Genomic DNA, 132,028 nt, shown 5'->3' with positions numbered 1-132,028 from the left:
AGTAGTCATTAACCAACTATCATTAACAATGATCCCGACTGACATACCTATTCAAAGCATATCCACTTGCTTATGATGAAGATGAGACGTATGCCGATTGGTCGACCAAGAAGAAATGTCGAGCACTTCTTGAAAATAATACCATGAATCCTCGTAACTCTTTACTACTAGTTGATATGACCACCAAACCATTGGAACATGGTAACATGTGAGAAGATGCATTGTGTTTTGTGACATGTCAACCAAGCAAAATAATCATACACTTACGTACCTAAATACAGAGCTGACAGGATCAAGTGTGTAGACGTGAGACCCCATGAGCTAATTAGATAGAGACACATGTGAAAAGCTTTCTTGGAGGATTCTCAATATAAACAGAGGAGGGGATAACATCCTCCTTGATTGAAAATAAGTAAGTGAATTACATTATGTATTTTGAAGTTTGAGATTTATATCCAAACTAAATTTCATGAGTCATTGTTTGTTTTTCATAGATATCTATTTTTTAGACAATGTTGTTTAATATGTTATCAAACATTAAGTATAAATACATTTTTTAACAAAAATTCAAACACTGGAGATTCGCACTAATGGACCACAACTTTAACCCAAAATCTTAAGACTTAGGTTTATGAATCTTATCCTCAATTATATGGTGCTAAACTTTTTCACTTTTGTCATATGTGAAACTTCACCTCACACTTGTGACCCAACATACCAATGTGTACAAGTAGTAAAATTAAAACGAAAGTATGAGTATCCAGTTTACAAGAACTTTATTTGTACTTAGATAGGTGAATATATAATTTTCAAGTAATAAATAAACCGAGTTAAAAGATTATGAAAATAACAGTAAAATAAAGTGGCATAAAATAAAATTAAAATAAACAAGAGAAAAAAACAAACAAAATCAAATTAATTAATTCACACTGTGAGAAAAGCCAAAGTAAAGGTTAATTTAGAATATGAGAATGTTGGGAGTTTAGTCTATCAGAATTATTCTTAATGTAATGTTGATGATTTTTTTTTTCTATTTAAAATTATGTCAATTATCACACATATCAACTCATATATTCTAATCACGATCTCTCAAGTGAAAGAGCCTAATTTATCTATTTTCTCTGTCAAATCCCTTTAAAAGGTAAAACAATTAAATTGCATTAAGAATAAAGATGTATAACAGGCTAAATAAAATCATTATATCCCTAGAGATGAATTATTTAGACTCTTTTCCAATTTTATTAGAGAATAACGCTTCTCAATGTCACCCCTAAAACATACCATACATACAGATGATCAAACCATAGACAATGAAATTAAGAATAGAAATAGATAATGAAGAAGTAATAATATTAAAAAGATAAGAAGAGTAATTATACCAAGAGTAGTTGGTTGTTAAGCTCCCAACAAAAGGAATATTAGCCTCTCATTGCCATGAGATGTTTTAAAATTGCAAGAGGGTAATGAATTGTAAAGGGGACAATTGAGAAAGGGAATGGAAGGAAGGAATAACTCATAATGATTACTGCTATTCATCTTCTAATCTTTTCATTTTGTAAGGAATTGTATTCTCTTAAATACTTTGTGTGTAGTTGTGTGTCTTTTCTTTTTCTCCTCTTCCTCTCTTCATAGGTACAGTTCAGCTTGGATTTCACGTAATCTTTACGTTAAGCGTGATTGTAGTGCTTAACGAGTATAATGGGCTCAACACATGACTTGCGCTAAGCACACCTAAACATATAAGACTTTTCCATACTTCTTAGTGCTAAGCATGCTCTGCCCCGCTGAGAGTGCTAGAGACGCACTAAACGAACAACTTTAGATCTTCACTTTGCTTTCTTGGACTTTATTTTATTTTTCTGTCGACAATTTTTCTCCAAGCACATGTAAATTCACAAACTTAAACACTTTCTGTACAAAAACTGAATTGATGTTAAAATTTCAACTATTCACACAAAAAAATATATAAGAAAAAAATTAATAATTACAATATAATTTAATTCCAAAATATACTTAAACATAACAACTATCTCTCCAAAACGTGTTTAATCGTATAAACTCCCATTCAATTATTGTCCAATCAAGCCTTCAGTTGAATTAGCTGAACTAAGTTTGAATTGTGTATATGTAGCCCAAAACTACGAGCAACGTACGTGGAGCCATGGAGCTGGACGAATCCGAACTCGGTTCGGGCAGTACGTTAGCCACAAGTTCAAATGATCATATGCTCCTTGTGTTGAAAAAAGAAAATAGCCAACATTAATTCTGCATATATTCTTGAACCTTCTTGAACAGCTATAAATGTGCTTCACAGTCTCCACTTGTCTGAATGGCGTAAAAAAAGAGAATTGAAAATAGTGTTAACATCCCACTCCAAGTCTACTCCACACACTCACTCCACTTGTTTTCCCCACCACAACAAGAAAGGATCTCCCATGTGATCTGGCCGCTTCATACCTCATCCTCCTCCCTCGTAACAAACCAAACCGCGGTGTCCCAATTATCCTTTCATTTTTTTTTAACAAAAGTGTTAGAAAATATTAGTTTTTAAATACACTTTTTAATTAGTTAAAATTTATTAAAAATTATAAATTTTTTAAAAACAATCATTAAATATGATGTAAAATCCATTAAATTTTATTATTTTAATAAAAAAATGATCAGAAGAATATGCTAAAAATTGTCTTCCTGCCATTTCAATTCCCTCGGGATTTTGGATTGCAATTTGCATTGCATAGTTGATAGTGCATACATCCTGAATGATGCATGAATGACTCACTTTCGTTCAACTATTAAATTTCAAGTCGCACCCTAAGATATTGACCGAGAAAAGTCGTTGGTGGCTTTCTAGTTACACTTGCCTACCGGCTGCTGTGGACGAACCAACTCTATTTTTAATAAGTTTTTAAAAAATAGAGAAATTGTTGATTTAGTTTTTGCCGATTTTGACTTTTTAACTTGGATTGGAACTGGTCTTCCTTAGTTCACTTGGTATTGTTTTTATTTCTCTTTTGCTAAAAATAAATAAATACTCGCAGTTAGTAGCAATTAATTTGACCAACTTAGAGGTCCCACTAGCCACCAAGAAAACTATTCTCATGACTCTAACTAAAACAAGTGCTCCACTTTTTTTCCACCTGTATTATAGTATTACTACTCTTCCTTGCGCCTACTTTTCTCAGCACTTGTCACGCAACTTCCCTCAAATCCTCACCTCCTTATAAATCCCCCCACCCCATTTTTCACTCTCACACTTCACCTCCAAACTCAAGTTCACCAAAAGCAACCACAACAAGCACTTCTCTTATTTCCTATCACACCCTATTACAGATTCACAAGCGCAGACACTTCAAATGGCTCTGGAAGCTCTTCAATCACCCAGAACTGCCACTCCATCGTTTAGTCCCTTTGAAGAAACCAACCTCAGTTACTTGGAGACACCGTGGACCAAAGGAAAGCGTTCTAAGCGTAGCCGCATGGAGCAGCAACTGCAACACTCTTCATGCACCGAGGAAGAGTACCTCGCTCTCTGTCTCATCATGCTCGCTCACGGCGGCGCCGGCGGTGTCCCCGCCGCCAAGCCTGCTGTCTCCGACAACAATTCCGCGCCGCTACCCGCCGCCAAACTGAGCTACAAATGTTCGGTCTGCAACAAAGCCTTCTCCTCTTACCAAGCACTCGGTGGACACAAGGCCAGCCACCGGAAGCTCGGCGGCGAGCACCACTCGACCTCCTCCGCCGTGACAACGAGTTCGGCGTCGAACGGCGGTGCTAGGACCCACGAGTGCTCCATCTGCCAAAAGACGTTCCCAACAGGACAGGCCTTGGGAGGACACAAACGTTGTCACTACGAAGGCGGTAACAGCGCCGTAACCGCCTCTGAGGGAGTGGGGTCCACTCACACAGGAAGCCACCGCGATTTCGATCTGAACCTCCCGGCTTTTCCGGACTTTTCAACAAGGTTCTTCGTTGATGACGAGGTTACCAGTCCTCATCCATCCAAGAAATCCCGTCTCAATTTGACCATACCCAAGATTGAAATCCCTCAATACTGATGATCCATAGATCCAAAAAATATTCAGTGTTTTTTTCTTCTTTCTTTTTTAAAGTTATTTGAGATTAATTTGTTCTTGTACATATATAGTACTTGGACCTTATTCGCTAGTTTTAGCTTTTAGATTGTAGTCATTGTACTTTTGACAGTGGCAATTCAATTCAATTCAATTCATTTATTTATATTTGTAAGAATGTAATTGATTTCTCTCAGTTTGCTTTATCATCATAGCGTAGTAGTGTGATTGATCTAGAATATGCCGCGGAATGGAATAGACATCATGAAACAGCAGAACCGCGTGAACGGTGCGGCAAGTTTGTTTTAGTTCAGTTGAGGCCACTTGCGCGTGTTTCTTTTCTGTTTCGGCGTGTAACCGTTTTTACTGTTGGTGGTCCACGATTCTAATTTTTTGAATTTTTCTTTTACGAAAATAAATGACCATTTCAAACTTTGATGATTAAGATTGGGAGTGGATACTGATTAAATGAGCAACTTGGTAGCTGGGCCTGGGTGGATGGGATGTTTCGTGTTTGTTGTGCGGATAAGAACGAGGATTTGGCCTTTTACGCGCTGTGATGATAATGACACGTGGATTACTTATCCTTACATTGTATTTGTTTTATAGGATTGTTGAAGAAAGCAACGTAGCTCTTTGAATTTATAGCATTCCTATTGAATGGTCCTACGATCGCTGAATGCCAAAGTTGGTGTGATACGTTTTACAGTCGCATGAACAGAAATGAGTGTTGAAGCTTCCTTTAATTTGAAGGTGTAAGAAGTAGTAGTATAGAAAAGCAATTGAAATTCCTTGCCGTGTGATTCGTTTTATTGTACATGCCAGTTAGTATTTTACCATACTTATCTTTTAAGATGGAGTTGACACACACAATTCACATTTGTCATGCCGCAATTACACGCGGTATCCAAACATTAGTAAAAGAAAGTGCGTCTTTTAGTTGGGCAAGGAGGTGCCCAATTTTATGCCAAAGTCTGGTGGAGTACTCCAAGATTCGCGTAAAATGAACCATATTCCATTTTGGTTTTCAAGTTTCAACTCTATATCGATATGCCGTCTCCCTTTGCGTGTTCATTAGAGAAGAAAAGTCCACGAAGAGACCCATTATTAGTGTTCATACTGGAAATCTATCTGGAATGTCAATCTTTTTGGCAATCAACTAACTCGTGCATAACACGTTAGACAACTTTTACTTCTTTTGACATGAGTGATCGTTGTGTTGTTCTATAAGCCCGTAATAGGAGTCTTATTGTCATTTACTGATGTATCATCATATAATTCAATAATGTTCTGCGTTAACTTATTTTCGAATAGTGCATCGCTCTGATTGACAACTTCATTTTCTAATTGAGAATCTTTATCTTATATTTATTAATATTTTTATGAAATATTATTTTTCCATAGAAAGAATAAGAAATCAGTCATGTAATTTGATTTCGCTGGGAAGGTCTAGCACCCAGCTTGCATTTGGATTGTTTTTAAGACAAAACTTGGATCAAATCTCTTAGATACTTATATTCAATTTTCAAATCAAACAATGACATGTTGATATTTTTCTAATGTTAAACAATCTCCATCAGAAACATGTGAAATTTTTTTTATATAAAAAACATGTGAAAATTTAAAAATATTTACATGTTATGAATTGGACTTAAGTTCATTTAGTATAATGACCCACTAAACCTAATAAATATTAAGTTAGTTTATATCATAAACCCGTAACACAAACATTAGCATATATTTAAGAATAACAAGTAATGTCTCATATGAAATAAAGTTATACATCCTATTATTACATCAAAACAAAATATTATTCCCAATAAAAAATATAAGATGGATTTGGCGGAAAAGGAAAAAAGAAGTTGTAGATTTAAGTATTTTTTATTAACAAAAAATTAATAATTAACAATTAATATTTTCTATTCAAAAAAATAAAAAGAAAATAAGAAGACCAGGAGACTTCAATTAAAAGAGTATATTAAATGACTTTTAGCTTGAGAAAAAAGAAAAGAGAGAGCCAAAAAGGATATTGGAGAAAATCAAGAAAAATCTTAAATTTAATGTTGGATCAAGATGTTTATGTTGTGAGATAAATGAGACTTACCTTCTCTTCTGTTACCATCTAACTTATAATGATTACTGAGTTGGTAATTGTCGAGTATTGTTCTTAAGGAGGTGTGTGATTGGTTGACTGAGATTTGCGTCACTTCACACATATCAACATGTATGCTATTTTAGACTGAAAAATTAATAATAAGATTTATTTACTTTTAATTTTGAACGTGCATTGAACACGTCCAAATGCTATGTATCAAGCCTAATGAATTTGGCTGAATGCTTGTTTTAGCTACGGGAGATTCGCCTAACTTTTCGACTGCCATGAACTTTGCAGAATCCTTATTGGCTTGCCCAGGTTCTTTGAATCTTGTTCTTCCCTCTTTCCCAGTTGCCAAAGTAACACTTACTATATGGTTTTAAAAATTAAAGGGTCAGATTAAATGTACTTGCTTTAAACACGCGTAATTTTTTTTATTATACTACTACTTTTTTTTTTAATGCATATTACACTACCACTTATTGTATAACTTCCACACAAACAGAAAATACCTATTGCTTGAGTACACATAGATGTTTAAAATTATAAAATCCATGCTTAACAAAGTGATTACGTATATAAAGTAACGTATGTATTGCTGTTTAAGGAGATGAGACATATACAACACCGGAAATTCACGAATCTTGCATAATTCCATCATATCATACAACGAACATTAATCCTTGTCTTTTGGAACCTACATAACCGGGATCGATTCAATGAAACAGCCAATTCTTACTGTGTAATTCCTCCCGAACCCTGGTGTTTTATTTGATTATTGTGTGTGTGTATATATCTATATAATGTTAGCATGGGTTTAATTTATCAGAAACAGAGCAAATGGTAAAACTTGAGGTCAAAGGTATAATAATTAATGACAACTAATTAAAAAATGACCGGCAAAGCATGGGTGTTATGAACGCATCTTGTATTATGAATTACGAGTACTTTGAAAATTTAATTAATTTCAGTTGAATTTAGTGAACTTATTTAAGAAAATACAAAATATTTTTTATAAAAAGAAATAAAACATTTTTAATGTCTAGTTTTTAATCATCAAGATTTAAACTGAAATTTAAATCAAACTTCTTATTATTTGGATGAGCATGTGAATATATAACAATCTGTTACTAACCCTATTTCGTTAATTAATGAATGATGAAAAATAGTGAAACTAAGTAAGCACCGAATGCGCTCATTGGGTAACATAGATTATTTTACACACTTATAGAAGGAAAAAAACGTGTGATTCTCTAGCTACATAGCCTTTAGCAAGTGAAACACTTGCCTGTGTGAGATTGATACACCTAAATTGATGTCAAGATGTTGTGACGTTGAAGCGTAGTTGTTGGCATTTAGCTGGTCTCTGCCGCCGTCACTAAACACGTGACACCTACAGAGGAATTTTAACATAAAATAAAATAGATGATTCTTGCACGCTTAAATGTTCACATACATTTTTATGCGGTTGATGGTTATCTCAATTACAATTATTAAACAAATAGATCACAGATTTTATTTAAATTCGCAGACGGTTATTCAATTATGAATTACTACTATGAGATAAGGTTTAGTGTTTATAAGGTTTAATTATTTAGTTACTATATTTACCTGAACATTAATATTTTGACTTAATACATCAAAAATGTAAATTTTAATCCCTGAATAACCAAATTTAACTTGTTATGATCCCTATCGTTAGTGGTCACTAAATTTTAGTCCGAACCACCAGGCCATCAAACGTACATCTATAACCCAGCTTTCCAAAAATGAGGGCAGTTTACCTTTTTCCTTCTCACGGGGACGACCAAATTTCTTACCCCCATTGCAGCATCACAACATTCTCCGTTGAAGTCCCATTGTACAATGTTTTCAATTGCAACATTCGACCCCAACAACACCAATATATAATACACTTAATGCTAACATAAATAATCAAACAAATAGGAACTCCTAATTTCACTCCTCATCAAATTTACTCAACTCTTGTTCCTTGTTCACACTGTTGGTTTACAAATGTGAGGTGAAGTCTCACATCGGATAAGAGTAAAAAAGTTAAACATCATATAAGTGAATGAACTTTAATGTTTCAGGTTAGAGTGTGGTGATGCAAGAAATAATTTTCTGTAGTTGATACCGGTGAAAAGAGAAGAAAAAAAATTACAACACTAATACTATTATAATATTTTTTTAAGGGAGCAGAGATGGAGATCCAGCCCTACAATTACTTTCTACATTGGAATAAGAGATGGCCCAATGATTGCATTACTAGCCCAAAGACCAGCTGAACGTCGACCATAATTGGGCTGGAGAAATGGAAGTTTAAAAAGCCGAAATGGCTGGTCCAAGGAAGGAAGGGAAATTTTATTGCAAACTTACATGGGCTGGTACAATAAGAGGGAGAGAGAGGAAAAAAAAAACCAACAACACAAGACAAGACAAATACTAACCTTCCATTTTAAGCCTTAAATTAATTAAAACTAGTTACCAATATTTAGTTCAATTAATAATATACAATTTTTTTACAATAGCAGTAGCAACATTTTAACTTAGTACTTTGTGCAAAATAGCCTAATTTCTCATTATTAGACTAACCGTAGTGAATTATTTAGATAATCATTTTTAGAATGCATCATAACACTTACTAAGTTCTTTTTTATATTAAAACATCACTAAAATTTCAAGTTAGAATCCAATAATAAGTTTTTTTATGCTAATAATTTTTTGTCCCAAAAATTTAAAAAATAAAGGGTATGTTTTGATTTATTAACTCAATTCCAAAACTAGCTCAAGGGTGTTCATTTATATATTTTAATTTGGTTTTATTTTTAAAGGACATGAGACTTGATTTTTTTCTAATATTTTTGGAATAAACTTTAAATTTATGATATTAATAATTAAAATAATCAATTTAACAACTTTAATTATTTTAATGAACTAGGTAGTATTTGTTTGTTTGAAAGAGAGGTAATAATGTAGAATGAAATTTGAGTCGAGTGTGTGTGCTAGAAAAAGTTGGTAGCATTGATGATGACTTATTTATTGATGTGGTGATGGTCTTCCTCTATGATAAAGATTCCCCGAGGCAGCAAAAAAGAAAAAGCATGAGCTGCAATGGTTGCCGAGTCCTCCGCAAAAGATGCAGCGAGAGGTGCAGCCTGAGATCCTCCCTGAACTGGATCGATTGTCCGCATGCACAGGCCCATGCAACTCTCTTCCTGGCTAAGTTCTTCGGCCGTAGCGACCTCATGTTTTTCATCTCCTCCGTCCCACTAAACAACAGACCCGGTACGCTATCTATTCTTGTTTTTCTTTCTCCACAATTCATTTAATTACTTTGACATGCCATTTATGCAATTAATTACAGCGCTCTTTCAGTCTCTTCTGTTTGAAGCGTGCGGACGGACCGTTAATCCCGTTAACGGTGCCGTCGGACTCCTGCTGAGCGGTAACTGGCACGTGTGCCAGGCCGCCGTCCACACGGTGCTCGCCGGAGGCGTTCTCCGGCCGCTGTCGGAGGTTGTGGCGCCATCAGAAAGCATGTTCTCTCATCAGTTCCAGTCTCTGGCGTCAGATTCTTTGAAGAGAAGCAGCGATGCAACAGCACCGGTTATGTCGACCATGGTTTCTGGAGAATCAGAGATTTGCAGCAGCGACGATGGGAAAAAGCTTTTGAATCTGTTCGTCTAGTTATTTAATTATGAGCGGAGAGGGAGATTCACTTCTCCTACGTACCTTGAATGCTCGGGGCAAGAACAAGCTAAGTTGGAATAACAACAACCTAATCAAAGAGAATGCCTTTCGATATTCTAGTTCCATAAATTTTGAGGCAATACTAATATTATTATATATTTACTTTCTTTTTTTAATTTCATTTCTCATTACACCATCTATTACATATATCATCTTCTCTCATTTCTTTTCTTTTCTTTTTCTCCCTATCCCGTCTTTTTCTTCGATCTGTCCATACACAAAAATGAGACTTCTTATGTGAGTGGATTGAGTGATAAACCCACTAACTAAAATTAAGAGTTCAAGTCATGTTCTTCCATTCGAGTATAAATTAGTAATTGTTCTTAAATCTTTAATTTACTATAGCAACAAGGTATGAGATAGTTGAGAATGAGAAAGAATCCTCCTAAGTTAAAAGAAAAATCTTGGAGACTTCCACATTTTATATAATAAAAATATATTAATAAAATATATTAAAGGGTGAAGTTCTTTATGTAGTGATAATGTTACGGCCTTAGGGGAGAGAATCCATTCCTAGTTAAGAAAGCAACAATAATTGTTGAGATGCATGATCTTGTAATAATCACGAGTTTCGATGAATTATTGGATCAATTTTAATAAAAAATATAATCTGATTCAATCTATCACTTCATCTTTGTAAATTCATTATCCAATCTATTTGGTTTATTATTTAAACTTGATGAAACCAAATCTTACATAGTTTGAATTGGATCATTTTCATAAATAAGTATGAATTATTTCATAATTTTATAAAAAATAAAAAATAAAAACAAAAACATGAGTGATATAATAAATTTACAAATAAAAATATAAACTTATATATAAGTTTAGTTTGTATTTAATTCTGGCGTGTTTGGTTTCCTTTTAAATACACACTTATTCAAATATTTTCGTCCAAAACAATAAAAGGATGGAAACTACATTGGGAAGGATCTAAACTAACGTCAATCATATTGTTTTAACATATATCCAAACATGTGGTGAGTCGTCAGTTCTTAAAATCAAATCCATATAATTCAATAAATAAAAATGTAAGTTTTGTGATAATTTCATAAATACATATAAAAAAATGTAAACCTTATAATGATAACAAAAATATATTGAAACCAAAGATACTAATATCTTGACAGCATTCCTAGTGACTCTTTAACCAGGAGTTCCGCCTGAAGAAGCAGGTGCTGCCCGTGGAATCCTCTACTGATACATGAACAACTGTGTGGACCGATGTATAAGTTTGATTTAAATTGAAGCTGTTCTCAAAATCAAGTATAAAATATGATTCAATCTCTTATAAAAATTTTCAGTTTCATTTATATTCGTTTTCATTTTTTAAAATATTTTTTCTATTTTTAGTTTGTGAACACCCTAGTTCTTTTTTTAAGAAAAACTTAATAAATTTGATGACATTGACGTGCAAGGGCATAGTCTGGACCGTACAATTACATGACGAGGTTTGCGCAATATGTGCGAGTTTTAAACACCTGCACAGGTGCCTCCCATGTGAGGACCGATTCTGTTTCTACACATGAATGAGAATTAGAGTATTTTTTTTCTTCCAATATTTGACTCTTTCACCCTTCCTTCTGCTATTAATTATGAGGTGTTTTAATTAATTTATATCTCTTAAGAAAATTAATTTAATTAATCAGTTTGTTAATTATTTATTCTATTATTTTAAAATTATTTTTTTATTCAATTAATTATTTTTTATTAATGTTTGGAGAAAAAATAATTAACTAAAAATATATAAAAATAATTAATATATCAAAAAATTAAAAAAATGTAAAAAAAACAAATAAAATTCTAAAAACAATTTTATAACTAGAGACGAAAAAAGTAAAATTTGTAATCAACAAAACATCTTAAATGTCATAAGATTAGCTCAAATTTTCATTTGATGCCGTAAATTTCGATTTAATATATATATATATATATATATAGTACGTAGATTTGAACGGTAAAAAAAGAAAACATAGGCTGAGGGTGGGGTTACAGTCTGTTTGAGTCGTAGGCAGAAAACTAGAAAAGGGGCACGCATTGAGAAAAAAGTATAGGATAGGATGCATTACTTTAACGTTACGCCGCATGTGTCAGAATATTTGAGGAATCTACACGAAAAGGAGGTAAAAAATGGTGGAAGGTGGCAATTTGAACCATGGGATTATGAGACCAAGTCCCCGTGATGGTGCGGTGCACGTCAGCCATGGATTTCCTCCACTACAAGTGGGTTCCACGCCAAAAGCCACCATATTAACATAGAGATAGAGTACTTTGGCAAGAAATGAAAAACAGCCTAAAGCAACAACAAAAAGACACATTTTCTTTTGATAAGTATAAATCTTCTATTACCTGCTTGTTTAACTTTAAAAAACAAGTTGAAATGTAAACACTAAAGAGTAAGCTAGATCAAAAAATGTAGAATGAGAGCCTTTTGAAATACCTTACAAAATACAACACAGATGATTTTGGTGTTAAAATTTAATTCAAATTAGAGTTTTTTGTTCTGATAATTTATGTTACTTCTTAATGTTAGGTTTTTGTGTGGTGGGACTAGATTACTGGAATAGTATTAGTGTGTATGAGGTTATATATTTGAACCTTAGTGTGACTGTTATAAAAAAATGTTAGGTTTTTATTGTGTATGTTGATGCATTAATTTTAATTAAGAATATTAAAATACCTAATTTAGAAATTAATATTATATGACAATTTATATTTCTTCCGTTCTCATTTATAAAAAAAAAACTAGTTTCAAATTTATTAAGAAAGTTAATTAATTTTATTAATTTATCTTCCATTAGTCGAGAGGATTTAATTTAATTATTTTAATATGATGTATAAGTTACTAAAAATATTAAAATACTTAATTTCTTTTTGTTTTTATGGATAAAAAATATTTTTCATTAGATCTTATATTAAGCATAAAATCCCATAAAAGATATATTGAAAAAGTAATTCACATTTGTTTATATTTACAAACAAAAAATATTGATTTTTTTTTTGGCTTATACAAAAGATAAAATACTCCTACTTTCTCCAATTCAGTACCTTCGCCGCGTCTCAAACCTTGTCTTTTCAATATGGACCCCATACTATCCACAAGTTACTAATTAATTCCTTCACCGCTAATTAATCACAGCTGAGTGTGGGAGTGTCAAGCATTCTTGAGGATCAGTTTGTGCTTTGTTTTGCTTTTCATTTTCATATATGGAGACAAAATAATCAATATGCTATGTCATTAATTGAATCCTCTGATGGAGATTGGAGACATTAGGTCAAAAATAAAATGAAGAAAAAAGGTCGTTTCATTTGAAAATTAAGATATTTTATGATCTCGATAGATCGATGGCATTACAGTAGAAATTGTCGGCCCAAGAGGTTAATAAAATTTACCTACATAAAAGAATGATTGTATTAACAATAGCTGTAGCAGCTAAATAAATATCGAGAAAAAATATTCATTATGATAAAAACTATAAATTTATTCTGTTTTATATTATCTACCTAAGGAATTAATGTTAGTAAAATTGATAAAAAAAAAATATTTGACTGATATTCACTGTGAAAAATGATTAGAAATCCTGTTGTTATTCCTCTTTATTGAGATGTTGCTGAGAACAAGATTACACTTGAAACAAAATTGTGTTGGAAGAACAATATAAAAAAAAAAGGATAAAGATTAAAGTTAATAAGCATCTTTAAAGGTGTAAGTGTGTAACTCATTATAATTTTAGTTTACTCTATTTCTCGTTTATTTTGTTCATCTATCTATAATTTATTTATCTCTCTCTTTTTTTCCCCACAGAATCTATCTCTCTTTATTTCTTCTCTAGTTAAAAATGATTCATCACTAAAAAATTAACCGAATAACAACTAAAAAAAATATTTTTCATATATTTTCTTTTATAATTATTTTTTATTTAATTTTAATTTTTCTTTTGATCATCCCCGTCGGGAAGGTCCATGCTTTGCATCCCTTGGATCTCTCCTTGATTGTTCAAGTGGTTAACATTCGCAATTGAAATAAGTTTACCTGTTGGTTAATAAGAGCAAAAGTTGAGTGTAAAATTTTTAAGAAACTTACAAATTTTACCTGTTGGTTAATAAGAGCAAAAGTTGAGTGTAAAATTTGTTTAAAAAAAATTAGGGTAAAATTAGTAAAAAGTAAAAAGTTGGGTGCATAATTTGCTAAAAAAGAAAAGTTGGAAATAAAAAATGTAATTATGTTAGAGATAAAATGATGGAAGATAAAATTCACAAATTTATCAAAAAGTAGGAGATAAAATGCACCAAATAAATTTATTGGAATAAAATTCGACAAAATAAGATAAAAAAAAGTACGATTAAACGTTATACTATTAAATAACAACATATAGGGGGTGTGAGGAGCAATTGGGCAAAGCAATCAACAAGATCATTTGGTCCATGTGACGCGGGCCGAATATTTCATTAGAATTTTTATTTTATTTTATATGGAGAGCGAGATCGAGTGAGCAATGGAATTCGAATTGTAGCGACGGTGTTCTGGTTCATGTGTTGTTAACTTGATATTTTATAAATGGAAGTAGAATCCAGATGCTTGTTTTCGTCCTCAAATAGCGAATTTCTAAGGTTAGTGTCTCTTTCTCTTTCTGAACTGATTCCTAAATCGCAATTAGAAATCGTAACTGTGTACAATAGTTCTGTGCTGACTTGTAGTCACTAGCCAGAGTCTGTTCTCGGACGCGGTTTATCGATACTAGCTTATCTTGCTTGTTTAATTCTTGCATATAAACACGATACTTAGTGAGTGAATAAAACAAACACACATTTGGAATGGAAGTTTTCTCTTGAAAGAGAGTACCTTTGGTGCTGCATGGCTGTTGTCATGTAACTTGTTGGGTTAGGTCCCACGGGCACAAATATGGTGCTTAGTCGCCAGCGTTGAGTTTGGAATCTTGAGCAAACGAGGGCGACCTGTTGGAAATGCCTTGGAGCAGTAACCGCAACAGCAACACAGTAGAAATCCGGAAGCAGTAATAACACAATTTGATCAGTGAAGTGAAAGTATGAGTGGCAAAAGTCTGAGACGTGTGGAGGCACACTATCCTTAAGGATTTATTTGCGTAGTGCAAAAATCTCCAGATTTAACAGACTCTTCTTAGCCAAGGCTAAGGTAGCAGAACAACAGGAACCATTCTTATCAGATATGTGCCCAGGAAAAATACTCACGTAAAAAGAAGAAACAGGTTTTTAAAGAAGAAAATGAAACCTGTCTGTTTTTTCTAATTTCTGGATAAAACTTATCTAACATTCCCTGAACATTATGTTTTCCAATTGCAAATCTGATCCGATATTTTTGTTGAGTAGGATTTCTGTTCCGAAAGAAAGATAAGATCAGATCATATGAGAGGCACGTTCAAGATTTTATAGCTGTTTAAATTTATAAAACAGCAACATAACACTCTGAAAACCGTTGAGAGTATGTGAGACTTAGTCAAATATTTCAACTCAAAAACAACTACCGCATAAGGCTCTACAAAGGAAATTAATCTTGAAGATCAAAAGAAACATTTTCTTCAAAATAATTTAATGCATGTGAGCCAATCTCTTCACAAGCAAATACTTATAAACAATCAAAACATTTGAACAGGTAGCAACATATAAATATAAGCTTTTGAATATTGAACAATTGGCCACGTACAATAATGAACTTCTGAAATATAATATATTGTTGTTTATACAACTACTTCAAAAACTCGTCCTTAGTTCAGATCGTAGGTTGCAACTTGCTTGCATGAAGTTGAAATTGCTAGTAGTCACCTGTTAGCCATAAGGCAGTGAATTCATTACTGGACCTTGTACACACTGCCTATCAAACTATGGGAGTTGGTCATGCCCAAAGTTCGTACCTTAACTGTAAGGAAGGGGGTGCTGGAGGCAGTTTCAAAAACTGAATGGCTAAAGTTTACCGGACCCGACTGAAATGAGGTTATATACTTTCTCATTATAAGAAGGGGTCATTCGAGCGTATCTAAATAGATACTATGTTTACATATAGATCCTGCGTTGTTCCATTCTATTTAGGATTAGGAATAGGCATAATTGGACCTGTTTTTTACATATATCTCATTATTTATGACCCTATTAAATTCACCTCTTTGGACTTCTATTGAATCTTATAATATTTTTAAAAAAATTATTTTATTTCTCTTTTTCTCACTGAACATATTTCTCTGTTTTATATTTTTTAGTATATATTCCTCACTTTTTTTAAACCATTGGCCCGTGGGATTGTCTAGGCTCAACAACGTGCTTAAGCCAGGCTGTGCTTGGTCCTAGGCCCCAGACATCTAAAGCCCTCACCACCCTAACATGACTGTATGGAACTCCTCATTTTGCAGTGAAAGGATTCTGTTAATCATGTAATTCTAATTTTGTTTTAGTAAAACAAATAAAGTAAAATGCCTACAGCTTAATACATATGTTGATTGCTCCATTTAGGTTCAGCTGCTTCCTGTATGAGTAAGATATGGTGTAAAGATAATTTCTGAAGTGCTGTTGGATAGAAAGAACAACCAAGATAAGTGCATAAAATTCTATGGACCCATCTATAGTGAAGCTTCTGGAAGATGACGAGGTTTTCTCCTCCCTTCTTTATACTTTCTTTCCAGAAAACATTTGCTGTTACTGAATTGGGGCTTAACTTATCCTGTCACTGTGTTCGGATGTCCACAGGATGAAAGTATGCATTCAGGAGCAGATGTGGAAGCATTTCAGGCTGCATTAAATAGAGACATAGGAGGAGATACTTCAACTTCTCAGCTGTCTGGTTCAGACACAGGTACCCATCAGAATCTTAGGAGTATAGGAAAATCATATTGACTGTTTTTTCTTGTGATTTTTGTATTTGCTTGGTAAATTCTCAGTTGCACCTGCATTATGCCACTATGACTGTTTCATTTTTGTCTGAAGGAAGCAATAATTCATTGAGCCAGTCGTTACCGAAGTGGCCAACTTCTAGCCATGACAACCAAAGTGACTGTCATAATCAAGAGCCTAAAGTTGTGCAGCACCAAGAGCAACGACATTCATCTGAAATGGAGCAGAAGCCACAGCAACCTCTTGTTGAACAACTACATAATGTTGCTTCCAAGGATGCGATTAATCTCCCTTCGTCTCAGAAACAATCTCAAGATGAAAGTGTTCAAGGCCATACTGTACAAGCTCCCCACCAAAATTCTCAAACAAATGGAATTCAGAATTCTGAAAAAGATCCTGTCTTCAACCATGAGGCAGTCAACACACATAATTCCAATCATGGATCTCAGTATGCAAAGCTGCAGCAGATGAGTAATCAACAGGCCACCGTCAATGAACAGCCTGGAAGTCAGGTCAATCGGAATAAACAGGTACCATTTGCCATGTTGCTCCCTATGTTGATTCCCCAGCTTCCCAAAGACAGAGCCATGCAACTTCAAACTTTATTTAATAAATTGAAGGTTGGTTTCTCAAACGAATTTCACTACCATGTCCATTCCCCCTCTTTTGGGCTAAATTTTTTAAGTTTCGATAGTAGGCTAAGCTGTTTAGCCATATTACTAATTTTTTGTTGTCAATTTTGTTTCTATTTATTATAGAAAGATGAAATGCCCAAAGATCAGTTTGTGCGGCTTATGAAAGGTATTGTAGGGGATCAGATGCTTAGATTAGCATTAACAAAAGTGCAATTACAGGTAGGCAGAGAGCATGATCTGTTTAGTGTTAGAGATGGATTCTTAATTCTCGATGTCATGGTTATGCTAAGCATAGTCTTTTTATACTGTTATAGACAAGATCCAACCCAGGACCCGCTGGGCAGCAGCATCCTCCTGTAAGGATGCCAAATGTTAATTCAGGTGCAACAAAATTTAATGATCCCCATGCATTAGCACAGCTGCATCAGAGAAGTATGAATGCCGCTGCAGATCAATCTAATAATACTTCTTCAGCCGTCCAAGTAAAGAATGAACCAACCTATCCAACTATGGAAATTAATGCTAAAAAATCTCAGAAACTGGATGTTCAAGTAGAATCTGAAGGAGTGCAACTAAATCAGTTACCATCATCCAGTTCTAATGCTGTTAGTCAAGAAATGGAAAGATCCTCACTTCACTTACAAGGCCTTAATAAGGAGCAACAACAGCATCTACATTTCCCTTCAGCATATGGTAGCAGTGGTGGTAATTATAACCCTTTTTCGGGCTCAACCAGTAGTTCCACATCATCTCTCAGACCACAACCTCTTGATTCACACATGAGGCAAATTCCACATCAGAGCATCAGTCCAAACCAATTAGGTGGGACAACACAGGGTTTGATTGGTTTAACAAAACTTGACCAGCAAAATTCTTTCAATGATCCCAAGAGAATGCCTGGTGGATTTGTGTCCCCTATGGTAAACAATACAGCATCACAACTAACTACAAATTCTTGGCAACCATCAGCAAACAAAGAACAAAATTCAGCCTCGTTTTCATCTGTTCCATATGTAAAAAAGGAGCCTAATGACCTGTCTACTGAGCAGCAACACAGGCATAATGTGTCTAATCAAGGCACCCTAAAGGAGGAGTTTTCAAGAGGCCTTCCAGCATCCACAAGTATGCTGCATACAACATCTTCTAGCTTGCTTCCTCTCAATTCTTCTTCCCCTTCTGTATCTCAACTTGACCCCAGTGCCACTGTAAGTTAGAAACTAATATGCATGTTTTTGTCCAAGATATAATTGCTTACTTTTTGGGAATCAAATAGTATCCAAATTTGTTTTTATTTTCATGGGCATGATGCATCCTTTATTAGCACAATATAATGAAGTCATCTTAACCATAAATTTACAAAACACTGAGGTCTTTCAGTGATTTGAATTCAGGAAATGACGTCCCTTTATTTATATTGTTTGTAGAAAAAAAAATTCTTCACTATTATTATAATTCTGTGAAACATTTTGTGATATTAGACTTTCAGTATTGAAGTAATCAATATATTCCCCTTTACTTATATTGTTTCTAGAAAAAAACTTCTTCACAATTATTATAATTCTGAGTAACTTTTTGTAATATTTGACTTTTAGTATTGAGGCTTGTGTGTACATTATTTAGGTGTTATTGACTCTGATATTAATGTCCAAGTCTCCTATATTTGGAAGACATCTCTAAAAAGTCATGTTTTTAAAATCGTTTTTCTTTGCTGGAATCTCCCTAGTACCCAACCCAATAGACTAGCACTTAGATTTGACTTTTTATAACCAACATATCACTTGTGAAATTGCTCTTGCCTTGAGATGCATACTATTAATCATTATTAACATTTAACATCAAAGATATTGCAAGTTGTGATGAAGAGAAACAAGGGTATAATTATGTGTTTAGTTTCCCTTTAAAAATATCATTGGGCTTCCACTTTTCTGAGCATTGCTATTATGAAACATGAATTTAATTTATTTTTTTTGCAATTTTCCCCCTAAAACACCTAGATTAAATATCATGCTGAACATAGAGCAAGCCTTGTGTTTCTAATGATATCTTAATACTTGGTGATACCTAATTTCCTTGTCCCTTTTGTATTTTATCAGTTAAGCTCTCAGATCCCATCAAATACATCTGTTATAAATGCAAGGACACCTCTGAAAAAACCTTCCCCTGGCCAGAAGAAACCAATTGAAGCACTTGGTTCTTCACCTCCTCCTCCAAGGTGATATGTCATATTCTGCTGTTTCATGATTTACTTGTTTCTGTGTTAGGTTTTTAATCTCTCGCTGATTTTGATTTGTGCACGTGTGTTTTGTTATTCTACAGTAAGAAACAAAAAGTGTCTGGGGCATCTCTCGAGCCAAGCATTGAACAGCTTAATGATGTTACTGCTGTTAGTGGTGTTGATCTTAGGGTATGATACCTTATCAGGTTGAACTAACTGTATAAGTTGGAAATGTGTACTTTTCTATTTTAAAACTTGACTCTGTTTGTGTTTCTCTCTTTTATAGGAGGAGGAAGAACAATTATTTTCTGGGCCCAAGGAGGACAGTCGAGCTTCAGAAGCATTTCGCAGAGTTGTGCAAGAAGAGGAGGAAAGACTGATTTTGCAGAAAGCTCCATTGCAAAGAAAATTGATTGAGATTAGTTAGTCCTATTTATGCCAAACCCCTGTCTGTCTGATTTTATTCTTTCCATACTTTGAAATAATCTGGGTCGTACTAAGCCCCAGAAAGTCTAATAGCTGTTCTATGTTGTAACTTGTGGCAGTAACTGAGTGTGGCTTGAAGAGTATGAGTGATGATTTGGAGAGATGCTTGTCATTGGTGAGATTCAATCAATTTTTCAATTTTTATTGCAGTAGTGGGGTTGTGTGTAATCTTATGTCTGAAAGTAAATGTTCAGTGTGTGGAGGAAAGAATGCGAGGAGTAATAAGTAATGTGATTAGAATGTCAAAACAGGTTAGTTATTTTCTCTAACTGCTTGCATGAATAGTCTTTTCATCAATGTATAAAATTTCTTATTTCCGATAATTTCCTTACCAGCGGGTTGATTTGGAGAAGACAAGACATCGGACTGTTGTCACTTCAGATGTCCGGCAGCAAATCCTAACAATGAATAGGAAGGCAAGGGAAGAATGGGAGAAAAAACAGGCTGAAACAGAGAAGCTGCGGAAACTAAATGATGTGGGTTCCACTCCTTGGAATTCTGTGGGGATTTAATGACAAGCCTTGTCCATGCATGTTTTCTATGCATGGACATTTTTTAATTTTGCTTCTCCAACCTCTGTGCTTATCATTTAAAACCTTGTAATGATATTCTTAACTATAGGTAGATTGTAATGCTGGGATTGATGGTGACAAGGAGAAGGATGAGGGTCGCACTAAAGCAATGAAGGTATTATCACTTTTTTTTTCTTTTGGTAGTAAGGTATTATCTCATTTTAGATATCATATTTCATCTTTAGGTACATGGGAAATCTTATCTTTGATCAGTAATATTCTGCAGGTGAACAAAGAAGTGGATGACAAGATGAGGACAAATGCTGCTAATGTTGCTGCCCGAGCTGCTGTTGGGGGAGACGACATGCTGTCAAAGTGGCAACTTATGGCTGAGCAAGCCAGACAGAAGAAACGTGGAGGGGGAATGGATGCTTCATCTGGTTCTCAGCCAGCTAAAGATGTGAGCCACAGATCTTCATCAACATCTGGAAGGAGTACAAAAGATAATCAAGCAAGGGAGAAAAAAGGTCCAACTTCTGGTGGGTTTCTTCTGTTATTTATCTATCATTCCTCCTGAGTAAGAACTGAGAACTCAATGGCTAGATGGGCATTCAAATTTAGATATCGTTACCACTCAGCAAACTGAGATTCTTGAGGCAAAAAATTTAGAGAAGGAAAAAAATAGGACTTCAGGATATATCACATAGAAGGAAAGAACTAAGCTTTGGCTAATATCCTTTTTTTGGATTGCAAATGTTTTGGTAAATATAATTAACCAAATGAAGAATATCCTCCTCTTACCAACTTTTTATAAGACAATTTATAACAATGTTGCATGTTCTCCAAGTTCCTCCAATTGAGTTGGATAAACTGATTTTGCTGATCCAAATATGCATAAAATTGTATTGTAAAATTATAACTTCATTAAACTTTACTCCTCCACCTTCACTGGAGGAGCAAATTATGTTTGGTTTCCAGAGAAGATACTATGTGTACACCATTGTCTGATTAAGTTGTGCAACTTTTTAGTTGATGCTCTATCCCTTTGATGTTATATGCCAACAGGGGCTGGTAGAAAATTTGGGAGAAGTCATGCCACAACACCTCAAACTAGCATAGCTCGAAGCATATCTGTCAAGGATGTGATTGCAGTCCTGGAGAGGGAACCCCAGATGTCCAAATCATCACTCTTATATCGATTGTATGAGAGAATTCATTCTGACACCTCAACTGAATAAGGTAAAGCATTGGATTCACTTGAACTTTTAATATTACAGCTCAAATTTCTGTATTGTACTATTTTTATCTCCAAATATTTAGTAGCGGTGGTGCACTGGATTGACTTGAACTTTTAATTTTACAGCTTAAATTTCTGTAGATAACGTGATGTACATCAGCAGGTGTGTGAAAAAGATTTGTTACACATTCAGTGGAAGGAGACCTTAAATTAATTTTTCTTCCCTTTTGAGTTTTAACAAACATTACAATTTCTCCTAGAGGTGCCCAACTGGACGTAAAATGCTTGTTTCACAATAGTCATCCCTCATATCTCTGGAAGAATCGCAATGTGTGCTAGCAGAGAATGAGATGGGACTTAATATAATCGGATGGTCGAAATTGTGTAGATGTCAGTAAAATTACGTGTTTAAATGTATGTATGTATCTTGTATTATTCCAACTATTTATTTTTTAGACGACTTTTGATCTACATTTCTATACATTTTAAGGCAGGGAATGAACCAAGCTAGCTTGGGAAGTACTAACCTTTATATAGCACGGTTCAGCAGATTCATAAGCTGGAGATTTGGCTTGTTTATTAAATGGATCGAGTTTTAACACGTGAATTTATTTGAGACACGCACTTCGGTTGAGAAATTAATTTCAATTACTTATGCTCTGTAAATTGAGTGAAGTAGAGAAAAGAAATAAGAAGGATAGAAATAAAAGTAAAGTAGAAAAAAATGTGATGCTTGGACGAATAGAAACAAGAGGAAGCATAAGAGGAAATTCTCTCTACTTATTTGAATTAGTGAAAGAGTTGAAAGAAATAAACTACATAAAAAATACTCTTTTATTTTTTAATACATTTTTATTACAATTTGTTATAAAAAAAAATAATTTAATCCTTTAAGAAATAAAAAAAACGAAATATTTTTTTAAGCATGTCTTGCCTGCTCGGAGGGTAAGTTCATGCAAAGACGTAACGATTTACATCCAGTTCATGCAAAGATAGGGCAAATAAGTTTTGGTTTGAGTTGTCTAGTTTTGTTTAACTAGATTTATAGTTAGATATTTTACAATATACCAAAAGCCCAAGGATTGTGTGTCATTTAACTGGAGGAGCTCGGAGTGCTGTAAGAGTGTTATCTAGCTCGGTAGGGCTGTAATATAAGGGTGTTTGAGGTAACTGCAAAATTTAGGTTATTTTAATAATCAATTATATGTATAATTATTTATTTTTATAATCAATTGTATTCAAAATTATTGTTAAGATAAGTTTACTAAAAAGTGGTTTTAAAATAATAAAACTCTACTACTATTTAATAAATCTGTACAGAATGACAATAATAAATCTCTCCTATACAATGGTTAGAATTAAAGTTACTATTTAATAACCAAATGATTACTTAAAAAAGTCACATAATTTTATCTTTTCATTTAATCTTATATAATTTTATTTAATGGTCTGTATTTATTCTTTTCACTTTCTAATAATAAAATCTCTCTCGATAGAGAGAAAGAGGATCACGAGATATGTTTTTTTTTTTTTTTTTTAGGATGAGCACAAGATATTTAAACAGCTAAAAATTGAAAGTAATTACATATAAAAAGTGCATCCGTAAATTATTTATTTATTTATTTTGCTTAGTGCATCAAATGCAGGAGTTGCAGTCAATAATTCGGTAGTTGTGAAACCATGTCTGCTTTGATTATATATACAGTTTTTTTTAAAATGTAAGGTTAGTTGGATAATTAAGAAAGAAAAAAAAGATAATAGATCCTCATTTTTTTAAAAAAACTAATAAATTAACTAACAACAAACGGTTTAAAAAAAATAGTTTTCTTTAAGTATGTATCATGATCCAATGTCATTGTAACTCTTGGGTCCTCAACAACGTTTGCTGAGTGACTTTATGGTTGTATCATTCGAAAGTGTCACATAATACGAAGCAACCAGCAACGTAAAGATAACTATTATTCGATCGCCATGAATGCGCGTCCACGCGACCATGCATGCATATGCAAAATTGCAAACGCTTTTCGTATTGCATGTGCTTAGTTAATGATATATATGTTATAATGCGTATACACTTGAGCTTTGCTGGTTGTTCTAATCAGGGAGGTCCCCGAAGAACGTAAAAATTCAACAAAAAACGACTTCTAAAAGTGGTTCCCAATGATTTTGTCAGTTTTCTGGTACGGGAATGCGACTTAACAGCTACCATATAATTTCATATCTTAAAGGTCGTGTGTTATGTGGATTCTGATATATCTTAGTCGCAGACTCGCAGTGCATAGGTTCATGTGTGAATATTTATTTTTCTTTAAAAATGTACCAGTCAGCAGTGATATATTCTTATGTGTTATTTCTGCCTCCAAAAGCTAATCCATATATAAAGTAATAAATTTGTGGTTTGATATTGAAATACATGTAATTTGGCTGAGACTTAATAAAAGTCGTTTTCTTGATAGATGGCCATAGCTTAGATACCCCACACAGGATTATTGTTAATGATTTTTATTTTTTTTCCCTTCATCGGTGTTGATATTCTTTCATTTTTTGTCTAGCTAGCACCTTTTGGTGATATTGATCAATTCATGATTGAAACTGAACCAATAGCGAATCCAATCCAACATTAATTTGCACTGTTTCATTTCATGAATGATTGCTTTTGGAAATCTCCAGCATGTGAGAATTGATTGAATTTGTTGTTTAGCCAGATGATGGTATACTGCTTCGTGCTTAGGCCCCCTTCAACTTTGATTGTGCTTTGTCTTGATGGATTATCTCGCTTTGTCGAGTTTCTTGCAGTAAGGGGGGACCCAATAGCAAACTCAGCAACGTTTAATTGTTACATCACTTAATTCCGAACCATAAATAAAGTTTGTTCCGCATTCATTTTGGATGTCTAAACATATATACATGGGATTCGAGTCCCAATTAAATAATATTTCCTCGTCTGTTACATTTGATATGTTGTTAAGGCCTTACGTACTCATAGCATTTATAACGGGAGATGTTTTAAAAAAAAATATTTATATGACAGATGATTTTGAGTTATTTAAAATTGGAAAGTTATTTTGAGTTATATAAATAATTATTATTTATGAGTTGTTTAACTTTATATTAAATATTGGAGAGAGAAATATTTGTAAGTCAATCAACTTATTAGTAAAAATACTTATTGGAAAGAAAGTTAATTGAATTGCTTAAGATTTAGGTGACAAAAATTGAATTGTTTATATCAACATCATTAAAGATACTCTTATGTGCCTCCTACGAGAAGGAAAAAAAAACTGAAAGGAATTTCATTTCAGGAAACAGAAATTATTATATATGAGTGTCATCCAAAAAATGGAAAATACTAAATGTTGTTCCTAATTTCATTTTAGGATAGATCAGGGTGAAATGAATAGAGATATGAAAAAAAAAAGAGTGTAAAATTAGTGTCTGGTTTGACGAAATAGAGCGTGAAGATGGGTTAGATTAAGCATGACCCGATTTTTATATAGATCACTGATTTGTTAGTTCGGTATAGCCTGTTGAATCGGGTCAAATTGGTTTATTTTTATTTTTTATATTTTACATGTAAAAAAATTAAAAATTGGACCAAATAGAATTGATGATTTTTGAATTTATATATTTTTAGTCCAGCCTGACGTGTATGATGCAACCGGACAGATCAAATTGATCCAATTTCTTTTGTATAGCAAGTTAAAGAATTTGGTGTACGGCAAGTCATTTTTACAAACAATTTAGTTAAGGGGTCTGTTTTTAAACATTTGCCTCTCAGGGGGTCTATTGTTTAAAAGTGTTCCCTTATTCCTGTTGGTGAAATGCGTATTCCTCTTATTCCGTCTTTTTTTTTTCGCCAGCAACACTAGCGTCTTTTCTTATGTTTTATTTTTTCTCGCCAGCAACCCTGACGTTTTTTCTTAAGCTTTTTTTTTTTCTGCCAACAACATTGACGTTTATCCTATATGAGTTCTTTTTATATTTCATGCTTAACTCATGCGTAATGGGAGAGAGCAAATGTTTTATGAATAATTTGATTTTTATAAGATTGTTTTAATATTGACTGATTTATCATTTTTTTGAATTAATTTATTAATTAAATAAATAAATGTTAATACTTTTTTATATTTCTAAAGCATTAAATATATTCACTCTTACTTAATATTTACCTTAGATAAAATATAGAAAATATTAATTAAAAATATTATAAGTTAATATAATGTTATATATTGATAGTGGAGAATGCATAAATTGTTACAAAATTTTTTAAATAAAAAAATATTATTTATTATTTATATGGTAAATGAATAAATGAATGTAGCTGAGACGTTGGACTAGTTCATGACATAAATTTGTTCTCCGTCTCTTTTCTTTTTATTTTTTGGATACATCTTCTTAGTTATTTTTAAATATATAAAATAAAATATGTGAAAATTTGAAGAAAAAAAAATCTGTTTTTAACCTTTTTAAAAGCATAGTTTATCTTTAAATGTTAAATTATTGTAAATATATTAATTTAATAATTTTAAATAACATGTGTTATTTTAATTTTTTTTTGTATTAAACTTTTTTATTTTTCAAAATTCAAATTCAACTCTTTTTTATTTACTAAGTATGTTTTAACAATTTCAAATATTTTTTATTCTCTAATATAATTAATTTTTATATTGCACCTAAATTAATAATTCATATTTCATTATAATTTTTTATATGTTTTTTCTCTCTAATATTTTCCGGATTTAATTTTATAGTTTACTTGAATTCATACATTTTTATTTTATGTTTGACTTGAATCTTAACATTTTTATTTTATATTTTACTTGAGTCTATATATTTTTATTTTAAATTTTAACTAAATTATTTTATCTCTTAAATAAAAAAAATAAAATATAAGAATATTTGGTAAAATAATTAGCCAAAAAATAAATTTATTTTATTTTAAAAAATAATCAATTGTTTTTAAAATATAAAATTTGACCTGATAAAAAATAAAAAAACACCAATGCTGCTAAGCAAGGGTATCTCGCCAATGGTATTGGCGGAACCCTTTGGGGGATAGCAGGTAAGTCTCGCCAATAGGAATGATAAAATAAGGGGAATAAGAATTTCGCCAGCAGCAATGATAGAACATCTTTAAAAAGACAAATATTTAAAATCAGACCCCTTAGATAAATTGTTTATAAAAGTGATCTCTCTACGTCTCGTCTATCCGGTAATTGTATCACACTAAGTCTATTTTGATAGAATTTTTATAATAACTCTTAAAAAAATCGCTTTGCTTTTTCTACACCATGTCAGTCAGTGGCGGAGCCAGAAAAATTATAAAGCCTGGGCAAAAATTTAAAGATAGCAAATTCATAAAATATGGATAAGTGGTGAAGGCACGCAATTTCTGTTAACATGTCAAAAGTGCCAAGAAAATTAGGAATCATTTCCAGTCAAAAGAACATAAGGCGTGCGTGACCTAAGTCCGCGATATCCCTGTTTGAAACAGAGAGACAGACAAGCTAGAAAGTAACCAGAGCAGAGACCCAATTGGCAGAGTATATTTCTACATTTTTCTAAATCCATGTGAGGATAATGTCATATTGAACACAAGCATCTTATTAGTGTGCGTGTGGATATATATATATATATATATATATATATATATATATATATATATATATATATATATATATATATATTTGTAAAATTAATTTTGAATCAACGTGAATTTACGGAAACGGGAGTTTTGTAGTAACATAACTTTTGTTTGGATAACAAATAATATTATCACACAATACTGTTTGAAGTTTGAACCAAGAGTTGCCATTTATCTGTACACTGTAATGCCATAATTTGATGACTGAGGCCACATTAGGATATCCAGTGACCTGCCAAATAGAATGTCATGCAATAGATAAAATTATAATTATTATTAGAATATTCTTTGATAAAAGTGGAGAAAAATTTTAAGTTTTTATTCCATTATTTGAGAAAATAAAATAGGAAGCAAATTACTAAACAATTAGTCAGGTTATTTCATTTCACAAAATTTTAAACAATTTCAAGAAAATATAATAACTAATAAGTGAGATGATGAGGAAAAAAGAAAAAAAAAATAGAAAGGAAACAAGATGGAATTGATTTTTTTGATATAAAAAGTAAGTAAATCTTTACAATTATCCTTTCATGAATACAACTATAAAAAACAATGCATAATAGCAATGAAGAACAAACTTAAATTCCTATGCATCTATTTCAACCCTTCACTACTAGACTTATCTTAGTGGATTAAAAAAAAATGATTTGAGACAACATTTCCATGAGCAAGGAAAATAAAAAAAAGAATAAGAAATAAAATAAGAAGGCATTGGAACTATTTGAGCTTATCTTTTTGAGCATCTTAGCTCTGAAAAACGTGAAGAACGACTTGTATGTGCTAGTATTGCAGTTACGTTAATACAGCCCATTAAGAGCCCGTATACCACAAGTTCAATCCTCGGTCTTCAGAATAATAGCCCAAAATATGCTGTTACAACTTACAACTCAAATAATTTTTCACTTTTACAATTCACTTCTCAACCTACTAAGTATGCCCCCCTTTTTTATATTTTTTATTGTAAAAAATATCATTTTGTATAAAAATAATAAAATTCCTGTCTATGTCTTTGGGCCAGAGCCTGGGCAATTGCCCAGGGTAGCCGGGCCTTGAAACCGTCCATGATGTCAGTAAAATTGCACATTTCCACCTAATCTTCATCTTCTTTATTTTTTTGTTTGGTTTCTATTAATTACCATACACTTACACATTAAAAAGAAATCCGCAGTGGCTAATTAGTATGCTATATTGAGTTGACAAATTGACCTACCCTACCTCACCTCGCTTTGCTCCACCAAAACCAAGTGGGGAGAGGGCTGGCTTGTTCATGAAATGTGGGTTAAAAAATGTAGTCCACTGTCCACTTCAATTATCATTTTTTTAAAAAAATTATCATTTATTATCAGTTTTAAAACTTCATTTATTACCTTCACAACTTGTAGCACATAAAATTTATTAAAAAATTATATTTGTATACAAAATGTCTAGTTTAACTTTTATACACTAATAATGTAAAAAAATTACATTGTTAATTAATTAAAAATTAACATTTATATAACTATTAAATAATTATAAAAATGATAAATTTACTGTATGTATGACATTTATAATTAAATATCAATATAATATAAAATATACACTGTTTACATTATATTTGACAAGATATTTAAGTTAGGTTTTAGATTTTTTACTAACTTAAAAATTTATTTGATTGTTCAATAAATAAATTTTTTTAATAGTTTTTGGTGTTTGTTGAAATATTATTTTGAATAATATTTTTTAAAATATTAGTTTTTCACTTTTTAATAATTTTTAGTGTTTGTTCATAATTTTTTTTTTTCATTTTAAATTTTTAAGTTACTTTAACAGTTAATATTATCAAATATTTATAACTTAATAAACTAACGTTTTAGCTTCGTGCCACTAGCTTTCATCTTTTATTTACCAGCTAGTTTTTCAGTGAATTTTATCCGCCACAATCTTATTTACCAGCTTTCACTTTAACTTATCATCAACCATTATTTAACGGAATCTTAAAATTGCTATTTTTAGCAAACTTATTAAAACAAATTCTACACATTACACCTTTATCCTTTTTTTTTACAGGAATTTTACCTTTTTCCTTGTAAAACATTGACGTGAAACACTAGTATGCCTCAATAAGAATCTTATAAGTTAGCCTAATTAAGGTAAAAAAAAAGTCTCTAATTCTACTCATTTCACCTTTCTCCCTATAAAATACTGACGTGAAGTTTGAAGTATCTACAGGTGCCCAACCGAATCTTAGCTTACAAAAATAATTAACGTGAAGTATCTCAGATATGCTTCGCCTTGGGTTGATATTGAAAAAATACACATGAACATAATTGTATGTATACAAAAGGAAAAGTATGTCAACGAAATTATACTCTTAGACATGTTTTAATGAAGATTAATTTTGAAATGATTTTGAAGTTTAAAGAATAATAAATTTGACTTACTTAGAAGATAAAATGATTTGAACCACCATTAAGTATTGAAATTTTCGAATAATTACTAGAAAACGTGAATAGTTAAAGACAAATAAATTTTTTTGCGAAGCTTAATTACAAAAATAACCTATACTATCTTCTATGATTTTTTAAACATATTTTCATGCACTTCTTAATAAAGTTAACTTTCATAATTAAATTTATAATATAAGTTCTCATATAATAAAAATCTATTAAATAAATACTTAATCAAATTATTTATCCAACAAATCCTATGCATGGCATTTAACCTGTAAGGATAATTAACATTGATAAGTGGTAGGTGGTAGGTCCACTCCACAATAATGCATAAAGTATCTTTACATTTGATAATACTGCACCATTCAATTCTTAGCCGATGGTGCGATAATATATGAAATTTGAATAGTGTAAATAGCAGTCACCTAAGGTCTAAGGAGGATATGCTAATTCAGCTTTAGAGGGCCTGCGGAACTGAGTGGTTCTTCCACTATAACAAGCAATATCTCAGTGGATTTGTTGGTAGAAATGAAATATCTAAACATCTCATATACTGTACTGATATATATATAATTAAAATATTCTAAAGAAGATTGATTCAAATAATCCAAAATTATTTTATAGATACAAATTAAAACATAAACTTACAAAGATTTTTTTATTAAAATTATTTTAATTATTAAAATATTGTTTCAATAGTGATCAATAAATATCTTGTTACTACATTTGATTACCATTAAAATATTAAACATTAATTATAAATAAAATAATTAATTAAAGAGAAAATTTGTTAACTTAATTTAACAAAAAAGTTCATAAAATATGTAAGAAATATAGTAAAAATATATAATTGTAGCGAATATGTGTGCGCGCGAAGAATTTAAATTTATTATATTATAAAAGATAAATTAATATTGTCTTAACTTGTTATTTAGTCTTTCTCATCTTATAAAGAAAATAAAAGAAGTCTATCATAAAAAGATGAATTTTTTAATATTGAACTTCGAATCTTCTCTAAGAAAAAGTAGAAACAGGGAGTGTCCCATTTTGGACATGCTCTTCCTTGATTGTCAACAAAGCAAGGGAATAATTGCCATTTAGTTTCTCTTTAATTGGACAGTACACTTATATATGAAAGAATCATTGTAGTAAAGTTTTTTTGTCGAATGGCCACTGGGAAAACACTAACTGGACAGAAAAGGATTAAAAAAAATTGAATGGAGTTGCTCTCTCGATTAGAAAATACTAGGAAAACACTAACTGAGCAGAAAAGCTTGCATTTCTACTTTTATATTATAAACTAAAATATAACTTAAATATTTGGTCCCTCAATGTAAACAAAATTAAAAAGTGAAGAAACAAATTAAACATTTTTAAAAAATATTATGGACAAAAATGTTCCTTTTAAAAAATATGTGTATGTTTATGTTCACGTTTACAATGGTCAACAATAACTAACTTAAAGTTATTTGGAAACATTAGGAATTAAAATGAAACTTCTAAAATATAAAAGACTAAATCGAATAAAAATTATATAAAAGACCAAATATATATTTTAGCTAGATATTTTTCACTCTAAAAAAGAATTTAAAAAAAGTGTGGAAAATAGCTCAGTAATAAAATTGAGTTAAAAAAATGTTGAGAGTTGCTTAAAAAGTGTGTTAATAATATTATTCTTACTATACCTATAATCTGTCGTCATTATTTCTCGATTTAATCCACCGTTGTATACTGATTAGAGACTGCGGTTTTATAATGATTAAAAATGTATTTAGGTTAAAAGTTTAATTATGAATAAACACATATTATATGAGAATTTATATTATAAATTTAATTAAAATAAACTAAAAAGAAATTATACAAGTTATAAGTTATTTCTATAAATCTAAATAAATTTTGAAAAAATTGAAACACTATTTTTTGAGTAAATTTCAATAAAACCATTAAAATTGATTGAGATTGTACAAAATTATATATATTTTTAACTTTTACAACAACCTTTCTTGTAAGAGTATATAACGTAATATTTTTTAATAATTAAAGTGATTTAATCTAAGGGTAGAAAAATGAGAGATAATAGAAAAAATGATAAAATTTAAAGAGATATCAATGTAATTTTTACTTTATTTTAAAAGAATGACTTGTGTTATTATAATTTTTTTTAAAAAATAAATTTAAATTCTTTTGAATTAATTATATATACCGTGATTTAATATTTTTTTAGTAAGTTGAGATAACTGATAAAAAAAAATACTAAGCTGAGATAGTACACGCACATTGAGAAATAAACTTGACTGTCTCCCACTTTCTTTTTCTTTCTATATAAGTATACTCCAAAGTTTTTCAAAGAACGTGAAATATCAAATATGATATGTATAACAAATATTGGAACAAAGGGAATTATATTGATATATATGGCAAAAGAGATATGGTAAATCCACCGTACCTACGTTACATATATAGATAGATCAATGATCTGGAACTACGTGTTCTCCAATTCACACACACTAAATTTGCACAAGATATGGCTGATGACAAGTATCTAATATTTAATGGCTTATTGACAACACGATTCTGCGTCTCATTCACATTGTTGTTATATATAATCTTCTAAAAGAAACACTCAAATAGAAAGTGTTTGTAATAAAAGAATTTTATCAGGATCCTATGCATTTTCACAGGAAACTGCAGCGTGTGTAGTTATACTTATACATCCAACCATTAAACTATATTAAATTTAATTGAAATATGATCATTTTTATCATATAACGAAATGAATTGAATGAGTGAGATCAATGCAGTGACGATTGTAACTCATATTTAAGTTTAGATTGGTAGAGAGTGATAGAATGAGTGAGTGGCACAAATGAATTTTGAACGTGTTCCATTGCTTGTATTTTAGCCATACTTTTTTCATTCCCTTTTATTAATTCCATTGCAATTATTACAAGATATCTCAGATAGGCCCGCAGCCTCAACAGTTTCATAGTTCCATGTCAATAATAAATACCAGCTGCTATCGCTGCATTTCTGAAGCAACTTCGAAAGAAGCCCAAGACTAAATAGTGCTAAGAACTCTAATGGTGGACAAGATGAATATGCTGATATTCAAGTCCCTTCAGATTTCTTTGCTGCTAGTTTTCTCTATCAGAAACACCACAGCAGAAAAGAAAACCCATCACACAAAACACACATACATAATTCACATGGACAAGTTCAACATGCCAGAGAGTTTTAACGACCATCTCCTCTGGTTTGATTCATCACTAAAATCAGTATCAGACTCAGCAGAGATGCTCTACACATATAAAAAAGTAGCTCATGGCTTCTCTACAAGGCTAACTACGCAAGAAGCAGAGTTGCTCTCAAAGCAACCTGGTGTTCTCTCCGTCATCCCGGAAGTTAGATATGATCTTCACACAACTCGAACACCAGAGTTTCTGGGGTTGGCCAAATACAGCACTCTTTCACTGGCCTCTGGCAAACAAAGCGATGTGATTGTCGGAGTGCTAGACACTGGTGTGTGGCCTGAACTAAAGAGCTTCGACGACACCGGACTGGGGCCAGTACCTAGTAGCTGGAAAGGTGAGTGTGAGAGAGGTAAGAATTTCAACCCATCAAACTGTAATAAGAAACTTGTTGGTGCAAGGTTTTTCTCGAGGGGCTACGAGGCAGCCTTTGGACCCATCGACGAAAAGACGGAATCAAAGTCACCAAGGGATGATGATGGCCACGGAAGTCACACCTCAACAACGGCAGCAGGTTCTGCAGTTGTAGGAGCAAGCCTCTTTGGTTTTGCTAATGGGACAGCAAGAGGCATGGCCACACAAGCCAGACTTGCAACTTACAAAGTGTGTTGGCTTGGAGGGTGCTTTACATCAGACATAGCTGCTGGAATTGACAAGGCCATTGAAGATGGTGTCAACATCCTTTCCATGTCAATTGGGGGAGGTTTGATGGATTACTACAAAGACACTATTGCAATTGGAACTTTTGCGGCCACTGCCCATGGAATACTGGTTTCCAATTCAGCAGGAAATGGTGGGCCTAGTCAAGCAACTTTGTCTAATGTGGCACCATGGCTAACCACAGTGGGTGCGGGAACTATAGACCGTGATTTCCCTGCCTATATCACCCTTGGAAATGGAAAGATGTACACAGGGGTGTCACTTTACAATGGCAAACTCCCACCCAATTCTCCACTGCCAATTGTTTATGCTGCAAATGTAAGCGATGAATCCCAAAATCTGTGCACCAGAGGTACTTTGATTGCTGAAAAAGTAGCCGGAAAAATCGTGATATGTGACCGAGGAGGGAATGCTAGGGTGGAAAAGGGTTTGGTGGTGAAGAGTGCTGGAGGCATTGGGATGATACTATCAAACAATGAAGACTATGGGGAAGAGTTAGTTGCTGACTCCTATCTCCTCCCTGCAGCAGCTTTGGGCCAGAAATCAAGCAATGAGTTAAAGAAGTATGTTTTCTCATCTCCCAATCCCACAGCTAAGCTTGGATTTGGTGGCACCCAATTAGGGGTTCAACCATCCCCAGTGGTGGCAGCTTTCAGCTCAAGAGGGCCAAATGTGCTCACACCAAAAATACTCAAACCAGACCTGATTGCTCCAGGAGTCAACATCCTAGCTGGGTGGACTGGTGCAGTTGGACCAACTGGCTTGACTGAAGACACCAGACATGTGGAATTCAACATCATTTCAGGCACTTCCATGTCCTGCCCCCATGTCACTGGCTTAGCTGCCCTTCTTAAGGGCACTCACCCAGAATGGAGCCCTGCAGCTATAAGGTCTGCCCTCATGACCACAGCTTACAGAACCTACAAAAATGGCCAAACCATAAAAGATGTCGCCACCGGGCTACCGGCTACGCCATTTGATTATGGGGCCGGACACGTTGATCCAGTGGCTGCGTTTGATCCTGGTCTTGTGTATGATACTTCCGTGGATGACTACTTGAGCTTCTTCTGTGCCTTAAACTACAGTTCCTATCAAATAAAGCTTGTTGCAAGAAGAGACTTCACCTGCAGCAAAAGGAACAATTACAGAGTGGAAGATCTCAATTACCCATCTTTTGCTGTTCCTTTCAACACAGCTTATGGAGTAAAGGGTGGTTCTCGCAAACCAGCCACTGTCCAATATACAAGGACTTTAACAAACGTGGGTGCCCCGGCAACGTATAAAGTTTCGGTGTCGCAGTCTCCCTCGGTGAAGATTATGGTTCAACCACAAACACTTAGTTTCGGGGGACTTAATGAGAAGAAGAACTACACAGTTACGTTCACGTCTTCGTCAAAGCCTTCTGGAACAAACAGCTTTGCTTATCTGGAATGGTCGGATGGGAAACATAAGGTTACTAGTCCCATTGCTTTCAGCTGGACTTAGACTCTGATTTTTAAAAGCCCTAACTTTGAATTACCTGTTGCAAGCAAACGTGCTCGTCTTCATGAATAATTGTATCTCTTTGTTTTTATTCTGCTTTTGGTGCAGCAAAAGGGGCACTGATGTTATGTTTCTCTTTGCTGTACTCCTTTGAAAATTAGTACAGAATGATTGTACAGAAAAGAAACAGGGTAATGGTGTACCTGAATAAATGACAGTAAGCTCTTTCTTATCCCACCCACTATGCGGAATAGGTAGTCCCACTTGGGTTATAAGGTTATTCATCTATATCCCCAAAGAGCAATAAAACAACTACACTTGCCATGATCTGATAGACATTTACCTAATCAAGAACTTTCTAATGGTGTGCTCCGAAGTTTAATTTCAGTGTAAATTATATGGCAATATGATCGTTATTATAGGTTAAAGTAATTAAGTAAATGAAATAATTTTTCAAGATCCCGTGTTCATTAGCCACTTGGTGAACTGAGCAGGCTTGAGATTGAGTCTTTTTGACAGGTTGAACATATTCTCGTTTTCTTCTAATGCTCTTTGCAATTTCCATCCAAGCCATCACCACCCTAGACTCCCATTTTTTGTATTTTTTTTTTTTTTAAAAGAAAACTAATCAAGAAATTTCAGGCAAAGAACAATCTCTAAACAATTGATAAGCTTTATCTTTATCAGAATAAAAAGAGAGCCATCTTTTCGTCAGAATCCCAAGAAAACGACCTTCAGTAACTACAAATGACTGTTTTTAGTCCGATTATAATTGGAAACATGCCCAGTAATAATTCATTTGCCTAATTGATTTAAGACTTCGGAAGATGGATGATATTAGCATATGAATCCACTGGGTTGATTAGATTGTTACCCCAACTTAAAGTATCAAAAGAAGAAGAAAAAAAGATTGTTAGCCTAACTTCAAGTAGAAAAGCTTAACATATGAAAAAAAAAGGGAAATTTCATTTGGCTTATTGGAAAGAGAGACGAGCTGTAGCCTTATACGTGAAAATAATACTTAAGTTATTAAGTGTACACTTTAAAATGAAATCCTTCGTGTATAATGCATTTTCTTGAACCATGTTGGTTAGCCAATGACTTCTAAATTCAAAAGACAACCAATGTAATGAAATTTACAAATAAAGCTCAAAAGTTCAATATGACTCTAACTGTATTCTTACAATTCCATTTGATACGTTACACAAGCAAAAACACATGGCGTGTTAGAATAATTGACGATGTTATTAAAATCAAACCATACATCACTGGGATTAAGATCCTCTACAGTTAAAAATAAAACTGCATGAGATTTCAACCATTCCTTTAATTTTAATATATAAAGGAGAGAAAAAAACTTGCATGGATGGTGAAATTTGTAACTGCACAGGGTGCAGTTCTTTCTAAGCTGCAGGAGATCCATTTCCTGCCTCACTCAGGGTTCTCTATGGCCTGACAGACAGGAAGATAGTACGTATCGAGCTGCCAATATCTTTGTTTCACACCTTCCCAAACTTGTTCTCCCAAACAATCCTTAACCGGCAATGGAATCAATTGTGTGGAATACCCCAAATTCTCAAGCTCAAGAGATACCAAATGGCAGTAAACAACATGGAAAAATGCATTACTGCCACAAAGGCCATTGAAGAATGAGTAGATACCACCAGTCTTCAACAATGCCGGGAGATGCTGATGGAACTCCCTCAGATCTTCGTAGTACTCCCCATAGGTGTCGAAGAATATTCCTGAACAAAATTCACGCCAATGACCCATATCAAAGACATAATCCAGATTTAGATACAAATACAAAAATAATAACAAAGAAGTTTTTTTCCACTAGGTAAGATAAGCTATATGAATTGCATGATTGTGATGCTAGTAGACTCAGACTCTTTTAGAGTTTGAGTTAAGGTCACATAATTATAAAAGCTAACTCATAGGATGAGGGTTACTCCTCACTTATATACACTATTTTGGTTATATTACTAGTAAACATAGGATCTCCAACACACCATCTCACACCTAACATTAGACGCCTAGAATGTGAAGTTTGTAGAACTGGACATTTACAGGTGATTGCAGGACATTTGTGGGTGGTTCAATATCAGCCCAATAATAGGTGGCCAACTGATAGACCCAACAACATCTGTTGGAATAGGCTCTAATATCATCTCATAATTTTAGTTTAAGTCTAACAGTCTAAAAAGCTAGATCATGAGGGTCCCCCACTTGTATACACAATTTAATTTAATGTATATACAAGTAAACAAATAAATAAAACAAATGTTTAATTAACCATTTAGTGCTATATATTCTAGACTAATCATTTTTAGTCCCTGTAGTTAGAGGATTTTTTAGTCCTAAAAGTTTAATAAGTGAATTTTTTAGTCTCTAGTTTAGATTTTAATTCCGAAAAGGTCCTTACCTTAAATTTTTTTAACTCCGTCAAGAATTTTAATGATTTTAATGGTAGGAAACTTTTGAAAATTAAAATATAAACTTTAGGAACTAAAAACTCCACCTATAGGGACTAAAAAAATAAGTTAGAAAACTACGGGTATAAAATAACATTGCTATGTTTTTCAGAGAAGAATATCCAATCAATTGTAATAGTATGTGTAATGCTGCAATCAAGCATTGACGTTTATGAAGATAAAGATTAGACGAATAGCAATTACCATCATATGTTTCAAGCTGAGGCAGAACATCTTGCCATCGTCCAAAAACAATCTTGACATTTTCCTTCTGGCCCCAACCGGAGCGAAGCATGCGTTCATAAACCTCAGGATGAGCCTCAACAATGGTGTGTGAAGCAGGTGCATATCGCTGAATGGCCGAATCCACGAGCCCCATACCAAACCCAATATTGAGTACGTGGCCACCACCGGAACAAACCGCCTTAGCATGAGCCTCCATCAACGGATTCTCCCATGCCATCATCACAGCCTTGCTTTCAGAGTCCATAAGCTTGTCTTCGCTAAAACTCACCCTATCTTCCAAATAATCGTGACCGGAATCGCCGTTCTTGTTTGCCTTCCTCGCAATTGTTCCCAGTATCAGTTCAGATTGGATCCCTGACAAATTGAAATGAAATCAGATTCCAATACCAGTATTTTTTTTAAAGACCAATGTTGGTTGTTAATTTGTTAGTTTTTGTTAGCACCTTCTCTCTTCAACCACCAAGCCAACCTTATAACTCCTACCAATAATCCTAATTTGAAATGAGAATGTGGAGAGAATAAGTGTACCGGCGTTGAGGAGAAGCTCGAAGGTTTCGTTGTGGCCTTCTTGCATGGCGTAGTCACCGGCGGAGAGGTTGGAGGGAGAAAGAGCGTTCCAGGGAGCGCCGACGGAGAGGAGGAGGGTGAGGACGGGTGCATGGCCGTGCTTTGCGGCGTGCATCAGAGGATTGAGGCCATCGCCGTCAAAGTGGGTGACGTCAGCGCCGGAGTATATAAGAGACCTCACTTTCTTCGTGTCACCTTTAATGGCCGCCTCGCATAGTTGCTCATCCGCTTCTTTCATCTTTGTTTGCTTGCGCACCTCAAACCCTCGCCTTCCACTAAAACCTCAACATTTCTTACTTTTACTCACCGTTTATAAGGGGGAAAATTTTTTCATCACCCGAGATTAAAATCTATTTGGATCACATTGGAAATATTTAGGTAATAAAAAAATTACGGGAATAATAAAAATATTATAATATTTTTTATTGTAGTAAAAATAAATTAAATTCGAAAAAATAAAACTTTTATCTTCTCATTAAAACAGATTTTGTAGAAAATTGTTTAATAAAATATTTTTTGGATACTAAATATGAAAAACTAATACAATGAAATGACATGATTTGATAAAAAAAAAATTTGAACAATTTTTTGAAATGGTTAATACAATGAAATGATATGATTCGATAACTTTTTTTCAAAAGTTTCATAGAAATTTTTTATTAACCATTTTAATTTTTGAAATGGTTAATATTTTGTTTTTAATATCAAATTTTAACAAAAATTAGTTAAAAAATATTTTTAATTGTAATTAGTAAAACTAAATAATATTTAGTAACTTCTTAATTAACACCAAATTTAATTAATTGTTTTATACTTGAATTTGGAGAGAGAGAGAGAGTATGTGAGTAACAACTGCAGTGATTTTTATTCTTTTTACTCAAGAGATGATCTTAGGAAGAGTGATAAATGGTTGTAAATAAAGCATTAAACATCTTAAAGGTTAAATTTGTGAGACATTTTTTTCTACCTAACTAATACATGGGATGAGACAAATATTAAAATATAAACATACTTAAATATATTAAACTTTACTTATAAAATTTTGAGTGTGTTGATTGACTCTTTAATTTATGAATTGATTTTTATGTTAGATGCATATTCAAGAAAATATTGTGCTAATGATTATTATGACTTTAACAATTTTAAGTTGTTAAATTATGACCTTAAATATATCTGTAAAAAAAAAAAAAAAACTATATCGGTCATTTACTCTGGTGGAAGCTTCTTCATCCCACGAATTGTTTCTAATGATAGCCAGGGTACTGTAGGAAACGACGCCGTACCAGCTGACACGGACATCATCTCACGCGTGCCGTATATCCAATCATTCATAGTTTTCGTTCATTGCAAATCGCAATTGCTCAAAATAATTTTGGGAGAACAAAACACAGAAAAATAAGAACTTCTCTTCTTGTAATTACGTTTGGCTCCAACTAATCGGATCCATCATTTAATTCACCACCTTCCCCTGTAACCCAACACAGATTACATACATCGGATTCATCGATTCTTTCCTTCTCCAGATTCCGATTATTATTAATTATCATATTATTGTTATTCAATATTCATGGCGTCGAGTTTTGATCGATGGGAAAAAGATCCTTTCTTTAACGCCGCGGAAGAAGTTCAGGAATCTGCAGACAGGTACCTATCATTCTTCCAATTAGGTTTTCCATTTGTTTTACGCCTTTTTCCTATTTTATTTAATCTTCAATTTGTTTTCCCAAGGAAATGTAGGGATAATATAATAGAATATTTCCAAGTAATTCCATTTTGGATTAAACAGACGCACTTGCCAAATTCTATCCTCCCTTTTGTTTTTGTTTTTTTTTATTCCCAATTTAACTCAAAGATTGAAATTTGAAAGGCTTAATGTTTTTAAGTTCATTTGGGTGCACAATCTTTAAAAAAATGTATTCCTCAGATTTTGTTGTTATTGATTTGCTATGGTTGTTTTTTCAAGGATGGAATCTACGTATAGAACATGGATTCATGCAATGAGAGATGCGTCCAGCCCATGGAACTGTGATGAACTCCGCCGAGATCTACAAACTACCCTTGGCACTGCTAAATGGCAGGTAATTTCTATTAGAAAATGTACTTTCACTTTTTTGTATCATCGTAACGAGCATGTGGTTGCATTTGGATGGATAATGCAGTTAGAGGAATTTGAACGGGCAGCTAGGTCAAGTTATAGCAAAGTTTCAAGTGAGGATGCGAGAAATAGGCACCGGGATTTTATTCATGCCATCGGTGGCAAGATTAAGAAAGTTGAACATTCGTTACAAGAATCTGTTCATTCAGGCAGCAAGGCGTCTCTGCCTTGGATGCGTCTAGATGAAGGAGAACGAGATGAGCTTGCGTCGTTTCTTTCTGGAATACCGGCTGCTGGGGGCAAAGGTCTCATTGAATGTGTTGGCAGAGACTGTGAAAGTCTGCAAACTAATTATTCAAGCAATTTACTTGTTTCATCTGGGTGGGGTTCATCCGAAGCAGCACCGGAGAAGTCACATGGGCATCGCAGGGCAGCTAGTGCTGATGCTGACATTGGTAATTGGAAAATCACTGTTTCTGACGATGTGCAACAATCGAGTTCCTCCAATGGTTCTTCTGGTCCTACTCCTATGCATAAGGTAGCCAGTCTCTCTGGATTTTTTGGTTCCATGGAAACCATCTCTAAGTTGAAGTGGCCTAAGAATGGCTATAGAAAGCTGAAAGCTGTTAATCCTTGTGAAGAAGTGGATAAGGCACTGCTAGCACCAGCTGGATTGAATGGGGTTTGTTCTTTAGCTGCTTTTGTTTTTACTCTGTTAACGGAGACTTGCTTGTGTACTTTTAATGCTTTTGCTGAAGTATTAATACCTCGTGTTTTGTTCCCAAATAAAGGGCATCAAAGCATACTATGAAAGAAGTAAGAGTTGCCTTGACAATGGTGATGAATGTTATGATAAGCAACTCCAGGGGTGGTATGGGGCTCTCCATAGGCAGCTTCAAAGATCTCAATACCAAATGCAATACAATCGGCCAGTTCAAATGGCTGTATGGGCTGTTATTCTCCTTTGCTTTATTGGTAGGCTCCTGATCTTAGTTTGTGTCAGTGTGTCTGCTGAAATGCGTGCACTTTGAAATTGGTGGAATTTCACCTTCTTCCCCTCGTTTTTCTTCTTCTTTTTTTCCCTATAATTGTAGGGCCTTCTTGATGATGCTTTGCATTTACCGCCCTCCTTTGGTTATACAACTTTTTTTGTCCCATTTTAGTTTTTCCTGGTTCCTTTGTTCGTGAAGCCTTTTTCATGATATCATTGTTCTTGCTTTTTCATGCTTTCTTTATGTGCATGATTTTGTTGCAGCTATTATATTTCACATATAGAAATGAAGCTATTTTGAATTTATAGAACTTTATTATGCGCTATGCATACTGTCGGGGGAACTTCCAAATATCATATAAGAATGATACAGAATGTGAATGTGAATGTGAAGTGGTGAGATTTTGTCACGATTGCCCCTTCTAAAGTTTTATCACTAAGAAATTTTATAGTTGGCTGTTTTCACCTACCAAGGGGTGTTCTGTGTGCATCCATGTGCAGTTGTGCTTATGTCTTGGTCTATAGTACTTGGTAACTGTTTGAAGCGTTGTCTATATGCCTCACAGGCCAAGGAATACTGAGAAGCTATGTCAATTCTAAATTCTCTTTGCAATTGTTACTTTTATCGTTTCCTTTGTCCTCCTCCCTTTCTTGCAATAGTATATGTTGGCTTACAATTTCGATTTCTCTGCAGTTTTAATTGCTTTTTGCACGATGTAGAAAGGAAGATTTAGATAAATTATCTATCAATTTCTGGTTGCGGCAGGCATAATTGGGAATGGACAAACAATCTTTTGATTCGAGTTCATATGATCTATGTTGTCGCTTAAGCAAGCGAGAGTTTTTTATCTGGTTTCTCGCTGGCATACATGGTGTCGATATAACATTTCAAGTGCTTTGATATTACTACTTGAGTCTTCCATTATACCTAGCAGTAGCATTTCCTTACTTTTTTCTTTTTCTTTTTTGCTATCTATTTTTCATTCACCTATTCCAGAATGGTCTCATGAAGATTGAAGAGTATTCCCTCTTCGCTGTTGTACTATATCACAAGATGTAAATGACGAAGTCAATGCACATAATGTTGTAACGAATATGATGTCTTATTGATGCGAGAACTGTGTTGTGTACCAAAGATTTTAGCTTTTGCATGTATAAAATAAGTTTATTCATAAGATAAAATAAATTAATTTGTGGAAGTTCTTTAGCTTATTTAAAAGTTTATTTTTAATTTATACATAAATTAATTTTAACTTGAAGAAAAAGTTATTTTTATTTATTTATTTTAATTTTCTTCTTGTGTACGTGTTTATGAAAAAGTTTATTTAAACAGGTCCTATCTTTGTCCTTGTCAATTAGCCAACACTCGTGGAATGATGGAATTAGTTCAGGGTAGGACACGTATCTAAATATCCATCATCTTATGTGATTGCCTCCATTTTTCTGGAATAAATCATAAAGGGCAGTCAATTAACTAGCTGCAATACCAAGTCAGGAGCTAAGGGAAGTTAAGATACTATTATTGGAGGGCTCAAATATGAAAGAATTATTAATCTTGCCTTCTCCAAAGTGAAGTTTTAAAAATTAGAAAGACTAAAATAGAGAGAGAAAAAAAGACTAGAGCTAATTTTTTTAGAAGAAAAAAAAACATTTTATCCTAAATAAATAGTAGTTCTTAATATCAAGACAAATGAATATAGAATGCGCTTGACCCCTACTACCATGAAAAATTAAGTGATCCTATATCATTATAGGTAACGGTCCAAGATTACTTCATAATTTCTCTATTACTCACGTGTGAGTTTGGATAGTAAATAAACTTGTGCACAGGTTATGTTTTATATACAGAGACACTCTGAATTCTGAAATGTACAAATGTGTATTTTTATTAGCTTTATTTTTAGAAAGTCATTTATTTTTATTCTTTTTAGAGATTTTCTTTTAACAAACACGACAATGTACTAGTTTGTGTTAAATAAAAAAAACACAAAAAATCATATGAAATAATTAGATCAACTGCTATAAAGAAATTCTCCATCTTCAAAAAAAGAAAAAAAGCAATTCTCCATCAAGCAGACATTTGAGTCTGTTTGATTACGTGTTAGGAGAGCAAAACGTGGAAGGAACAAATTTTTTATGTTGAGTTAATTATATCCATTAAATTGTGTTCCATCGAAAAATCAAACACATCTGAACTATGCGCTCAATTCCGGAAAATATCAGATCCTATGAATGGAAGTGTATTGGAAGGTAGAAATTAAAAACTGAACCAAATAAGGGCGTGTTTGAATACTCACTTCAAGTTAAACGTCAATAACCATAAAGACAGATTTGCGTTGAAAGTGTATTGGAAAGTAGAAAATGAGTAGAACAATCACACACTCAAGTCTCAATTAAAAGCGAATATAAATATACAATAAACATTCAGACAGCGAGTCTCAATTATAAGATGAGCTAATAAGTGAGGCATCGGTAACCAAAATATAGACCAGCTACAAGAAGTGGAACAAAGAACTCGTAAAAAGCAAGGGACTTAGACCTTGCACCCTCTTTGATCACGAAGGCACTCATCTCTTTGGTGTTGGATTCCTTGTCCACAACATCCTTCAAGTCTACCTCTTGAACTGTGGCACCTTGGAGGACACCCACTTGGTACTTTAGGACCATATTTTGTGCTGCTTTGCTGTGTCCAATAACGTCAAACTCTTTGGTCGCATCCTTCCCAGCTACCTCTAGAATCACCTCTTCTCCTCCCGGGTGTTCCTCCAAGAACTTTGTCACGTCCAACACCTACAAAAATTCAAACAATCAATTGACATAACCTTTTTTTTTCATTCCATATATGTGAAGTATTCACCATTTTTATCAATGAATAATCTCTGCCTACAAATCTAATTGACAAATCGTACCCCTTCCATTGCCTGTCGGTCGGATTTTTTGATGCTATCACTCGATAACCGACCGACCATTAAAAGTTTGCTAACCATCTTCGACTCAACATGAGACGAGACCCTAAAACATGATCTAAATATAACTGCCCACGATACATAACCCGAAGATCCCAAAAGAACAACTAAATGGGATACCGGAAACTGTCCCGAGAGTATCGAGGTTGTTCGGATGTGGTGAAACGCCAATATAAGCCAATATTAGACCACATGGAGGACAAATTGCACTTTCTCACTTAAATGTTTTTGGGCTAGGTCTCTTACTTCATTAGGCACAATCTAGCCGCAAGAACACCAACTTCCGTGAAATCTCCTCTATCAATTACATTTTTTATATATACATGGTTCCAGCTTGCAAGAACTAGTTAATTTTTAGAAATCATATCTTAATTACTAAAAAAAATAAAAATAACAATAATGAAAAATCTATATTTAATCTTTAAAAATATCTGCCACTAAAACTTGAAGACTTCAAAATTAACAAGGTAAAACAAATTTGTGTTATTAAACTTGGTTACTAATTCATCCTTTTTTATGAGTATGAGACACAAATTAAGAATGCACTACTTACTCTGCCATTGATCACCAGCCAACAGTCTTTGTTGGATTTATGTTGGGCAACCTGTGAGAGAGTGAAAACCCTTCGTTCTGCCATGCTGCCTAATTAATGAGTTCGGGCGTAGTTCCTATAACACACGAAAAAAATGTTCTAGTTTGAAACAATAAGATACGTGCCAAAATTTATAAAATGGTGGAAGATAAGTTGCACTTTCAGTTACTACTACCACGTTTTTTCTTCCTCCGGGGGTTATCAACTACCAGTCACCACATGGATAGGAAGATCTAACTGGCTCTATTAATGATTAATTCCATAGCATCGTCGTCTAGAAGATTTCGCAGCTATATAGAGATAATTCTATTTAATTAATTTACTTGCCTTGGATTTATTTCTATATTTTAAAAGATATATAGTTTTATATTTTATTGCATAATGTAAAGTTGCTTTATCAATTGATAATTATGCATCGCTTAAAAGAATAATAAAAGTTTAAGGAAATAATAGAACTCAAAATATATATAAATTACTGATGTAACATTAAGAATCAATTAATATAAGATAAAGAACTCAAAATAAATTCACTTATAAACACTTAAAATCACCAAAATTTCAATACATGACTGTTTTTAACCTCTAAAAAAACTGTCACAAATTTATACACTTAATCAAGGGAGACTGTCACAAATTTATACACTTAATCAAGGGAGTGTAAATTCCTGACACTTGTCTTCGATTATTACGAATAATAATAAAAAAGGATTACTGTTCGGTACTACACTTTTTCTTTCTTATTTCCAAATTCCACACCATCAAATACACCATTTCCTATCTCATCTCTATTTCCGCTTATTTCTCTTGCACCAAACGAAGCGTGCATATCAAACTGTTTACCAAGTGCAACCATTATCCAAGAAATGAGAGCTGCAACCAGAACTGTAGTGCTACGATTTGAAAGGACAATAATCGAAACTCGGAAGTCACAATTGCTATCTCCACAGGCTTCTTGTTATTACAAATTCAATTTATCTCAATAGGCCAACTAGGAATTTACATACTACAAACGCTACCGTGAACCTCTAACTTCGGTGCTGGGTTTTGACAACTCCGTGCTGTTAACTTTCTCCTTCCTATCAAAATCCACTCCTTGAAATGTGACCCGTGAGGACCGATACTTGCTACCAAAGGCAGCACCAAACCCCCAACCAAGTCCTACTCCAACGCCACAGCCTCCACCTTCATAATTCAATCCAATACACCCAATTCCATATGATAGGTCATATTCATAATACTTGATTTATAAAAAAAATGTTAATATAAATTTTCAGTCCTCGTAGATAACACAATATTTTCAATTTTGGCCCCCCATTAAAAACACTTTAACATGCACAATCATTTTCACTGGCTATTGTCGTTATAACAATGTGAGATTGACATGGTAATACCGCCTAATAGAGAAACAAATTTGAAAATGATTGTTACATCTCTCTATCTGTTCATGGTAATATAACGTAACATAACAAGAGACCAAATTAATGACAATTGTCTGCTTCAGAACTAGTTAAAACTTTCTTCGAGTACAAACAAAATTGTAAGCAGAGTATTAAAGAAATACCAAAGACTTATACCATAGCAGAACTAAAATGACAAAATAGGAAATGACAAGCAAATCCTATCCCATAAGGTTAGATATTAGCACTAACCAAGCCAGAAGGATAGATATTAGGAAACATTTGCTACGTCATCAACTGGTACATTTGAAGGAGAGGTTTGAGGGTATAAATTAGGATTTGGGGGGAAAAATGCAACCCACATCATACATTACGTCATAGTAGGAGTCATTAAATACTGACAATTAAAACTAAGTAACAAAAGGAAGCAAGATTCATGAGTATTGTACTGTACCTGCACCAAGACCCAATAAGTTCAATGGCATACCTGTGCAACAGATAAAGACAGCAAACAGATCAGATACGTAAATTATGAGCAGAGTATGAAGAAAATTATTTCATCTCTGTATTTTTTTTCATATGAGTAGAGATACATTATAATATTATATGGAAAGAAGAAATAGAAAAAAAGAAATACTATAAAATAGGATATTTCCAGAACTAACTAGGAATCTCAAAATTACAGAAATGATATACAAATAGAATAGTTGACTGCCGAAAGTCCACCTCAAGCTTGGGAATAGATATTAATCATTCCCAGCATGCCAACATTAGCCTCTTAGATATCAACAAGGCCTTTGTGAGCACATCTGCTTCCCCTAATTTTGTTGGAATGTAGTGCTCTGGAAATGACCCATTTTCAATTTCTGATTTGATGAAGTTTCGGTCAATCCTTCCATGGTTCATCCTATCATGTTCAATTGGATTATGAACTAGGCACTTGGCTGAATTACTGTCACTAAAGAGTTTCAAAGGTCCTTGAATTGGAATAGATAAATCTTCAACAAGTAACCTATTAATCCAGATCAGTTCACAAGCGCCTTCATTGATTGCTCTATATTCTGCCTCTGCACTCCACCTAGTTACAATACTTTGTTTCTTGCTTCTTCAGGTCCCCGAATTTCCTGATGCCTTTGCAAAATACCTACGGAGGACTGTGTCTTCAACTGAACCTGCCTAATCACCTTCATATCTAGGGTACAAAGTGAAGAGATCTAGAGAAGAAAATGTATTTTGTTCATAAATTAAATGGTTAATATAGGTAGAGGCTAAAGTCCACTAGGTTGGAAACTAACACTAATACTTTGTGGAAGGCTTGACTAAGGAAAGTAGATAGATAGAATTTGAGAAGAGCGTGCCTGGTTTAGCTGAAGATAAGCTGGTAAAAATTTTGGAATGAAAACTAACACTTGCTTGGAATCACAGAAGGGAGGAAAGGATGGATGGTAGAAAGTGGAGTGCGATATTCTTCACTCCACGTCACTGTATTTGGCCTATAATGGGTAATCCTCTGGTATGAAAATGCACCAAGAGTGAGTTTGGATAAACTTCACACCAAATGTTAATAGATGAAGAAAAAATAAAGAACCAAGGAGATAAAATGAACTAGAACTTCTTGCATAAGTAAAAGTCAACTGACACTATTTAACTTTTTCAAAAGCTCCATTGTTTAACTTCTCCATAAACACTTAATAATTATGAATTTTTATTATAAATTAAGAATTAAATATTTATCTCAATTGAAAAGGACACGTAGGCTAGAAAGAAGCTAATCCAAATTGGACCAAAATTATAAGTCTAGAAGTGCTTGGCCAGCCGCATTCCATTCTATACTAAGAAACTAAGAGTGAAGATTAAAACATTTCCGTCTCACTCCATTTCCCCTCTCCTCTCTAATCTCTATTATCCAGACTCAATAATTGCCAAATAACAATACACAATCAATTATGCAAGCATGTCTAACGAATTCATCTGGAACGACAAGATTAACATTAGAACAAAAAGTAAAAAAGAAATTGGAAGTAACAACTAAATTGGATAATAAATGATTGCAACAGCTTAAAAAGATTGCAAGTAAACATCAGGGGAAAAAGACTCAATTCTAAGATCAACGAGTCGAGGATCAAAATTGCGTACTGAAATTAAATTGCAAAAGGTATAGAAATGTCTAAAACGGTTCGAAAATAAGGCACAGACCTCCGAAACCCCATCCTATACCGAAACCGCAACCTATGCCGAAACCTGAAAAAAGAAAAATTAGCGTTCGAGATAGGAATTCGAGATTCCAAATATGCAGAAATCGTGAAACCCAAACCAGCGTACCAAATCCAACGCCGGTTCCGTTGAAGGTTGTGATAACCATTTCCTTCTTTCTTTCTTTCTGGCTATACAGAGTTAGAGTTAAAGGAAATCACAGAAGAATGAGTGTGAATTAATTAACTTTTGTACCATGCCCAGTGTAGAAAATGAAGGTTTTTTTCTTAGGCCCATGCCGAGTGTAGAAAATGAAAGGCCATATGGACTCAAAGACTAATCAAGCTGGACTTGGACCCAACACGCAAGTCCACTTCATAGAGTTCCCTTGGGTGACTACCTGAATGTGTGGTTGATGGCACCAAGAAAAACAAATTTATGACTCCGACAAATACATACATATTTAATTTTAAAAAAAAATCATATCTTTTACATATTTTAACTTTTAAATGTATTTTCATTTTATTCAACCGCATATTCTTTAACTTTTGTACCATCATCAAGAAATAGTTGCTACAATAACTAATAGTATTACTTATTTAAATGGTAAACTTATATGAGTTTTTTTTTTTCAGGAGGGAAAATATAGCCGTTTTTATTCTTTTTTCCTCTTTTACTAATAGACTCTAATTAGAGGATTTAAATTGATTCATTGAGAAGAATTAGACAGTTTTCTTTAACAAGTACTTTATTTGTTAGGTTGTCCAATTAGACCAACATATTTTCTTCGTCAAAGTGATGAAATAATTTTGTTATAGAAAAAAGTTGTGATGAGAAATACTCAACTTCTTGTGGTCTTGTTAAGTTGTTAAGGTTCAGCGATCCTTTGCAATGATGACCAAATCAAGATTAGTTGTAATGTCCAGAAGCACTTTGTAACAATATAAAGTTTGTTTAACTGTCTAAACATTTTCATAATGTTCTTCACCAATAATCTAAGATTGGAGCATAGCTGATGTTGAATCTAAAGGATCCCTAAATTCCAATTTCATTTCAATTGATCATCAAACTTGATCATTCTTGTAATTAGCCCATTCAATTAAGTTGGAGTTAAATTGCTAGTGAAAAGTTGATTTCAACTATTTATTTACCTTAAGCTTCGGTCGTTTATTAGTTTTTTATAATTATTTTTCTAAACATTAAAATGTATATATTTTACTTAAATCTTAATTCGCTACTTTATCACTGACTCATTTTAAATGTTAACGGCAGTATAAAATGTTAAAATTTAGAGGTTACTGTCCTTTTAATTGATATGGCTTGTTTTAATATGTTGTATTTCTATTCAATAGTTGTAAACTTGTAATTTTATTGCATGAATATATAAAACAGAACTTGGAGGGAATCCAGAATCTTGTCAAATTTTGGTAGCGTAAATTTTGGTAGCGTAAATTTTATGTACCTTTTCTAACATTTTATCAACCGATTGAATGCAATATTTTGTTCGGTCTACAAACAGAAACATGTAATTTGGACGCATCAAACTTGACAAAATGCTAATTTCTTGTGACAATCAGTGTGAGATACTTATTATTCAAAGTTAAATGTACCTCTACTTATGAACAACTTGGGGAGGGAATGGATTCACGAAGTCACACCTCAAGACAACGTGATCTGCATCCAGGTCGGGCGTGCCTCTCTACTCAATGATTTTAGGGACTTTTTTATCACATGGGTTAAAATTTTACTCAATTTTCTAATTGGAATATCTTTTAAAAAAATCATTTAAAAGGAAATAAGTTGTAATAAGAGTATTAGAAGTCGTAATATTTTTTTTAATTAAAGTCGTAAAATTATTACGATTTTAATTAAATTTTTTTATGATTTTAAAGTTGTAAAAAAAAATTTGGGTTTTACCAAAATCTTTTTTATTTATTTTTTTAAGGTTTATGACTTTGAAGTTATAAAATTCTTTTTTTAAAAAAATTACAACTATTTTACGCTTTTTTTATTTTTTAAAAAAATATTTAAATGTATAATAAATAATATTAAGTTAAATTATTCATTAATATTTTTTATGATTTTATTCGATATGTTATTAATTTATTTCAATATTTTATTATTTAAAACATGTTATATATTTTTAATATTATTTTTTTATTTAAAATTTAGATAACTTATTAATAAAAAAACATAAAAAAATAAAAGGAGATATTAAAAATTTGAGATGAACGAACTAATTCTAAGTAGGTCTAAAAAATATTCACTATGGAGAGCAAGTATATGACTAAAATAATTTGTATTTTTTATATTTTTCTTTTATTTGTATTGTTGTTTTATATTAATGTATTAATTATGTTGTTTTTAATTTTTATTAATAGATTATTTAAATATCTCAATTTATTTTAGATTTATAGTAATAAATAATTTAAATTGTGATATAAAATTAGTTTTGAAAATTGACAACTATTAATTGTTTCTAACTATTTGTGGTATAAAATTTTATTTAGAAATAGAGATTAAAATCCACATAGAGACATTAAAAAAAAAGTTCAAATACTTATAAAATTTAGGTATTTTGAGATGATCATGAAGATTAATGTGTGAATGCATTTATAAAAAGGAGAGAGAAAAAAAAGAAAGAAATATTGAATTAAAAAATTCACTCATTCATTTATACATTCTAATTTACAATATAAAGTGGATTATTCTTTATATTTTTTTATTTGTATATAATGTTTTAATTTAACTTGTATTTGTATATGACTTTAACGTGTGGATGATAGATCAATTATGTGAAATTATTTTAACTTAATTAAATACCTTAAGTTTGAGTCTTAAATATATAATTATATTAAATATTAAAAAAGAATATTTGGCTGTTTAATGTCTCTAGAACATATTTATACTATATACTTAAAAAATAAAATTATGTATTGTAAGAAAGGAACATTTTTTTTTGTATAAATAAAGTTCATAGTACATAGATTCAATTTTAACTATAACTCACAATAAATAAACATCTTTGATTGTAATTATATTTTAAATTTTAAATTTATAATAATGCCATGGGAGGAGGAAGTGTAATTCGTGGAACGCAAGGGGAATGGCTGTTTGGGTTTGCCAATTTTGGAGGCCCTGAGGACTCTCTTCGTGTTGAGCTTTGGGCTTTGAAGATAGGAATCCCACATACTTGGAGGTTGGGGTATAGGCCTGTCTAGTGTGAAACTGGATGTTGTTAATGCTGTTAATTCCATGAATAGTGTTGTAGTGGATGTGCATCTGCATGAGAAAGAGGTTTATTTATACCTTTTTTTTATAAAAAAAAAGCTTATGTATGAGATTAAAGATCTTATTCAACAGCCTTGGGAGATTAAAGACTAATGTTGTGCGTATTGTTGTATGAATTATATCTTATTTGAATAAATCTTTAAAAAATTAATTTTAAATAAAATTAATTTAAGAAAAATTTAGTAATAAAATTCAGTATAAATTTGTTATCTAACACAAAGTATCAAAAGTTATTTTAACTCAAATTAATTTTTATGTGAAATTAATTACATATAAATATTTATCTAAAATCACTTTTAAGTAGTATTTTATCACGAATCTGGTTCCTTTCAAAAACAAAATCATGAATTTTCATTGATCTAAGGTGGAACCAGAAACACACTTTGAATATCTCTAATAGTATGTTTGTGTACTTGTTTAGAACTATATAGTGCACCAGTTCGATCTATTGCTCCGTTATGCGAGTTGAAAAGCTTTGTTATACTATAACTCACGTTTGGCGTAATCTAAACAAGAAAACAAACGCAGCATACCTTATTGTAATAAAATCACAAAATTCATCCGGTTCTTGCTGTCTTAAGAAAAGTTCAAGACTCAAACTCCATTAAGTTTTTGCAATTCATATACGAAGTTACGAACTTCTGATCAACACTGGGAATGCTTTAGTCTGTGTGGTACTAATATTGTTGTTGGGTATTTTTAATTCGAGCAATGAGTTACAATATAGTATTATATTAAAAATGGAGATGTGGTCCTCTCCATTTCCCTGCCTGATGCTGGGTTATATCGGTCACGCCATTCTTTTATAATTGGCTATTCCATCATGCATGTACCACTCCATTTACCACTTTGAATATGCAAAATAGTTTAGAGAGCCTTGTTAGTTGGATTTCTAATTACCTGCCACTGATAAAGTATTTATATGTATATGTCTAACCTAGTGGGCAGTGACGAAAGTTATCTGGGAGCTAGCTAGGTGGCACAAGATTCTCTTCCTCCGCATCTAACAAGCTAGCCATTTAATTTGACTTACGTTGGTCCAGCCACAACACCTTTGTTGAATCTCCTTCTCGCCCTTTCCATCTTTCTCCTACCAGCTTCTTTTGCGTGAAAAGGTTCTTCAATAATGGTTGACAGACCTGAAAAAGTAGTTCCCGGCAAAAGTGATTTTGACCCTCACGAACGCAAACGATGTAAAGTTTAAAGCCTATATACAGACACATATACGCTCAAAATTCAAATCAGCTACCTTGCACCTTTTGAGCTTGAATACCCAATTGAGAGTGAGAGTGTATAAAAGAGTAAGAAAAATATTCCATGCACACTCATGATACTATATGATATCCAGAGAAAATAAAGGTATTATAAGATTTATAATGTGATAAAAAAAGATTAAAAAAAATGAAAGTTATTAATAGGATGGTAAAAAATAAATGATGATACATTGTTTAAAGTGTAATGATACATGAATTATTATTTATTTTAAATAACACATCATTATTTCTCATTATTTTTTTTATCATATCATAAACTTTATCATATTTATATTATTTTTTTCTCTTTATATTTGTTTAACTTAAAATATATCAAATTGTTTCAACTTAATCAATTTTGAATCTATACTTAATTTTCAATGTAAGACCAAATATTTAAGAGGTTGACATGTTTCAATAGATACTTTTTCATTTATGAGTTAAAGATTAAATTTCTCATCACATAATAAATTAAATTATTTATCAATTATGTTACTTGATATTAGTTTTATAAGCTAATTTTAATGTATAATAAACTTATTTTAATTTACTTTATTACTTTCTTTTCAAGTAAAGAAATTTATATAGTAACAACAATATATGTGACCTATGTCTACTATGCTCTAATTATATCAAAAGTGGTTGATAAATAGGAGATTAATTTTATAACTTTGTCAACAAATTTGCTCCAACATTTATAGTAATGCTATGAATTAAACCTGCAAGGCAAGCAAGGGCTTAATTAATTAATTACCGTGTAAGAGATTGTTGTATCTGTTTTCCATCATCATCATCTTCGCCTCATGATCACGCGGTTGCTCTTCATGGTTGCCACCGTTCTCATTATCCCCGCCAACTTGGTTCAATTCTTGCGTTGTTTTTTCCACCTTCGAGCGAGCAGTGGCAAAGAGCCACGTGGCCTCCATGTGTTTGGAGATCATGCGCGCTGCGTGGTAAGGAATCTTCACTCGCATGGTCATGTTAATGAACATTATGCAGTCCATGAGGCTCTCTTTCGCCATTCCTTTCATATCATATGCCTGTGACCTCCTCCAAAGGCTTTTCCTGTGAGTGTTTGCTGGGTTGGACAGGCAAAGAGCACGCGTTGAGTCACTGATCGCAGAATCTGCGTTCTTAAGAAGAATATGACACTGCGCTTTGTTACTATATATCACCATTCTCTCTTTTCTAAACCTCAAGGGACAAACACCGAGCGCTTCAGAGTATTTCAACAATGCCTCTTCAACCTCTCCCAACCTGAACATGTGGTTCGCTTGTTGCTTTATCAAACTCACCAAAACCCTTGTTTCCTCTAACTTTTCCTCCGAGAGCAGCTTATCCTTGTTCCTCCTATCCACCACCTCTTGCAATAATGCTGCTCCAACTTTTTCTCTGTTAGGTTTCAAATTCAGGAGAACCTTTGAGATGGTCTCACCCACGTTGGATTTATCCCCAAGGCTTCTAAGTTCAATCAAATCAACAAGGTAAGAAGCAGCAACATCAAGAACTTTGTACCTCGTATCTGGGTCCTTGAGAAGCAGAAGAAGACAATCGATACCTATATACTGCCAATCATCTGAAGATCTTGAAAGGTTGCCTAGAGTGTTCACAACTTTTGGTAATTCAGCAATGTTTTTCCTTCCTACTTTGCTATAACACAAGATTCTTATCAGTCCAACCCCTGCTGGTGACGTGTGACTTATCAACCCACCCCACATATCACATAAGTCCTTGAGAAACACTTTTTTGCAAATGAGATCCAAAGACCTATCTTTGCAAGCAAAGCAATTCAGAAGGTAAAGAGACCAACACTGAAGCTGGCTAGCCCATTCCTCTGCCTTGCGATTCTCCATCTCCAAATCCCCAACCCCTCTGGTCATCAAGTTTCTGTGGTACTCGAGCCTTTTGTTTTCCTTCAAAGCTACGAAGTCAACATAGACCACTTGTAAACAAGTTGAAGCCAATTTCAAGGCCAGTTTCACCACTTCTTGTTCGTGCTGTGCTACTGATTCGAAAGTGCTTTTGTAACTGGCCAAGTGACCAAGTGCTCTAACAGCAACTCTTTGCTCAACCCAACTGATTTTCCCACTAAGCAAGTCCAATAATGGGGGTATCACACCTGATTGCACGGCTTTTTGTGCAAACTCCTCCTTGTTCATTGTGTAAGAGCCAATGATGTGAGCAGCGTAATAGGGTATGTATATGTTTTGATTTGTGAGAAGCCAGTTTCTGTCGTTTATGCCTTTGTGGATTAGACTTGCCATGCACTTGAATATGCCGAGGGATGGGAACTCTGAGTCGTTGGGTTGGCTCATTGCGATGTGCCATAGTCCACTCAGCACCAACACGTGTTCATGATGATTCTCTCCCTGAGCTTGAGGCATTTCTCTGAAGCAGGTCGCTATTCCAGCCCTTCTGAGAGATGCGTCTGGTTCTCTCATGCTGCAGAAGAAACAACAAGGCTTGATGCAAAGGTGACCCCTGCAGGAACCTTCCGCCACGTTGCAAGGAGTGTTGGGAATGGGATTCACTCTTTTTTTCTTCATTTGGGACTTCATAGCTGTCTCTCAGTTGATTGGGGATTTCTTTGACTACTAGGTTAGGTTGCTCTTTGCGTTATATGAAGATCTTGGACCATGATTATATGCTTGGTTAGGGAAAAATAGGAAAGAAAGAGAGAATTTTTTTTAAAAAAATATGATATTCATCTCACATTTTTTTCTACTTTAATTTAAATATTTTTTAATTTTCTTTTTTCCTCCCTACAACCAAACCAGCCACGAGGATTCAAGCTTGACATAATGGAGGGAAAAGAAAGGAGGGCTTCAATGCTAAGTTACACCTAGAGGCGCATAAATATGAAAGGCTTTCATCATCCAATAAAGCATTATTAGAACAATTATCTTATCTTTTGTTTCCGGTTTTTTTTGGGGGGTGGGCATGAACATTGTTTTTCACAGGAGATAAATATGTTCATGGTAGATGACAAACTTCTTAGTTACTTAACATTTAAAGTAGATGCATAACCAAACTTTGAATGAGTGAAACTTGCTAAGTTAGGAATAACGTCCCTATTCTAATTGATAAGTATATAGTTTCAGTTTATTAATTAATTTAAAAAGAAATCATTTTTGCATACTTAGTAATAATTTTTTATACAATATATTTTTTTTTTTTACTTTTGTATAACTTTTCATCATAATACCAATTATGATGCACGCTGGCATACCTTAAAGATCTTATGTAAGAAAAAATATCATCAAATTATGAATAAATGTTACTAATATATATTTTTGTAATATTTTATCAAATATTATATATAGTCTGTGTTGGTAAAATTTAAAAATATCACAAAAACCATTAACAATAACAGCTATACACAATATCCAATAAAATGTTACAAAAATATATTAATAAAAATTATTCATAATTTGATGATATTTTTTTAATGTTACTAAAGATTTTTAATAATATTTTTATTAAGTGTTGGACAAAAATTATTACTAAAGATTATGTGTAATAGTGATTTGAATACCTACAACAAAGAAAATTCAGTTTATGTACGACCTTTGTATATAAAAAAAAAGGAGCAGAATACTGAGGCAATTTTCGGGAAGCAAATTGTCCAAGAATTAAACTAGTGGACTTTATCGCTGCTTTTTTCTTAACATAATAGTGCAAAAAATGATATTTTAACATGCACTATAGATGTAGCTCCATGTGAAACTTGTAGATTTTGGATTTTCTTCATCAATGGAGTCTTTTACTTCTTGAAGTTCGATGACAGCGAAATGAAGAAGGAAGAAAAATGATTGGAGAGGTCACATCAAGGAGATGAGTCATGCACAAACTTACCACCATAGAAAATCATGGATAAGAGCTTGAAGGAAGAGAAGATGAGGGGAGGAAGAAGGAGAGAAATAACACAAAATTTTGTGTCTCAAATGAGATATGAACTTTGAATTATAATTATCAAATGATCAAAGTTGAAAAAATGCACATACATAACTTCTATTTATAGCCTAAATGTCACACAGAATTAGAGGAAAATTTAAATTTTTATTCAAATTTCACTTTAATATGAAATTGAATTTGTGGAATCAAATTTTGGAGCCAAAATTTTACTAATTATGATTAACGAATTTTAACTAGGTTTAGCCCACTAATCCAAGATCAAGTCCAAGATTTTCCACTAAGTGTACTTAGGTGTTATGAGACATGTAAAACATTAAGAATATGCACAAAGTGTAACTATATGATGTGGCAATGAGGTGTAGCAAACAAATGCTCAGCTCCCCCTCTAAATTTTAATTGAATTGGACTTCTTTCAATTCAATTAAATTTATTTTTCAACACACACATCAAATATTCACTCAACGCATGTGAAATTATAAAACTACCCCTAATGCAAAAACTAGTCTAGGTGTCTTAAAATACAAGAGCTGAAAAATCTTACATTTCTAGGGTACCCTACCTACATTATGGAACCCTAAATACAAGGTCCAAAAAATAATCAAATCTTAATCTATTATGCACAAAGATAAGTGGACTTATACTTAACTCATGAGCTTGAAATCTACCCTTAAGCTCATGAGAATCCTAGAACCTTATCTTGCATCTCTAGTCCAATCTTCTTAGAGTCTTCTATCCAATGCCCTTGAGGGGTATGATTGCATCAACTACTCTCTTCTTCGGATCCATTTTCTTGTTCATATTATTTTGGTTCATGTGGATAATGGTGCAAAATATTCACAACTAATGTTTAACTTTTTGTCTAAAAATTTGATTAATCATTTTTAATAAAAATTTTGTTTTTGATTAATCAATTGTAATATAATTTTTCTTTTTAATTATTTTTTTACATACAAAACTTAAATCCGAGGGTTTAATTGTTCATAGCTTGCTTGTCCATATTTAAGAAAATGTACAATTAAATTTAATCATGAGCAAATTAATATCATTATCCCTTCATAAATGACTAACAACTTAAATATCTTATGCCAAACATATCCTTTAAAGTAATATTATACAAGACTTTAAATATCGTCAAGCAATTTAATTTAGTTGATTGAATAGAATATGATTATTATAAATTCTTTAATACATATTTTTAATTGTTATACATAAAAAAATACAGATATTTAATCAAATTCGCAGTAACACACACAGTCACAATACAAAACCTGTAGAACTAAGGAACAAATTAAAAGTGACGGGGAAAGATATAGCATACAGCCAGTACTAGAATACAACACATTTCTATAAATTTTTTACATAGACTTTTTTTTATTGTGTCATGTTTCGCTTATAATTAAGTACTTTGGTGCGGTGCGAGGTGGTCCTCCTCTCCCCGATCATGATCTATGTTTCTTGTTGGAAGCTAAACGTCCCCGACAGTACTAATTTCTTTTTCTTTGGTCGATAACCCGACAGAACTTTTCAAATGAAACACTAGTTCATGAAAAGCTTTTTTACCTTCAGTTTTTTTTTTATCTAATTTTTCTTACTTTTGTACACCCTTTCTCACACAATAAGAGTTTATCGTCCGTATGCGACAAAGGGGATCACGTAAGCAAGAAAATTTTAAGACTTTGATACGTTGCACACAGTGTAGACTCGTGGTGCTTTTTCTTATTTTCTATGCAAATTTATCATCATGCTGTCCAGCTGATCCAGTCAACTAAATAAGTTCATTTTTCAACAGCTCTAATGCTCCACCTATGCCTATAAAGACCATTTCAAGCAGAAATGTGTATAAAGTCTAAGTTAAACTGAAAATAGATTATGGGATTTCACCAACCTTAGCCCACAATTCCAACTGATTTCTCCAGTTAAATATTTTGACCGCCTAAGATTTAATAGGTGAAGAGAAATGAGCACTTAAGCTACTAAGCAAAGGTGAGGGACCACATCTTCAAATGGCAAAACAATCCCCTTCAAATCAGTAGCAGAATGTGGTCCCGTCACATTGTTAAATTCCCACCTTCAAATAAAATTATACACCATAACTCTTTGAAAGCAGAATATGGATTAAAAACATGATTCAAGTACAAGTGGTGGTGGTCTCAAGAATATGCGGCTGCCATAGGTGGAAAGCATAAAAAGGATGTTTCTTAGATTTTATCTTTTTCTTAAGAATATTATTTCAGATCATGCTTCAAAGATTCGTTTAACTATGCCAAAACAATTGAGGCGGGGACTTAGTTTATTAATTGTTTGTTCGTACCATTAACGTGGATAAATAATAATAACAGTTCTATGCTCATGATGTCAAGGGACTGGATTTGTAATCTGGACACACCAAATTATGCGGAATTCAGCATGTTTTGCTCGGATATAACGGTTTCAAAGTCGTTCAAATCTAAATCCACATGGTCCCCTTGTCATGCTAAAGAAGTTTCGCTTGTTTTTTTTTTTTTATTTGGGTCTGATAATTCTGAAAACTAGATGAATTAGCTAAACAACTCTGCTGGAAATTAAGGCTAGCTTAACTAAGCAGGGAAATGTATTTGGACGCAAGTCTATCTATTCTTTATTTTGAGAATTTGTGAGCTAACGTTTAGGATAACACAGAGAGCGCATATTGCAAGGCTAAGGTATATTATAAGCATCTCTAATGACTTAAAACGATACTTATAAGTGTTCATTTGTTTTAAAATTGACTTCAAAAAATTTGATTTTAAACCATTAAACAAATTGAGATGTGTTCAAATAAATCTAACTAATTATAAAAAATTAATTTCAACCGTTAAATTTACTATGTATTACTTTAAAATAAACAATAAACATCTTGTTGTTTATTGTTTTAGGTTATATTTGATAAAATTAACTTAAAAACTGAAAATTTAGTTAAAAATTCATTAATAATTGAAAGTTAAAAAAATAACTTATTAAATTATAAGTATTAAATAAAATTAAATATTAAAGTAATTGAAAAATGTAAAATAATAGAAAAATAATAAAATTATGATTTATTTAAAAATAATAACTAAAAAGTTAGATAGATATATTGAGGATAAAAATGAAAGAAAAAATAAAAAGTTAAAAGATAGAGACTAAGTTAAAAAAAACTATTGCTTCAAATAGAATTTTAAAAAACACTAAAAATTATTTGAAGAATTTATTTAGCATCAAACAAATTTTTTAACTAGGGAAAAAAAAACTAAAATTTAACTAAAATGTTCCTTCTAACACAAACTTAAAAGTATTTTGAACTGCAGGAGGTGGTCAATCGTAAATACAAAGGCTAAAAATCCTTAAAACATTTTGTTGTTTAATAGTTTAGCATAACAAATGATTATAGATAGTTGAGATCTCTTTTTATTTGTAGGTTCATTTGATTTTCGTTTGCACTTTAATACACCAGATTTAACGTTAATAGGTCATACTTTTAAGTTCTAAGAAATAGTCCAGAGGGGTAAAGCAGATTAAAGTCGGAGGGTCAACCGGTCAAACTCTTAAAAAAGTGAATGTAATCCACCAATTTAATTGTCCTAACTCAATTTGTCTAACTTGACAATCCGTTGGGTTGAAGGCGGAATTAGGGCAGGTTGAACCACTTAACCTATTTCACTTTGCTCATCATATTTAACTCATTGGTATTTTAAGAATATTTAAATAAATTTATATTTTTATATAGTTAAGAATATGCATTAGTATATAAATAAAATGTGTTTGAAGAAATATGCTAAACATGTTTTGATAGAGGCTGCAATAAATAAAGATGATGTAGTCGACATTGTGGTGAAGATGCTTTGAACAAGACTAAAATTGTGAATTCAACATTTTATAGAGATTAAAAGTATTATTAAATCTAAATTAATTTCTCTATCGATGGCTTCCTGAGTTAATCAGTTCTGTAAAAGTAAAACTGATTAGATAATCAGTTCTGTAAAACTCATTAGCTACATATATGAATTTAAAGTTTTCATAGAAAAATGATGCCCAAATTGCAATTAAGATCGAAGATAACCAACACACACAAAAGAAAAGTGATTAAAAGAAAATAAAAAGTCTTTCCTTTAACATTAAAACGTTGTTTTATTTAAAATGAAAAGAAAGATCACCTCCGCCCTCATTCATAGGGAAACATTTAATTTAAGTATTTTCTGATAAGAAAGACTTGTACCGATTAAAAAGAAAAGAAAAATGAAGGACATGAAGGTATAGTAGCGTCATTACAGCTCGACTATATTTGTTTTCCTATCTGGGAGATAAAAGGTAAAGCAGCCCAAAGGTTGTGGTCTAAAGCAAAGTTTTCAATTATGATATGAGCCTGTTCACAAAAATAATACAATGCTGCAGACATGTTTGGGCCCAACGTCCTATTACCTATTATTCCATTGCAATTTTCAGAATTCTTTTTTTTTAACTAACATTTAATTACCCAGTATTAATGAAAATGATTTTTTTTACCATTGTGGATCAGTTAACATGAAACTATTCTAACTTAATTAAAGGTCTTGAGTTTAAGTATTTAATATTTTTTAATAGGTAAAAATCAAAGATAGAATTAAGAGATTTATAATAACTTATTCACCTACTTAACTGAATTAGACCTCTTACACATCAAACATTTGAAACTTAGAGTTTTTCCTCCATAACCATCCTACTTAATTCAAACAAGATTATCAACATTGATTTCCATAAAAAAATACTTTATTCTATACTAAAAGAAGGCGGTTTTCCCATTAAATTTATTTTTATTTTATTTTATATTTACTATTGTGCTTGTTGTGTGTTATATAATACAACTGTTGAAATTGTGCTTTGGTCCCAATTGACATACAATTGAGACGGGCAAGAAAAAGAAATTAAAACCAACATAATTGATTCTTTGACTTCTCAATTTCAAGTTATTTACAAGTTTAAATTAAAATATAACTTTTAATTAAAATACAAATTTTATGTTATTATTTTAAAACAAATAAGAGTTTGAAAGGTCCAGAATTACAGCAAGGAGACAATCATCATAAGACAAACAATAAATACTAATACTTTAGTATTGTATTATATAGAATACACATTGATTTATATATCTAAATTTTTTAATAAACATATATTTTTAAATATAATATAATTAGAATTTATAAGAAACAAGTATTTTTGAACATATAAATTATATTTTAGATTTATAAACAATAATTTATATTGTAATAAAATGTTATTTTTAGTTATTGATAACTAAAATAATGTATTTTTTTATGTATTTTAAAATACAATAAATCACTAAATAATAATTAATGCAAATTTATATTTTCAAGATATTATTATAAAAATTATCATTTTAGTTATCAATAATATAAAAAACCATCAACTTGTATTTAATTATTAATTTTAATCCGTGTGAACTGAATTTACATTTACTACAAAAATTCAATATTTTCAAATTGTAGTTAATATAAAGTTTATTATTATTTTTAATCTACATTATTTTTTTAAATTTTAAAATAATTTTTCCTCTAAGTAAATATATTATATATTTATTATTTAACCACCGCCATTTAAACATATTAAATTAAATTAATATAAATGATAAAATATAAAAAGAATATGACACATTGTGTGTTGGATCCGGCACTTACCATTAGGTTAAAAATAATAAATAATTAAGACATAACTCTTTTTACTTAAAAGCGTAACACTTCAAGTGTCACAAGTTGTTTGTGACCGGATCCATTTGGACTGTTACGAGACAATTGATGTCACAACATTATAAATATTGTGAAGTTGATTAAAAAAATGTTTAAAATAAGATGATATGACATTATAAAAAAAATATGATTAAAAGAAGGGTTAAATGACATGTTGGTCCATATAAAATATAGAAATTTTTTATGTAGTGATTTAAATATTTTTATTTTGATTTTAATGTATGTATTTTCATAATTTCTTTTGTAAATTATATTTTTAAATTCTTGTATGTTCAAAACATACTGTAATTTAAAAAAAAAAATACACTTCACTAGTTGATGAAGAACTTAAAACACATTTTATCAAAATAAATTATATCTGACTGTCCTAATAAACTTTTTTATGACATTACAAATCAATGAGTTTAAAAACAACCGATTTTACACGGAGAAAGAGGTTACATAATCCAGAAAATCGAATAGAAAAAATCCAGCAAAATTCTTTGCTAGAGATGCTCTACGAACACCAACAACGAATCATTGCTTTTTCTCTGAAAAGTAGGTATAATTCGGTACGAATTTCCCTTATCTAAGAAAGTGAAATTCGGGTGGTTGCTATAATGTGCAACTTAAAATACAAGTTGTCCTTGAGTTGACGCAGTTCTTTCTTTTCCTAGCATTGGAGTGATTTGGGCTAGTGCGTGTTTGAATTTGACTGAGCATTTCCAAAATCAATTTTGATTAAAATAGATTTTGAATTAATGTGATTTATGTTTCGATATTTTTATTATAAAAATAAGTTAGAAATAAAAGTTGTTACAAAATTTTAAGAAATACTGGAAATACACTTTTTTTAATATATTATTTATAATTGGTTGAAATTTATTAAAAATAATAAAAAAATTATGGGTCTTACATCATATTTAAAGCTTAAATTTATTGTTTTCAATAAAGTTTAATCAATTAAAAATATTGTATTTTAAGAAATATATTAGAAATTGTGTTTTTAATATTCCTCTTGGATATTTTATTCAATGTTATAACTATCTAAAATTATTTTGATACAAAATCAATTTTGGACTTAAAATTAATTTTACACTTTTCAATTTTTGAAACCAATCATGTAAAAAATTATCTAAAATTAATTATAGAGTCAATTAATTAATTACTCAACCAAAAATCAAAAGACGGCCCTTAGAGCATTTCCAATAGTCTTCATATAAGCAATTCATTTTATATTACCTCAAATTTAAACAACTTAACTCAATTTTAAGCGACTCAAATAATTTTCTCTTCAATGAGAGTTTCTATTAACAATTAGTTGTTTAACTTACAAATTTCCTCATTCTCTCTTCTATATTCAATACAAAGTTAAACAACTGATAAAACAATAATTATTTATCTAAGCAATTCAAAATCAAATGTAACACATCAAAATAATATATTTTTGTTAAATAACTCTCTTTATGGATGCTCTTAGTAGACGCAATTATCATATATTACATGAAAAGTGAAAAGAGTATTTCCTTCCCTGAACATTGTATATATGGATATACAAACAAAACAAAAATCAGAGAAAAATTTTGTGCACATCACTTAAATTCTGGTCCGTATTATTGTAAGCTTGTGTTCACCTTGAAATTATAGGAGTATATATCCCTTCACCAGCTAATTTTCTTTTTTCTCTAAATATAATATTAATATAAAGTATAATCCATAAATTAAAGAATATGTTGGTACTGCTGTGAGCTTGTTTATATATATTTTAAATTTGTTATTATATGAGTGAAAAAATGTGTATGCGTATGTTCAGTGGGTAGAAAACAACGGTACAAGATAAAATAATCGACAGAAATAAAATGAGGGAAATGCGTTTGTGAAAATAAAGTGTACAAATAACTATTGATTAAAAAGTTAATAATAAAAATTGTAATTAATTATAGCGTTTGTTATACATATATTTAATTTTATAAATATTAATATTTAATTATTAATCTTTTAATCAATAATTGCACACATTTTTATTCTTTGAAGTACATTTTTCAATTTAAAATAGCTATATCTGAAAAAAGTAATTTGTGTTGATTTATTTGTTAGGGTTAATGAAACATTAATGTTAGGGTTTATATGTTGGGAGTTTGGTAATGGCCTCTAATTTTCAAAGATAGGGAGATCTAATTGATTTGACCATCAAAGAGTCAATCTAACAAATATTAGAAAACATCAACACAACAGACGACCGCGTGAAACGTAGATGGTATAGAAGAAATTGCAAGGGTCAAAGTTCAGATGCTCTGACTAGGTATCCCTATCAGTACCAAGAGAAAGGTCTCTATTTGGATTTTTTATATTATTTCGAATTGTGATTTTGTTGTTCTTCCCTTTTGTGATGTTTCTTCCACGAATTTTCCTTGTGCTTTTTAGCTGTCAACTAAAAATGAATTGCTGTGCAAGGTTACTAGTAATAGTATCGGTTCCTTTACGGGGTATTTTTTTTTAAAAAAAAATTACCATAATAAATATATTTTAAAAAAATTAAGAAAATGAGTAAATCATACTTTATAAAATATAATTTCATTATTAAAAAATCGTGCTTCAAAGAATGATTTTTATTTTTTGAAATATTGTTACACTGAAATTATATATGTATATATGATTTTATTTTTTAAATTTTTTATCATTAAAAGTTAAAATCGTATTCTATCATATGATTTCAACATATTTTTTTTAATTATTTTAAAAATCATATTTTAACATACGATTCTAATTTTTAGAGAAAAATATTTTAAACAAATGAAAAGTGAAATCATGCTTTAAAATCGTATATCAAAGAATAATTTATCAATTTTTGTAATTTTTTTAAAAATATCGATTATGATAATTTTTTAAAAAATTTGTCCATTCCTATAATGCATGATACTAAACCAATAGATTCATAAAGAAATCAACACCATGGTTGGTTTTGGTTACCCTCTTTATTGATCTATTGGCTTCTACCAAAAATATCTTATAATGAAGAATTTGTAACCTTAGAACCTTATTCCCAAGTTGGTGTCTGTTCTAACAGTACGCAACACAACATTTACTTTGCAATGGCAGAGAAAAGCCCTCAACGGTAGAGAAAATCCGTCAGACTCTGAAGCCCTCAATGAGTTCCCTTTGCACTTGCAACAAGATGCATGTGATTCCATTGTTAGACCTTCAAAGTCGACCTTCAATCACCAACTTATTTCACGAGCTTCAAGTTACCCAGTTACCCTTCAAGATACAAACCCTAATCTTCAATTCGGAATTGAACATTGTATTTTATTTTGAGAAGAATAACCCTAACCTCTGCCTCATCCAACGTTTCAAAATCTAACATTCAGATTTCTTACCAAAAGATTAAATTTTCAAAAAAGACCAATATTAAATTTTTCAAAAAACATAAAGAACTAAAATAATCTTTTAAAACAAAAAAAACCAAAATAGAAAAAATAAAAAGTAATAATATTTTAACATTTTAGTTATTGTGTTATATCATAAGTGTATTTAAAATTAACTGACATGTCAACATCATGTCAGACACTTTTGTTAACATTCTAGCATCAACTGATAAAAATAATTAAAATAAAATTTTTAAAACATAAAACATTAAAATAAAAAAAAAAACATAAAAACTTAATAGATCAAAATAATATTCTACCCTACAAATAATATTTCTCCTTTCCCATATACTTTCGACTTACCTTTTTTTTTTTTTGTTCTTCATAGTCCAATCAATAACCGCATGCCGTTTTCTTTTATCGGCAAACAAAGGATTATATATATATATGTAAAAGAGCACGAGAAGTGCAGAAGATTACAAAAGATGGCCATCAAAATAACAGTCGTGCTCCCTATGAAGACGAAATCTTAACATATACATTTTGTATGATGCATATTCAAAGATTTTTTAGTCCAACAGCACCAATATGTTATACACATTTCCTTAATGCTACCCTTTTCCAATTAATTACACCCAGCCATGGTACTATCCTCGATATGTATTGGTAAAGAAAAAAGCAAAATAGCAACATGTCCAACAGCCTCCACTATAGTACCCCATCTCACGGATTTCCCCTACCATGTCCCTCCTTATACTTATGTCCCCCTCAGATACGTGCTGCCCTGCTCCACTTATCGCTAACATGTCCTGCGGCCCACACAACATCCAGATATGCTGATCAATCCTTGATGCACAGCCACCGTGAGAAAGGGTAGCAGAAGTCCTCCATCAAACAAGAATTTCTTTAAAAATACATGAATTTCTTTGACCCCAAATACTCCAAAGAATAGCCGCACCATACCAGCTGCCATCTATCATTAGTTCTTCTTGACTCATTTGGCATATAGTGTTGGTTAAAATGTGCCTCAACAGTCCACGGAAAAGCTGTTAAAATACCAACCTTATAGAATACCACTGACTCCAAATAAGAGAAGAACAAGGGCATTCAAAGAGGATATGACAAATAGACTCTTCAACCTGAAAGCAAAAAGGACACTTATACTCTTCCTCTGTGATATGTATACCCCTCTTTCTCAAGTTCTCCTGTAGCAACCCTGTTCAAAGCAATCCGCCAGATGAAAAACTTGATTTTGGGAGCCACATTCAATTTCCATATGGCAGAGAGCACAGAATGTTCCGATGGATACTGTAAGTCCAGTAAAGCACGATAGGCCCAACTCACCCACAAAAGGCCAGAGCTGTCAGCAGTCCACACCATTGGTTCTCTTGATTCTGTTTCAGATTCATATTGCATAAGATCTGCTCAAAATCCCTCTGCCACCAGTCCCTCCTCAACGAGAAGCTCCATGACTTTGTGACACAAAGATAAATTCTTGGGCACATGCTATAGACAGCTTGTAGGCTACTGCACTTAATCATTTTAGATTTATATAAATATTTTGTATCGTCATATATTATTATTATTATTATTATTCTTATTTATTGATAATTATTATAATAAAAAAATTCAAAGTTAGAACTCAATTTTTAAAATGATAGATTGAAATAAACCAAAAGTTAAGTTAAGCCATTCAATTTATATCAAAAGCATAAGAATGTGTTTGTTTTACAAATCAAAAACTTATTTCCAGAAATGTAAACATGAGAACGTAATATTTTAAAATATTTTGAGAAATTTTTCCAGGTATTGCTGATTCTTGGGAATATTGTGGGTTTCTTTTTTAATATGTTTTCACATGATTTTATTCCCATGAAGAAAGATAAAAATGTGATATTTTTATGGAAATATAAGAAGATACTCTCTAGATATGCACGTAACTTCCATTTTTACTTTTTTGTTAGTGTGTTGCTGATCCATCAACTGAGTAGCACCTTCACGTGAGTTGAGATCATAACTAACTAGAAAGCATAGAAATGATAAAAGTAAATTTACTCCACATTGCACTATTGAGTAATCCCTACAACTTATGTCTGCTGTCTTGCCTGGCTACCTACGTGTGCCAGTTCGTCCAAGTTAAATACAAACTGTTTACATCAAAGAATAATGGAACAATTCACAACTTGTTAGAAAAAGAATATGGCAACTACGTAGGACGGTAAATCGGTAATTTATCCTGCAAGTTGTAAAGATGCTCCCTCCACATCTTCCATTACTTAAGATATCTCCATCTTGTTACACATGGGAGGTAAACTCTGTAATGCTATTGCAAAATTGAAGAGCAGTTAAATCTAGGTGCTTTCCACTATCTGACCTTGTATTCCCTTAATCCAGGTTGCAAGGTTAGAGAAACTCTATAAACTTTACGGTGTATGAAGGAAAACTCCTCATGCAAAATTGTCTAGCAGAAGTTTGCCGTACTATTTCCAGATTTTTCATGGTGTGTGAATTTTATGGACTTAATTCCCACAAGAAGAAAATCCTTTGGGAAGACGATTAACCCAAGCAGAAGGAAGAATACCGCTCTGTGAAACCAAATATACAATGAACGCAATATAGGCTGTTGTGCAGGAGCAGGCTAAAAGACCAAGCAAGATGCCATTCACCTCAGAAACGAAGAAATCTAACAAGAGATATCCATTAATTATTATTATCAGTCCAGCAACAGTCCATGCTACTCTCTACAAAATAAATAAAATAAGCAAACATTAGTATGAAAGAAAAAACACAGATGATTTTGATAAATTGAAATCAGTTTACTGAATGAATATCGACATATAGTATTTGCTCATCAATTTTACGTAAATTAGTTTTAGATCAACCCAATTCCCACAAAAAGGACCACAAGCATGTGAATCCTGTACAGGAACAAATCCCTGTGCAGGATTTTAATGTAAATTATATAACAGTTATGCAAATGGAAATCAATGTGCAGCAATCATTTTCCTTACTGTTAGGAGACAATTCCTTAAAACTTTAGGACTCAAGAACTCAAGCAAGGATCGGTACAATTTCCCCCCTATATAAGTATGAACTGAAATTCAAACACCTTCACTTGATGTACCAGTGAAACATTCATGGAATGAGAAACAATCGCTGTCAGAAAAGGCACATGCATTGGCATCTATATTTTGTAAAATTAGCTTCGAGAAAGTGACCAATAATCACTCACATATTTTATTTAACTAAAGAATTCCAAACACCATAAATTTCTCCATAAGCACTTGTGAGAGAAAAATTAGGGAAGTAAAATGAATTAAACTTCTCCCATAAGGTAAAATCATATTATACACTTTTAATTTTTAGATAAGATAGATGAGAAAGCTGCTAAGATAGTTAAGGCATATAAGTTGGTTTTAATTTATGAGAAAATTTTGATTTATTTTACATCCTTATCTATTATGAGTACTATCTTGTAAGTTCTTGTGCAGAATTTATCCAAATTGGGCTACTAACAAATTGAATTTCCAGGATCACTAGTTTGTTGCTTTTCTAAACCCAAACTCACTGAACCATTCAAAACTTCAAACTCTAAAGTCAGTCCCATCTATTAACGTATCCAGATGTGATTCATGAACATAAGTAATGCCCTAGTAACCCATAGTTCGCAGAAATTCATGGCTTAGTAACAAAATAGTTGGACAATGATACACTTTGCACAAACAAATCTTCCAAGTTATTTAAAGTCAAATTTGCTGATCAATTCTGCTACAGGAATACAAATCCATTTACTAACACCTACGATTAGAGAATTCACATATGTATTTGATTATGAACAAAGATAATCACACAAAAATCATTAAAATCGAATGCATCTAAACAGCAAAACAAGAAAAGGGATAGAAGCAAATATAGACGTCAAGAATCAATCATGTTACAATCTCTTAATATATTACTGCAAATCTGTTTCTATTTTTACCCAGAAAACAGGCATAGATTGTTGTTGAATAGCCAACAATCATCTTAAATAAATCTAGATTTGATAATCAAATTGACTCTAGCTGCTAAACTAGACAGAGTGACAAAACCGTTCTTAACCAGGGAAATAGAGATTTCTAGCTGCACAGACAGAGCTGAAACATTGGAAAACTTTACTTTTGTCCCCTTACTGTTGCCAAATAATCTAGTAAGTTTAAAAAAAAAAAACTCTGAATCATGAGGGGATTTGCTTCAGAGAGATCTTATCTTATAATTAACAACCAACAAAATGAAAGAACAGGGAGATAATTAACTAACCTCAAGAACAGGCCCAACCCTAAAGGTTCCCATGATCTGCTCTTTGGAGACCAATGTGAGGAGGGGAATTAGAGCAAAGGGAATTTGCATTGACTGAAGCACATTGAGCCATTCATTCAAAACATCCAATGAGCCTTCGGATCTATTAAAAACAATAGCTACAATTATAGTTGGCACAATTGCAAAACTTCGAGTGATCAATGCCCTCAACCATTTCTTTAAACGAAGGTTGAGGAAACCCCCCATTATGAATTGCCCAGCATATGTGCCAGTGATGGTGCTACTCTGCCCAGCTGCCAATAACCCAATCCCCCATATATAAAGAATAGGGAAGACTCCTCCCCCATACTTCTCTTCAAGATACTGCCCTGCATTGACCAATCCTATGCTATCTGCCTGCTTGGTTCCATAAAAACCCTTGGCAAAAACTGTGGTGACAAAAAGATTGATCATGAAGGAGACTGCAAGTGCAGCCGATGACTCAATTGAATAGTAGTTGAGAGCCTCCTGTACCCGACCTATCTTTTTAGGATCAACCTTCCTTGACTGAACCAAAGCAGAATGCAGGAATACATTGTGAGGCATAATGACACAACCCACAACACCCACAGCCTGACGAATTGTTTTTGAGCCAAGTCTTGGAACCAAAATACCTAACAAAAGGAACAAATACAGTTATATTTTTATTTCTGAAATACCAGTGAGAAGAGCAAGCTATTGATAGGAAGAAAGATGAATCACATAGAAAAGTGATATTCGAACCACATCACCAGATGAAATTTACCCATTAAAAGCTCTTCTCTATTAGGTTGAGCATCACCAAACATCCAGGCAAAAGAAAGACCCATGACAGCGATGAGAACCGCAAAAGCAGCTTCCAACTTCCTCACTCCATAGTTCTCAAGAAATAGAAAGAAAAAGCTGTTCAACAACAGAGAGAATAATAAACCACAGTTAAAACACGTTGGAGCATCACCAGGAAGCAATTAATCAAAGGCAACAACAACAACAACAACAACAACAATAATAATAATAAAACATGAAACCAAACCTAACCAACAACCGCTTAACATCATATTTAGAAAAAGTTAAATGAAAGACGAGCTAAATGAGTGTGATAAGCGGAAGGATACCAATCGGAAGCAGTGATTAGAACTCCAGCCCAGAGAGGGAAGAAGCCTCGGCTAAGAATTTGGATGGCGATGGCACTTCCAATAACCTCTTGAATGTCAGCGCCAATCAGGGCCAGCTCGGCCATGAACCAGAGCACGAGGCGGGCCCAATTGGGATACTCGTCCCTGCAGAGCTCGGCGAGGTGGCGGCCCGTGGCCACACCGACCCTGGCGGAGAGAAGCTGGATCAAGAGGCCCATGAAGGTGGCCCACATGAGGAGCCAGAGGAGGGAGTAGCCCGCGATGGCCCCAGCCTGGAGATCCCCCTCCAGATTCCCCGGATCCAAAAACGCTATGCTCATCAAGAACCCAGGCCCAGTGAACAGCCACAGCTTCTTCCACGAGAAAGGAGGAGGAGCGCTCCCATCGTCCACCCTGTCAAACTCCAAATCCGCCACCAGGATCTTCTCCCCCGCTTCGTATGCCACCTCTTCCTCCCATGATGATGCTGCTTCTTCTAGAAGCCGGTTCGCCTCCGATTCCTCTTCTCGCGACGGAGCACTCATCGTTGATCTAATCTGTTACTTAACTTTCCGGCCAGTTTGCGGTGGCTTGCTGCTACGTGTGCATACTCAATGCGCCTATTTATACGGATCTATCGTACCCATCTGCTCGTGGACTTAGTTACTCTCTGCTCCGCTCCTAGATGCAACCCATGGACTCTAACTAACACTGCAGCGACACGTCACGGATATAGGGTTATTTTCGTCATTTCCGATAATCATTTGCATCCTCCGTCGTTCGATCCGCATTTCAACATCATTCTTTTTTCTTTTGTGGTGAGCAGTTTACAACAGCTCTTCCTGACATGAAATGAAAGTCCCCTTAATCAATTTTGAGAAATGCCAGTGGCATCCTTTTTCTAAGACTCTTCTTCAAAAATATTTTATTTTATGATTAATTAGAATTTATTAAAAATTAGTATTTTTAATAGGTTTTATTTTTTATTTAATAATTTATTCTTTTGATTTATATTAAACGAAAAGTAAAATATATAAAAATTCATGATTTTCAATTAATTTTAACAAATTATATAAAAAAAAGAATCTTTGAGAAAGAATATTCCTATAATTGCTTCAATCTTTTCTTCTTGTTGTTAAAATGTCTACATAAAATTATAAATTTAAATTTGTCATTTTTATTTATTGAACAATAGTTAATCAAAACAACATTAGTTTTAAATATAAATAAATACTGTTAAAAAGTAGTATTTGCTTGTTCATAAATGCAAAACAATTATTTAATTTTTATTTATTACACCTTGTTAACAAATGTATTAGAAATATTTATTAAAAAATAAAAATATTACTGTATTTATTAAAAGTAGCAACAGAATGTATTGATAATAATAAGATAAATATTTTTATTTTTATTTTACTAATATACAGTCGTTAAGAAGATTAATTTATTTATGAAATGGTATTATAAGAACAACTCTTCAAAACTCATAAAGCTATTAATATTATTGTGTTTGTTGTATTGTTTTTATAGTAATATATATGCATTTGATATTAAAAAAAAATAAAGATTTGTGTTGACAAATGTTAAATGTCACTATATTTAATTATTTATATTAATTATTGAAAATGAATATATTGATGACTTTTGACCCCTATATATGTAGTAGCAACTAAGCGAGTGTTACGTGCTCTATTAAGTCTATTCATAATAGGTATTGGGCGTTTTTAGCCAAGAAACGTAACAGGATATCGACCCTTTGGTTCTCATCCAATCCTTTTCATGATCTCTAATGGGCGTGTGGCAATCACGTGGAATCAAACTTTTGTTTTTTCTTATAATTTTAGTTTTGGAATGAACATCCCACATAAAATCATACATCTGTACCAAAAAACACATAAATTCATTCATTAATTTAATGTGATTTGTCTTGACATTCCTGCATTGTATATAAATATAAATAAAAATTAATTTTATGAACATAAAAATTTGCATTACATCCGATCATGGAATAGTAACTTTTGAGTAAGGATATTTGAAGCCTCTAATCTCCAGTTTAATTAAGCAAGTCAGGTCAGTTTTTCTAAAAAAATTAAATAATTAAAAGGATTATGGTTCTGGTTTTAAAAAGAATTTTTAGAAAGAAAAATAAAATAAAATAAAGTCTTTTATGCGCAAGCACCGACACTGAAGCTGCGGCAGCACTGGCCCTGCATTAATGGTGCAAAACTAGTGAATTGTCCCATGATGCAAGAGTCCTTGGTTAAAATTTAATTTAATTTTCGTACAAATTAGACTAATATTATTGTCCACGTTTTTGTTGTCTTATAACATGTGCATAATGTTTATGAAAATGACTTTTACTTGCAGTCCTTTGCTAATTTCAATTGTTTTACACTGTATTGAGATGAGTTTTGCATTTTCTGTTCTCATATAACTTTTTAATATTTTATCAGGTGTCATCTTTTAGTAGTGCATTGCTTGGCAGCGTCAATGATATTGTGTAAGGAGTTTCATCCTATTACAATTATTCAACTAATTAACTCGTAAGCATAAGTAGATTTTCTTAGAGAAGATTATTCATCAAATGGAAAAAAATAACCGTAGGAGATTTAAATTCACATATAGAATCTTTAACTACTTTTGCCAGACCATTTTGTAAGTGGCAACATAACACGCAGTATACCATCAATAGGATGGGTAAGCGGGTCGATCTCGTGTAAGGTCTGTCCGTTTTATGATCGGACATTCTGCATTTTTATAGGGATCTAATAAATTGATTCAATAAAAATACAACACAATCAAATTAAGTTTAACATAAATGTAAATAAAATATCAACAATTAGTCAATTATATCAATAAAATAAATAATGTCTTAACAAAAAAAATCCAAGCAATAAATCCAAAATATGAAACTTAAACATTTCCAACAACAAATGATTCCATATTTGAAGTAGCTTGAGTCTTCTCCATCTTCACATTTTCATATTATTTTTCTAAAATTTAAAATCATAATAAATATTAGAATCAACTCAAATTAAGTGATTAAAAGACAACAATTATTGCACATTATTTACCTTGTTCATCAAATTCTAGTAACCAATTTTTAGTATATATCAAGGCTTGCACATTATCACCAAGAAGCCTAGTTCAATATTTGTTAAGTACCTGTGAGCCAATACTAAATGCCGATTTGGAAGTCATAGTTGTAATTTAGATGCTCAAAATATCACACACCAACAATGAAAGATCTAGATTAAGCTGAATTTTTAAGGTGCTGTGGTTGGTGGGATTCTCAAATCATGGATTAAGCGGACTTATGGACAACCCGTGGACCCCGCTAACTAAACCCACACAGTCCACGGGTTAAATGGGGTGACCTACAAATATTACATAACCACGAACTATTTTAAAAAACTGGTCCGTTAATCGCACGAACCGTAGATTCCACGAATCATTCCATAGACCTGAAGCTACCTGAGAAGTTAAAATTTAATTTGGTTAGCTGTTCATTCTCTCTCTCCTCATTTTGTTCGGCATGATTATATATATGGTCCTGCAAAACTGTAAACGTTAGTGTTCATTGTAACAGCGCAAAATCATCTCAAAAAAGTACTAAACAAAGAAAAACAATAATGCAATCTGCAGGAGGATCAATTACCACATAATATTAATTTGTAGTACGTAAGAACATTATGAGGTTCTAATTAAAAACTTTGGATGTTGGACCAGTCATAAATTGATCAGGTTCTAATTTAAGGTTATAATATATAGTTTAAAAAAGTAATTAATTTTGTCATTTTTATTAAAATTATTTTGGCATTGCATACTCTGTTATAATATATCCTTTATTTCTCTTATTTATTACTTTGGCGTTGCATACTCTATTAATAAAGTTATAATCTTTTAACTACTTACTAAATTTTAATCTTAATGATCTATATAATGGAGGACCCAAGTGGAAGTGTTCTTCTATCTTCATACATCCCAACAAAGGAACATTTTTGGGGTATAGCACTGTACTTAATTGTCTCTTTGCAACAAGACTGTTTAAAGAGAACAATTCCAAAAGCTACAAGAAAGCGCAACAACGTGCTGAACTGAAAACATAACCTAGTTGATACTCAGCACTTTATGGTGTTGTTTGAAAATATTCGTGTGTCATCACTAACCGATAGGCACCATTTTTAGAAGAGTGTCCAACTTAAATCCAAAAAGTGCTACAGGGCGTGCTACTATATATATAGTTTTGATTTTGGCGATTTCGTTTCTAGCTCTTAATTAGTATCTGCATGAGCCATCAGATTTTGATAAGAAAGTAAAGTGGGCCATCCTGAAACACTTTCACCGGCTCACTTTTGTGATTCTCTCTTATTGATTGTTCCAAGCCAAGCACATGGGTTTATTCAGTTGCAAAAGCTTTTTGCAAATTCAGAAAATCTTCATCTAAAATCGGGTTGCTGTGACTGCGATGTGAGAGTGTATTATGAGACTGCAAGAGAGAAAATGACATTTGTTCTCCACTCAGAACAATATTGGAGCCCTTGGCAGATGAAAGAACGAATGGAGTGAAAAATTGGCATGTAATAGTCCATGGGAACAGTTGCAGCACCATTTCAAACCACACACGGAGCTTCACTGTAGACCCTTTTGGCAAACCACTTGAAGCACTTTAGCTTGGAATATTTATTTTCAAGATTGAAGATTAAAATTCGACACATCGTTGTGAACTTTCTATCCATAATTTTAAAGCTGATATAATCACTTCCTATCACCAGCTGGCTCTTGTGGCGATTTAATTTGGGTCAAAACACTATGTCCCCAAGTTAGAAAAATAGTTATGGTTTATGCATCGTGGTGGTTCGATCCTGATTCCAGCAATCAGACTAGCAATTGTTTTAGTAAATTTAAGCTCAACAGTTTATAGGTAAAAAGGTTGAAGAGTAGCTGCTTCCATTCCTTTTACTTAATTAGTGTCAGGATTTTATCGGTGAGGATACTATTTTCAACATAAAATGACTTCAAGTGCCCATGACTATTAGGTGCTAGATTTTTTTTTTTTATCCCAGTATGGCTTAGTCAAGAATTAAGGATTAGTTGTTCAAAATATTGAGATTTATTTAAAAAGTTTATCTATATTTTTTTATACACATGAATCTTAGATCAATTTTATGATTACATGCTTTAGAAATAAAATTGTTTATCCATCAGGTGACAATGATATATTAGGTAGAATATTTTTACACAAAATGACAGATTTTGATTTTAAAAGAAAACGATGTTTGTGGTAATTAAAAAAAGCTTTGATGATGGAATAAGAAATACCATTGGAGATACGGTTAAACTCATTCCCGTTCACCAATGAATTATTGCAATAGGCTGTCCACAATAGAGTAAGAGGTAAGAAATTAAAGTTTATATCATACATTTTTTGGCTTCGTAGGGAATGATGAGCTGAATGTATAATCCGGACACTGTACCAAAAAAACCCGTACAAAACTGTCTTAAAAATGAGTTGGAGTTCACTTATTTTTAGCATTTTTTTTATGCTAAAATATTTTTTTCCCGAGTCTCAATTACTGCTAAGAACAACAATATCCGTGACATCATTCTTTACTTTCCCTCACAGTGAACTTAAATAGAAAACAATCAAAATATCCAAAGAATAAACAAGAGAAGTCACTTTATTGGTTGCTTATAGTTACCCTTAATTAGATGAACTCTGCCCAAGCCATAGTATTAGTAACTCATTCCCCTGCAGCTTCATGCAAAAATTGGAAAGTCATGGAAGTACATTTGAGGTAGGGAAAAAGTACCGCCAAGAGAAAATAACAACTCACAAACCCACTCCCAATGCTAATTTCCTATCAAAATTTCCCCACTATCTACATGATCCCGCAAATCAAATCACTATAAGACACATGTTTATAATATGCCTAATTATGATATAATCTTCGTACTTTGTGAATAAGCCTTCGGCATATAGGACACACTATGCTCTCCTCATCTAAAATCCTGCAAAATGCATTCTAATGTGAATGTCATGAAATTTGTATATTGGTAAATTAAAGCATGCATACAAAAATATTCGGCAATGAGGTACCTCTGTGCACAGTCATAGCAAGTGGCACAATGTCCACAAGGAACAAAGAAGCTACTGCGTTGTTCATCATAACAAATGCAACACAATTTTTCATCATATAACTCCTCTGAAGAGCTACTGGATGCTCCTGAATCTTCTTCTTCATCATCTTTTGCATTTGTTCCATATGTCAATCGATTTGTCTCCACTTGCATCAAGGGCTGAGTTTCGGTTTGCCTTGCAACTACATTACTTGTTCTGTATGTGACGTCGACTGCCGCATGACTATTCTGATCACCACCTTCATGGACTTCAAGGAACTTCAGAACCAGATAAATAACAATCATAAGAGCTCCTACACATAGAAAAATAGGTCATCTTTAGTAACAAAAAGTATAATTAAACCAAAGGCTTTAGAAGAGAAATTTTAATCATTGTACCTAAAAGTAATATGTAGGTCAACACACGAGCCAGAAAAGAAATTTCAACATACGATCCCCCATCAACCTGTAATCAATCGATGCAAATGTAATCATGTATTGTTGAATTACTTTGGTGAAGATCCATAAAGATAAATGAGTCAGACAAGGTTAGCCATGCCTTACTTTGCCAGTTGCCGTAAGAATAACATACTGAGTATTAGGGAAGACAAAACTGAGTCTACAGAATCCATTTGCAGTAGAGCACATCTTCTTGCCTTTGGTGGTATCATATACCTTTGCCAAAACATTAACTTTCATAGTCAATATTATGTTCCTGGAATTCATGTTTAGAACCCCAATGTGGTATATATTATCTTCCTCAACATTGTATTCAGCTTCTTTACCTAGCAATGTTCACAAAAGTCAAGATTATGTTCCTGCCTCTTTCAAAATTTCCATATACTTAATTAGCCCTATGCTAATCATAGATAATTTGGCGTAAAATCATAGAATTAGAGATCTTGATGCATATTTGGTAACAATTTTGTTTTGGAAGAAATAATAATTGCAGTAAGCTTTTAGACAAAAGTGATATTATTTCTTTAAAATAAAATCAACTATACACGCACTTCATACAATAATGTTAGAGATCCTATATTGACTAATAATATGACTAAAACAATATATAGTAAATGGGGTCAATCCTCACTTCTGGAGCTAGTTTTTGAGTTAGATTAAACCTAAATTAAAATTCTAATATGGTATCAAAGTTTATTGTAAAGTTGTTATCGGACCTATTAGGCATTCCAAATCACTTGCAAATGTCGTGCCCTCAGCATGTGTCATGAGGGAAGTGTATTAGAGATTTCACGCCAATTAATAATATAGTCAAAATAATGTATATAAGTGGAGAATAATCCTCGTCAAATTCTAAGAATTGGAATAAAAAGTGTTAAGCCGCCTTAATTTGCAGATACCCATGACCACCCTTAATATGCAGCCTCATACACCTTCACTCCGATAGGTGTGAGGAGGTGAATCCGGTTTCATTGACTAAAAGATAAAACTCAAGTAATGCTTACGGCTTGAGCTATTTTCACTTTACAAACTGATTTTGCAGAGTCAAAGTATCCAAATTCTAATGGAAAGCTTCAAAATTGTAGCCAATGCTTAATTGCTTATGTTACTAAGGTAGCCTTTCACTCAGTTTTTAGGTAAAAAGTAGCGAAACTCTAGAATCAATTACCATTAACAGTCTTGCGAAGAGCAATTGCATTGAGGAAGCTCGTTTGTTTAGGCTGTAGTAGTTCAAACTTCTTTTCTCCTGCGAAATAAGAATGGTTCTTGGGACAAACCTGAAATTCATACTCACAGAAAAGAAAAGGAAGAGATAGCCATGAGATTTCCCCTCAACTAACCTTTGATCACCATCCCATGTAGCTGATCCAAACTACTAGTAGTGTGTGCTTCCCACCTCATACGGATGGTGGAGCCCTGATTTAACCACAAAGAAATTACCTGAAGTTGAAAAATCAATTTCTTTAAAAGCATTCTCTGGGTAACTGCTTTAAACCAAACCATACCTAATCTTGTTACAATGTTACCTTGCTTTTATACGCTTCAACAAGGAAGAAATTTGACACTGTCCAATTAGTTTGGGAGCTTAACTCGGGCTCCTCGTTGAAGGCATGGAGAATAACTTGATTATTGTCCTCGTTTGACACTTGAAGCTGCTTCACAAAAACAGAACTGGTCTTCATCAAACGGGACGAGGCAGGGCCAAGCAGGATGCATGAATCGCCGTAATAACCATAACGAAGTGTGATTGAAACTGTAAAAACAGAAACATAGAGAAAGAAAGAAAAGAAAAAGGCAATATGTGAGAAAGAGTGATCAAGGGAGGGAGGGAACCATAAAGAAGATGAAAAATTACATGCCACAAATCCAAATGGTGAGAGGAGGCAGCATCCAAGCATGTTGCCACCGCTGATGATGGGATGGTATAGTGCGCATGGCTCGGTGTAACAGAGCCATTGATTCAATTCAAGGTAGCATGAAAAGAAACGGAAGTGTGTGTAGAGTAGATCACTTACTTTAGTTGAGACTAGAAGGTTTCACTGTTCTTTACTGAAGATAACCCTTTGGTGTGATTGACGGGTATTTGAATGACAGGTATGTTGAACATTTGGTGGTCGTTATTATAATTTTAATTATTTTCCATATCCGTTTTTCAATTCTTTTTTTTAATGTTCCTGTTTGGGGGCAAAACCGTTAAAATATGTCATGTGTTAAGATATCATGTGTCCTACTCCAAACACTCCACCGGTAGCGGACCCGTGGTTCATATATCATGTCATGTGTCATGTGTATAAGTGTGTGTCGATAGTGGTCGTGGGCACAAAGAATTGCAAGTTTTTCGGTTATGACTAATGAAAAAAATAAGAGTGCACTATTTACAACCTACCCATGGGTCCAACATAAGAAAATTAATTGACCAACTAAATATTAATCAACTTAGAAAAAGTTTTCGACTGAAGTTATTAACGAGCAACGTTAATGCGTTACAAATATACAGGAAATTTCAGCTCACAATTAAAATGAAGGAAAGTAGATAAACCAAAGATTCAACCAGTAGCAAATCACAATTATAGAATTGTCGTTAAAATACATAGACCTAGAATTAAGATATTTTTTACAAGTACAAACAAGAAATAGGGAAACATGCTGCAAATATGCAGCAAATCGGATTGAGAAGATAAGAGAAATTATAAAAGTTAAAAGCTAAATAAACAAATACTATAAAATTTAATAAATTAAAACTTAAAGGTTTACAGTGAAAAGGTTTAAAACTTCAAATCACATGTCCAAAGCAGAAAGATTTTTAAATTGGACTCTATGATGGACATAAATCTATAAATTGAACGCATAATTTGTTTTAGATTATTGTGCCTCTGTTCCTTTCTTCAGAAAACACACTACCGAGAGAGTTTGAGTAAAGCCAAAACCAAATGGATCTAAGAATGAATTCAACTCATAAGTTTTTTAATGAAAAATCTATCTAAAACAAAAGGTTTTTGAGTTGAATTCTATGATTGACATAAATCTATAAATTGAACACATAAGCTTTTTAATGGTGGGAGGTAATTAACTCATTTTGATCATACTTCAACTTTATTTTTGTTTAAATTGATAGCATGTTTAGATCAATGATTTTAGATTTACAAAACATTCTATTTATTCTTCAATCAATCTTTATTGGTTTTTAAATAAATTAAAATAAAATAAAATAGAGAAAAAAGGAAATATAAATAATGATTCAATGATAAATAAAAGTCAATTCGTGTTTTTTATTTACTTTATTTTCTTTTCTCTAAAAGGCTACATTTGGCTGGTTTGATTTGCGAGAGAATAAAATGGGAAAGAACAATAGTAGGATTGAAATGAGAAATTTTAGTTATTTGGTATACGGTGAAAGGAGAGAAAAATTGTATAGACCCTGCTAAAAAAAATTCTATTCAACAATATAATGTGGTGAAATGGAACAAAATTGATAGTGACGTCACAATTAAGCAACATGTCAACTTCACATATTTTTATTTTTCAATTAAATAAATATTTGTAACATAAAATAAATAAATAATAATGGCCAAACAATCAATATAAGATTATGTTTGGATTGATAATGAATAACAGAACAAAGTGTATCAGAATATAATTGAGTAGAATGAATTGAAATGAAATGAATTAAAATGTCATTTCCATTGTTTAAGTAATTTATAAAAGAAAAAATATAATGAAATAAATTATAATTTTTCATTTCTTGTATTATCAAACATGTCCTAAGTTTTGTTGGGTGAGGAATGGAAGGCAGAGTTGTGGGTAGGAAAAAGAAAAAAGTGAGAAAATCAATAGATGTGGAAACACAAATAGGGTTGAAAGGAGATTATGAGATCAAGTCACATCATCTTGTTCTATGTCAACCGTTCATCTTTTGTTATGTAGTGGGTGATATCATCCTATTTTGTTATTTTTTTCGGCTGTCAGAACCTATGGCATGACATGTGGTCTGACAAGTCCACTGAAAAGAATGATATAAATTAAGATGATATTATTCATAACAAAACATAAACTGATGATGTTATTTTAACTCATGTCACTCACATCTGATGTGACAAAAAATTTCCACAAGTAAATAGTTTGAAGATCAATTCTTTTTAGTAAATTGTTTTTAAAAATCACCCAAAAAAAGATTAAATACCCGTAATTTAAAAAAAATTCACCGCATCATGATTTTCACTCCCTTCAAAATCTATAAAACCCAGGGAAGTCACTACCAATAGGCGGCCCCACTGAAACAAACAGCGAGACGCACGGTAAGTGCGAAAATTTGAGAATAGCATCACACATCACAGAAAACAAGAAAATTGAAGACGTGGCAATGACTTCTTCTGTAACTCTTATTTATTTGAAAAAAATCTTCCATTACTTACGCGCAATCGTCCTCCATCTTCCATCACGCTTTAAACCACCGCAAGCTTGTCCCTTTCACCCTCTCAAGCAGCCCCATTTTTGGCATCTACCCAACTCTGCCATGGCCTTCACTCGTAACTAGTAACAAAAAAACAAAAGTTGTTGATCTTTGCTTCTCAGCATGAACTAGCTAGTGTTACAGCTTCTTGTGCAAGTTTTCTCGGGACAAATTCTCTCTCTTCTCGTATTTATGACAGCTATACTCATCATCCTATTTAATACCTGAGAAGAGAAAGTGAAAGAAGCATAAATATCATAAAGTGATAATAAAAAAGTTGAAAGTGGTGTTTATATTCCACTCCTCTTCGCTGCAATATTCATTGATTTGACACTCACCACCTCTTTGAAATCGGTTTTTGTGAGATGCATGTTGCAGCACTAGGCACCAAGGTAAGAAAATAAACATGTTAACAGGGAGATTCAAGATTAATAGAAATTAATTACGTGCTTAATATGCTCTTCAAGTTATCTGCATACAAACCGCGATCTCTTAACCCTCTTGCGTCACCTTTTATTAATGGCCCGATACAGACAAAACCTATCTCCTGCATTTCTTCCTCTTTTTCCCTTGTTTTCTTCTATTTTCACCGCCTTTGGTTCAACCTCTCATTTATGAGGGGTTGTGTTTCCTTTTCCTATATATTTATCTGATAGGCTTTTTATTTATGGTGAGAACAGGTGAAATATGGGGAGAGTGAAGCTTCCGATCAAAAAGATTGAGAACACAACCAATAGGCAAGTCACTTTCTCCAAGAGGAGGAATGGACTCATCAAGAAAGCTTACGAACTTTCTGTTCTTTGTGATGTTGATGTGGCTCTCATCATGTTTTCCCCATCAGGAAGAGCCACTTTCTTCTCTGGCAACAAAAGGTTTGCTTATTTCTATTGCATGTGTTGTGTTGTGTGTGTGGGAACTGGATTCGGTGCTGTCAAAATTTCCATGCAATCATATACAGTTGCTGAATTTTAACCGTTGGATGAAGGTAGATCGGACATCTCAGATCTTAAAATGAGTTAAATTTACGAAATTTAGGACATAGTAATTAAGGTATCTTTATAAAATTAATTTTGTAAGATATTTAATTTAAGCAAAAGATGGATATCTTTTTCTTTTCATTTTTATTTTTATATTTTACTTGTCTTCTCGATTAGGTGGAGTTAAATCTAAGTTAGTCTAGAAGATTATTCGTTAATTGATTTTGTCTATTCGATTTCAAAAGCTTTGTTCTTTATTGAAAAATCTAATGACTCGCTATTTTTCTGAAATATATGTTTTAAAGCATTGAAGAAATTCTAGAACGATATGTTAATCTTTCGGAGGGTGAACACGGAAGGTAAGAGCTTGTGTATTTTTAACTTCTGATACCTGATACTAGTTAATCAGTTTATCCTAATGTTGCCACCTTTGATTTATCGACCATGTGGGCTTAATTTAAACTCTTGTTGCCGTGAAACTCTAAAGGATGCATAATAAAGAGGTACTTTAATTAGTCTTGCATCACATAAGGTTTTGAACTGAACATCGATTTTAATTAGAAGTATTACTTTGAAATTTAAAATTTTCATTGTCTCTGTAGCACATTCAAAAGTTGCTTAGTAAGTTGAAAGATGAAGCTGGTCAAATATGTCAAGCCCCTAGGTATTATTTGGTATTTTTGATTAATTATTTACTAATGAAGTTGTTTGGCATTTGATTATTTACAATTTTATCGTGTTTTAATGCAGCTCAATGACTTCAGATTCCCAAATTGAGGTATTTGTTAACAAACATTGTGTATAATCTGATAAATCTATTTCCAGCTTCAATTGATCTTATATATTTGTGTTCGACTGATTGTTTTATGCGAGCTTCAGGATCTTCGAAGAGAAATTTTCACTTGCAAGTCTCAATTGGAAGAGATGGAGAAGCGACTAAGGTTCCTTTGAATTTATCATTGCTTACAAATCAATTAAATCAAAACCAAAACCAAATTCTGGTATGTTGATGAGAGAATATAATTAATTCACCATTGTTTCACACTATTTTTTAGGATATTTGAAGGTGATCCTTCAGAGATCACAACGCTCAGCGAGGCTGAATATCGTGAATATGTCCTTCGGGATACTCTAAAACAAGTGCAACTGCGAAAGGTAAGTCCAATACTCCAATTGCTTAATTACCATTACTTGTAGCCACACAATAAATTTACTACTACTGCTAACCTCCAATGTCTTCAAATTAAAAGACAACTTACAAATTTTTTGGCTTGCACAGTGTGTTTTGGAGGAGTACAATTCTCATGCCACTCATTCTCCACAGGTATATAAAGATATGGTTAGGCTCACTAGCTTTGTAACAATTCCTAACCACCATCGTTCCAATGTATTCTTAAAAAATCTTACCAACAAGAAGTTTGTTCAATTTGCTGATATATTTTTCCTGCTTAGATATGTTGGATATATAAACTCATACTAGGATTGGTCTTGTAGTAAGAGATTTGAGTAGTTTGAAACCTCATTGTCATCATTCTATACACAAAAATATTTATTTTGGATATATAAATAAAAATAAAGTAATATTTAAGATCATGCATGATATATTTCATATGCTATAAATTATTATAAAAAATAAAAATAAAGTTTTTTCATAAATTAAAATTATTCTATGCATAAGTTAAAAATCAATTTTTAGAAAAGTTAACTTTTTTTTTACAAATTAACTTATTTTAGTTTATGAGAAAAGTTTATTTTTTAATTTTTATTTTTTCTCTTATAAGTGATTATAGAAAAGTTTATCTAAACAAGACTTAAATTAGATTTGTAATAGAATTTATTAACACGATTATCTAGACAATTCTTTTAAAAGTTACATGCCTGGGTGTATTGAATTAGAATTTTAAAATATTTTTTATGAAAGAATCCTAGTCCTCTGGTATTCAATTAAAACTTTTAAGATCTTTTAGATAGATAACAAAATTCGATGATATTTAATTAAATTTTCTTATAAATTATAAAAAGTATTTGGGTATTCAAAAATATACAAATTTAAATTAATTATTTTTAAGAATGATTTTGATGGATCTTGTAAGACTTTTTAGTATAAAACATTTATTAAACAATCTCATTCAAACACTTAAAATTTTGTTAGACTTTTTTCTTTCTTTTTCTAATTGTTATTAGACTTTTTTTCTCTCATCAGACATTCTTTTTCTCTTATTCTTTTGAAATAAGAAATGTCAAATATCCTTTCCTTTATACTTTTTTCTTTGTTTTCTAAATTAAATAAATGTTTATTGTATGTCTAAGTTTAATCATGTTTTTCTTATAGGGACTATGTCCATCACATGTTTGGTATAATATTTTCGTGATTGTCATTCTTAATTTTGTCATCCACATAACTTAATACCTATTTTACTAATTTTTTCTCTCACTATTCCTTTTAGTATATGTTTATTAATACATCCTGTTTAAACATGTCATTAGATTTATTATGAAATAATTATTATAATTAAAAAAATAAAAAAATTAATGTATAATCTTGAACATATCTAAGATACTATTGCAAGAAATGTGAGTATAGGAGGATATAAAGTTAAAATAATATAGTTATTAAAAGATTAAAAAAAATTATATTAATTGTTTTTTGCAAATCTCATCATTTCTTTTTATTTTTTTACTAATTCATAATTTTGAATGCGTTTTTAAAAATTTAGAGAATCCTTTCAAATCTTACAAATTTATAAAAAAAAATTAAATTTTTATAATATAAATCCATTAAAATTTATATTATCATAAAAATCTTATAAAGAAATATGATAATATTTATACCTAATCTTTAAAATCCATATTTTAAAATCCCACACTCCCTAAATGAACATATAAATGTATGTTGAACACCCCTCTAATAACTATAACTATATTTCCAAAAACAAATATTTGGGGGGAGGCGGGGTACTATTTATAATCATGCATGGCACACGATTACAAAGGTTACAACTTACAACAATTGTGATCATGTTATTAAACTTGGAACTATGGATTGCAACTTGCAACTATAATTTAATTATTATGATTAGGTACATGCTGCAAAAACTGTAGATGTAAATGGATTTATTTCCAGAGCCTCAAAGAACCCAGTAGATTGGTTTCCACAGGGAGATCCACTACATGTCCAGACTCTGAACTTTGCGAATGTTTATGACACTGCTCTTGTCAGGTACTTTATAATTTTTATTGGCATTGATCCGTTTGTCACACCCTACTAATTAAATTTGAGTAAAATTGTTTATCCCTCTTCTTTAATTTGGAACTCAGAGATCAACAATCACATCATTGCACGGTTGTTGATATGTTAACACCAACTTCGACCCTTCTGCATTCCGCAAACATGGATCTGAATGGCCAAATGAATCCGAGGAGTAGTTTAGACGCTGGCATTAGTAATACATTACATCCCCAGTTTGGACAAGCTATTCACACCAATTCGTCCTCTTGGCAGCATCTTAATCCTTTAGGTACTTACTGGAGTTAGATAATGTGGCTTGATTTTGTTATTTATTTTCATTTAAGGATACTTTAGACGGCTACTCTTTACATTCTTGTAATTTAAGTTGACTTATGCAATACAAACCCTAGTGGTCATTGATCTCATTTCTCTCTTCTATTCTGGTTGGGTATATGTATTTTGATGATCAGATCATGAAATTAATATAGTCGTCGAGATTATAGGTTTGGAGCCATTGTGGTGCTGTATACTGATTTTTGAACTACGTGCAGGGAGTAGAACTTTATCGATTGCAGAGACAAGGGAAGTGCAACTCTTGAACAGTGTTTTTCTCAATTTACCCGGTCAAACATCTTAATACCTGAACAATCAAGATCAACATCGATCATGATATATGGTCTCTGGAAAACTAGAAAGTTGTTGAACAGAGAAAGAAGGCAAAACTTGAACATGTATTTTCATTTCCTTAATTAACACCAGATGAAATAGAATGTTTTCAATGCGTCATTGTTTTTTTTGTTTGGCTTCAATGTCTATGACTTGTAGATATTATGCATTAAAATTTTAAGATGTGGGATCCGCACGGCTTTGGAAGTTGCGCACACCTACATGCTACAGAAACTTCCTGCTTCGGTTTCTGGTTTGGTTCTATTCTACGTGATACCATGGGATTGGGATTCCATGTACTGCAGAATCTTCCTTCTTCGGCTTCTGGTTTGGCTCTACCTGATACCATGGGATTGCATGAATTACATCACTCAAAGAATAACTAATTAATTGGAAACTTTCTTCCGTGCTCAATGTAAGGGTTTTCTTCCTTTATTTTTTAACATAAAATATTAGATTACAGATGATGTAAGTGAGCTGAAAGCTCACATTAAATAGGAATAAAAAAATCGAGTAACATAAAAGTAAAAAAGAAAACTCATAACTTAAAATTTTGAAATTAAAGGATAGTATATATCGTGTTCATTTGTGTTATTGTTAATGATCTATTGGTTGGTGTAGTGTAAATTTTTCCAATATTTAATCTTATCGATTTTCCAACAATAAAAAGTTAATATGATATAAAATAAAATGATTTTAAATCATAGTAAACTTACTTATGTTAAAGAAAATTATTATATAAAAGTCTCTTTTCATATTTGTCTCAGCAAAGTTCTACGTTGATTTAGAATAAAAAAAATAGCAAACTCATATTTTCCAAGTGAATCAGAAAGTCGATTGAAATTTTTAAAAACTAAAAAAAATCTATGAATAGTGAAAAGGGCATTGTAGTTTCTTGTTGAATGACAAAATATACATTGTAAAATCCTACAACAATTAAATAGTGAGGGTTTAATGTGTCAATTACCAAGTGAATAGTAAAAGAGACATTGTAGAAGTTATAGATAGATGAACATCATTTGTGAATATCTCATGCTATGACCCATGACTGCCATTGCCGACGCGCGTGAAATTCTTTGGTGTAATCGTGTTGTTCCAATCACTCCCATTTTCAAGTCATACTTCACATGTTGTAAATGGCTAAACATATAAGCGTGCACGAACTAAGGAAAATATACATTGCCATGCCCGATTCTGAAAGTGTTTACGAACTTACTAATTATGAATAAGATTAATGACACATCAGGAAATTTTTAGACCCCCAAGGACAAAAGGATTGTACGCTGTTTTTAGTTGACAACTTAATTTACAAGTCAAATTATACAAAATAATTATCATAAAGCCAGCGTGCAACTAGCTTTCACAGCAACTGCTTAGGGGCAGACCCAGAAGCATTTACATTTTTATCCTAAAGAGATACATTAACGTCATGGATTGAAGGTTAGTTTAATTGTACACTTCAGGCTGCAAATTAGTTAATATTAAAGTGAAACTTTACACTAGCTAAACAAATTCTAGAGTGTCTTGACACAATTTTTGGCAATCAAGTTCATTGCCATTTACCGTATAATCTCCAAAATTGAAACTCTATATTGAAATGACTTCATTGTGAAGTCAATTAACAAACCCATTGTTAGCATGCTCTTGTGCAAGAGAGAGCAAATTCCATCAAACATTGGACCACTTCAAAAGACCGCAGATTCCATCTAGCTGCATCATTCTTCAAATAGATAATTAGGTACTTGGGGCGCAGACAGGTTTGCTACGTACTTAAACTGTTACAGCATAAAGAATTCAAGTCATTCATGTTGGCCATATTGGAAGTCAAAGAAATGCAAGTAAAAATAAAAACCTTATGCTGTTTGTATTTCTCCCGAATAGCTTGGAAAGACCCTCCCCTCCTTGCCGTGTACAAGTCATGTAAGACCAGAACACACTCCTTTAACTCAACTGATTTATACCGAGAGCATTCATACAAGTCTGAAGTCTGCTACAGCCAAGGTTATTAAATTGAAATTCAAGTCATGAATGGCCAAGTTAATAGATCATGATATATAATGTTGAAAGTAATAATTTTAAATTAAAAATAAATAAAACAACTTAACCATAGGACTCAAAATAAAATTAGTAGTTACATATGATTTTGTGAAACCTCTTTTAGAATAGAAAGTAAGCAATGAAATAACCAAATCAAGTACTTATATTAAATGAGTGGATGACAAATAAACTAAGTTAAAAAAATACTCTTTAAATTTAAGCTTATACTACATTTCAATTTCTTTTATAAGAATTGATAAAAGAAAAGTAAAAAAATGAAAAAAAAAATAACAAAACATTAAATCAAATGATTTGTGTCAATAATACAAAATTGTCTTGATCCAAAATAATTATTTGAAACTCATCTCATGATACAAATCAATGACTAACTGAATTGCATGAAATCATACTTTACTATTCAAATTCTGAATCATAAGATTGTAGTAACTATAATTACGACAACTTCAAGAAGCCGTAAACCACAGGCCTTAATTTGACAACTCTATTATAGAAAGAGATTTATTACCCCCAACAACAAATACGTACCCAAGGTTGCAGATCAGGCCAAATGATAAACCTGGCAAGAAATACAACAGATGCAGCCACCAAAGAAGGTAAGAACTTCAAACAACAATACTCCAACAAACTTAGCTCAGCAAGATAATAACTCATAAACTCAAATTGCAAACTTGAAGCCTGAAAGTACAAAACAACAAATAATTTAAAAAACTTTACAAAAGCTTGTGACAAAACCAAAGCATGCAGACCTCAAAATCAAACCCACCTTTTTATTCTCACAGGCAATTCCAGTAAACCTCCTGCATACACACAATTAGTCCATTGTCATTTCAATTATAATCGGTGTTTCATATTAACGAAAATAATAAAACAAATAGAACTCATCATTATTACCTTAAAAAGGTCTTAACAGTGGGGTTGCCCAATTCAAAATTCAGGGCCTTAAGTATGTCAGCCTCCATACTCACCACCTTAAATTGTAAACAACAACGAGAACCAAAGTAAGGGCCCGTTAACAAAATAAAATTGTCCAATTCAACACAACAACATAATTATTAATTTCATAGCTATAAAAACAGTTTATTTACCTCTGTCTTGTCATACGTGTTGTCAGTGATAAAGCAGAATTCTTCCACATGCGGCGGGCTAATTTCCTCATACTTACTGTATATTAACAATGAACATTAGCAGATCAGCAGAACAACATGATTGTTTTAGACAAGCATTTGCAAAATTAATAAGGAATAAATAGAAATCATGAAAGTCCAAAATACCACTTGGTTATACCCCAAAAAAAAATCATTTTTCTGAACAATAGTCAATAACTAAACATTTACTATCTTTGACAAAATCTCAATGCGAAACCAAGAGGGAAAAGCAATTCAGTACTTCTTAGGGTGAAAACAAACACACAACATTTGTAAAATCATGAATAGTTTGTTAAAACTTACGATGCAATGAACATGGAAGAAATACCCAGTAACTGTAGCCTCGGCTTGCTGACAGGATTAATAGACAAAACTCTATCGATATATGAAACAGAGAGAAAAATGGTATCAGAGAGAAGCTTGTATTCTTCGGCAACCTCTACTATCCAATCCACCAATATTGCTCTCATGATCGTTGTAACCTCTTTCTGAACATTCTCAATGTAATCAACCATTGGCCTTCGCTTCTCCATCTAAGATACAAGATGGATCAGATCAGAATCAGTACAATTTGAAACACACACAAACAACAAAGAGAAACACAGTACCAAACAAGTTACCTCGATTGTACGAAGATAGTTATAGATGTCGGAAACAATAGGAGCATTAACGTTTGATTCTGCAGAAACACCGTTGTGAACAGTGAGGGTCTTGTCAGTGACCGCTGGTTGAGGAAGGATGAGATTGGGCAAGTTGGAAAGTTCACCCAACACGACGCGTCGTTTTGTGAGGGGTTCGTTTTGGGATTGGTTGGCCCTTCTCTTTGCGGCGCGTGACTCCATCTCGGCTTCTAGTTGTCAGTCACGCGGCGGCATGAGGCATTGAGATTTTATAAAAGTCGAAAACAGTTTGAAATTGAATGCCACAGCGGGCGTTGTGAAAACTTTTCACCATTTTCCCTTTTCATTCAAAATCTGAGTTTTCAGTGAAATTTTGTTCATTTCCATTGGCGCCTTCGTTTTCCGCCATCACTAACGCCCAAAACTAAATTAAGTTAAAACATCTGCACTCTCAAATTTTCAATTTTAGTTGTTTTTTTTAGGTTAATTATAGTTGTTAATAAAGACAAAAAAAAAATCTTAATATCTTGAATCTCTCAGTTTGCAATTGCATTTTTTTATATCAGTTAATTTTTATTTGTTATTACAGTTATAATTTATGCACATATTTCCAATCTACCTGATGCTTCCACAAATTATTTAATCGTGCTCTTTCTTCTCCGACGTAGAAATAAAAAGTATTTTTAAAGGTTAAAATAAGTAATTATCCGCATTTTAAGAAAAAAAACTCAAAAGTGAAAATAAAAAATTCAATTTAGAAATTGTTAATGAAATTTTGTTTTTAATAACCAAAAGATATTTTTTTCTTTACTAACAAAACAAGATATGTGTAAAATGATCTATTTTTTGTCTATTTTAAGATTGATCTTGCTTAAAAAAATAAATTAACCTAAAATGTTAATGAATGTCATTTATTAATTTTCCTAAATAATCGATGTTAGGGTCAACCCAAATATTTAGATGATTTTTTTGTGTTCATTTGCATGTTCTTTTCATTTGAATTTTTTCATGATTATTTTTTTTAGTTATTTTAATATATTCTCTTATGTAAAGTTTTTTCATATGATCATTAACTCAATTTTTATAATAATTTTGTGTGCACATGAAATACAGGTGATGCAGTTAGTTATATGTGATTGTTTTAACTATTATTTATGAAAATAGATTTATGAATATTATATGAATTCTGTGTTACATTCTATTTCTAAAATAAAATAAGGAAACTAAACTAGTATATATGAGTTTTTTTTTGTTGAATATTTTTTTTCTTAATAAATATCTTATTTTTATATTTATTTTATTATCTTTAATATTTTGTTTTATTATTTATAAATTAATAAATTTTGTTTTAATCTTAATTAATAAAAAATTTAAAAATTATTAATTAATAAATATAAAATTCTTTAATTTATAAAAACTAAAATAAGTGTCAGAAAAATATAATTATTATTTAATTAGAAATTCAATCCAAGATAAAATATTATTAAAGAATAAATATTTATTAAGGATAAAAATATATAAAAAATTATTTTTAATCTTAAAAAGAAATATTTTTTTAGAGTTTTGATTGGACAGCTTGGTGGAAAAGAAGCGCGCTCTCTTCTGTTCCCCGCCATATGAAAGTTTTTCTTTTAACCCAAAACTAAATTAAGCATTTGAATTTGAAACCAAAGCCAAATTCTGAAATTTTCAGATACGCCAAATTTTCATTTGAAAACCCGCTCTTTTGTCTTTGTCTACCCATTATACATACACATGGAAACACATTCTCTGATTCACCCAACACTTCAACTCCATCTTCTCCTATCTCTCTGTTCCAAATTCACACACACAAGGAAAAAGATGGAGACTCGTGCCGCCTCAAAGAGAAAGGCAAACGCCGCCACCATAGTCATAGTCGAAAAACAACACCCCAAGAGGCAGCGTGTCGTGTTGGGTGAACTTTCCAATTTACCAAACATTATTGTCCCCGAAACTCAAAATCCACGCAAAGAGAAACTACAATGTCGGAAGAATCCCAATATGAAGAAACCATCTCTCACAAACAACACCCTTTCTTTCCCCCAGATCGATGAATCTTATGATTTCGAGATCTTTGAGTATCTTCACGCAATGGAGGTAATTTTGGTTCTTTAATTTTCAACTTTGTCCAAATCGACACCGTTGTGGTTTCGTTGAGGTTGTTGGATGTCTTAATTTTAAGATTTTCTGGTTTCTCTGACGCAGAGAAAGAGAAGACCAATGATTGATTACGTGGAGAAAGTTCAGAAACAAGTTACGACAACTATGAGGGCAATATTGGTGGATTGGTTGGTAGAGGTAGCTGAGGAGTACAAGCTTCTCCCAGATACCCTTCATCTATCTGTTTCGTACATCGATAGATTTTTGTCTGTTAGTCCTGTTAGTAAATCAAGGCTTCAATTGCTGGGTGTTTCATCCATGCTCATTGCTGCGTAAGGATTTGGCACCTTTTTTAATTTTGCAACAGTTGTTCTCTTTAATCTGCTTAAGCATAACAATTGCATTTTTTTAATATGCAGCAAGTATGAGGAAGTTGACCCACCCCGTGTTGATGCGTTCTGCAATATCACTGATAACACATACCACAAGGCAGAGGTAAATAAATATGCTTTACTAGTCTATTATTTACGATGATACCAAATTATGTTATGGTTTGTTATTTGTCGGTTTTTTCCCTCACTTTTATTTACATGGTTACTGGTTATTTATAGGTTGTAAAGATGGAAGCTGACATACTCAAGACTCTAAAGTTTGAGATGGGGAATCCAACTGTAAACACCTTTCTAAGGTAAGGACTTTATATTGTGAATGTGAATATTTAGTCTCTGTTGAAATGAGATTAATTGATATTGTTATTGCTTCAGGAGGTTTGCTGATGTTGCTTCTGAGAACCAGAAAGTAAGCTGAACTGCTCTACTCCCCTACCTACACTTCTTGATAGTCTTAAAAGCTTTATTGTGTTGTTTACTAAGTTTTTTTTTCTTATTATTTTCAGACTCCAAATTTGCAGATTGAATTTTTGATTGGCTACCTTGCTGAGCTAAGTTTGTTGGACTATGATTGTTTGATATTCTTGCCTTCTATTTTGGCGGCATCAGCTATATTTCTTGCTAGATTTATTATCTGGCCTGAAGTGCATCCTTGGGTGAGTATATTAGGTTATGGATAATGATATATTGCTCTTCTTTTTAAAAGAAAGCTCTTAGCCGTGTTTCAAGGCACTCAAAGTTGAGAATCTATTGCAGACTTCTTCCTTGTCTGAATGCTTGGGTTACACACCGGCTGATTTAAAAGAATGTGTCCTCATCTTGCATGACTTGTATTTGTCAAGAAAGGCAGTGTCCTTCAAAGCTGTTCGGGAGAAATACAAGCAACACAAGGTGATTAATTTTGCATGTCTTTTGTCATAAATATACTTCAATTCTCATTGTGACAAATTGAGTAACTAGAAATCTTCTATTGGAACAGTTCAAATATGTAGCTAATCTGCCTTCCCCTCCACATGTACCAAGTTATTACTTTGAAGAACAGTGATGCACTGGAAATTTCTTAATAGATAAAATTCATTTGAAAAAATAGAAGACTTTTTGAAGTGATCTACTCTTATGGAACTTGGTATCTTTTAAATCATGCTTGATCAAGCATGTCATGTGTTGAACAGTGTGGTTTGTTCAACCATTGTTTTGAATGGCCTGGCTTAAAAAATTGACGGGCAAGGTTTGTGTCTTTGAATTGCAATGGCAGAAGGATCAGGTCAAATTCCAATGTCAATTGCCTTTCCTGTTGAACAATCATGGAAAGGCCTTTAAAAAGGAAAGAGCCCAATTAACAAGATCTTATATGGTACTACTGCACAATTATCATTGTGGCCTTGAAGGAAACACAAGATTCAATCATGATCTGGACTCTGCCGAAATTTTTTGGCAGTCTAACAACATTGTGCATTTGGAGAATTACGGCATAGGTACGGCATAGGATGAGGTGCAGTAGCTGGTAATAGACATATCAGCTTGTTTTAATATAAAAAATATCACTTTGAATTTGGAGGATTTGAACAAAGTCACCTTGTGAAAAATGGTATTTATGATCTTGCCAGATATCTTTGTCAACATTGATCCAAATGATGTTGGTTGCAATCTCGTGGGGGAGACTGGGCAACTCGACCAAGAAAGCACAAGGGTGTTACACTGCTTCCAAGCAGAATACAAGGGATCTTGATCTTGGGATTTAGAGATGTCGTTGTCAACAAATTCCAAGCAGAGAAGGGATCTTGATCTTGTTGGTGTAAATTTAGAATTCTTCTAATTTGGAAATGTAGTTTAATATAATCCACATTAACTCCTCCGAGAATGAGGTGAAATTTGATGAACTATTTGAGAAACTCTATTGAGCTAATAAAATTGCCAAGTTTATGTTTGCGATCAAGATTGAAATTGAAAAAAAAAACAAATTTGAAGATATTAATCATCAAGTGTTAGAAAGTGGTAAACTTGAGACAAGAATGAGTCAAGTGAAAGTTATCAGTATCACATGGATTATTTCGTGAGCCTTGTTAAACATTTGATGGTACTCGGATCCTAGCTTAACCAGTCCCAACTCGATTAAGGAATTCATAAACTTAATAGTGACAAGGAAACTTAGTGTGTTTGAAAACATGTTGCAGATCACCTTAAGGCAAGAAAACCACATCAAAACATTAAAATGATACAGAAGCAACAATGTGTTGTTTCAATCCGGAAGTGACGTGAATTTTTTTCAAACATGCACTTAAAAGTTGAGGGTAGAGTTTTTTCAGTTAAACACAACAAATCAAATGCATTGCAAAAATATAATAGTAAACAATAAAACTAGAGACAAACTAAATACGGTTGGGATAGGTATACTATGGTCTGAGACTTTTACGTCAGTTGTGGTCCTGATCAATAAATGAATGACAGATTTCTTGTATGAGAGATGCATAATTACGGCACAAACAAGGGCTAACGGCATTTACAAATAGTACGGGTTAGTTGTTTACCATCAATATCCAACAAATAAGTGAATAACTGTCAAATCGTATTTTTCTTCTTATTCTTAATTAAAATAAGCATAAATATCTTTCTCCAAACATAATTGTTGTTGTCTCTCTTCCTGAACGATAGAAAATTTTATCGAGATGCTGTGTTCCCGTTGTATGTCTCTCTTCCAGAAAATTTTATCTTGTGCTCCATTCTTGTTGATTGATATCAATAATAATCTTTGTTTGCTTCTTAAAGAGAAAAGTAATGTCCTGCCTCTGCAAATATGATTGCCCAGTTTGTTAATTGATCAAAAGTTTCAATGAATTTGATATCATCTGTTGGTGTGAGAGTCATGGTTAGAACTTAGAAGAATTAGCTAACAAGAAACAGATTCTAATCAATTATATTATATATAACTCTATTAAATGCTTTGTAGAGGAAATATATAGCAATGCCTATATTATATACATCTCTAGAAAATCCAGCCCCTATAGAACAAGTAAAAACACAAACCTATCAGTTCAAAGTGAGAAGGAAATGAAAGAAAATCATGCATAAGGTGTGACGTGGCTCGATCGGCGTTTACTTTTTTCTTTATGGTATTTCCCTTCCTACTCCGTGATAAGAATCTGTACACGATATCCAAAAATAAGATAACCACGATATTGGCAATTCTCTCCATTAAGCGTTGATTTAAGATTGTCGTTAATGCTTACGCCTTTAAGTTGTGTTGTTGTTTCCTGACTGACTAAGTTGAACACTAGTCATTTATTTATTTATTGGTCGGGTTATAGTTAACGCGATAGTCTTGTAATTTCTCGTTGTCTATGACCTTAACCTCTCCTTAAACAAGGATCATAAACTGATTTTTAAGTTTAAGAACTTCATAGACAACTCTCCTAAAAAATATTCATAGGTATATTTCAGGATGAAAGAGCTACGATTATATTTTAGTTTAAGTGTTGGGGGAAAAGAGAGTATAATATTTTTTACTCTATTTTTTAGTAATTCATGAAATTTAACATTTTTTTCTTTCCTTTTATCAGTAGTTATAAAAAATTATAAAACTTTATGAGAAAAAGAGCTAGTATTATACATTTCTCTTCTTTATCATTAAAATAAAAGTGTGCTCATTCCCCTACCTCTCACATGGTGCTGTATTGGTTTCAACTTGACTCCATTGGTCTTTCAGCTTGCTCAACGTGTGCTGTATTATACTATTATTAAACTGAATATTGTTCTTAAGCTTTTGTTCCATCTTTCATTATTTATATATTTTTTTTCTGTTTAGTGTTGAGAGAAGTATAAAAGTTTTTTCTATTATTTTTATTTCTATGCAGTTTTTTTTATTTTAACTTAATTTAAATTATAAAAAAGTTTAAATATATCAAAATTCGTATTTTTTATTTATTTCATTAAAATATATGAAAGTAATAAAAACACTTTTCTTAACATTATAAATGTATTTCTTTATTTAACATTGTTAACATGGAATTTTTTTTAAATATATAAATAAATAATTAATAAATTAAAAAGTCTACTTATATTTTGATTGTTTTTATTTAAATTTTACTCTAAATATTTTATAATTATTTTTAATTTGTTTAAAAATATTAATGAATATAAAATTACATATGAATTAAAATACTGATTCTTTAATAAAATATATATCAAATAAACTAATTAAATAGTTTAGATTATGAGCCCATTAAAATATATTTGAATGATTTTAATTGGACGGCATGGCGGAAAAGAAGCGCGCCCTCCCCGCCATTTGAAAATAACCCCTTTTATCCAAAACAATTTGGAATGAAACCAAACCCTGAAAATTAAGACGCCATTTCAAAAATCGCAATTTGGTCTTGTAAAAAACAAGACAACTCTCTCTCTCATTCACCCAACACTCTAACTCCATCTTCTTCAATCTTTTCTTTACTCTGTTCCAAAAAATTAACAACACACACAACACAACCGGAAGAAGATGCAGACTCGCGCTGCTGCAAAGAGAAAGGCAAACGCTGACACCGTAGTAGTCACGGTTGAGAAACAACACCCCAAAAAGCAAAGGGTTGTGTTGGGTGAACTTACCAATATTCCAAACCTTATTCTCCCCGAAACTCAAAGTCCGCGCAAAGAGAAACTCCAATGTCGGAAGAATCCCAATGTCAAGAAACCATCTCCCACAAACAACACCCTTTCTTCCCCCCACATTGATGAACCTTATGTTTCCGACATCAACGACTATCTTTGTGCAATGGAGGTACTTCTGGTTTTTTAATGTTTACTCAATCTTCATTTTGTCCAAACCGAAAAGGTTGTCGTTTTGTTGATATTGTTGGGTGTCTAAATTTATTTTATTTTTTACCATTTCTCAGATGCAGAGAAAGAGAAGACCAATGTTTAACTACATGGACAGAGTTCAGCACGTGGTTACTGAAAACATGAGAGGAATATTGGTGGATTGGTTAGTGGAAGTTGCTGTGGAGTACAAGCTTCTCTCAGAAACCCTTCATCTATCTGTGTCATACATTGATAGGTTTTTGTCTGTTAATCCTATGGGCAAATCGAGGCTTCAGTTGCTCGGTGTTTCTTCCATGCTCATTGCTTCGTAAGCTTCTGCTTTTAACTTTTACAATGGTTTTCTCTCCTTAATCTATTGAAGCATCACAGATTCACAGTTGCGTTCTTTTCTAATATGCAGGAAGTATGAGGAAGTTAATCCACCCCGTGTTGACAAATTCTGCAGCATTACGGATAACACTTATAAAAAGGCAGAGGTAAGTAAATATGCTGTTCTTTTATTCTTCTTTTTTTGCTTCGTTATTTTCCACTTACTTTGGTTTCCATGGTTATTGGTGATAACATAGGTTGTAGAGATGGAAGCTAAAATACTTGCGGCCCTAAATTTTGAAATTGGAAATCCTACTGCAATCACTTTTCTAAGGTATATATTGCAAATGTGAATGTGAATCCGAATATTTAGCTTTCCTTATAATGAAATTAATTTGACTAATTGGGTGTAATTGTTGTTTCAGGAGGTTTTTGGGTGTTGCTTCTGAGAACCAAAAAGTAAGTTGAACTTATCTTCGCATTCTTCTTAGTTATCTCGAAAGCTTTATTTGTGTTTGCTAATATTTTGTTTTTGTTTTTTAATATTCAGAGCCCAAATTTGAAGATTGAATTTCTGAGCTTCTATCTTGCTGAGCTAAGTTTGATGGATTATGATTGTATAAGATTCTTGCCTTCTACCGTGGCTGCGTCAGTTATATTTCTGGCCAGGTTTATTATCTCGCCTGAAGTGCATCCTTGGGTTAGTATTTTCATATTTTGTTTTGTGGATTGTGCTATATATTTCTCATCAAAAGAATAAGCTATTACCCGATTTTAAGGCACTCAAAGTTGAGAACTTATTGCAGACATCTTCCCTGTGTGAATGCTCGGGTTACAAACCTATTGAGTTGAAAGAATGTGTCCTCATCTTGCATGACTTGTATTTTTCAAGAAAGGCTGAGTCCTTCAAAGCTGTTCGGGAGAAATACAAGCAACCCAAGGTGATTATTTTTGCATTTTTTTTTTTTGTTATGATATGCTTCAATTCTCATTATGACAAATTGAGTGACTTCAAATCTTTGACTGGAACAGTTCAAATACGTGGCAAACCTGCCTTCCCCTCCATTTGTACCAAGTTATTACTTTGAAGATCAGTGATGCAGTGGGAGTTTCTTGATAAATATAACTCATGTTGACAAATAGACTATTTTTGAAGTAGTTTACTCTTATGGCTATTAATTTAGAATCTGTGCAAAAGTTAACAGCATTTTGGCAATTAACGTATCTGGATAGGTACATGCTCTGGATCTTTTACATTTTGTTATTTATCTCTCAAATTATGGGTTTCGGGTAGAGAAGCCGGGCTTTTTTGAAGTTTTGCCTCACCTTTAACTAACAGTTTCATTGCTTTGAACTGCAGGGATCTCAAATCACTGATGCTTTTTGCGAGCTGCTTGTTCGACGATAATCTAATATAGTTGGACTACCAATGGCAAAGGTCTTCTATTATCAAGTTGTGTATTGAAGGAAAGAAAGTACTAAAATTAGGGAACTAAATTAAGTGTTGTAACTATGATCAGGTATCAGATTTGTTGGTAGTTCCTAACTTCCGTATCAATTAACATGAATATCTTTGTGGTTAGCTTTTATTCTTTTGTAACATCATCTTCTGCCTTCCTCTATACATTGAAGTTACTAATCTTTATAATTTTTACAATGAAAATAAATAATGTTCTCGTTCTATTTTTCTACAGGCCTCATTGGTATATCTTAGATTTAGTCTGATTGAGAAATTTTCAATGTTATTGCGATAAGAGGAAGAAGAATGCATGGGTTTAGGAGCAATAATGTATATTATAGGCTGGGCAAAAACTGGATTTTATTTAAAAATCTGAACTGGTTCCTTTTTTATCCACTTTATAAAAGCGGATTGGTTTGGCTTTTTAAAAAACAGTTTATTTTTTTAGGTTCGGTCTAGTTTTTAATTCAGTTATTCATTTTTTTTAACCATATATGGATCAATCTTTTTAAACAACTTAAACGAATTGAACCTCTTTCTAAAAATGATTCGATTAATCGAATTGTTTTAATAAGTGTTTCAATTTAGTTTTTATTTCCAAAATGGTTTGATATTTTCTAATCGAATAGTTAGATATTCGTGAACTACAAACAAGATTAAAAAATCTAGCATGATTCTATCAAGAACATATTTGCTTTAGAAACTTTAAGGGCAGTTACCATCACAGAATTTTCAAATTTTTTAGATGTATCAATTAGAATTTTAAATGTTTTTTGTATAAAAAAGTTTTATAATTTTTAAAAGACTTTCTAGGATTATAATATTTTTTAATAAGTTTTTCAAAGATTTTTATAGATTGGACTTTAAGAAATTTATAAATTATGAATTCATAAGATTTAAAAAAGATTACGTGAATTTGTATGATTTTAAAGCACTTAATAAATTTTTTAAAAAATAATGAAAATTACTATGTTCCAAAAGATTCATAATTCTCTTTTCCTTTCATTGTAGATACATAGACTCCACTATTATTTGAACCAATTTCCATCGAACCACAATCTGTCAGTTACACTTTATATTTTAAACGTCACGGTAGGTTGTGTAAAATTCACTAACAGTCACACCCACAGCCACAGCCACAGCCACAAGTACACGGGAACAAAATTCCAGCCACGCCGTAATAATGATTATATTTTTTTTTATTGACTCTTTATATCAATTACTCCCGTTAACCTAACAGCAATAGCCCAAAAATAAAAGTTGAAAGAATTGTTTACCTAATCGGCCGCTTACCCTTGATAAAATTACTTTTTTGAACAAGGGTTTCCTCTGCCCTTTATGTTCAAATGAGCCTGAGTTAAATGCTCATTTGTTCTTTTCTTGCAAGAAATCTCTCTAAGTTTGGACTCACATTCGTGATTTGGCTCTTTTTCGCAGGCGTTTCACTTCTTTACAGCGTATTATGACTCTTTAATTAGGGGCAGATCCACATCAGGTGTTTAAGAAAAATTATGTTGTCTGGCTATAACAATTACAGTCTACCGCATCTGGATGTCTAGGAACAAGGCTGATTTTTTAAGATTATCAATTTTCTGTAATAGAGGTTATTAGCAAGATTAAGTTTCTTATGTATAGACAAAGCGCACTTGTTGCATTTGTTTTAGCATCTTAATATAGACCTTCTTGTATTAGGGAGACTTTTGATTTTCTCTAGTTGCGGGATATGACCCGTTTATTATTGTATCATTTCGGGTTTAATATAATTTACATTTTTCCCAGAAAAAACATGTTAAGTTGAAAGAAAGAGGTTACTCTGCAAATGTTATTGTTTTCAAAGGAGAGAAAGGAAAAAAATGTCTAGGATGAAAAAAACAAAGTCTCAAGAAATTAGGTAAGATTGTTTAATGGATTGAATACAATTAAAAGGTCACAAAAATCCAATCAATAAGATAATCTATCAAAATTTATATGATTTTATATCTTAGATAAAAAAAAAATTGAAGTTGTAAAAAAATTTAATTGGATATCACTGCATTTTATTGACATTAAAAAAATCTAAAAATCTTAATTAAATAACTTAAGATTTATTTTTATCTTGTTTTGATGGAATACTAGATGACTTTTACATATATATATATATATATATATATATATATATATATATATATATAATATGGGACTATTGGAGGCTAACAACCTAAATTCGCCTCGATGGAACACGTGGACTCTTGTGGGGATTCATTTAGGAGGGAAGTGGTCTTGTGTGGGAATATACAGAGAATACATAGGCTTATTAAACTAAATGTTGCTTTTGTTTTGTTCTATCTGGGTTTTGAATCTGATTCTTGTGTTTTTATTTAATTTTTTCTTGCAATCTGTGACTATTAACCGTCACAAATCCTATTCTTATATTTTTTTCTATAATTTGTGATAGTTTTTAACTATCATAAAATTGTATTTAAATTTTAAAATAAAAAAGAACATCATATAAGTTTAAATATAACTGAATTTAATTCTAAATTTAAAAAATGACATATTATAATTTTATGGAAGCAAAACACACATTTTTTTTTTCAGAATTAAAACCAAACTTTAGCATATTTACATGAATGAAAAACATAATTTAGACTTTATTTTATAAACTCACCGAAATCCAACCTGTCCAAACTTAGATAATAAAAAAAAGTAAAACCCATATATATTATACTAATATTACCTAATAGGCTAATAGTGCAAACCCAAACATGTGCCGATTGTAGTCTCCGAAACCCTAACAACTTAGTGTGTTTGGATTTCCACTTAACATTCATTTGCGAACATCCCAAGTCCATTGAATAGAAAATCTTGTGAGAAAAGATTGAATTATAGAAACACTGTTAACATTTTCTTAGAACGCAACGCCCTATGACATCGTGTTACTCTCTCAAGCCTTGCAATCTCACATCATCTGACTCCTTCGAACCCTCAAACATTCATTTTCTTCTCTTCATTTCTAGTTTGCTTCAACAAAAATGTTTTTACTTAATGGATTGTGATTGGGATCGTGATGTGTTGTTGTCACTAATGGTAGGTTTGGCAATGTTTAGACAAACAAAGGCACTTTGGGTACATACCGATGCAACCCACCCAACCCGCACTCACCTAAACCAATGACTCAATCGATCGGAGATCAGCTTGCAATAAATTTAAGTAAATTATGTAATTTATATTACTTAGACAAAATTAAAGTTTTAAAATACAAATTAATTGCCTTTTTATTAGTTTTATATGGATGTGCATGTTTTATTGATGTTTAGAGCCGCATTTACCACGTCTTTAACGTGAACAAAAAAACTAGCTTCAGCCGTGAATGTGAGTCCCAACCCAAACACCCACTTTTAATAAATTATTTTAGAATCTGCATCAAAACAAACGCAACCCATACAATCGGACAGTATCATTTGAATAATCTCTTTTTTAACTCTTTGAACTTTCTCTGCATCTCAAGATCTTTCTGTCTCCTATAAGATCAAGATCCCTTGTTTGCTGCCTAGAAGAAGCACTGTAACACCCTTATGCCTCAATGATAACTATGCAGTTGTACATTCTAAGATCTTGTTAATTGATCCTTCTTTAAAGGCCTTGTCCCTGATAGTTCATCAGGAAAGGCAATTGAACTTTCGTATCTAATGTGATCCTGCTGCCCTTGCAATTCAACGACACAAACCTATGCATCAAATTTCTAACCCATGCCCATGCAAACAATGGTCAATTCGACCATTTATCAAGGAATTCACTGTATCACTGGTCTTCAAAGTAACAACTCGGTACATATGGAGGGGTAGGCAGGTTTGCCACACATTTGAACTGTTCCAGTAGAAGATTTCTAGTCAGTCAATTAGTCATAATGAGAATTAAAGAATATTATAACAAACAAAATGGAAAAACAATCACCTTTTGATGCTTGTATTTCTCCCGAACAGCTTTGAAGGACGCTGCCTTTCTTGACAAATACAAGTCATGCAGGATAAGGACACATTCTTTCAATTCAGCTGGCTTGTAACCCGAGCATTCACACAAGGAAGAAGTCTGCAATAGGTTCTCAACTTTAAGTGCCTTGAAACACAGGTATGTTTATTCTTATATAGATCAAAATATATCACTATATGCATAGGAAAAAAAAATACTAACCCAAGGATGCACTTCAGGCCAGATAATGAACTTGGCAAGAAATATAACCGAGGCAGCCACAATAGAAGGCAAGAATCTTAAACAATCGTAGTCCAACAAACTTAGCTCACCAATATAGCTGCCCAAATGTTCAATCTGCGAATTTGGAGTCTGAAAATAACAATAAAAAGAAAAAGAAAAACAATTAGTAAACAACACAATAAAGCTCTTAAGCAAATGAAGAAGCATAGGAAGGGCAGTTCAACTTACTTTTTGGACATCAGAAGCAACATTAGCATACCTCCTGAAACAATAGCTAAACTCAATTAGCTTCATTTTGACAGAGGCTAAATATTCACATTTTACAATATGAAGTCCTTACCTTAGAAAGGTGCTTACAGTAGGATTTCCCATTTCAAACTTTAGGGACTTGAGTATGTCAGCTTCCATCTTCACAACCTATATATCACCAATAACCATGAAAACCAAAGTGAGGAGAAAAGAACTGACAAATAACAAACAAGAAAGTAATTTGGCATTTGTACCCCACAAAAAATAAAAATAGCATTGCATATTTACCTCTGCCTTGTCATACGTGTTATCAGTGATGCTGCAAAACTCGTCCACACTTGGTGGGTCCGTTTCCTCATATTTTCTGCATATTCAGAAGAAGCAAAAAATGCAATTTTAATGTTTAAGCAGATTAAAATTAACAAGCATTGCAAAATTAAGAACAGGAAGTGAAGCCTTACGCAGCGATGAGCATGGACGAAACACCCAGTAACTAAAGTCTTGATTTAGTGACTGGATTAACTGATAAAAACCTATCGATGTATGAAACAGAGAGATGAAGAGTATCCGAGAGAAGCTTGTACTCCTCAGCAACCTCCACTAACCAATCCACCAATATTCCTCTCATGGTTGGTGTAACTATTTTCTGAAATTTCTCAATGTAGTTAACCATTGGTCTTCTCTTTTTCTGCATCTGATCAAACCATAAATTTTTTAAATTGAGACATCCAGCAACCTCAACAAAGCGACAACACTAAAGAATCAGACTTACCTCCATTTCACGAAGATACTCGTGGATGTCCGAAACATAAGATCCGTCGAGCTGAGGGGAAGAAAGGGTGTTGTTTGTGGGTGATGGTTTATTCGCATTGGGATTCTTCCGACATTGGAGTTTTTCTTTGCGCGGATTTTGAATTTTGGAGACAATAAGGTTTTGCAAATTGGGAAGTTCACCCAACACAACACGCTGCCTTTTGGGGTGTTGTTTTTCGACAACCACTACGATGGCGGCGTTTGCCTTTCTCTTTGCGGCGGCACGAGTCTCCATCTTCTTCCTTGTGTGTTGTGAATTTGGAACAGACTGTGAAAGAGCAAACGGATGGAAGAAGATGGAGTTGAAGTGTTGTTGGGTGAGTGAGAGAGTGCTGTCATGTTTATGTATAATGGATAGAGAAAGAAAAAGAGCGGTTTCGAAAATGAAAATGAAAATGGTTTGGCGTGTCTTGAAAATTTTCAGAATGTTTGGTTCCAAATTGAGATGTGTAGTGTAGATTTAGGATTTATTTTGGAATGAAAGAGAATTTTTCATATGGCGGGTGGACGTGCTACTTTTCCGCCATCCCATCCAATTAAAAACACTCTAATAATTTTTTTATTTGTAACTTAAATTATTTTATTATTTTATTTAATATTATACTATTTTTATAAATAAAAAAAATGCTAACCTTAAGTGGAAAGTGTGATATATGTTTTATACTATTTTAATTTCTTTATTTTAATTTACAAATAACTCGTAACATAAAATAGAGATAATAAATTTATTTTCATAAATAATATTAGTTAAATAAATAAGCATATAATACTTGTTTTATACTTCTAAAAAAAACTTGTTTTAATAAGGTTCACCTAATTTTTGTGAAATTTTATCAATAGCGCTAATGATGTAAGTTCTAATTTTTTGTACAATGTCAAATAATATGTAGTATGAATTTAAAAGTTGTGTACTATATAAAAAAATATAATCAATCAGTAAAAATTTCTATTAATATGAATTTTAAGTTAATTATTAGCATAAAGAATTGGGTTATCAAGCCAAGATGCATGTAAAAAGAAGTTTAAGATTTTTTGATTGATTAATCATTCGGGCAAAGGGAATTATTGAATTTCCATACTTGATCCCATTGTGATATAACATCATAAAATGTCATGTTTGTCTCAACCCAAGACCAAAACCATAATTTGTGCACACAAAATCAGCTAAAATAATATTTAACCTAGCAGCAAGTCATACTAACAAAAAAAAAAAACATTTTTAGTAGAATAAGTTTTTTAATACATTATACTTCAAATTTACTAAAATTTTGATAAAATTTCCTATATAATTTTAACATAAAAAAATGTTCAAGTCTACCGCGATTTATCAACAACCAAATGACACAATATACATATCATTTCAATTAAGGGTAAAAATAAACTGAGTCAAACTAAGTTTTATTATACCTTAGCTTGACCTGAATTAAAAAAATATAATATGATTTTAAGGACATAAACTTGACCTACATAAAAGCCTGATTTGACCTACAAACTTATTTTAAAAACCTAATTTGTAATATTTAACATTAAGATAAAAATAAAAATATATACATTAAGACTTTATAAGAATCAAAACTAACTTATATAATACAAATATATTTTTAAGGTTCCATATAACATTCATGACCTTATTTAAAAATATACTTTACAGTAAGACATAATTTATTTTTCAATAAAATTAATTATAAATTTTAATTTGACTGTTTATGTAGATCAACATGATTAACATTTTAAAAAAATAAGTATAAAGAAGATTTTAATAAATTATAACAAATTTGATATAATAATAATAATACTAATAATGAATAATTATTTATAATTTTTTAAATAAGTAATTCAAATCCTACACCATCTCAATAATTTTGAAATAAAAATACCCGTCTGGTAAATAAACCGAACACCAAGTAAAACCGGGTAAATTGGAAGTAGGGAAATGTAGCAAATAGCCCTGTAAAAAAAAGCTGAACAACTAGCGCCTAGCAGATGAATAGTAGCAGTATGTAATCCTATCCTATACTTTACATTCGGAAATCCATAACACAGACTATATTGTTTGAAAAACAAGCAGCAACTTTATCACCATCTTTGTTCCAATTAACTTCAAATATCCCACCTTTTCCAGTGTATGTTTTTACAATCTTGCCCTCCTTCACGGACCATATATGCAGGTATCTATCCATGGAGCCACTGGCCAGGTACTCTCCATTAGGGCTGAATGCAACGGAATATACAGGATCCCTGAGTGATACAACAGAAAGCAATGCATTAATATGCTAAATATATAATATAAATATGCTCGAACATTGACAATTTTTAAATTCTACGCTGTAGAAAATTAGACCTTCATTTCCTATCACACAAACCAGTTGGTTACTGTTAGAATCCAGTTATTGTCAGGTTGTTGATTACCCTCCAACAGAACTGTATTTGTAGACTTCTTTGTACTGAGATCAAATTCAATGAATCAATACTCTGTTTCTCTCTCTAGCTTAATATGGTATCAGAAGATTTTTTATCCTTGCTTCTGCTCCTTCATTCTTCGTCTTTCTGCTTCAGTCCACCAGGTTTCCTTCTCCAAGCCAGTTCTTCCCTAAAGTTATCTGCACTAGCAGATGTGGACTGAGAAGCTGCCATGTGACCAAGAAATAGACCACAAGATTCTGCATTTTTCTTGGGGATGCATTGATCTCTTGGAAATCAAAAAAAGCAACCCTTGGTGTCCCGCTCTTCAGCAAATACCGAGTACTGAGCCATGGTGTGTGTTACCACTGAATTGTTATGGCTATAGTAGCTACTTAGATCGTTTGAGTTAGTTACTGATATATAGTCATGGTTTTCTATGATAATCAATCAGCACTCTAAACACAGATACTGACTGCCATTTAATCTGTCAACATGTTTACTCTAGATTTCTATAACTACTTCACATTAAATCCCAACACCAATAAGCAGATATCCTCAAAAGCTCTGCTAAGCAGCTTGTTCAGGCTGCTTATGTCCAAGATAGGATTCCTAGATATCTTCATCCACACAGTCCAACTGTATAGGGGAGTATAACACCATCCAATCCGTTATTACAGTTTGTTATCGTTAGATTACAATTATTCCGTTATCTTTTCAGTTATTGTTGGTCTTGATAACATGGCAACAGAATTGTATTTATAGACTTCTTTGTATTGAGATCAAATTCAACTTTTCTCAATGAATCAATATTCCTTTTATTTCTCTCTTTAGCTTAATATTTCCTATAATACTATTAATTAGCAAAATGCCTATAAATCATCAATTCCTCAGCTGTCATTTCCTATTAATTATCATATATTAGCATTGACAAATGCATCCATCGATTCTTAAATATCCATAAGCATGAGTGTTTGAGTGTGTGTATTTTGCTAGTAAAGCACATTGATTTATTTTCTGCACCTGTGGCCATTTAAGGTGTACAGTACACTCCCTAGTTCCACATCCCAGAGCTTTATTGTTGAGTCGAATGAGGCACTGCTTAAAAGAACAATAAGCCAAAGTATTAGGGGAATACAAAACAGATTTTTTTTGTTTATTTCAAATATATTGGACAATGATTATTTTAAGGGTTTTGTTAATGTGTAACTTTAGGGCCACAGTTCGAGTACAAGTGTAACATTTATTATGTACCTTAAGTACTTCGAAAAAAAAAGTATCAAATGCTTGTACTTTTCATTTAATAATATACATTTTTAATTCTGAAGCTCTACCCTTAGGGCACAAGTTAACAAAACCATTGTTTCAAAACAAAAGGTTTTTCACAAGGAGCCACATTTTCATATCTTACTATTACAGCCAATTCTATTATAGTTGACATATTTACCTTGCTAGTACTAACTGCTGATTGGGACTGTTGGTACCAGGGCCTGTAGGGCTCCATCGGATTGTATATATCCCCTAAAGGATCATTACTTTCTTAGAAAGAGAATAAATGCAAATAGAAAGAAAAAGCACACATGGCAACATTTCTCCAAACCTTGACATGTTCCTTCAAATTATGCAAAAAGTTGTCCTGCTTTAGACTCCATATCTGCATCATAGTTTCATGAACAGTCAATTGGACACTCACAAATACTTAAAAGCATAATGATAGTTAAGTTTACACTTTCAGAAACAGTTTCTTATCCATATTTTTTGTCCTAAAAAGCACCAAAAAGTCATATTTCCTAGAAATGCTTGTTATATACTCTTATAAAACACTAAATTTAATAGATTTTTTTTCTGAAGTTACACCACCAAATTTTTTCTGCAAAACCCTTATCTATACTATATATCCATTATATTTTAAAAAGAAAATGTATATCTGCACTCCACTAATGAATCTCTGTTTTATATAACTACTAAGTGAACCCGAGTGATAATTCCTGTTGATTACTTTTGCAGTGTGATCGTCGGAGCAGGAAGCCAACAAAGAACCTGATGGATCCCATTTAATGGCATTAACTTCATCCTGAAACAAAAACATTTCAGAATGTTTGAGCAATGATTAAAACTGTAACTGAATACCCTCATAGCAGATTATAAATGAGCATATTATTCTGTTTTGTGATGGAAAGTCATTGTCTCCTTTCCAATTAAAAGTTAGAATATTAAAAAAAAATCCATTAGCAAACTGGTTGACAAGGAAGAGATACCTGATGCCCTGAGAAAGTTTTGATTGGTCTATTCTCTCCAATTTTGCAAACATGTATCATTTTATCAGTGGAGCATGTAGCAAATGAAACATTGTTTCGCCAATCAACATCAAGAGTTGGGCCTGAAACAATTTTCTGATAATTAAGATTACAAGGACAGCCATACAGAAAAGGACAAGCTTTTTCACCAGAAGATGTACAAAAAAAACAAAAACTTACCAGTGTGAAATTCAAATAGTTGTTTCCATTCCCCAGTCTTTATATTCCATACAATAGCAGTCTTATCCACACTTCCACTAAGAAGATAATCCCCCTTCTTGTTCCACTTTAGAGAAAAGATTGGACCTCTGTGCTTGTTTAGTGTACAATTCAACTCCCCTAAAGAACCTCAAAACAAAACTTGAGTTAACAGCAAAGAATAAAAGGCCCGAAGTCACAACATCTCATGCCAAGAAATGCATATTCGTAAATAAAATATCTTAACAGCTCACCATCTATACTCCATATTCTTGCTTGGCCATCATAGGAACCAGTTGCCAACAGTGTTCCATCCCCCTTTGTTGTAATAAAAAGCATAGCAAAAGATATCAGCTATGGCATAAGATTGAAACACAGGGGAAAGACAGAATTCATAGTATTCAGCTAAGTGATGCAGGACCCATTACATATCAAGATACACATAAAAGAGTAAAATTAATTCACAATAATGCTACAAAGATTTACATTCCAGTCCAGTGTTGTCACATCCTTGCTTTTCTCATTGGTGCTTTCTTTAAAGTGCTGCAGCACCACAACATTTACTGGTTCATTTTGCACACTAGAGTCACAAGTTCCATCAGCAATTTTCCAAATTCGAGCTGTTGAATCTCCAGACCTGGAATAGTTAATAATACAAACATATTGGCAAATTTTTAACTTAAATTGGTCAAGAGAAAAATAAGAAAAAGGATAACACTAGCGTCAGAAACTGTGCCACCTCACCATTTAGATGATTTTAGTACAGAAAATATTTACTGCACTGTTAATTTATGATAGATAACATTTTATATTGTCCCTATAGACCAAATTACACTGTCATACTCTAAGTTTTCTAAGCAGGTTAAATTTATAGTGTATATAAATACAACATCTTATTTTTATGCTAGAAAAGAAGAATTAAATATGGTTTCAACACTGGATCAAATAAAAGTATTTAAATTTGAGGATTTCAATCAATTTGATGTACAGACCCATGGTAAAACTTAAAAATCAAGAGAATGCTTGTCATAACCAGCCGACCATGTCCAATGGTCGATTAATATAATTGTTTCCTTAGACTTATAAGCAGTTAGAAATTAAATTTTAAATTCTTGGATGGCTACACTATTACTCTGTGCATCCCTATTATGAAGATAATTGTATGGAACAAGTAAACAACATGGTTTAAAAACAATTCATGAATAGAAGAACAAAGGACGGCCAATAAAATGAACGGAAAGAGAAAAAAAACTATTATCTTAATTCAAAATAGAATGGATTAACAGGGAGGAGATACTTTTGAGAAAAAATATGATTTCTTTACAAAGTGGCTTGTACTCACCCAGACGCAAGAAGTGGAGCTGATGGATTCCAAGCACAAGCAAAAACCTGCCACAAATGAAATAAATTTCAATAAACCACAGTGGGAGAAGAAAACCTATGCGAAAGATAAGAAAAAAGATGAGTCCAAACCTCTGATGTATGGCCTTTCAAAAGTTTTACATCACTGCATGGAGTATCATCAGGCGACAACATAGAGCTCTGTGAGATCTCCATTGGCTCAGCCCCTATGCCATAAAAGTTTTACTTTGTCCCTTGTCTAATAATATGCTATTGAAAAAGATCGATAGCCAATGGGAAAGAAAAGATAAACAAAACATTAATACATCAATATTTACCTCCTTGTGCTCTATTTTCTAGATTTTCGACAGTAATCTTATCTTCTTGTTTCTCTGTATGGTTTTGATCAATGTGTTGTGTTTCTTTATACTCAAGCTTTGGTTGCTCCTTCTCTTTCTCTAACCTAATTTTTTCCAGTCTGTGTTCATTTTCCTTTTCTTTCATCTCTTTGTCTGTTTCCTGAACTCGTTCCCTCCTTGAGTCATCCTGACTCAAGTCATTCATTATTTTATTTGATTCAAATTTATGCTGACGTAGATTTTCCTTTTTGGCTTTTACTATATTGTGTAGTTCAGTCGGGCCCTTTGTGATAAGATCCAGAGGTTGTAGAAATGAAAAATCCTCATCCATGTCAGCATCACTCTGGAGACCTAACACAAACACCAATCAGCTTAAGGTCCTCAACCAATGCATTCATTATGTGCATGTTAGCAACAATGATATGAACATCAAATAACATACAATACAAGAACCTATGAAGCACGGACACCTCTCTTGTCCAAAGTGTCGGCATGTTGGACACATTTCCGATACCAACACACCTTGACACTTGTTCGACACATCTTACTAGGTGTCCAATTTAAAAACTATATTTTATTGGCTTGAACACTTAAGCAATCACCTAATAAACTAGAAAAAACATAGAAGGTTGTTTTAAAAAGATAAATATACCATCCAATTAGATATTTTGCTATATGTTACTCATATTTCATTTCATTAGAATCTCTCTATTTGTGTTGGTATGTGGTGTCCCCATGTCCTATAATTAGACATTAGCAGTGTCAAAATGTCTCTGTCGTGTCTGGTGCTTCATAGACAACAACAACAAAAAAATGCTTACACCACTCAAGTTTGCTTCCAGCTCAAGATACTGAATTCCTTTCTGTATGAAAGTAACAAGAGCACCCGGTGGAACCACACTATCATCATTTTTGTTTTTATCAATCCCTGCTTCATACCCGAATGCAAATGCAGAATGAGTAAAACCTGAAACGAAGCAGCCATCAGAAGAAATTCAGAATTTGTTTGGAAACACGGTCTCCACCTAAAAAATCTTCATGATGTAAAAAACGCAGAATCTAAAATCAGTAGTGTTCACTTTGATATCAAAAATCACATCCACGATCGATTTTCAAACAGGCAGGGAATCACGTTATCTTCGTCACATTTTCCTCTTTAATAAAAATCATATTAGAGGAAAAAATGATATGATATGTAATCATTTAAGCAGGCGAAGCGAAAAGAATAATAATAGCCCTAATATCGCAAACATTACAGAATCTACGAACTTTGTAGAAACCATGGTTTTGGAATAATAATAATGCGGTCTAAAGAGAGAAACACGTTGGCGGATAGTGAGGATAAAAAAAAATTCGGTATAGAGAGTGATGTAAATGGAAAGAAATGTGAAGAGTTACTCCTAACTAAGAATCCGTAATAGATGTTGATATTGATGAGCATGTAATGTAATATTGTAATGTAATGTGCGAAAAAGGAAAATGAATAGGGATAGGACGAGCCTGATTCGTGGAGGTAACGGAAGACTAAGTAGTTCAATTCAGTAGAAGTGATTGAGATCATTGTGATTGTGGTTTCAAGTGTCAACTGCAGAGAAAACTGCACATATTAGAGGAAGACACAGCAGGTGGTGAGGTGGTTTTGATACTCGGGTCGGAATAAAATCAAATATACACTACAACCCGAACCAGCAACTTCATGCTTTGTCAACATCATTGGGCTTTCATTTTACATCTTGACCTCTAATTTCGCCATCAGATTTGGGCTTTAGGCCAGAGCCCATCCTTCGAGTGTTTATTATAAATTTCTTTTTGCACCTGTTTGGAATTATATAGTTTTTTTTTTGGAAATTTAATTTTCAGGACACGTTTTTTTACATTCCAAAAACTTATTTCTGACTACACTTTTAAGATTTTAGTAGCCAAAAATAAGTTTTCGGTATGTTCTCTACAAACAAGAAGGAGGAAAGGTTGTTTTTCATTATTCTCTCTCTCCTTTCACTTTTCTTTCTCCTTATCTTGTTCTTAATTTTTACTCTTGTTTGGTTCTTCAGGCTGACCCAGTCACAGCTTTCCAGTTTTAATAAGAAAATAATAATTTCAATTTTAGGATTAATAAGGAAAGAATATTACTAAATCTTGAAAAAGAAAATATATTTTAAAAAGTAATTTTGTAATTGACACTGTGCTTGGATTGGATAACTTAAAGAAGGAAATATATAATTACCTGCTGAGGAGGGTGGAGTGATTGTGGGTGCAAAAGGGATGATGCACGAGCAAGGAGTATGCAAGAGGAGTACAAGAATGAATTGAATATACACTTTAATGAAAGAGATTTAAAGACTATATAAATATGAGATTATATAGTTAAAAATAGATTAAAAACATTAATTAGTATTATCTATGTCTACTTTTCAATAATCTAATGCTTATAAATTTCATAATTAAGCATCTTTAGATTAAAACAATTATGAGATAAATGATGTTTTTTAAAAAATTTCAAAAAAGCATGCGAGAGTGGTCAAAACTTTGAAATAAGAGAGATTGCACGACTTTTATTTGTTTGGATGGAGGAGAATAAGTAGTTGGATGTTGTATCTATTTTTTTTATTTTAAAACAAAAATAAGATATTTTTAAAACAATCAATTTTTTTGTGTTAAAAATTATGTTTCTTATTAATATAAAATATTTTTTATATTGTTTATATTTTTTAGGTTTCTTTCACTTGCAAATAAATGGAGATAATTTTTATTTTATTTATTCATTCAAATAATATTTTTTATTGTATTTTTATCATTCACATTTATTTCTTTACTATTTCACTTCTAAATTTTTTATTAAAATTTCACTTCTAATTCTAACCAAACATAAAAGTAAAAATCACATTGATCAATTACATAAAATTATTAAATTGACATGAGTTAATCAATGATTTCAAATTCAAGTCCTAAATAAATATCTAGAGAGAGTTTTATTGCTTATAGCCATTTTTTCCGTCTCAAATATCCATAGTTCATTAAAAATCATAAAAGTGAGAAATAGAAATAGAAAGAGTAATGTTATAATCTCTCTATTCCTAATTACAAGATACAATTAATTAATTTACACTTATTAAAAATTAGTTAATTTAATTATTAATATTAAATTTATTTATAATTATAATTTTTTTCATATTTATCCTCAATTTTATTGAAAATTTATTTATCTTTTTCGGATTTCATAGAAAAAAGAAAAAGACAATTGAAGGTGTTATAGTTAAAAAATAATTAATACATAATAAAAATAAAATGAAAACAAAGTTTTATAATAAGAAATAAAAAAATTATTGATTGTGTCTTATAAATATGAAAAGAGGGAGTATTTCATACAAATCTCCTGCCATTAAAGAATTCAATGAAAACTAATAAAAAAATAAAATGTCTCAAAAATATAAATCACATTAAGTATTCAGCAGCGGTGGTTCTCGGGATAGGGAGCACTTGTACCAGATGTTGCCCTCATCAATCTGCCTTAGAATCTTTGTCCATGTTTCCCCTTCCATCAGTGTTAACGATGACTCCATGGTTTTCCTTGGCTTATTTATTTTGGAGTTACTTTAAGTAGTATCTGGGATAGAAGGAATAGATGGATTTTTGCTAATGAATGGACATTTGAGATAGGTGTGATATCTACAGGGAGATACATTGTCACCAACATTTTTGTGAGTCTTAGGGTTGGGTTAAGCTCAACTATGATGGGGCTTTATCTGCTAGCTCCATTCTCTCCTATGTCGATGGGGTGGTCTTCATTTTCAGATATTCCAAGTTTGTGGGTTTGTTCCTTATCATGCAATTTGAATTGATAGCTATTTTAAATGATTAACAACTAGCTATCTCCAGGGGACTCAATAAAATCATCATAGAGTCAGATTTTAAATCTGCCATCCATTCCATGCAAAATGTTTGTCCTCAATCTTCTCCTTCTTTGGATATGTTTTTGGAGAAGCCAACTATGTGGTTGATGCCTTGACCGATTACGCTAGAGGAGTTTTCCTTTTGGTCGTAGAATTTTTTATTTTCCTTATGCTTTTCTTTCTTTGCATTTGTTGGCTGATATCTCAATTGTTTCTTTTGTGAGATAGTTTTTTTGTTTCTTGTTCAGGTAGTTTTTGGCTCGTTACACATAAAAGAAGAAGCAAAAGAATTGGAATTATTCAAATAAAAGAAGGATTTATCAAATTAAGTAAACGAGTTTCAGTAAATAAAAAAAGTAACCAGGTCACAAAAATATCTAATTACTCGTTTTAAATTATGTATTATAATAAGTTTCAGAATATGAGTAGATATATTTATTCGTGGTCAAAAGTTTCGCTACTACGCCCTGCCTCTCCCATCTAATAGCAGGATTCCCTAATCCAGCCATCTCGAAATGTCCGACCCGGAAAACACACCCGCGCCCCAATCGGAGCAAGACTCCTCTTCGCCACCGCCCGCCCAAGACCAACCCGTCGCCGCTGACGCCAAGCTCGGCCCCGCCGGCGTCTCCTTCAGCATATGGCCCCCCACTCAGCGCACGCGCGACGCCGTCATCACTCGCCTCATCGAAACCCTATCCTCCCCCTCCGTCCTCTCCAAACGTTACGGGACAATGTCCCCCGACGAGGCCTCCACTGCCGCCCGCCAGATCGAGGACCAGGCCTTTTCCGTCGCCGCCAGCTCCGCCGCCTCCGACAACGACGGGATCGAGATCCTCCAGGTCTATTCCAAGGAGATTAGCAAACGGATGCTCGACACCGTCAAGGCCAAATCCACCACCGCTTCCGCCGCCGTCGATATCGGGACTCCTGCCTCCGATGCTGCTCCTGCCCCCGCCGCAGATGGCGACTCCGCCGCTGGCGCCGAGTCCGAAACCTGATCATTCGGGATTATAGTATATTAAATTAGGGTTCCCTTTTGAGGGTTTATATTTTAATATTATGATGTTCCATTTGTATAACTTTGTTTATTTCTCGTGCTGCCAATCTTCATTATAAATTATTCCCTTGAACATCTTGTTGTTTTATTGCTTGCCTGGAAACATTATTGCGCGTGTGTAATTATTGTTTGTTTGCTTGTTTTTTTAAGTGAATTCTCACTTTAGTTCCTTGATGTTATATGCTACCATTGATTTAGTCACTATTACTTGCTTTGGAACACATCAATCACGTTAGTAGTGGAAAAAGAAGTTAAGAAGGACTGTTGAGAATTACATTTTTTCAAAGGGAGGATTTTGTAAAGTCAAGGAAAGGCATCCCGGTATATTAGAACTAGAGTTTATTATTTATTTATTCATTTATTTGAGGGTGTGTTTGTTTAGCGGTCTCAACCTCCATTTTCCACCTTCCAAAAGTTTAGCGTGACTGAAAAAAGTTGCTGGATTCCCATTCAACGACATTTGAAATGTTTACGAACACTACACACCCTAATTGGTATGATATGTCATCCTTGTAATGGTGTTGCTTTTGCTTAGGGATTTAAAGAGCAGGCTGGGCCTATGACTACATTTAATTAATGTTCAATTTGGAGAATAAGTATGCTTTATTATTCATTGTTATATGTATTTTTTTTTAACAATTACGATTTCTTATCCATTGTTATATGTATGTTCTTTTTTTTTTGTTTCAGGTGATGTGACCATATGGGCCATACCCTTGTTGATTTCCAATTTCATGGTCTTACTTACTCACTAATTTTATGATTTAAAATCTACTATTACTGCTTTGGTTTCAACTTTCAATTATCAGGCATTTCTCTGAAAGAAATTTCTTTGTTTATATTAGTTGGAATTTCAACTTTCTATTTTTTTGTCTGCCAAGTCTATGGATCTTGGAGTGACCTGTGCAGTATGTTTGAGCAAGTTCCAGGCTTTTATATATGCTTTGATAACTGTTTATTTGCGTGTATACAGAAGCTGTCTATACCTTGTGAACATTCTCCTATTGAGCTATTATATTTCCATGTGTGGACATAGTGCCGTTTTGCCTATCCAAATAAAATATTTACCTTGGCTAATATTTTGTTTAGAGCATTTTATGTTATCGTGTATTGGTAGCTTCTGGTGGTCAGAACTAGAGAAGGCATCTCATATTTTAATAATCTTTTATCTTTTATGGAGATGTAGTGAGAATCTATCATCTGTATTATATATGATGTGGGTTGTTTGTGGACACATTTTTTATTAATTCCTTACTTACTAGTTACTACTTACTAGTTATTGCATTCTGAGCTTATACTTTCAGTAGAAATACAAACTTAGCTGTAATGGGTCATCATCCTAAACTGAGTTTTTTTCTTATTAGATGACATGTATTTTACTATTTTGTAAAGAAAATAAGGAATCTTTAAATTGTAGAATGTATGTTGTCACTTACTGTATACTATGTAGTCTTGATTCTTCGGTTAAGAACTGAAAGTGCTTCATATCCTTTATTGTTTCATTATTCTTTTTCTGTTACGAAAGGAGCAGCAAACTGGTTTGCATGCAAGGCATTCATTATGCTTTGTTCTGTTTTTATTGTCGAAACGTCATAGCATTGTTTGATGTCTTATTAGCCTTGGGATCTTTATGAGCCCAAAGAGAAAAGATCCAGCATTTTTTGGGCATAAGGTTCTATTCTATTAGCCTCTCATGTAAAAATGATATTTGTAACTTATATCTTAGATGAATGGGCTTGTCATGGTTTTATCTTTACCTCCCAAGTTTTTTCACCAAGTTGAATGATGTCATGGGATCGATATACCCTATCTCATCCAAGGCTTTGTTGTTGTCGTCTCAGGCGATAGTAGTCCTCGTTGCATTGGTTAGAGACTGTAGAGTTACTTATGCTCCCTGTCTGAAAAGCTGAGATAAATATTTATGTGGTGGTGTTTAGTACCTTGATTTGAATGTAAACGCTTGAATCTTAATCTTATGCTACTCGCTATCTGCGTTTGAATTATGATTCCGTGCCTCATTTTTGTGAGTCGATAGCAAAGTATTGCCACTCATATTGGTTTTGGGTAACTCTTATATAGAGGTTGTGTCTTTTGACCATGAGAATACAGCATCTTGGATTTACGTTTATTTTCTAATCAACAACCAACAATGTTGTTTCCTTAAAAAACCAATTCATTCGATTATATGTCAATTTTTTTTATTGCCCTATTATCCTTTTCTTTACTTCAATTTGTGGTGATACGTTGCTGAATAATTGTTCAATGCTCTGTATCAGTATCTGTGTTCCAAGTCCATGATATTATGTTCCTGATTTATCTTTCCTTCGTATTGTTACATTTTATGTGGATTTTCTAATAAGTTTTCATCCTCTGAAGATGTGTGGCTCAGTTGTATTAGTATTTATTTATCTTTATTTTCATCCGCATTACTCATTTGATTGCAGTTTTTGGTTAACGCAACGAGAGGAAACATTGATATGATGAATTTTTATGTATGCATTCTAAAATCATTTGGACATATGATCCTTTAATCGATTGGTTTTGGGTATGGTCTTAAAACTTATGTAGGCAAGAAAAAGGTGGTTGAAAGGAGTTCTTATCTTCGTTACCTGATGAGTGAGCAAGGATTGGTGAATAGTAAGTAATAAAGGATTAATGTGTATTTGGTTGCTATTGTCTCATAGTAACGCAACATTGCCTGCCTGGGTTTCGCTTCTATCATCCATTAATTTTGGCATACACCCACTGCAACTTTGCAAAATTTTCCAATGATGCATAGATAAAAAAAAAAAAAAAAGCGTTTATCCTCAATTTGTTCCCTCGAGTTAAATTTTTCACCGAATTCTGCCCTTCAGTAAACACTCAGAATTAATTGCTAAACTAAAAGGCAGTAGTATTTAATTTCGTGACAGCTTCTTGGACATGAGAGATAGGTGAAGGTGAGGTAACGTCAATTAATGCAAGTTTACTAGCGAACACAGTGTTAGGACTTAAGAGAAAGTGGTTTTTGTTTTTCTTCTACGGCGACATGGGCGGCCAAGTTACTGTCCTATCTGTCTCTGTGTGAATCCTACATAGCATCTTTGAACTTTGAAGACTCTCCCTACCCAACATTTCTTACTACTACACGACTCTCACATGCTACTACAGCCAGTTCTCACCTTTTAGGCTTTTACATGGAGCTTCACATTAGATTAAAAGTTTTATTTTGACACGTCATCGATCTCTTACATATATCGCATAATAAGTACAGCACTCTATTATTTGTAGTGAACAAAATTACTCTTAAAAAATATCCTTTTAATTAATGATATGACAACATTTTATTGAATGGTGTCAAAAAATTTATATTCACAAGTACATCAAACTTAACATTAAGAGTAATGCTTTTCAGACACTCGTTTAAATACAAACATGTATCATGTATATTTCATTAATATTTTTCAATTTTTTTCAATCTGTTTATTCTTGTCACAATACATTATCAATAATATTTACTAGTTATCTTTCTTTCTCCTTTTATCTCTTTTGAGGTGTAAACAACTAAGGGTGTCTAATAATCGTTTTCCCAAACCTAAACCATTAAAAAATTTGAAAAATATTTCAATGGAGAATTATTAATTTAACATAGAAATGAAGGGAACTAAGGACAATGACTAAAATACCATTTAGTCATTGTTTCGTTAAATCAACGGAAAAGCAACATAAAAAAAATCTAATATTCTTTTAGGTGGACAACATTGATTTTAAAAAATAGACACCATTGGAAACAAATTAGACTAAAATAAGACTTATTAATTGAATAACGGTAGGCATTGTTTATTTTGATTGTAATAACAGAAAACATTTTTTTGCTTAAGAATCACAAAGTAAACATGATATATATACAATAGATATGTACTTTTTGGTAAATTTCGAGCACTTCTCATTATCATGTCTCTTTTTTAAATGTTAAGAAAATTTCATCAGGAAAGTTATACATACAAAATTTGTATGCTTTACTTATTAGTCATATGCTTTGTGAATGAATCATTTCCTTATTTGTAATCGCTGATGCATGCTTGATACTAAAGTAATAACGCGACCTTTTGTGCGCAATTAAGCTGAAGATAAGAACGCATATATATGGACGGAAAGTTATTATTATTAATTTAACAGAGAAATAAAAAGAGATAATTAAGAAAACTGATGGCTGATGCCGTGTAATAAGACGCTTGGAACGAGTTTTTGGTAAACGTTGTATCATTGCCAAAGCCAAAGGTTCCGTTTTTTCTTTTCAAAGGAGCCAAAGGTTCAGTTAACAACTTAACATGCTAATTACTTGTATTTTGTAGTATTTGATTTAGCTAGTGTGACACATTGTAAGCCCCCAAGGTCTGCCAAGTTTACTTGTAAAAAACGTTAAAATAAACAGTGTAAAATTCTGGGGACGTATAATTCTTCATTTCTTCATACTTATTTCACTAATAATTCAGTTTATTTTCTTCTATACAACGACAACAACAAGATTAACCTCCTGTTACTAAGTGACCTTAGTGAGTTTCTTTATAAGTAATTCACTAAAGATATGAAATCAAAACCTATATATTTTCCCCTCTTTATAGCTCGTATCCATTTTCCCTTATGTCAAGTATTACATTGATCTTAAAAAGGGAAGTCTTTTTCATATCCCAGCCAATGTAGAAACACCAAATATTGTCCCGTGTGATATTATTATATATATATATATATATATATATACACACACACACACACAGCGAACAAGCAGCCATGCAAGGTCAAGTTTTGAGGCAGTGACTCTCATTCAGAGATGATCTTATCTTTGACTTGAATTCAGGAGATTTGATTAGGTGTGTAAATTGTCTGTAGCCTCGAGACACTCTTGACATTGCCCAGTGAAAACAGTGTAACTCAAAAGTTGATTGTTACACCTCCGTAAGGGTTTTGTTAGACCAGGTTTTAGTACTATTTTCTCTCTTATTTTAATTTTCATCACAATCAATGCTCATTAATAGAAGTGTCTAGGAATTTGGCTCCATTTAACAAGGTATCAAGTCTCATAGTAATTGGAAAAAAGCTTTGACCTTATAATTGAGTTCATTGAGTACTAAATTCAGATTAGTCAGAATCTAAATTGACTTTCAATTAATAGTAATAATGATAGACCAAACAAAAGATCAAAAGTTGAAGCTGGTTTCTCGTGTCCTCGGTTAGTCTTATGCTTTATGAGCCCCTAATTGTAATTACTGTGCTGACAGATACTAAGATAACAACCTGCGCCATCCCCTCATGTTTAGAATATATAATAAAAAACGTGGACGGTTATAATTTCTCTACATCGATCAATTTAATAATTAATCCAAAAAATATAAATACATTTCTTATAAAAAAATTATTTCTAATAACTCAAATACACAAAAGGCGTTTTGCATATACAGTCATGATAAAAACATCAAACATGTATTGTGTCACGCCTTGTTTTTACTATGATCGAGCAAGAACTCAACAAAATACAAATTACATACACGTATCAGATCAATGTCTGGGGGAGAAGTTTTTCTTCTAAAAAATAAAAACAAAAAGAACATATAACATGGAGAAAAAAAACTGTTGTAGAAATCAAAATCGAAAGAGAAAAAAAATGTAATAGGTGCTGAATTTAAAGTAGTTAGTTAATGTCCAGGTCCTTTTTTGCTGGGTCCAGAAGCTAGTCTAAATGCCAAGCTGCGTTTTGAAACACGAGTGCTTGAATTTTCAGAAGAAACAACAAAGAACTGATCCCTCCATAGAGAAGAACCTGATTCTTTCAATTCTACACAATCATCAGCTACCTCTGTTAACACCACCTTCGATCGAAGAACTCGGCTATGCACCAAACATAGCTGCGATGACAACACAAGCATTATGGTAACCAACGCAATCCAAAGGCTCTTCTTCATCTGCATCTGTGTTCTTCACAAAAAAACAACCCCTTTGACGAATAATAATAATATTCCTTATTTTTAAGGGCCTCTTGGTATTTTTTGTATTTCAAAACTAGTTGTATCTTGGGCTGAACGAGGAGCCACTAGTTTGGATAATTTATATACAAAAAAAAACTCAGCTGAGGACGGTGAAGCGCTTTCCACGTGGACCCTTAGAAATTGCATTACGATTTGACTTTAACCATCTTGTGCTATTTCTTTCGAAGAATTGTGGTGGCACCCGTGTGGGGATATAATGGTTTCTCACTTGCGTATCCTTGCTTTGAAATTCTTCAATTGTTCCAATTTGACTTTATAATAAACACTACAAGTAGTACTCAATTTTTCACCAATAATTACTCAAAAAGTGATCAAGGGTATGTGCTAGCTAGTCCTTGTCGCAGCTCGCGAAGGATATATAATAATAAAAAAAGATTGACAATGAAAGAATGCAAAGGGAAGGTAGGTTAATTAGTGAAGTCTCTAGTCTACGAGCTCGTGGTTTTGCTTTTATAAGTTCACGCTCAACCCATTAGTTTCACATGGGTTTTTGACTCATCGATGATATGTTTGTGTTGGCAATTTGTTACGCGGTGCATGCTGAGTCCGTATATAAATTTTTAAACATTTGTGTTCCTTTTTTTGCATGTCGCCTAGTTAACAACTAAGAAGGTGTCCTTTGAAATTTATGGTCTACCTGTCGATTAGGAAAAAGTGTGCTCGTTTGGTTGAACTGTCGACCCCTTTTCTGAGTTCAAGACGGTGGTTTATATGGGACAGTGGCCCATCTTATCAAAAGCATGCGTATACAAACGCAATATATTTTATCCATGCGTTGATCAGTTTCCAACATGTAATAAATTTCCATTCTTTATCTTTTTTGTTTTTCTGAACACAAGCTACATAGACTAATTTTCTAAGATACACCAAAACCTACTTATTTCAAACACTTCATCAATATTTTTCATTTTTTTATATCTATTTTTTTCTATTACATTATAAATTCTATAATACATATATTTTGTTTTTTCCCCTCTAAATGTATTATAACATAATAAGCATTCATGAAACATTTTTATTCTTTATTGACACTTATTTAAAAACTTAATCTCTCAAACAACGTCATTTTATGTAAATAGATTTGAAGATTGAATTTCCGATCACATAGATAAAATTATTCGTCAATTATAATTACTTGATAATCGTATGTTTTTGTCTTAGTTTAGTGGCATATACTAGTGCTTTAACATCTAATTTCGGATGGTTTAACGATAAACTGATTTAGGAAAAAAAGCAATATCATTATTAAAATTAAATTTTAATTATTCATTTAATCTTATTCCTTTTAGTCCCTATGATTAATAAGTGATTTTTTTAGTTCTTAAAATTTATATTTTAATTTTGAAAAGGTCATTATCATTAAAATTCTTTAAATTAAAAAAATATAACGGTAGAAACATTTTGAGAATTAAAATGTAAACGTGAAATACTAAAAAATTTACCTATTAAATTTCAAGAACTAAACAATTCAATTATTAACTATATGAATTAAAAGGAATAATTGAGTTTAAAACTATAAGAATTAGATGGGTAACATAAAATTAATTAATTGAGTTTGTAACTAGTTCCTGTATAATTTTCTAAAAATTAATCGTTTATAACATAAAAAATCATGCTCATCTCATCTTCTTTTCCCCATTTGTCCGGGACCCATCTAACGTTGCGTTTTGGGTTTGTTCTTCTCCATCTCGCAGGTGCATTCGGTTCTTGTTCTTCGTCCACCTAGCTGCTTATACAATAAGTTTTGTTTACACCTTTTTTACTTAGAAACAAGATTTTCCAGTCCGCAAAATTTGAAACAGAACCGCTACTCGGTGCAAAACAATTCAAACAAAAAATGACAAATTGGTTAGTTGAGCAACTAGGCTACTTGTGATCATCAATCATACACGAGTTAGAAACTTAGAGTAAAAATTTAATTTCGTTCAAATTTCAACATTTGTATTACTTGGTCCAAAACAATTTCCATACTGTGCATCGAAATCCAGTTTGAAAAAGGCCCATTCTTTTACTTATCTTTTCAATATATGTTGCATGATAACAAATGCTAGAAAATTTTAATCTGCTCCCACCAAAAGATGGGTGCAGCCACTTGGCTGTACGTCCTAGTCCTACCCTAATTATTGTTCACAAAAGAACGATCTAAAATCCCAAAAGGCCTTGGAATTGTTTTATTAATTTATGCAATCATTTGAGGAATATATATACTGCGCCGAATTTTATTCTCATAAGATCATAATTGGATCGTTGTTAGTAGAAGTCACTCACACCTAATACGTTCTTAGCTCAGTTTCAATCTTTCTTTGACTTTTAAAGGGTCCCAAAACATAGTTGAGTAGTATATACCCTTCATGTCACAAAAAGGTCATGATGAATGCTCTTTTTAAGTATGATTTTATTAATCGGTATCCTTAAAATATTGATTTAGGAATTAAAGAAAAATAATATTTATTATATAAATCATAAAAGAACATAAAAAATTATAAATAACATAATTTTTTTTCTCTCAATAAAAATATTTCTATTTTAAATTTTTTAACCAATATTTTTAGGTCCCGGTTAACCATTTGCCTTAAAGTATATGTGGGCTAAGGGGAAAAGATCATTTAAAAGGTGAATTTAATTTTTAAGTTGATAAGCGAAAGTGTATTTATTTTAAAATTATTTAATGAACTAAGATTATAATATAGTATTTATTAAATTAATAAAATTAAATGCAGTGTTAATTACTTTGAAAAAAAAAGTTATTTTAGATTATTTTTTTTTGGCTGCTGAATTAGATTGTTCTGTTTTGGGGAGAGGGTGCAAATAGCAATTAATAAAGACCAGGTCATCTTAAGCTATAATTTTGCACTTAAACCCACCTGGCTCAGGGTAGCAACATGGCAAAGATATACGGAGAAGAGGTTAAGGTTATCACGGAACAAATGTGTTAGATTCCAAAAATCTTGTTAAGTATACGGACAATTCTTATCCAGTCCCTTAGAAAAATAGAATAAGAATATTAATTCAATTACTTGCTCCTGAGCTCCATACTTTTCTATATTTCCTAGAAACTATTCAATAACTTTTGCTTAAATTTACTTGTTCTCTTGATATGTTTGCCGTGAGGGAAAGACAGAAAAGATGAGGGAGATATTTTTGGAAGAAAATAAAGGGAAATTAAGGAAGCTAAAATCCCTTCCCTTGTATTTTTGTCTCTATAGTCTTCACTAATATTGAAAGGATCTTGAGGGAAAGGAAAGTGGTTTATAACTTTTAAAATGTATTGACCAAGATTTTATTTCATACCATATTAATTTTTTTAATTACTACTTGTAAAGATATAATAATATACCATTGATATTTTCTCTCATGTTCTCCTGTGAATCAAATAAGGTGATCTTTTGTTCATCTTCTTTTCTTTTAAATCAAATCAAATAAGAAGACTTTCTCTTTCTTCCCTCTATTAAAATCGGTTTTCTCCTCTTCTTTCCTTTGAATTTAACACATCTATATGTTATTATTAAATAATGGCTAAGAGGTAAGATCTAGAGCTCACCCTAATTTTTTCATGAACCAAATTGTTCGCATACTTTATCTATCTATTTACAGTGGGTCAATTATAAATAAACTACAATCTTAATTGAGTTTTATTTGAAATATTGAGGATTTGAATCTTAAAGTTGTTATTTTGATACTTATTCCTCCAAACTTTGATTTAATTTGGATAAATTTCTCTAATAAGAAGGGCTTATAAGAAGGAAAAAAAAAATAAAGAAGTGAGATGAATCAAACTTTTTTATAAGCTGAAATTAACTCAATTATACACCTTAATTTTCAGAAAAGTTAAGTGAAATTTTTTTCTAAAAAGTTTGGAATGAATAAATTGATTTTATTTCAGGAAAGAAATTTAATTTATTTTACTTTTTTATTTACTTCTCTATACAGGTCTTTGTTCAAAAGTTTATCTGAACAAGTATTTTATACGATGTAACCATTTCCAATTCAAAATCCATACACATTGGAGGAGCCTACTACTACTACTACACGTGAACCAAATCTCTAGCATTATAAATAAAACATATTGTCTTTTTATATAATGTCTATATATGACTAATGATGTCCTTGTGAACCATGAGGTTGACAAAACAGTTGTCATAATCTGTTGTTATATTTCGTTGCTGAACAGAAAGGAAAATGATGAAAATGTCAACACAATACATGCAATCTCGTGAGCTTCCTCTGATCAACAATTACTTTAGACTCAGTCTTCTGTCGAATAACATTCTCATCATGATTCACTGACTAGCTAACAAACCAGAAAACGTGGAAACACCTAAAATTATTATTAGAAAAGAGTTTTCAATATTCCATATTGATATTTCAATATTGAACCAAAGATCTGATTAGAATCCTTGAAGCGGTTGGGAAGAATGCGTTCTCCCGGAAAGCCGTACCTAATCTGAGTGACAAATTGGAATATACTAATTTGTATTATCCACATTAATTATTCCTGCAAAATAAGCTAGCAGAGAAGAAAGAATTAGAATATGATGTCATCATGAGATGGTTTATTTTCTCTGCAGTCTCCCCAACGATTCACACCCAACTTTATTCTCCGCTCAAGCTTCGTTTACATTTGTTGAGATTTGAGACAACTCAACGTGCATTTAATAATTTGTTAAAAACACAATCTCCTCTGAAAACTCCTACCATATATATGATATATGATGCCCCCAAGGAAGTTGGAACTACAAGGCGCAAACATAATTAGAAATGAAACGTACCAGCTGTCTCTTGTTGCTCTTCACCTTACATGCACAACATGCTCTCTCTGTGATTCTTTTGCTCTTTATGATCTTACTTTGCTTCTCGCTGTGGCACGTTGAAGGCTCGAGGCCTTTACCGCATCAGCATTCACCTTATTCCTTGCCCTTCATCATGGCTCAAGCATACTCTGGTCCTAGTCGACGTGGAATGGGTCATAAACTAATTACTTAAAATTAATAAAGGTTTTACGCTCTTCAGATATATGAAGATTGTTTGTTCTCTGATGTCATTTGATTATTTCTTCATTTTGTTTTGCATCTTATCTTCTCGATTTATGTAAGTATATGGTTGTTAGTAAGTACATTGTCTTGATCAAGAACTTAATGAAAGCAACGTTTGTTTAATTAATCGGGATACTATAGTAGGAAATATGAATAGCAGGGATTTGTATGTCTGTGTCCTTTGGTAAGAGAGAATTGGGCAATGTCCATATTTTTTTATTTATAAAAATTGAATTTAAATACTAAATTACACACGTCATTTAATCAATCGAGTTATACTCTCTTCGAGTTACACTCTCTTGATAGCAATAGTGTCCATCTAAAATGTTAGATGCCAAGATAAAGTGCAAACTTAAAATTAGTCTATTTATGCCATGATCGGAGTAAAAGAAAATAAATGTGTTATGGGAACCTTGTTTGGCAGCACTTTACATGGTGCCAGGGTTAATCGTGTAGCTGTTGTTTAGAGGCCTTTTTGCCTCCATTAGAAAAAGAAAAAAGAAAAAAAACTCAAATCTCTAAATTTCATGTAACAAAATGTGAATTGTGTTTATTTTTTTCTTGATAACCATTAAATAAGTGGAAATTATAAAAGTTAAGAGAATCGGTACCGGTGCAAGACTAGGGTTCCATCCCAGTTAGTATGTTATGGTAGAAGGTCGCAAACCTACGTTTGAGGCAAACGGATGTTTGTAGAAGTATTATTATCCTGTTAGATTTGTATAGAACCGCGTGTATTGCATTTTCAACTTAAATTCAAACACACACTTATTGTACAATTTCCAATTTTAAAGATATTCATCTAGCTTGTTTACCAATATCCACTCCAATAAAACTACCAGAAAAAAGACTTTGTATTACAATTAACATATATAATATATTTGTTGACTTTTATCATAAATCTTAAAACTCATATAAATAATAATTTATAATTATATAATCGTATAAAATTTTATACCAGTGCATAATCTTTAAACATCTAATTATTGAAAAAAAAGGACACAATATCAACATGTAGTTTATTAATTAGACAAAAATTAATCAGTATTCTAAGGGTATTGATTTAAAAACTTTAAATAAAAATATTTTTATTAAAAGACGCAAAATTATGTTATCTATGATTATATTTATGTTCTCTTATAATTTTTATAATAAATATTTTTCTCAATCAATGTACATGATTGTTAGTATTATCTTCTTTTTTGTGTTATCAATAAATAAAAAGTATATTGAAATTATTATTTTTAATCTTAAATAAAATTTACCCCAAACATGTTACATGTATGACATGCTTGCAGCCTTATAAAGAAACTGATAATTATTCAAATGCGTGATTTTGTTTTTTTCAATAAATTCTTGTTTTAACTTAATGCATTGATTTTTTAATTTTTAAATTTAACTTAGTCTCTCTGTTTTCACCAAAAAAATAAATAAAATTAGTCTCTCTGTCACTCTTCATTCGCATAAAACCTTTAAATTCTTATGTTCCATTCAAATAATTAGATTTTTAAGATAGAAAAAGAAGAAAACAACTTAACAATGTTGTTTTAAAAAAATATATAGTGAGATATATTGTAGATTAACTTAAAAGAGGATCATTTCTTTTACGATGGAAATCGCTGGAAATTATTCAAGCTGATGAACAACATCAAAAGGGGATCATATGTAGTTCATTATTTCTTGAAGTAAAAAAACATTAATTAAATTCCTATTCTCTGAACTTTTTCAAAATTTAATTTTTAGTCTCTAAACAAAAGTTTGAACAGTCAAAGTTTCAAAACTTTTAAAAAATTTAATTTTTAGCCTCTATCCTGCTTTCAAGTTTCAACGAGCGTCGTTCCCTTTCCTAAATTTTGTTATAACAAAAAGAATGTTAAAATGTTACTTAAAAACTAATTTGATATTTTTTAATTAAAAGATATGGTTTCATTTTTTAAAATAAGTATAAGATAATAGATTGATACAATTGGAGGACAAAAGATAATTAAAGAGATAATTTATTTTTATTAAAAAATCAAATTAAAATTTTAAGATTAATACAAGTTAATTGAAAATTTCTTAAAATAATACATCTAATAAAATTACTAATGCATGTTATCTAAACCAGAGCTAAGCTTTGTATGACGGCAAGCACATTCCTACTAACGTGGAGTTGGTCCTAACCACTTAATTTGCTGTTCTATATGTAGTGCCCGAAATAGGTTGAGAGTGAAAGAGGTGAAGGCGTCAAAATTGCTCGAGTTCGACCAATAGGATTAGACCAAAAACTTTTGAATAAAAAATAGGCCACTTTAGATTAATCTAATTTTGTTCACCAACTTAACTAAATAAATGAATTCGCATTTTTTTTTATAATTCAATACGCTCTGGTTTAATTTTAACTGTATTTTGTATAAACAAATTAAGAATAACACCAAATAAGTCACAATAACTATAAGCTAAAATTTCGCCAATATATTAATCCTTCTCTCTATATATAAAAAATTAATTATAATAACTATCTTAAATAGGAGGTTTTTTAATTGTAATTCTTCAACTAAAGTCTTTTGAGAGCTTTTTTATTTATTTCAACGATAGCGTTCTTATATTATTTTTTTTCTTAACCGCATTATTTTCAATCTATCATCTTCAATATCTTTAATTGTACCTTGAATTTTAATATTTTTTAAATAAAATTATCAACAATTAAAGATAATATTATATCACAACATGAATCATCCGTTATAAATCTGAAATAAAATTTATATGTTAAAATGTATATATTTATTATAAAAATTATTTATAATATAATTTATATATTTAGAATCATTTATTTATTATAAATTTTCGTTATATAAAATAAGTATTTATTTTGTGCAATGCACAAGCTAAAATATTAGTAGGTATTATATTTAAGGTTTAAATGTAATTTTAGTTTTCTTATTTTGCTCAATCCTCAATTTTGGTCCCTTATTTTAAAATTAGGACATTTGGTTCTTCTGATTTAAAAATCTATGATTTTAATCTCATATTTCAAAATAGAAACATTTAGTCTTCCTATTTTATAGAATTTTCAATTTTAGTCAAATTCTTAATTTTGATTATGTTTTATTTCTTTTATTTTGATCAAGTGAAGTTTTAGATCTAATATATTCATTTAAGGTATTATAAAATATGATTAATTAATTATAACGTGAGAAATAAAAGAAATAAAATATAGATAAAATTAAAGATTTGACCAAAAGCGTATTTTTTAAAAAAAATATGGTATTAAATTATAAATTTTCTAAAATATAAGAATCAAATGTCTCTATTATAAAATATGAAGACTAAAATCCCAAATTTTTTAAAATAAAAGGACTAAATGTCTTAATTTTAAAATGAAATTACTAAAATTACAAATTGCATAAAAAAAAGGTACCAAAATTACATTTAAGCCTATATTTAACATATTTTTAAGTGACTTTTATAGTTGTCTTTACTTAATTATCAATTCTAATTTCATCTAGTAATAAGTTGTTAATCTGAGTGGAATTGTTAATCCCTTAAATAAGTTTGAACCT

At 32.1% G+C, this 132,028-nt stretch overlaps 18 protein-coding genes across 30 annotated transcripts; 9 read left to right on the top strand and 9 right to left on the bottom strand.

The window, feature by feature from the left end:
• The first annotated feature begins 2,971 nt into the window (after positions 1-2,971).
• LOC100800095 (zinc finger protein ZAT10) lies at positions 2,972-4,232 on the top strand. Its single transcript, XM_003523948.5, has one exon. It carries the CDS (start codon positions 3,354-3,356, stop codon positions 4,053-4,055), a length of 702 nt encoding a protein of 233 aa, XP_003523996.1. The 5' UTR covers positions 2,972-3,353; the 3' UTR covers positions 4,056-4,232.
• A 4,921-nt stretch (positions 4,233-9,153) lies between these two features.
• LBD16 (LBD domain-containing transcription factor) lies at positions 9,154-10,056 on the top strand. The gene is made up of 2 exons (NM_001353966.1): positions 9,154-9,453; positions 9,533-10,056. The coding sequence occupies exons 1-2, from the start codon at positions 9,219-9,221 to the stop codon at positions 9,853-9,855; spliced, it is 558 nt and encodes a 185-aa protein (NP_001340895.1). The 5' UTR covers positions 9,154-9,218; the 3' UTR covers positions 9,856-10,056.
• A 4,296-nt stretch (positions 10,057-14,352) lies between these two features.
• Positions 14,353-22,281, top strand: LOC100798514 (transcription initiation factor TFIID subunit 4b). Of its 4 annotated transcripts, none has more exons than XM_014774462.3 (17): positions 14,353-14,529; positions 16,200-16,278; positions 16,402-16,537; positions 16,636-16,741; positions 16,873-17,399; positions 17,538-17,633; positions 17,729-18,619; positions 19,508-19,626; positions 19,731-19,818; positions 19,916-20,051; positions 20,175-20,230; positions 20,310-20,366; positions 20,451-20,591; positions 20,737-20,802; positions 20,914-21,166; positions 21,693-21,866; positions 21,991-22,281. In XM_014774462.3, exons 3-16 carry the CDS (start codon positions 16,499-16,501, stop codon positions 21,863-21,865), a joined length of 2,748 nt encoding a protein of 915 aa, XP_014629948.1. In that variant the 5' UTR covers positions 14,353-14,529; positions 16,200-16,278; positions 16,402-16,498; the 3' UTR covers position 21,866; positions 21,991-22,281. The 4 variants fall into 4 exon arrangements, with proteins under 4 accessions (XP_014629948.1, XP_014629949.1, XP_040870733.1 ...); XM_014774463.3 differs by having other exon boundaries at positions 16,200-16,322; XM_041014799.1 differs by having other exon boundaries at positions 16,200-16,537.
• Positions 22,282-32,571: 10,290 nt separating this feature from the next.
• On the top strand, positions 32,572-35,654 carry LOC100794284 (subtilisin-like protease SBT1.7). Its single transcript, XM_003523943.4, has one exon. It carries the CDS (start codon positions 33,018-33,020, stop codon positions 35,328-35,330), a length of 2,313 nt encoding a protein of 770 aa, XP_003523991.1. The 5' UTR covers positions 32,572-33,017; the 3' UTR covers positions 35,331-35,654.
• Positions 35,655-36,553: 899 nt separating this feature from the next.
• LOC100796916 (protein arginine N-methyltransferase 2) lies at positions 36,554-38,910 on the bottom strand. The gene is made up of 3 exons (XM_003523945.5): positions 38,576-38,910; positions 38,006-38,401; positions 36,554-37,072 (listed from the first exon to the last, which is right to left on the bottom strand). Exons 1-3 carry the CDS (start codon positions 38,850-38,852, stop codon positions 36,759-36,761), a joined length of 987 nt encoding a protein of 328 aa, XP_003523993.1. The 5' UTR covers positions 38,853-38,910; the 3' UTR covers positions 36,554-36,758.
• A 954-nt stretch (positions 38,911-39,864) lies between these two features.
• LOC100795867 (Syntaxin-6_N domain-containing protein) lies at positions 39,865-42,831 on the top strand. Of its 4 annotated transcripts, none has more exons than XM_041014526.1 (5): positions 39,871-40,258; positions 40,578-40,692; positions 40,774-41,391; positions 41,501-41,684; positions 42,698-42,794. In XM_041014526.1, exons 1-5 carry the CDS (start codon positions 40,182-40,184, stop codon positions 42,715-42,717), a joined length of 1,014 nt encoding a protein of 337 aa, XP_040870460.1. In that variant the 5' UTR covers positions 39,871-40,181; the 3' UTR covers positions 42,718-42,794.
• Positions 42,832-44,066: 1,235 nt separating this feature from the next.
• LOC100797990 (cytochrome b5) lies at positions 44,067-49,127 on the bottom strand. The gene is made up of 6 exons (XM_006577983.4): positions 48,978-49,127; positions 48,852-48,896; positions 47,110-47,142; positions 46,289-46,440; positions 45,220-45,270; positions 44,067-44,490 (listed from the first exon to the last, which is right to left on the bottom strand). The coding sequence occupies exons 1-6, from the start codon at positions 49,015-49,017 to the stop codon at positions 44,155-44,157; spliced, it is 657 nt and encodes a 218-aa protein (XP_006578046.1). The 5' UTR covers positions 49,018-49,127; the 3' UTR covers positions 44,067-44,154.
• A 3,586-nt stretch (positions 49,128-52,713) lies between these two features.
• LOC100777591 (uncharacterized) lies at positions 52,714-56,343 on the bottom strand. 2 transcript variants are annotated; one of them, XR_005891082.1, is made up of 3 exons: positions 54,147-56,343; positions 53,077-53,278; positions 52,714-52,986 (listed from the first exon to the last, which is right to left on the bottom strand). XR_005891082.1 is itself a non-coding variant. In XM_003523567.5 (2 exons), the coding sequence occupies exons 1-2, from the start codon at positions 55,948-55,950 to the stop codon at positions 53,169-53,171; spliced, it is 1,914 nt and encodes a 637-aa protein (XP_003523615.2). In that variant the 5' UTR covers positions 55,951-56,343; the 3' UTR covers positions 52,714-53,168. The 2 variants fall into 2 exon arrangements, 1 of the variants encoding a protein (XP_003523615.2); XM_003523567.5 differs by having other exon boundaries at positions 52,714-53,278.
• Positions 56,344-68,426: 12,083 nt separating this feature from the next.
• Positions 68,427-72,417, bottom strand: NRAMP3A (metal transporter Nramp3a). Its single transcript, NM_001357779.1, has 4 exons — positions 71,819-72,417; positions 71,470-71,606; positions 70,686-71,338; positions 68,427-69,130 (listed from the first exon to the last, which is right to left on the bottom strand). The coding sequence occupies exons 1-4, from the start codon at positions 72,361-72,363 to the stop codon at positions 68,909-68,911; spliced, it is 1,557 nt and encodes a 518-aa protein (NP_001344708.1). The 5' UTR covers positions 72,364-72,417; the 3' UTR covers positions 68,427-68,908.
• A 5,053-nt stretch (positions 72,418-77,470) lies between these two features.
• On the bottom strand, positions 77,471-80,486 carry LOC100777075 (E3 ubiquitin-protein ligase APD1). 4 transcript variants are annotated; one of them, XM_003523566.5, is made up of 8 exons: positions 80,253-80,486; positions 79,924-80,150; positions 79,738-79,837; positions 79,566-79,643; positions 78,503-78,723; positions 78,338-78,404; positions 77,919-78,252; positions 77,471-77,830 (listed from the first exon to the last, which is right to left on the bottom strand). In XM_003523566.5, the coding sequence occupies exons 1-8, from the start codon at positions 80,293-80,295 to the stop codon at positions 77,752-77,754; spliced, it is 1,149 nt and encodes a 382-aa protein (XP_003523614.2). In that variant the 5' UTR covers positions 80,296-80,486; the 3' UTR covers positions 77,471-77,751. The 4 variants fall into 4 exon arrangements, with proteins under 4 accessions (XP_003523614.2, XP_006578043.1, XP_040870732.1 ...); XM_006577980.4 differs by having other exon boundaries at positions 80,257-80,486; XM_041014798.1 differs by having other exon boundaries at positions 80,413-80,464.
• A 2,160-nt stretch (positions 80,487-82,646) lies between these two features.
• On the top strand, positions 82,647-87,839 carry LOC100776548 (agamous-like MADS-box protein AGL11). Its single transcript, XM_026128167.2, is given in 13 exon segments — positions 82,647-83,239; positions 83,528-83,719; positions 84,130-84,183; positions 84,312-84,327; positions 84,427-84,488; positions 84,575-84,602; positions 84,704-84,765; positions 84,880-84,979; positions 85,104-85,148; positions 86,905-87,044; positions 87,143-87,342; positions 87,605-87,646; positions 87,649-87,839. Coding segments are annotated over 12 exon segments (1,092 nt in total). The 5' UTR covers positions 82,647-83,239; positions 83,528-83,534; the 3' UTR covers positions 87,807-87,839.
• A 931-nt stretch (positions 87,840-88,770) lies between these two features.
• LOC100776007 (putative cyclin-A3-1) lies at positions 88,771-91,941 on the bottom strand. Of its 2 annotated transcripts, none has more exons than XM_006577979.4 (8): positions 91,543-91,941; positions 91,226-91,455; positions 90,863-90,938; positions 90,669-90,745; positions 90,541-90,574; positions 90,303-90,452; positions 89,572-89,709; positions 88,771-89,494 (listed from the first exon to the last, which is right to left on the bottom strand). In XM_006577979.4, exons 1-8 carry the CDS (start codon positions 91,762-91,764, stop codon positions 89,435-89,437), a joined length of 987 nt encoding a protein of 328 aa, XP_006578042.1. In that variant the 5' UTR covers positions 91,765-91,941; the 3' UTR covers positions 88,771-89,434. The 2 variants fall into 2 exon arrangements, with proteins under 2 accessions (XP_006578042.1, XP_003523612.1); XM_003523564.5 differs by having other exon boundaries at positions 88,774-89,494; positions 89,572-89,706.
• Positions 91,942-93,322: 1,381 nt separating this feature from the next.
• LOC100787417 (putative cyclin-A3-1) lies at positions 93,323-96,007 on the top strand. Its single transcript, XM_006577978.3, has 8 exons — positions 93,323-93,660; positions 93,769-93,995; positions 94,083-94,158; positions 94,275-94,351; positions 94,428-94,461; positions 94,559-94,708; positions 94,809-94,943; positions 95,032-96,007. Exons 1-8 carry the CDS (start codon positions 93,385-93,387, stop codon positions 95,095-95,097), a joined length of 1,041 nt encoding a protein of 346 aa, XP_006578041.1. The 5' UTR covers positions 93,323-93,384; the 3' UTR covers positions 95,098-96,007.
• A 2,378-nt stretch (positions 96,008-98,385) lies between these two features.
• LOC100786875 (putative cyclin-A3-1) lies at positions 98,386-100,812 on the top strand. The gene is made up of 9 exons (XM_003523939.5): positions 98,386-98,823; positions 98,939-99,171; positions 99,265-99,340; positions 99,431-99,507; positions 99,599-99,632; positions 99,724-99,873; positions 99,980-100,114; positions 100,206-100,406; positions 100,534-100,812. Exons 1-8 carry the CDS (start codon positions 98,545-98,547, stop codon positions 100,269-100,271), a joined length of 1,050 nt encoding a protein of 349 aa, XP_003523987.1. The 5' UTR covers positions 98,386-98,544; the 3' UTR covers positions 100,272-100,406; positions 100,534-100,812.
• A 3,199-nt stretch (positions 100,813-104,011) lies between these two features.
• Positions 104,012-106,124, bottom strand: CYCA3;1 (mitotic cyclin a1-type). The gene is given in 8 exon segments (NM_001250836.1): positions 104,012-104,478; positions 104,566-104,700; positions 104,803-104,952; positions 105,052-105,085; positions 105,164-105,240; positions 105,361-105,436; positions 105,534-105,766; positions 105,845-106,124. Coding segments are annotated over 8 exon segments (1,047 nt in total). The 5' UTR covers positions 106,121-106,124; the 3' UTR covers positions 104,012-104,412.
• A 1,554-nt stretch (positions 106,125-107,678) lies between these two features.
• Positions 107,679-114,114, bottom strand: LOC100783690 (WD40 repeat-containing protein HOS15). Of its 2 annotated transcripts, XM_006577976.4 has the most exons (14): positions 113,981-114,114; positions 113,302-113,447; positions 112,460-112,823; positions 112,254-112,348; positions 112,123-112,169; positions 111,267-111,417; positions 111,035-111,098; positions 110,763-110,921; positions 110,544-110,665; positions 110,285-110,359; positions 109,886-109,939; positions 109,733-109,806; positions 109,309-109,383; positions 107,679-108,123 (listed from the first exon to the last, which is right to left on the bottom strand). In XM_006577976.4, exons 1-14 carry the CDS (start codon positions 114,039-114,041, stop codon positions 107,904-107,906), a joined length of 1,707 nt encoding a protein of 568 aa, XP_006578039.1. In that variant the 5' UTR covers positions 114,042-114,114; the 3' UTR covers positions 107,679-107,903. The 2 variants fall into 2 exon arrangements, with proteins under 2 accessions (XP_006578039.1, XP_006578040.1); XM_006577977.3 differs by lacking the exon at positions 113,981-114,114 and having other exon boundaries at positions 112,460-112,831; positions 113,302-113,437.
• Positions 114,115-116,360: 2,246 nt separating this feature from the next.
• LOC100782080 (MFP1 attachment factor 1) lies at positions 116,361-117,552 on the top strand. Its single transcript, XM_003523936.5, has one exon. The coding sequence runs from the start codon at positions 116,886-116,888 to the stop codon at positions 117,369-117,371; it is 486 nt and encodes a 161-aa protein (XP_003523984.1). The 5' UTR covers positions 116,361-116,885; the 3' UTR covers positions 117,372-117,552.
• Positions 117,553-122,830: 5,278 nt separating this feature from the next.
• LOC100500455 (uncharacterized) lies at positions 122,831-123,485 on the bottom strand. Its single transcript, NM_001251435.2, has one exon. It carries the CDS (start codon positions 123,373-123,375, stop codon positions 123,103-123,105), a length of 273 nt encoding a protein of 90 aa, NP_001238364.1. The 5' UTR covers positions 123,376-123,485; the 3' UTR covers positions 122,831-123,102.
• Between the last annotated feature and the right edge of the window lie 8,543 nt (positions 123,486-132,028).

This window comes from Glycine max, chromosome 4, assembly GCF_000004515.6.
Source record: "Glycine max cultivar Williams 82 chromosome 4, Glycine_max_v4.0, whole genome shotgun sequence".
NCBI lineage: Eukaryota > Viridiplantae > Streptophyta > Magnoliopsida > Fabales > Fabaceae > Glycine > Glycine max.
This window is presented reverse-complemented; position numbering and strand designations above follow the sequence as displayed.

Coding starts and splice junctions, on each gene's coding strand:
- LOC100800095 (XM_003523948.5), top strand. CDS start 3,354: ATGGCTCTGGAAGCTCTTCAATCACCCAGAACTGCCACTCCATCGTTT.
- LBD16 (NM_001353966.1), top strand. CDS start 9,219: ATGGTCTTCCTCTATGATAAAGATTCCCCGAGGCAGCAAAAAAGAAAA. Junction 9,454..9,532: donor CCCACTAAACAACAGACCCG/GTACGCTATCTA, acceptor AATTAATTACAG/CGCTCTTTCAGTCTCTTCTG.
- LOC100798514 (XM_014774462.3), top strand. CDS start 16,499: ATGGACCCATCTATAGTGAAGCTTCTGGAAGATGACGAG. Junction 16,742..16,872: donor GCTGTCTGGTTCAGACACAG/GTACCCATCAGA, acceptor TTTTGTCTGAAG/GAAGCAATAATTCATTGAGC. Junction 20,592..20,736: donor AGCTGCGGAAACTAAATGAT/GTGGGTTCCACT, acceptor TCTTAACTATAG/GTAGATTGTAATGCTGGGAT.
- LOC100794284 (XM_003523943.4), top strand. CDS start 33,018: ATGGTGGACAAGATGAATATGCTGATATTCAAGTCCCTTCAGATTTCT.
- LOC100796916 (XM_003523945.5), bottom strand. CDS start 38,852: ATGAAAGAAGCGGATGAGCAACTATGCGAGGCGGCCATTAAAGGTGAC. Junction 38,402..38,575: donor CGAGCTTCTCCTCAACGCCG/GTACACTTATTC, acceptor TCAATTTGTCAG/GGATCCAATCTGAACTGATA. Junction 37,073..38,005: donor TCAGCTTGAAACATATGATG/GTAATTGCTATT, acceptor AATTTTGTTCAG/GAATATTCTTCGACACCTAT.
- LOC100795867 (XM_041014525.1), top strand. CDS start 40,182: ATGGCGTCGAGTTTTGATCGATGGGAAAAAGATCCTTTCTTTAACGCC. Junction 40,259..40,577: donor GTTCAGGAATCTGCAGACAG/GTACCTATCATT, acceptor TGTTTTTTCAAG/GATGGAATCTACGTATAGAA. Junction 41,685..42,394: donor TATTCTCCTTTGCTTTATTG/GTAGGCTCCTGA, acceptor ATTTCTCTGCAG/TTTTAATTGCTTTTTGCACG.
- LOC100797990 (XM_006577983.4), bottom strand. CDS start 49,017: ATGGTTATCACAACCTTCAACGGAACCGGCGTTGGATTTG. Junction 47,143..48,851: donor TATAGGATGGGGTTTCGGAG/GTCTGTGCCTTA, acceptor TCTGTTGCACAG/GTATGCCATTGAACTTATTG. Junction 46,441..47,109: donor CTTATTGGGTCTTGGTGCAG/GTACAGTACAAT, acceptor TGAATTATGAAG/GTGGAGGCTGTGGCGTTGGA.
- LOC100777591 (XM_003523567.5), bottom strand. CDS start 55,950: ATGAAGTCCCAAATGAAGAAAAAAAGAGTGAATCCCATTCCCAACACT. Junction 53,279..54,146: donor ATACAACAATCTCTTACACG/GTAATTAATTAA, acceptor CTACTTTTTCAG/GTCTGTCAACCATTATTGAA.
- NRAMP3A (NM_001357779.1), bottom strand. CDS start 72,363: ATGAGTGCTCCGTCGCGAGAAGAGGAATCGGAGGCGAACCGGCTTCTA. Junction 71,607..71,818: donor CTAATCACTGCTTCCGATTG/GTATCCTTCCGC, acceptor GTTGTTGAACAG/CTTTTTCTTTCTATTTCTTG. Junction 71,339..71,469: donor TAGAGAAGAGCTTTTAATGG/GTAAATTTCATC, acceptor TCCTTTTGTTAG/GTATTTTGGTTCCAAGACTT.
- LOC100777075 (XM_006577980.4), bottom strand. CDS start 80,353: ATGGCTCTGTTACACCGAGCCATGCGCACTATACCATCCCATCATCAG. Junction 79,838..79,923: donor TTGAAGCGTATAAAAGCAAG/GTAACATTGTAA, acceptor TTTCAACTTCAG/GTAATTTCTTTGTGGTTAAA. Junction 79,644..79,737: donor ACATGGGATGGTGATCAAAG/GTTAGTTGAGGG, acceptor CTTATTTCGCAG/GAGAAAAGAAGTTTGAACTA.
- LOC100776007 (XM_006577979.4), bottom strand. CDS start 91,764: ATGGAGTCACGCGCCGCAAAGAGAAGGGCCAACCAATCCCAAAACGAA. Junction 90,746..90,862: donor ACACGTATGACAAGACAGAG/GTAAATAAACTG, acceptor TTACAATTTAAG/GTGGTGAGTATGGAGGCTGA. Junction 89,495..89,571: donor AGAAATACAAACAGCATAAG/GTTTTTATTTTT, acceptor ATGCTGTAACAG/TTTAAGTACGTAGCAAACCT.
- LOC100787417 (XM_006577978.3), top strand. CDS start 93,385: ATGGAGACTCGTGCCGCCTCAAAGAGAAAGGCAAACGCCGCCACCATA. Junction 93,996..94,082: donor TCATCCATGCTCATTGCTGC/GTAAGGATTTGG, acceptor TTTAATATGCAG/CAAGTATGAGGAAGTTGACC. Junction 94,944..95,031: donor AGAAATACAAGCAACACAAG/GTGATTAATTTT, acceptor CTATTGGAACAG/TTCAAATATGTAGCTAATCT.
- LOC100786875 (XM_003523939.5), top strand. CDS start 98,545: ATGCAGACTCGCGCTGCTGCAAAGAGAAAGGCAAACGCTGACACCGTA. Junction 99,172..99,264: donor TCTTCCATGCTCATTGCTTC/GTAAGCTTCTGC, acceptor TCTAATATGCAG/GAAGTATGAGGAAGTTAATC. Junction 99,508..99,598: donor ACTGCAATCACTTTTCTAAG/GTATATATTGCA, acceptor TTGTTGTTTCAG/GAGGTTTTTGGGTGTTGCTT.
- LOC100783690 (XM_006577976.4), bottom strand. CDS start 114,041: ATGATCTCAATCACTTCTACTGAATTGAACTACTTAGTCTTCCGTTAC. Junction 109,940..110,284: donor CCGACGATCACACTGCAAAA/GTAATCAACAGG, acceptor ACTATGATGCAG/ATATGGAGTCTAAAGCAGGA. Junction 108,124..109,308: donor TACACCTTAAATGGCCACAG/GTGCAGAAAATA, acceptor TGTATCACTCAG/GGATCCTGTATATTCCGTTG.
- LOC100782080 (XM_003523936.5), top strand. CDS start 116,886: ATGTCCGACCCGGAAAACACACCCGCGCCCCAATCGGAGCAAGACTCC.
- LOC100500455 (NM_001251435.2), bottom strand. CDS start 123,375: ATGCAGATGAAGAAGAGCCTTTGGATTGCGTTGGTTACCATAATGCTT.